Genomic DNA, 135,398 nt, shown 5'->3' on the forward strand with positions numbered 1-135,398 from the left:
ATCTTGACACACAGACATTTTGTGCCATAATTTTCCTGCCAAAACGCATCTTTTGACTGTAAATGACTCAAGCATTCAACCACACCCAAGGTGTTTGTTGCAAAACTAAACCACAACAACAAAAAGGAGTGGCAGTTGTTGATTGCAAAGTGTACATCCTTGTGTGCTACAATATCAACACACAAGCAGTTTCTATAGGTGTTTCTCACAGATCCTATTTCACATTCTGGTGAAATGTTTAACACGTTGCCCCATGTTTGTGGTGTACCTGCGCTGATTGAACACATTATACAAACAAAACAGCAACCCAATCATCAAAAAATTCCCTTATTGTGCCACTTGTAACCAAAACCTCTACAGGGGATTCTTGGGTGCAGTTGTTATATACTGTACAATCATGTGATAGTTTCTGTTTTTTAATTTCAGTTTTGAGAATTGTGTCACCAACTGTAGAGCCTCCAACACTAATTCTGTCCTGCGCTTTTATTCTCCAGTTTCACACAACAGACATGAAGTACCCAGGACTTCCTGGTCTGGAAGATCTTGGTATCACTTCCTCGACTGATTCTGCGTCGCCATCGCCGATTCCGTTACCTGGAAACTATTAAACTACCAACAACACCAACCAGGGCAGCCAGAGGACGTCAGTATCTCTGATTGTTTGGTCTTTAACTATGTTCTGTAAATACATTAAAAAAATGATCCTCTAAAAGTTGTCTTGTTTTGAATGTTTTTATTTAATATGACTTTACCATTACAGTGCCTCTAAAGAGTATTCACCCGTTCTTCTTGTTTACCCCATTGGACTTTTACATTTTATTGTTGTACAACAGAAAACGCAGAAACGCAGGCTACGTTCTAAATCACATACTTTTTGTTTTTACTTTTGGTACCGTATTGCAGCTGCCCTTACAAAGTACGTACTGTTGCATGCCATATAAATACAATTGGGACTTACTACTTTGTCATAACATTGCGCCTTGTACTTTGACCCTCTTGCTCATATATCTGCTGTGCAGAGGATTGTGGGTCAGAATAGCCAGAAAAGCAGGCTGGCTTGTATACTGTAAAATGCTACTGGTGTCATGATATCATCTTGGCAGCCTAGTTTTTCCTTGTGTTTCCTCTGTTTCCCTGCCCTTTTGTCTCCTGTGTGTTTTTCCCTGGTTTGTCTAGTCTGTCAGTGTGTTGAGAGGTGTGGCCTTCCTCCTCTCCCTCCTCCTCTTGGGCAGGCACTGCTGGAGCAGCTGACAGCAATCAACCGATCAACCAATCATCACACACACCTGCAGTATATATACCCCGGTCTTCCTGCCACTCATCGCCAGATCGTTCCGTCACCCACAGTGGTACATGACATATTCAGGCTCCCTTGTATTTTTGGCTTTTTTGACTTGCTCTTGCTCGTGTTTTTGGATTTGTGGATTCACCCTGTTTTGTCCTCTGTTCAGGTCTGTTCACCTGTCAGCTGTTGCTGCTTCCTGGTACCAACCTGCCTCCTACACGCTGCTCCTCCTCGACCTGGATCCTTACCTCCAGGAACTCCAGCCCTGTTCACAGTTCCTTTTATATTTAGTGTAATAAATTATATTTGTTACACCTTCAAAAGACTTGTGTTTGTGCCTGCAATTGAGTCCACGCTTTTTGGTGAACAAGATCATAACAACTGGATGTAATAGGATACCCTGGTATTTTTGGCATGCTACATACAGTAGATATATGGCTGGGTAATAAGGAATAAATCAAATACCACAATATTTTTGACCAAATACCTCTAACAATATTGCAATGATATTGTAAGGTTGACTATTGGTGCTTTCACAAAATATTTTGACAAAGAGGTTTTGATAAATAATCTTCAGTAATGTGGCTATAATGACTTAGTGGGTAAAAGCAAATAATAGAACAGCTAGAACAGTCTGATGTGTTCAAAAGATTACATCACTTTACTGTAATGCAGCATTTAAAACCAGGAATAGACAACACTTAAGCAATATTACGATATCAAAAATCTAAGACGATATTTATATCACAATAAATCTTTTTCTGGCATACTGAATAGTTTGGAAGAAGGAGTATTGGAACGCACAGACAATCCCTTCCATGGAGGCTGGAGGTGGTGTGTTATGCAGGAAAACTGCCACTTGAGAGAAGAATTATTTTCCATCAAGACAGCAGCAAACTTTGTTTGTTTGGGCGCAATTTACAGAATTTTGCCTTTGCCGACAAAAGAAGTACATTTAAGGGGAAAACAAAATGCATGTACGACATGACACAGGAGGCTGTTGTAACTTGACTCTACATATTCCAATCTGCCCCAAACTTCACAAGCTGGATAAGAGTTCAGGCCTGAAATCATATATGTGCCATTATGAGTGATAGTCCTAGCGCCACCTACAAGAAACAGGAAGTTGTTATAAATTGACTATACATTGTCCAGTCTGCACCAAACTTGACATGTTTTATAAGAGTCCCAGCATCAAGACGTATACATTCAATTATGAGTGATAGTCATAGCGCCACCTAAAGGAAACAGGAAGTTGTTCGATTTACGAGCCCAATGTGGCATTATACTTGCATGTGAGCAATCCTTATTGTTGAGCCGTGCCTGAGGAACCTGCTCAATAGAATCAGGTTTTAATCAAATCAAACCATGTCACTAATCTTTCTGACTTAATGAAGTCAACACCCCAGAGTGTGAATAATTCACATCACAACCAATAAATAACACAGACAATAAGTTTGTCTTTACAGCATCTTTTCCCATGCGTGAAAATGGGACACACCCAAACTCTGACGTTCACGTCGATTAGATCGCTCACCCAGTAACGTTGTTGTTTTTCGCTCTTAACTTTGTCACCAGTAGCTGCAGTTTTGACTTCATGAATGTAACGGGGTACCAAATGACACTGATATGCTTTTAGTCATGATTATAGGTGATGACAGTACAATATCTGAAATTACAGGCACCAGAAGCTGATAAAAAAAGTGCAGTGCATTTCTTTCACCTGTAGTCTCTACACCACAAATGCCTACACCTCAGTGTGGGTGTAGGAATGACACTGACAACAGAGAGGTGACAGTGGAGGAGGTTCAGAGGGTTCTGCACCCTGCGTTAAAAGCTATGAACACCTATATAGGTGTTTTCAGTTTATTTGGCTGATTAGATCTCTGCTCACTGTAATCTATTGACAGATTCCTGAGTCTCCTGTCAGCCTTCATTGCACCTGTTTGGGCATTCTTATCATTCTTGTTGGTAGATAGAGATTTGTGATCTCATGAATTCCACCTTCAGCCTGAGCAGAGGTCTAATCAGCCAGAATAACTGAAAAACACCTGTGTGGGTGTTCAGAGGGCAAACAGGTTCAGCTTATACAGAGTTTGAACAATGTGTTCAGATGTACAACAAAAAACAACAAATGAGTAAAGATCTTCCAGTCCCTTCGAGTTGGAACTTAATGTGATTACTACATTATGAAAATGCCCAGTGATTGGCAGTTTGGTTATAGCAAGTTCACTCTACTCGACTTTAGCCCTGATTTTCAGCCTCCAGACTAGCGACTAGAAGGGAGCCTGTAAATTGCTAAATTTGATCTGAGATCTGCAAAAACTCTCGCGAGACTCGCTGCCAGACAACCTAACCCTAACCTCAACCATTCGAGGCATACGACATGACACAGGAGGCTGTTGTAACTTGACTCTACATATTCCAATCTGCCCCAAACTTCACAAGCTGGATAAGAGTCCCGGCCTGAAGACATATACGTTCCATTATTGAGTTATGGTGATAGCGCCACCTACTGGCAACAAGAAATGGTTGTATACTGCCACCCACCCTCATAGAAGTGCCTTTTAAGGATGCCCCACAGGTTCTCAACAGGTCATTTACAGTGCCACGCGCTCCACGCAGAAAATACCCTCTAACTGTTGCGTGCAGTGTCCGACTTTCATGGAAATGCACGGCAGCGGGTACCCCCGACGTGCGCAAAGGGGCGAGGGCCCGTTCAACGCTGCTTGCAGCTTTAATTTTATATTAATTTTTTTACTTGCTCTCAAGTCTGTTTCACACCGCCGGAGACAGGGATGCAGCTGAATGAAGGCTGAAATAGTCACACACGCCATATCATCTCGCATCTCTGTGGTCAAATCAGCCGACGCTACAACTGTAGAGCACCCATATACTGACATTTATGTTAAATGAACTCAAACGGCCCCGATGGAGCTGACCATGGATGTATAAAGAGCACGAATCTGACGGCAGAGCTAGCGACGGACTTGGCGAAGTTAGTACATGAAACAGGTAACCTGAAAAAACTAAACAAAACATGTGCCTCCGGTGTCCTCCGGTGTCCTAACAGCATCTGTAAGATTTCACAGACCGGAGGAAAACAAACAGTCAGAGCTGACATGAAGCTAGAGGCCTGTAGTATGAAGCAGGATTTGCGGTTAGCGAGGTAACTTGAGGGTTAACTCTGGGTGTTCCATCCTACGGAGGTGGATCAGTTCTTAATTGGGTAGATCATCATGATAAATGCTGAGCCAACCTGCTCCGGAGCAGGTTATGTTCCAGATAAGATATCAACTTGTATAAAAGTACCGACTACAGACCAATCAGAGCTCGCTGGGGTGATTGTATGATAATATTACATGCAGGAAGGACAGCTGGCTGTATGCTGTGGGTGCTTACTGCTTTGAATTATATTTTTATATTTATTTTTTTACTTGCTCTCAAGTCTGTTTCACACCGCCGGAGACAGGGACGCAGCTGAAAGAAGGCTGAAATAGTCACACACACCATATCATTTAGTTAGTGGAGGTATACACATGACTACGTCTGGTTTTCAAAATAAGGTGTTAACGAAGGGAACTGTTTATACAAAATACATAAATGGAAATAAGATTGAAGGGATTATATGCACCAGAAGCATAAAACATTCCATGGTGTTTATAATTAAATAGAAAATACCACTAAATTGTGAGGAAATTCTTTATTCTTTGATTTTTGGGTTGCTGGAAAAAAATTTAATAAATAATGACTGATGTATTTGACTTCAGGACATCTCCGACTACATACATGCTGCAAATCAAACATTTTAACTGTAACAATTTGGATATTTTCCAAAGTAAAAGTCTCTAGAAGTGTATGATTAAATTTTTTCCACAGTCCAGTGTTAAAAAAGTTACCAAAAAACGCAATAAATCGTAATATTGAATCGTAATACTTGTAAAATCACAATACTTCAAAATTGCAATACATATCGAATTGGGAGATAGATGAATCGTCCCAGCCCTAGTATCACGTCATTTACCGTGTATTTCTCAAATGTTTTCGTGATAAAAACATGGTTTGGAGACCTCATCGGGGATTCCTCCCAGTGAAAGATCTCGTTGTGTGGGGCCCCGTTGCCAGTCAGTCACGTAGTGTGAAAACCACAACGACTTCAAGACTCCCGATTACAAGACAGCAAGTTGTGTAGTGTGAACAGTACAGCGATATGATGACTATGGCGTGAACTTAGCTTTAGAGACTACCTTGTCTGCACAGAAACGGCCTACTGAAGGATAGGAAACCTTGTGTGTCAACATATGTTGGATTGTGGTTCATGCCCTGTATTTAAATCACTTGAGCACAGATTTACATTCATACATGAAAAATGATGTCGCACTCTCCCTGCCCGTTCCATTGCATTTACTTCACATAGTGCTTAGAAGTGGGAACTGAACATCAAATAACTTCAACAGAGATAAACAAAACATTCAAAAGTCATTTTGGACCCGTTTTTTTTTTTTTTTTGGAAAAGCCATACTTTTATTTGGCACCTTTCTAAAAGCTCTGTGGATGTATTATTTCTAAAACAAAATGTGTCTACATAAAAATTATATCAACCTTTAACCTGTGTAAATGTAGTAGGGATGGGTTGATGATGGGGATTTTTTTAATAGTATTTTTGCTTCTAATGCACATCCCTAAAATGTAGTTGATCAGCCTATGTTCCTTTACCATAGGCTGTAGGAGGAAACTAGTGAGAGATGAATTTCCTGAAGCGATCATCATGAAGCCCTCTGAGATCTTTGGGAGGGAGGACAGATTCTTCAACTACTATTCAAGTAAGACAGTTGTTTGTGGGAGTGAAAGAGACAATGAGAACAGTTCAGTCTCTAAGTGATGCCAAGACATATGATGTGCCACGTCATGTTTGTGAATGTTGTTGAGCTCCTTTTCAGTGATTTGGTTGCTGCGCATTTAGTGCTCTGTCATTGACGCTCCAATTTAACTTGTGCTGTATATTAATTGTATTGTCGTCTCTTCATCAACTTCTACAAGCACAAGTGGAGCTATTTATTTTGTCTTGTTTTCTCCTGTCGTCTAGTCCCAACCGTTACCTCCTTCATGACCTGGTGGAGTACATCTACCCCCTGGCACACAGACCTTTTGTGCCCTACCCACTGCCCTGCCCACTCTTATCAGTAAGTGCTTCATACAGGTTGTTCAATATTTTCCTGGCAAAAGGCATCTCTTGACTGTGAATCACTCAAGCATTCAACCACACCCAAGGTGTTTGTTGCAAAACTAAACCACAACAACAAAAAGGAGTGGTAGTTGTTGATTGCAAAGTGTACATCCATGTGTGCTACAATATCAACACACGAGCAGAGGTGTTTTGAGAAAAGAATTATTTTCCATCAAGACAGCAGCAAACTCTGTTACAACAACGTTAATGTCCTAGAGGGGTCAAGTTTGGGTTCACACTTCACTACAATTGAGAAATTTAACAGTACTTACAAATAGCTAACAGAGCCAAAGAAAATTGCAGTGTAGCAGCAGCCAAGTCCCATAAATCACAAAAACAAATAAGGTAGGTAAGAAACAATACAAGTAAACAGTCAAATTATATCCAACAACTAAAACAGAAACAAAACGGAGACTACAGCCAGGACCATGATCTTAAGTGTAATATGTATTTAATGTATGTTTTGTACAATAATAGTTCTAATAATATACTGTACTCAAGTATTGCAAGTAACAAAGAAGCACATAGAATCAATGTTGTCATTGATGCCAAAGATACTCAATGTACAATAAAACAATAAAAAACATGCTTAAATCAAAGGAGAGTGAATGTGCTTTGTAGGCACAGTAAATACTGAAGTGTACTTTGAAACCTTCATTATATTTATGGCTTGATAGTGTTAGTCCACCTCTCCACCCTCAAGTCAGCAAGGTACTATTAGGCTACTTCTAGGTATTGTATTTTCCCTTCAAAGCAATGTGTTGACTCAGTGTTCTTATGTCCGCCTCCTTAAGCCATGCTCTTTTGTTGATTTTGTTGAAGTGTAAACTGAAAGTCGTTTAAGATAAGATGTGCTTTATTGAACAACTTGAGCTGTAAAGTGGCCGGCGTAGAGGGACAGAATTACATTGATGTGATATTTCGTGAGAAACTACAATGAAGATGTATGTGCGAAGAGCCGGAATGATTGGAGCCTTTTTGCTGTTAATATACTTCATCATTTACATGATCGCTAGTTGGAGGACAGGCAAATCTTTCCCAGAGGGAGTCACAGATCAAGAGGTTGTGAGGAGGAAACTGGACATGATTGAAAAGACCCTGAACAAGCTGGGTGAGTACCAATTCAGAAGCAACCTCAAAAAGACTTAAAAGGTCTAGTGTAAAGTTCTTGCTTAGTAAACCTGTATTATATTACAGTTTTTATCAACTGTTTACACACTAACACTGGAACTTGAGACACAATGTCCACAACCTGTAACTCATGTACCAAACCTCCTGAACCCATTCTGCTAAATACAAGCACATTTACTGCTCTACACTCAGATTGCCGTTCTAAACCACGCTTTTTTCAAAACACTGCACACATTTCTCTACATTTGGCACAATCTTCAAGGATAAAATCTCCTGTGTTCACATGGAACACACTGACAATCAAAATGCTGAACTTTAATTTCCTACTATCCACTCTGACTCCTCACATGGGCAAACACATGTTGCACAATTGTTCCATTAGCGATCAGAGTTTTAGCAATAAAAGGGCCACTGGTGAGCTTTTGTGTTGTGGAGCAATGGATGCCAACACAGCAGAGAGAGGCATAGCAAGAGGAGGAACAGGAGAGCCATAATCTCTGATGAGATTCAGGTCACTTTGGTTGACCATGGTCTAACAATGAGGGAGGCTGGGCAGAGAGTACAACCACATTTACTGTAAGCAGGTTCACAGTAGGTAAGGTAAGAAATCTACTCTCATTACAGTATTACAGTACTGCATCAATACAGCACTCAATGATTAGTATTGCAAATGGACCGTAGTACTGTAAACAGAAAGTAGCCTATGTTTCAGTTACAGTATGTATGAGATTTGGAACTATATTCCAACTGCACCTATAAAGTATTTACAGTGTTGGCCAGGGAGAACATTGCCTGTGATGTTGATGAGGTGCTGTGGCCAAACTCAAACAGAAGACACGATGCAGCCTCATTTAATTGTATTTACTGTACACAGTCAATTTTTTTATTGTTTGTTCTACACTTTAAACATCCAACTAAAACATGTTTGTATTTATGTTACAGTATATTTGTCTGTTTAAAATTTTAGTATGAAAACATTATGCCAAAATATTTCACAACATTACATCATTTATTTTACAGGAGTAACACTTGACATGCAAAAGTCTCCTGAGAACAAATTCATACTAGTGTTTTCCTTTAATAATTTATATGGCGTCAAATCATAACAGAAGTTATCTCGAGACACTTTTCATATAGAGCAGGTCTAGACCGTACCCTATCAGACAGCAATGTGGCGTCATAGCCACCTTCCAAAGGCACTTCCATTGGAAAAGGATGGACAGACAGAACACAGATCCATGAGGCCACAGAAACCAGCTGCTCCACAAAAGCTCAGAAACATCACACACCTATACGGCAGTGATGGGACCTGTAGCGACTGCAGAAAATTCCAGTGCCTTTCAATGGGATTGATGTGAACTGAGTTTTGCTCATGTCCCTTTCCTGAGTGCCCAAACATGACATGTTTTGTCAGCGAGGATAATGTGAATGGACATGCTGCATTCAAAAGATGGAAAAAGCAAGAAAAAAATAGACCAGGGGACATTTTGTGTTTGTATTGGAGTTATATATTCATACTTTAAGTGAAAATTATTACTTTTACATCAGGAACATGTATTTACTCCTTAGATTAAAGTTGATACAAAACTTTCAACAAGTGGTGTGTTATAATTTCTGACCTGTGATTGGCCAAAGTATCCCGTCAAGGGCTAGATTTTTAAAGCCTGAAAACAGAACCATGAGAAGGTGCTGAAGTCTAATTTCCTCTCAGAAAACTTGAGTTACAATATGCTGAAAGGTTATTATTGAATTTTTGCCCAACGATGCCAAAAACATTCTGCCTACTGAAGCTTTAATGTTCATAACATATTGTTTTTATCATACTGTCTGTCTGAATGTATATACCTATAGTCACCCTCTGTCTGAAACTCTGAGTTTTAGCGCCCGTCTCTTTAAGCCCCCACCTGAAAAAGCCCAGTCCACTCTGATTGGTTTGCAAGAAAAATATGGCACACATTTGTCTTTCCGTCGGTGGAGATACTCAGATCGGGGCGGTATATTCTGTGACATAGAAAGGGGAACAAAATCTGAATGGATTATTGAATCACATGTTTTCTGATCTAAGCAGCCACAAAAAAACTGACTGGGTTGTCTTATTTCACTGTTTGTGGATTGGTAGGTACTCCAGATATCCAAATGTATGTGCACAACATGGATGTATAAAGAGAACTGGATACAGAGTTGTAGGGTGGCTCCCGTTCATTCCTATGAAAGTTGCTCAGTGGCGTATGAAGCCAAAATGGTTCGACTGCTGTGTGCTAAAGTACCCGGATCATCCGGCGATCTTCCGCATCCATTGGGCTCATAGAGCAGGCGCAGCAGCCTTTCCTTTAACTCTGCCTCCCAGCCCTCGCTCCAGTGCCAGTTTGGGTCTCATTCACATGAACGGAGGAAGCAAAATAACTCTGGATTCGACTATTAGTGCATTTTACAACTTTTAGGACCTAATGATTTAAATGAGGGCTATTCAAGTGATTGTACTGGGAAGTTGATTCACCTCAAAAAAAAAATGATCCGCCAATTTACAGACATCTTTTCCCCAATGTAAGTCTATGGGAAAAAGTATTTTTGGGCCTAATGGCATCATGTGACTGACATGGAAGTTGCAGTACCGCCGTTTGGCCACTACGAAAATTTGCTTCACAGGACAGTGCTCTTCCTGGGCGTTTGGTGTACAAGCAGTTAAAAAGTGAGTTTCTCCATCATATGTCTGCCTTTAAAGTGGCAGTAGGCAATATATTTTTGGCACCATTGGGTAAAACTTCCATAATAACCTTTCAGCATACGTAACATAATATTGATTAATATTTGATCAGCGCGGCCTAGTTTGACCGTTTGGTCGGACTTCGCGAGTGATTGACAGCCGGCTCTCGTAGACGACAGCTGGACAGCGGAACTCGGATCAGCTCTTACTGCATGTTTTCTTCCGGTATGTGAAATCTTGCAGATGCCGTTAGGAGCACCGGAGGACACAGAGGCACATGATTTTTTTCAGGTTACCTGTTTCATGTACTACTGTCACGATATAGCGACAGCTTTATAAAAATAACTTTTTTTAATCATATTTGCTCCAATCTCGCCTACTTCAGCTTTAAGTAAAAGGAGCAGTAATACAAAATCTTCTTGTCAAGTTAAAGTCCTGCATTCAAAACTCCCAGTTATACAGTCCATTACAGACATTAATGGACACATTCCAGCCATCAGAATGGTGAGAAAAGGGGACACAAATAAGTAAGTCAATAAGTAAAATCACACGTTGCGTCACATGCGTCGGCATGTGTCGACCATGTTTCAACTTGAGTGAAAAATGTGTGTGTATCCCGAGGGTTTACGATTACACTGCAAAAACATACATAAACAAGAAAAGAAAGAGAGGAACTTAGGGAAAACACAAAGAACTGGAGTTCCTGGTAAGTTTTGAGATTGAACTGTCACACAAACAGAAGAGACGGTCGTATGTAGGATACATTAGTAGCTAGCTAGCTACCATTAATGTCTATCTGTATATAGTTGGATGTATTGTGTCTAATGTTTGAAGATTGCCACAGCAATCAAATTGGTGCGGAAAAACACCAGGAGCAAATTTGGTTCACATTCGAACACACCTTGAGAATGTACTGTAGGTCTTTAATGGACAAGGAGAGAAAACAAGTTGGTAAGATGTTTTGTACTACATATGTGTATTAGAAGAGCTTGCAGCAATCCTTCCAGCTAAATTTCTTAACAGATTTATACTTCTATTGAAAGACTCTTGTCATTCCATTTTACTGACACTGTTTATGATTTCTGTCTTTTTTTTTAACACAATCCACCAAAGCAAAGCTGATAGAAGTATCTGGTCAAAAGAGCTCCACCAATGAACATTTTCCAAATGTGGACCAAGAAAAAGAGAAGCTGGTGATGCCAAAGTTATATCCAAACTCCATCCTGTTTTCCCACTGGGGTGATGACCTGTCAGAAAAAGAACAGAAGGAGGCTGAAGGTCTGTTTCAGATATATGGATACAATGCCTTCCTGAGTAACCGGTTGCCACTAGACCGAAAGCTTCCGGATACAAGAGACAGCAGGTAACTTTTGTTCATACTATTTTGAAAGGGGGTTTGATTATTTTGTTTCCTGACCTTTGCCGGAACTTGCTATGTAATATAATCAAATGTCTTCTCCGTCTTATGGGTGTTACTACCAGTGTTTTATATGCAGCGAATCTAATAAACCTTATAAAAATAGTGATAATTGGAATTTAGTTGCATTTTGAATATGTAAATAATTGTGCCAAAGCAATATTTAGCCAGAAATACATGCACTGGGGTGCAGGTAGCTCACCTGGTAGAGCAGGCGGCCCATGTGCCAAGGCTGAGTCCTTAACCGCAGTGGCCCAGGTTTGAATGCGACCCATGGCCCTTTGCTGCATGTCGTCCCCTCTCTCTCCCCCCTTTCCACTCAATCTATCCTGTATATCAAAAAAGGCCAACACCAAAAGAATAAGAAAATAGAAAGAAATACATGCATTCAACATGCCAAGCATCCACCAATCGGAAGGTCGGTGATTCGTTCCCCAGCTGCTCCGGTCACATGTCGATGTGTCCTTGAGCAAGACACTTAACCCCAAATTGCTCCCGAAGGCATAGCCATCGGTGTGTGAATGAGTATTTAGATTAGATCATGATGGGCAAAGTTGGCACCTTGCATGGCAGCCTCTGCCATCAGTGTATGAATGTGTGTGTGAATGGGTGAATGCTAACATGTAGTGTAAAGCGCTTTGAGTGGTCAGAAGACTAGAAAAGCGCTATATCAGTGAAAGTCCATTTACCATTAATCATTCAAGGTCAATACCTAACCTTAACCATCTCGTGAGGGTTTCGCAATTTGTGTGTTACCGTTTAGACCCAACCATTATAACTGGAGCTCTGCTCTCATGCAAACATTAAGCAATGTGAATGTGAAAGAGAGCAGTCAGTTAAATCAGTTTTGTATTAATATAGTATGTCCTTGACGTCATGTCACATGGCCACACCTTGGCATACACACTGTATGCGCTCGATCTGTCCCGCACGTACACACACACACACACACACACACACACACACACACACACACACACACATACACACACACACACACACACACACACACACACACACACACATACCGCCAGCCTCTGATCTCAGTACAGCTGCAGCGTCAGTGGGAAATTATTCCCAAGTCAATGAGGTCAACTTTCTAGTATTAACGTTACCAGTTAGCTAACGTTAGACTGTTTGATGTTAATGCCAAAAAATGAATTTTGTCCATACCAACATGCTGCGTCTCTCCTCGTGACAGGAGCATCTCTAGCAGATCCTCCAACTTTAGGACGCACAGCTAGTGGAGCCGGATCTACGTTTTTGGGGGCCCTATGCAAAATCTTGTTTTTCGACCAAATGCTATTTTTTTTCACAGCAGTATAAAATAGATAATAGAAAGGGAATTATTACCTGATTATAAAATTGAATTGTGTGTTTTTATGCAAATAACCACTATGGATGACAATATGAAAGTACAGTATAGTACAGTACTGTGTAGGCTACAATACCCTCCCATCCCCCAGAAACAGTGGTCGGACACTAATTGTAAGTGTAAGTGTAATTTCAACACTGTAATTTACCATGTGTATAATGTTTTTTCATGTAAAATATATAGAACATTTTATTACATCAGAGCTAAAATTATTCCTTCATGTAGCGCATAGATTTCAAAAGTGGCAGATAAAATTTCAGACAAAAAAACAATACTTACCTGCCATAGTGGCAGGCAATGAAAAAAGTTCATTTCAGACCCTGCCTGCAACTCAGTGCCTATTTCCCTGCCTTGCATGGGAACCTTCATTAACCAAATTGTTACACCTGTCACTACATCTCACACCATTTAGATGTCTGACGAAGAATTATCCCATGGTCCTGCCAACCATCAGCGTGGTACTGATCTACATAAACGAAGCTCTTTCGATCATTAAAAGGGCAGTACGAAGCATCATCACCCACACTCCACAGCACCTGCTGAGGGAAATCATTCTAGTGGATGACTATGGCACTTACAGTAAGTTTAACTGTGCATGATGATGTTTCGCTCAAACGTCTCAGTATCCTGATCTACATCAACCATGCCACTTATTAGTCTCATTACCCCTACTAAGGACATTTAGAGTAAATTACGTTAGCACTCACTGCTACATAATTTTTTTGTATATCATTTATATAGCTTTTTGTAGTCATCTGTACTCGTTTTATAGATTTGACTGTGGACTACTACATTTTCAGATGACCTTGGAAAACCATTACAAGACTACATAGTTCAGATTCACAAAGAGAGGCCTGGACTCATAAAGAAAGTGCGGCATACGCGACAAATGGGGCTGTCCCAGTCTCGGATCTCAGGTTGGGAGCATGCCACAGCTGATGTTGTGGCCATTTTGGATGCCCATATTGAAGCCACAGAGGGATGGTATGTACATGTTTCAGATTAAGGGGTACAGTTCAGGGAAAAACTAGTGATGAACCCTGTTATAATCCTACATCAATACTGTTAGAATGATTTACTTCACCTGCTCCTCTTGATGTTATTGTATTGTATAATCTTGGTGTCCTTACCAGGGCAGAACCTTTGCTGGCCAGGATCAAAGCCGACAGGACAGTGGTGGTGTCCCCAGTGTTCGATAAGGTGCATTTTGATGACCTGCATGTGGAAAGATATTACTCATTTGCTCATGGCTTTGACTGGGCTTTGTGGTGCATCTACGAGTCCTTTATGCCAGAGTGGTTGAAGATGGAGGATGAATCGCAGCCTGGAAAGTATGTGGAACACACACTATTTTACTTAGCCAGATTACTTTGAGTGGGATGATTACATTAGACCCTCGCCTAAATTTTAGAGTTTTGGAGAGTTCTCCTCAGGGATCGGTTGGTTGCTTTGACTTTGATGCGAAAATGTGACTTTAGACACCTATACAAAAGAGCAATCAGCTATTTTTGAGCTCATGATCTTATTTGCAGTAGGGCTAGTGGAAAACCAAATGTTTTACCACAGTGAAATATTGCTTCCGGTTCTGTGTCTGATGTTATGTTCTTTAAAGGTGCTAAATACGGGATTGGTAGCATTTCTATTGCCTCTCAACGGCTCTCAACATGGCTGGCGGTGGCGAGCCGGCGGTGAGCAGCTAATGATGCTAAAGATGCTAAACAGTACAAACAACAGCAAAAGTGCTAACAGAGTGCAAACAGTGTTTACCTGAGGGGGAACCGGAGGGTGGGTGCTACGCCTCTGCGATGACGCCATTGATCGGGACAGCGTGATCAGCTGTAACCGCTGTATGAGAGCAGTGCAGAGCCGCAGCCATGAGCTAGCTACTCTCACATGCACGAACATGCACGAACATGCACTAAAAGCACGCGCGGCCGGCCCGGCTATGTCAACAATGCAAGGAGAAGTTCGGATAACAACACGCACAGAGGGAGAGTGACTTCATTCTCTGCTCAGGTAGACATTACTCTTCTATTGTAATGGGTGTGGTATGGACCCAAATGCAGCACAAACACTGGCAGGTAACGTTGATAATAACTTTTATTCACAGCGTACACAGGAACCAGGACAAGCAGGTAAGTAAACTCACTGCACTGATTTAGATGAAGGCTGGGAGCCTTGATAGTCTTTTGTGGGTTACGGGGGCTCGACCCGGGTTGCCGAACAAGAGTACCGGTGAGTCCGGAACTAGCGTGAGCCATGTGTGTCCACCAAACAATTCAGCACCATTTTGCAGCTGTGAGCTCAGGTGGGGTGAGGTGAGGGCAGAGTTGTGGAAAAACACTGAGTGCAGGTATGAAGAGGAGCAGACTATGACATCTATATCTTTACATACCAAATAGTTGTTTGCTGCTATATTAATGCTCTGGATATCAAATTTAGCACCTTTAATAACTTTTATTAATTGCCAGTGTTTAGATTTATTTCACAGTAAAGTTTGTGCCTTTGTCTTCTTTCTATTTAAGGGGAATGTTTGTGTTTTTCATATCACTGAATCACTTTTTAAACAATAAAAAGTTTTAGCTGTTTCACAATATAACAGACAGTAAAAGTGGCTCTGTTTGTTTGTTTTGCAGGAGTCCCTCTGTTATGGGAATCTTTGCAGCAGACAGAGGCTTCCTGGGAGAAATCGGTGGGCTTGATGGTGGAATGAGAATTTACGGAGGAGAAAATGTTGAACTTGCGATTCGTGTGAGTAGCCAAAACTGACAAGTAATGAGAATTTAACATGGCACAGATTTGAAATCATTTAAAGTTGAACTTTGGGGTTATCATCACCAATGACTACAGTGTCTGATCTGTGTGTTGACTGCTCAGGTGTGGCTGTGTGGAGGGAGTGTGGAGGTTGTGCCTTGCTCCAGGGTTGCTCACATTGAGAGGGCACATAAACCGTATGCGCTTGATCTCAACCCTTCCATGAGGAGAAATGCATTGAGGGTTGCAGATATCTGGTTGGACGAGTACAAGCGGAACGTGTTTATTGCCTGGAACATTCCCCTTGAGGTTAGCGCAATTATTTATGTTGTTAGAGATTAAGTTTAGTACATGTACGGTATAGTATTTTATACAGTAGCTCAATTAGTAATACATTACATTCATAAAATGCTGACGAATGTCTGGAAACATGGATCATAAAATGTAAACAAGTTAACGATAAGGATTAGTCTAGGTGGGTTGTATGCCTCCTTAGCATTGGCATACATCAGGTCCCGTATCTTATTTCCCCTGGTTGGGCAGTCCATAAACTGCTTGAATGTGAGTCGCAGCCAAACTCTCTTGACAAATAATATGGACGTAGGCTTATCTCAATTATCTGTTTGGATATACTGTATAATGACACACTAGCTGCTGCTAGAAATGTGCTTGTTGAGACAGACCTTGAACCAAAGGTGTTTCACAATTTGCTTAAGGTGTCTAACCTTAACCATTCAAGGTCAATGCCTAACCTTAACTATTTGAGGTCAATGCCTAAACTTTACCATCTAGCGAGAGTTTCCCAACTCGTGGGTTACCTTCTAGACACGACAAAGATTACGTCTTGTCAGCTACTGCATTAACAAACATTGCAACAAGAAAAGCAAAGGGACCCATTTACAATGTTTATGTTGTAAAGTTTGAAAGGTCTATTGTGCATGCTGACTCACTGTCACTGCTAACTAGGATACTTAAATAGAACAGAGCCATCATTCATGTTTTTTCAGAATAAGACTCAATGTTTTGTAACTTAGCAACACCTGTGTTTTTTAAGAGCCAGCATTTCCACATGTATTTGCTTGCTCTCTTATAAATAAGAGACTTATTTGTTTAGAAGAGTATAGATTTTACCAAGATTTTGCTTTGTTCATACACAGAATCATGGAATCGATACTGGTGACGTGTCAGAGAGGAAGAAGCTCAAAGAAAAGCTGAAATGTAAACCTTTCAAGTGGTACCTGGACAACGTTTATCCAAGTCTGGAAACATGGGATAACCTCTTGGGGTATGGTGTGGTAAGGGACATTTTAAGTCATTCATTTGTAACAGGTCATTTTTTAGTGTGAGTACTATATTAGTCAGCCTGAAATAACTACACTTTGAATTCAAGATCAAAAATCTGTATTTAATGAGTACTATCTTCAATGAATATACTAAATAAAATCACATTTTAAAAGATATAAAACACAAATAATGAATGTTCACATAGTGGTCAAACACAAAGCAAATAAATGACTCTCTTGACCTGTACAGCTGCAGAACACGCTTCTCATTAGCCATTGTGTGGACCAGGGCGCTGTTCCAGGAAACATCCCCATCCTGTATCAATGCCACTTCCAGCAGCCACAGGTAGTCTAAGAAAACAGGCAGAAAAAACGGACACTGAAATGATAATAATAAATCATAAATATTAAATCAGAACTCATCCTTTTCACCAGCATTGCTTCTACAACGCAGATGGTGAAATCTTCATTGGGGGGATTAAATCTCACAAATATAACAGTAACCGCTGCCTGGTTGATCCTGGCTCTGGCAGCACTCCCACTCTGCAGGACTGTCAGCTGGCAAAACTAAACCAACTACACATGCACTGGGACTTCAAACAAGTAAGACCTCAATCACGGTAGTATGTTCTGACCCCTGTGCAGTGACGTTTTGAACAATCCAGCACAGTCTTTTACCAGTAGGAGGTGCCAAAGTCATAAATGTCCGATCCTACACATACAGTATATCGCTTGAAAATATCATTGCGTTAGTTAGATGCATTTATGCTACCATCTCATAAATTCTCTCTCTTGATCAAACTTTTACAGGGCCAAGCGATCATAAACAAAGCAACAAAGAGATGTCTAGAGATCGTCCAGGGACAAAGCACGGACTATGAGGTCATCATTCAACAGTGCAGTGGACAGAGCTGGAAGATTGAGCATCTTATCACAAGTTTTTAGTTTGGGCTTAAACTGAATTCATAATAAAGAATAATGACAAACTGGATCTTATTTCATTTTTTTTACTGATTAATACAAAATGAAAAACGAAAGTTTGACTGACTGACTGTTTTTGTGTCATTCTCGTAACATGACCTGTGTGTGTGCAATTATCCAGACTTTCTTGAAGAACCCAAATGCAACATCTACCAATCAGGGTCGATGAATTCTACACGTGTGATCAATTTTTTTTTTTTTTACAATTTCCTATGTACAAACATCATGACTTAAATATCTTTACATTAGACCAATAGGATCAGATGCATACAAAATAAATAAATAAATAAATAAACAAACAAACAAACAAACAAACAAATGGCAACACTGAAAAATAAATGAATTAAATTTAATTGCTAGGGTTTTTGGTAAATTATATTCTTCCATTATGCATTGCATTCTTATTTTTCATTACTCTGATGGCATTCAATTAAGAAAGAAACCCATTATGAAACACAGTAAACCTAGGTTTCACTTTCATATACTTGGATTTCTGTAAATAAAATTTCCCAAGAATAAGAATGTTATTAACCAGAAAGTCACCGTTGCTATTGTCAACGACGAGTCCAAGGTGTCCTTTTGAGAAAAGTTTCAATTCGTAACAATTCACTGGACGGATACACTCCATTTAGAATTTTAAAAAATCGATTTCTTTTGCTTTGGGACTTGTGGGAAATTTTAAATATTTAGTTCATGTGAATGTTTTTTTCCGAATAGATTAGTGAAACTGAGTTTCTATACAACACTATAGGGTATGAGATTTTATTAAACATATTTCTCAATGTTTTGTTTGGGATATTGATTGGAGTCACAGAGCCTCCAACAAAAACTTGTGGGAGACAAGTAGCAACAAGTTGTTAAGATTCCTTTAATTAAGCATATCATAGAATTTGGGATGGATTTAGTTATGGATTTAAATGTGATACGACTGCCATTAAATCATATAAGGCAGAAATTCTCATATGACATGATTGCAACACGTTCTCATCTCACATCACACACTGAAGCTTTGTCCCACCCGAAGGGTGCCACAGTAAACAACCACTCTCAATAAGCCTATTGTGAATCACAGATCAAATAACTTTCTCCAACCAGTCATACTTCAACGATTAGTTTTTTGAATTGCACCTATTAAGGAATTATTCCTTAGGTTATCTTGCCAGTTTGCGACCAGCAAAAGAGGTTCTCTGTGTAGAGGCCCCTCAGAATTGGGTTAGCGGCACACTTGTTGACTTGTATTTGCTGACTGAATTCTCCTTGAATTCAAGACATAAATAAACCTCCAGTGTAAGTCATTCCTGGTCTCTGGTCCACTTTTTCAGTCTCCAATTAATTGCTCTCAAAATTTCTCCACAATTAGGCGTTGTCGTGCAGTCTTCCAACATAACTACAGAATAAGTGCAATTTTAAGTTTTTATTCGCCATTGCCTTACCAGAACTGGGTTTGACGGAATCATAAAAGAATCTAGTTTTATACATAATATTTTTAGATTTATACGTGTACAAACAGTCCCTTTAACTTAAAAAATTACAACTTTTTTTCTTGTGGACATAAACTTTAAGGACTGCAAATTCAGCACAATGCTATTGCATGGTGACATGCATTTTGTTTCCCCTTCAATGTACTTCTTTTGTCGGCAAAGGCAAAATTCTGTAAATTGCGCATAACTGCATAACACACCACCTCCAGCCTCCATGGAGGGGATTGTCTGTGCGTTCCAATACTCCTTCTTCCAAACTATTCAGTATGCCAGAAAAACATTTATTGTGATATAAATATCGTCTTAGATTTTTGATATTGTAATATTGCTTAAGTGTTGTCTATTCCTGGTTTTAAATGCTGCATTACAGTAAAGTGATGTAATCTTTTTAACACATCAGACTGTTCTAGCTGTTCTATTATTTGCTTTTACCCACTAAGTCATTATAGCCACATTACTGAAGATTATTTATCAAAACCTTTGTCAAAATATTTTGTGAAAGCACCAATAGTCAACCTTACAATATCATTGCAATATTGTTAGAGGTATTTGGTAAAAAATATTGTGATATTTGATTTATTCCTTATTACCTAGCCATATATCTACTGTATGTAGCATGCCAAAAATACCAGGGTATCCTATTACATCCAGTAGCATTTTACAGTATGCAAGCCAGCCTGCTTTTCTGGCTATTCTGACCCACAATCCTCTGCACAGCAGATATATGAGCAAGAGGGTCAAAGTACAAGGCGCAATGTTATGACAAAGTAGTAAGTCCCAATTGTATTCATATTGCAAGCAACAGTACGTACTTTGTAAGGGCAGCTGCAATACGGTACCAAAAGTAAAAACAAAAAGTATGTGATTTAGAACGTAGCCTGTGTTTCTGCGTTTTCTGTTGTACAACAATAAAATGTAAAAGTCCAATGGGGTAAACATGAAGAATGGGTGAATACTCTTTAGAGGCACTGTAATGGTGAAGTCATATTAAATAAAAACATTCAAAACAAGACAACCTTTAGAGGATCATTTTTTTTAATGTATTTACAGAACATAGTTAAAGACCAAACAATCAGAGAAACTGACGTCCTCTGGCTGCCCTGGTTGGTGTTGTTGGTAGTTTAATAGTTGACAGTCTTGGCTGGTTTTGTCTCATCCAGGTCAGCTTCCAGGTAACGGAATCGGCGATGGCGACGCAGAATCTCAATTGCCCTTTGCTCTACAGTGGAGGGAGTGATACCAAGATCTTCCAGACCAGGAAGTCCTGGGTACTTCATGTCTGTTGTGTGAAACTGGAGAATAAAAGCGCAGGACAGAATTAGTGTTGGAGGCTCTACAGTTGGTGACACAATTCTCAAAACTTCAAGTTATTCCAAGATCCTGGTTGTCTTACCCTGTCGACTTTGTCTGCGGTTGTCCAGGGCTCAAATGGGTTCATTGCGAAAAACTGCGCAGCAAGGCTGAAATTAAAAAAACAGAAACTATCACATGATTGTACAGTATATAACAACTGCACCCAAAAGACCCCTGTAGAGGTTTTGGTTACAAGTGGCACAATCAGGGAATTTTTTGATGAAGGGGTTGCTGTTTTGTTTGTATAATGTGTTCAATCAGCGCAGGTACACCACAAACATGGGGCAACGTGTTAAACATTTCACCAGAATGTGAAATAGGATCTGTGAGAAACACCTCTAGAAACTGCTCGTGTGTTGATATTGTAGCACACAGGGGTGTACACTTTGCAACCAACAATTAACCACTCCTTTATGTTGTGTGTTTTTTTTAAACAACAAACACTTCGGGTGTGGTTGAATGCTTGAGTCATTTACAGTCAAGAGATGCGTTTTGGCAGGAAAATATTGAACAACCTGTACGAAGCACTTACTGATAGAGTGGGCGGGGTAGGGGGTAGGGCACAAAAGGTCTGTGTGCCAGGGCGTAGATGTACTCAACCAGGTCATGAAGGAGGTAACGGTTGGGACTAGATGACAGGAGAAAACAAGACAAAAATAATGCATGAATGTAAATCTGTGCTCAGGTGATACAAATACAGGGCATGAACCACAATCCAACATATGTTGACACACAAGGTTTCCTATCCTTCAGTAGGCCGTTTCTGTGCAGACAAGGTAGTCTGTAAAGCTAAGTTCACGCCATAGTCATCATATCGCTATACTGTTCACACTACACAACTTGCTGTCTTGTAATCGGGAGTCTTGAAGTCGTTGTGGTTTTCACACTACGTGACTGACTGGCAACGGGGCCCCACACAACGAGATCTTTCACTGGGAGGAATCCCCGATGAGGTCTCCAAACTATGTTTTTATCACGAAAACATGCGAGAAATACACGGTATATGACGTGATACTAGGGCTGGGACGATTCATCTATCTCTCAATTCGATATGTATTGCAATTTTGAAGTATTGTGATTTTACAAGTATTACGATTTATTGCGTTTTTTGGTAACTTTTTTAACACTGGACTGTGGAAAAAATTTAATCATACACTTCTAGAGACTTTTACTTTGGAAAATATCTAAATTGTTACAGTTAAAATGTTTGATTTGCAGCATGTATGTAGTCGGAGATGTCCTGAAGTCAAATACATCAGTCATTATTTATTACATTTTTTTCCAGCAACCCAAAAATCAAAGAATAAAGAATTTCCTCACAATTTAATGGTATTTTCTATTTAATTATAAACACCATGGAATGTTTTATGTTTCTAGTGAATATAATCCCATCAATCTTATTTCCATTTATGTATACAGTTCCCTTTGTTAACACCTTATTTTGAAAACCGGAGGTAGTCACACGTGTATACTTCCATTAACTTCGCCAAGTCCGTCGTTAGCTCTGCCGTCAGATTCGTTCTCTTTATACATCCATGGTCAGCTCCATCGGGGCTGTTTGAATTCATTTAACATAAATGTCAGTATATGGGTGCTCTACAGTTGTAGCGTCGGCTGATTTGACCACGGAGATGCAAGTGACGGCTGGCTTGACCGCACGTTACCGCAAGATGATAACGTTTCCTGTCCATCACAGAGTTACCCGTCAACCCGTGTCTCGCGCTCTCGTTGGCTGTAGCTCGTGGCCGGAGTCGCCGACAGGTCCAGATATTTAGCATGCTAGATATCTGGCATGTGTCTGCGAGCTCTCTGCTCACGTCTTTGAGCAGTTCACACATGACGCGTGAGTGCCGATGTGCAGGTGAGCCAACGCCAATTTGCTTCTGATATGGGGCTTTCCACGGGGAGCTCCAAAAACTGTCAGGGAGCGGAAAATCAGGGCTAACGTTGTGTAGCGTGAACTAGCTATAACTTTCACTAAAATGCATCCTTGTCTGTCACCTCTCTATATGCAGGACATTCTCTTTCCTCTCAATAACTTGTACTAATGAAAATTACTCCAAAATGTGCATGTCTTTTTAGTGCACTGCTGCCATTCAGGCCATGGTCATGCTTTTTTGAACTCTAAACCAAAGACAAAACAGTTGACCTTCTGTGTAAGTTAACTTAAAAAATTACAACTTTTTTTCTTGTGGACATAAACTTTAAGGACTGCAAATTCAGCACAATGCTATTGCATGGTGACATGCATTTTGTTTTCCCCTTAAATGTACTTCTTTTGTGGGCAAAGGCAAAATTCTGTAAATTAATAGAGACTTTTACTTTGGAAAATATCTAAATTGTTACAGTTAAAATGTTTGATTTGCAGCATGTATGTAGTCGGAGATGTCCTGAAGTGAAATACATCAGTCATTATTTATTAAATTTTTTTCCAGCAACCCAAAAATCAAAGAATAAAGAATTTCCTTACAATTTAGTGGTATTTTCTATTTAATTAATAAACACCATGTAATGTTTTATGCTTCTGGTGCATATAATCCCGTCAATCTTATTTCCATATATGTTTTTTTTTGTATAAACAGTTCCCTTTGTTAACACCTTATTTTGAAAACCAGACGTAGTCATGTGTATACATGAAAAAAAAAAAAAAAAAAATTCTGTAAATTGCGCCCATGACTTCACCAGAGTACTCTTTCTTGCTCAGTACAGATTATGGTCATTACTGTTGATTGTTCTTGCCACAAATTTAAGTCTATAAATTATTTGTGCTTTATGTCGTCTCTGTTATCAAATATCAGTAGTTGCTCTATTCCTAGGCACAGGTTTTTGAAACAACAAAGTTATTTGAGTGCTGACCACCTACCCAACTAATGCAAATGTCTTCCCATTAGCATCAGGGTCTCTGACAGCATTGATAATAGCCTTGGCCACATCCACCACCTGAGGGAGAAAAGAGACGGTTTAGTTGGGTTCATTTGATAAGCACATTCAGTGAGTAGAGTTATTCAGTGTGTATTGTCTCCGTTAGACAAAATGGGACAAGCATGAATATTGGAAACCCAAGTTAATGAGACAAATTGTTTCAAAGTACATTGTCATCTGACACATTTAGCAGTAGGAATGCTTATAACAACAAAACTTGGGTGTTGTCACAAAACTGAACTATGACTATGATAAACTGGTTTTAGGATGGGCAACAGGACTTTTTTGCACAGTCCAAAAATAGAATTATTTTAGAAGTTATTTCTGGAAGTTTACATTTATTATAAGGGGAAATATTTGAATAGCTGCTTCCTTTCTATAAACTTACATGAACAGGCTGCTTCACAGTCTTTTTCCCCAGAGATATGAGTGGAACAGCATTGCCAAACCAGCGCATGTCTGAAAAAGGATTAAAGCCGCACATACACACACATACATTTTCATTGGTTAGCTGTTAACTGCAACATTTTCAATAGCTCCTCTGGTGCTTGTAGAAGTTGATGAAGAGACGACAATACAATTAATATACAGCACAAGTTAAATTGGAGCGTCAATGACAGAGCACTAAATGCGCAGCAACCAAATCACTGAAAAGGAGCTCAACAACATTCACAAACATGACGTGGCACATCATGTCTTGGCATCACTTAGAGACTGAACTGTTCTCATTGTCTCTTTCACTCCCACAAACAACTGTCTTACTTGCATAGTAGTTGAAGAATCTGTCCTCCCTCCCAAAGATCTCAGAGGGCTTCATGATGATCGCTTCAGGAAATTCATCTCTCACTGCTGTCTCTCCTACAGCCTATGGTAAAGGAACATTATACACAATGATCAACTACATTTTAGGGATGTGCATTAGAAGCAAAAATACTATTAAAAAAATCCCCATCATCAACCCATCCCTACTACATTTACACAGGTTAAAGGTTGATATCATTTTTATGTAGACTCATTTTTTTTTTGTTGAAATAATACATCCACAGAGCTTTTAGAAAGGTGCCAGATAAAAGTATGGCTTTTCCAAAAAAAAAAAGAAAGAAAAAAAAAAACGGGTCCAAAATGACTTTTGAATGTTTTGTTTATCTCTGTGGAAGTTATCTGACGTTCAGTTCCCACTTCTAAGCACTATGTGAAGTAAATGCAATGGAACGGGCAGGGAGAGTGCGACATCTGGTGGCTGAATGTTATCAATAGCACCTTTAACCTTCACTGGCTTAAACATGCATATACTGTATGTTACTCTATGTCCCAAAACAGCCCTCTACCTTGTTCCTCAGGTATTTGGACTGGCTGCGTATGTCAGCGTTGAGGTGAGACATGTGGACGAACTTTGTGATGCCGGCCTCTCTGGTTGCCTTGGCAATTTGCTGAGGGATGGTCACGAAGGCATCCTCATAGCGATAGTTCCTTTACACAAAAAGAGGAGAAATACTTGCATGTGAATGCTTACCTACAATAAACACACCCATTCAGCAATGTCCTCCAACATTCACCTATACCTACATCGCCATGCCAGCTTAAAATTCTATTTCATGTGAACAACATAATACATACTGTACATCACATGCTTTAAGACATTACCTTGTCTCCCATTCTCTGCCCACTAGGTTGATGACAACATTAGAGTGCTCCAAAGCCCGTTTGATGGAGTCTTTGTTCCTGGCATCCCACTCCTGCAACAAGGCAGAGCAGAGACAACACATTTGCATTTAATTAAAAGGTATAATATGCAAGAATTAACTAAAAAACATTGTATAGACTGATCCATAAATAATCCCTCTCAATCATCACCTATATGCCCCACTAGAAGTGTGTGGCGATGTCTTTTTTCTGCAGCGACCCTCTGCCTGTATTTTCTCCTTTGTTTTTATTTTGCTTTACTCAGGACGCTTCTGGGCATCAGCAAACAGCCTTTCGGTCCCACGTAGGGGTGTAACCCCCAGCCAAGAACACAGCGCAGGTTGTGCAATCTGTTCAGGTGGTCAAATATCGGCACTTTGTCACGCCCCTCGACTTCTGATACCGACTCTCAAGTCCCCCTTTACTCTGTTAGATGCAAAGCGGGCGTATTTCACAGATGAAAACCGACTGTGTTATGTGCATGTGCCCAGTGATCCCCCTGATCCTCTCTGTGCTGTGAGTGCAGCTATGATCGGTGTGTGTCTGTAGTTTAACAAGAGCAGCGCTGAGCCACAGCCAGCAGACAGGAGGCGTGCATTCATTCAAAATCCGGCAATCGGCACCTTTCCGTAGAGTTGTGCGGAGTTGGTTGTGTGTTTATTTGTGTTTTAGAACGTAACCACCGTGAAACAATCAGAATATAACGTTTTATTTCTCTGATTCGCTGCTTTGTTCTCACTAACGCCGCCCTCTCTTGAGCCGAGGAGGTGTGGACAACTTTGAATGCGGTGTGTTAACAAACAGCAACTGACAACGGTTACATATTATACCTTTAAGGCTCTAAATGTATTATTTATAATAAGTGCATGCAGATCAAAGATTACATCATCCATGAGTGTTGCAAGATTTCTGCAGGATGCCTGTGTGTGTCTGTATACAGCTTACCATGAAAATGATCTGTCCAAGATCACCCATGGGCCTCAAGTACATGAGGTCATACTGATCACAGCGGTGAGGGATGACAATCTGAGAGCCAATCCGACCTGCAAATCATCAGTTAAGAAACACAGACAATCACATCTTTGGGTCATGATCTCTTAGAATTTGATAGCAATAATACGATAAAAATATAAAATAGTTCAAATGCCATAACTCCAACATATAAATGAACTGCAGTGATGGGCCCCAGAACACGTTTATGTGTCTTGTTAGAGGTTATCTTTTTGTTTAGATTTTTGGCTGGTTAGCAGTAATTAAAATAAAATCTTGGGAGGAAATAAATAACCGAACAGCTCATGTCAGCCATCGAGTTTCAAAACCACGTACTGTTAACATACTGTACCATGCACCACGTTCTGAATACTGCCTCTTACATCAGTTACTGTCTTGGTTGAACGGGCTATTCAGATTCCCCTTTAATATCCTGCTGTCAAATATTGTATCTGTGTAACCATAAATAACCATAATGTACTGAATGCATGTCAATGTAAGCTATTGACAACACAGTATGACAACCTTACTGCCACTTGACTTGTCCAACAACCTGTAGAAATTTAGTTTCTCACAATTTTGGGTTCCATAAATCCCTGCTGTGATGCTGACTAGTGACTACAATTCAAATCAATTTAGGAGTAGCATCTCCTTAATGGGAAAACATGTTGGCATCTCAGACAACATTATAGTATTATTGTTCTCATGAGATGAGGGATATTGGACACAGGATGTGATGTTCACAAGCACAAGCTCATAAAGACAATACACAAGTTTGCTGAATATAGAGTAAATATTAGTGTGTGAATATTACATCAGTATTTACGCTATATTTTTAACTCACCCAGCCTGTTGACCACGTATCGACCCAGAAAACCTGTGGCACCAAACACCGTTGCCGCTATTCCACTGGAGGAGGAGCGTCCTCCTTTCCCTTTGGGGATGACAGCATGGTGGAGCTTCCTCTGCTGGACTGTGGTGACCGAGGCAGCCGACAATACAGCAGGGGAGCAGCTACCTATTGAGAAGAGAGGAACACAGGCAGCGTTTGATCCATATGAAGTGGTAAGATTACAACTTGCCAATTTATTGATACACTTTGCTAAAACTAATTAAGCGATAAAACCTTTTGTTGAAACTGTTTTATAGAGGTTTGTGGTGCTCTGCTTGCTAATGCTTACTGTTATGTATATATATATATATATATATATATATATACACTGTATATAAATTTGGGATGCATCGATCCGACTTTTTCAGTCCTGATATAGATAACGATAACTGGGCTTTGGGTATCGGTCGAAACAGAGTACTGATCCGATACCAGTGTATAATTAATAAGCTGTATGTCTCACTGTGTGGAAGTGACTGGGATCATTCTTTTATGTGTAAGGCAACATCAGGCTTGACTTAACTATTGCTTTCTTCACTTTGCAAACAATGTGACCAATACATACATAGATATAAATTGATTTAATTGTTCTTTATTAGTAAAATAATAAATCGTACACCAGCAACTTGGTAAAAAAATCATCGAACTGGAATTACAATTCAAGTGTAAACTTTTTTAATGCAGCAACAAATTGGTCAAAACTTGAACACAAATTAAAATTCCAGTATATAATATATATGAACATAGAATTGAACTGAATAGATTGTCACCGATATCGATCCAGATATTTGAGTCAGTATAGGCCCGATATATGCTGCATTAAAAAAAGTTTACACTTGAATTGTAATTCCAGTTTGATGGTTGTTTACCATGTTGCTGGTGTACGATTTATTATTTTAATAATAAAGAACAATTAAATCAATTTATATCTATGTAAGCATTGGTCACATTGTTTGCAAAGTGAAGAAAGTAATGTTTAAGTCAAGCCTGATGTTGCCTTACACATAAAAGAATGATCCCAGTCACTTCCACACAGTGAGACATACAGCTTATTAATTATATATATAATATATATATACACACACACACACACACATTGTGTTATACTCTCTGTCACTACAAACTAGCTGTAGACTAACGACCAGATTTATATCATGTTTATAGCATGTTTGTTTTTATAGCTTATTTTGTAAATTGTACATTTTTATTCTTATTTTATTCTAACGTTTTATCTATTCTTTGTTATTATACTGTTTGTCTCGCACCAAAAAGCCAAAGAAAATTCCTCGTGTATACCCCTTACACCTGGCAATAAACACCTTTCTGATTCTGATTCTGATGAAAATCAACACATGAGCAAGAAGAGCTCTTAAAAGGCTGCATGCTTCCTTACAAATAACTAAACAGGAATCTTGGACTGTGCCAGTGGATGAATACTGCATTATATAATGCATTATACTGCATTATAATGCAGTATAATGCATTATATAATGCATTATAATGCTTGATGTGAACCGTATAGAAACAGGAACCAAGGCTAACTCAGTGTCGCTGTGCAGACGCATATTATTGTCAACATCATCACTGTAAAACAACAGACAGTCAGTCAGACAGACATCTGAAGCTGTTGTTGTGTTTCCAGAGTAAACAGCCTGTAATAGTGATAACTAATGTTTATAAAACAGTAAAGTGAGCCACTAGAACAGCCGGCACGTCAAATGCAGCTAGGTGAAGCTAGCAGACTAGCCGAGGCTGGTAACAAGGTCACTGAGCAGTGTGAGGTCTACCTGTGAGTCTGGGTCAGCACGACGAGTGTAAAGATCTGAAACCACAACATTACACTCTGAGATGTTAATGTAGTTATCAAATGCGTCCTGTTTAGACTTTACTCACTTGTAATCTTTGGAAGGACACTCACAGGACGGCTAACCAGCGCTAACGAAGCCATGTTTCCGACTACGGCAGGCCGTGAGGGACAAACGTCACGGAATGCGCCCCTACGTCACAACAGTGGTACACTTGTTGGTACACTTGTTTGGTCCTTACCGCAAAAGTTCCTTCTAACAAATAAGGTAAAAGAGGTGTCATTTAAGTTGATCCACAGATTCTATCCAGTGAAACATTTCTTACAAAAGTTAAAGAGTGACATATAGATGTAAATTGTTCCTTCTGTGAATCACATCATTGAGCTGCATTGAGGAACAGAAGCCCGAGGAGCAGGAGGAAGAAGTTCTGCATGCCATCATTCTCAACCAAGACCTCAAGTGTCACCTCAACAAGTGCCAAGTAGTAACGACAGGTAACGTTATGTGGCCCCTCGTCTCCCTACCCCAACAAGCTGTAGGCCTAACTGGTGAAATACTCTTTTCAGCTGTCAGTCGGATAAAAACTGGCATCAGAGCAGCATATCAGACTAAACACTTTGTCCTTGCTCTCTCTTTGAAATAGACTCATTTCAGTGTTCAACACCAAGCCCCATTGTCTCCTCCTGGAATCATCAAAAGTAAGCTCATTTACAATTTTGGATTATTTCAATATTATTGTTTATTGGGTGTAGTTTTTGTTCGGTGCACAATTGGATTCTATGCTGATGATGCTGCCAGCTGTGTGTGTGAATATGTTGAAGTGTATTTTCTATCCATACGCTTGATGCTGTTGTCGGTTTCTTAGCTGTGTGTGAATATGTGGCCGCTGTGCCAGGCTATGCCATGCTGTTAATGTTTGTCTTGTTGAATCAGAATCGGCTTGATCGGCCAGGTATGAATAGGCCGACACACATAGCGCCAGGAATTTGACGCTGGGTATTTGCTCCCATTGTAGGCTACATATGGAAACAGAAATTCAGCTAAAAACAAGGTCAATAAAGCTGAACAAGAGTAAAAAAAATTAATAATATAAATATATGTAATAAATATAGAATAATATGTATTCTATATTTATATAAAATAAAGAATACAAGGAACAAGATGAGTTAGGAGCTGTTTCTGTAAATTGTAAACAATAATACAGTGGTGCAATGGTGCAGATATGCTGGAATAAATATTGAATGATTAATGTAACAGGTTGCTCTATATACACAACGTAGGTGGATATGTACAGTATACATGTCAGGTGCCTGTAACATTACCTCTGATGGTGGTGGTGATGATGATGATGTATAAGGCTTGTCTGATTAAACTGTGGTGCACTCAGGCAAGTGTAGTTGTTATGGCCTATTTTGGTTGGTCTTGGCCCACCTGATTTTCTCTGTGCCCACCCACACAGTGATTTCTGCCTAAGCCACTGAGGACATGGAAACATTAAACACATAAAATGAAGATACAAATGATGAAATATGAAAGCATATGCTCTTTGAAACAACTTTTTATTTCATCATAAAAGACAAAGAGACATAAAAATTGGTATAACTATAACATAACTTTTCTTATTTCAGCTGCAATCCAACTTCTTGGGATCTCTTGTTGCTTATCTAATAGATAGTGAGGGGATGGGTCTATTTTAAATTCAAATTGGATCTCTTTTGGTGACTAAAGACATAAATCAGTTGTAAAAAATATGGTTAATAATGAAACATTTTCAACATTATCAACATTTTCATTATGTTACAGTTTCATTATGTTACAGTTTCATTATGTTACAGTTTCATTATGTTCAGTAACATTAGCCGAGACATTATTTTGTCAAATAAAGGGGATCCTGGCAGGGTAGTCTGAACCCTTGTCTGTTTGACAGGTAAGAATCCAACTGTTTAATCCAGGTTTACACACACAATAGTAAAGTGCAAGATTTCTAATACTGCAAGGCACAAACTATCAATTACAGGATTGTCTTTTTGTTTCTAATATAAAAATGTTATGAATAACACAGACATACAAAATATCTTCATACAGTAACAACACAACAAGTAAAACCTTGTCTAAACCCTCAACAGATGTCTGAAATATTCTCTTAAAATATGTTCTGTATTACACATACATAGGAAATTACAGCAGAATTATATACAAAAAAATCTATTATAAATACATATTTTATGATTGTTCAATTAACTTGTTAAACAAATATGAAACATAGGATCAAACATACTCCATAATAAATATGTGAAATCATTAATAATCAATGTCATCAACTGCATCTATAATTAAAAAGTATATGACAATTATTTCTTTGATAAAAAAAACAAAACATTTTTTGGCTCAGCCTTCAATGCACACATCTTAAAATATTATTAAAACGTGTAAAAGAAAAAGAATAAAAAGCAAAAACAAATATTTGATCAATGTTATACCCATGCACTGTCTACTACTTTGTTTTTTTTTAACATGGAAACTGAGAAAATATGGTCTAACTTGTTTATCAAAGATTTTAATGCCCAGCAAATATTGGGTTCAATAAATAATACAGGAGACAGGCACAGCAAAAAGCTGATACTGTACTATGAATTAGATTATTAAACATTTTATCTAAATTCAACAAGTGGCAGAAAACTTAGTGTCTCAGTTGTGACACATTTAAACAAAAATGCCTGCAACTGCACCGTAAGTCTTTATAAAAAAAGTACAACTGGTTGATTGACCTCACTGTCATACAAACTCAAAGTTTCACAGAATAAAAGAATACGCTATGACTGTATACCTAAAACAATAAATAGAAGATGTCCCTCTTTGCTGATGATCAGTGTGTCCCCTCCATACATCGATAATTTGTTCACGGCATGTGGGAACTGGTTTGTTTCCTAACTGTCAGCAGGAAATATCCACTTGCGCTGCTTCTCTAACATGTTGTTTTGTGACGTCATAGACACATGTGCAACATGGCAGTGTTTGCAGTAAATGGAAACATGAAGGGTCTTTACATTTTCTGTGTGTGCAGGCCAAACAATTGCAACTTTCTCTCAGCATTTCCTTCCACATCACCAACTCAATCCCTCTCCGGTGGGGAGTGGGACACTGAGCCTGAACAGTAGTTCCCACTTTGGCTGTTAGATGATAGGGGGCAAACACTGAGACGGCTCCTGGCCATCTTTTCTCTCTGTGCCCACTTCCTCTTGAGGCTTAATGATGATATGAACGGGCCTCTCTCCACCTCCTTCTTGCTGCTTGGTATCTGTGGAGAGCTTGCCCTCGTTCTCATACACCTCCTCCTCCGCCGAGGCGCCGATGGGCCGCAGACGCTCGGCGGGGGCCATCTTTGTCGCTGTCGCTGTAATGTCTCTCTTCAGCTTGTCCGTAGTGCTGCTCTCTGAGCTGACCTTCTCCGCTGTACCATAGAAACAAAGGACATTAAATGTGTGAGTGCGAGCAGCATGTGCCCATTCAACCTAAACCGTACAGATATCATAGATATAAGGCAAATCTTTGCTCTATTTTTGCTGTTTGTTGTGTCATTTTATATTTTTACTTAAAGCCCTCCTCCAATGTATTTTGGTATTTCTATGATATTTCCTATTTGAGTCCGTTCCTGATTAAGTTGAATCAACTTAGTCAGGAAATGACTCAAATAACACTGTTTGCCAGATTTTTTTTTGACAAATACCTTAATTTGTTCAGGCACACTCATGCTTGTTTGCGTCTGAGCAGCGGCAAACCGATAGATCTGTTTATCTGTCTGTGAGTTTGTCTCTCTAGTTAGTTAGCTAGTCAGGTGTAGTTAACTAGCCCAACTTGTTGCATTAGCTAATTGAGGATTTTCATTTTATAAAGCTCAAACAGAGCGTTTTAGACAGAGGGTGAAAAGAGGTGCTGCAGCACAGCTGGTATGAGAAAAATAAAGAGTTTTTTTGAACATTAAAGCATGTAAACATGTTCGTAGAAACCCAAAATACAAGTATGCACCTGAAAATAAGCATAATAGGTCCTCATTAAACTGCCCTGTAAATGTGGGTATTATTGTGTACCCAAGTATAATATGGATGATGAAATGAACTGTTCTCTTACCAGGCTTGCTGGTCGAACTGTCTGAGGCCTTCTTCACAGTTGGCCTGGTTCTTGGCCGGATTTTGTTGAAATTTCCCTCCAGGATCCACTCGTGCTGTAACCCCTCATCCGGAGTCATACGTTTTGTTGGATCCCAACTGGAAACACACACAAAAAAATAATTTAAGTCTGTGAGTACAGATCGTTTTTTGATCTTTTAATAAAAGTACCACTGAAGCACACTTAATTAAAACATCACATCCAGTTGTTTGCAGGCCGTTACAGATAAAAGAAAAGCCTGTTCTAGTAGACAGATGGGCAGGTATTTAGAGTGAACATACGTGAGGCAGCGTTTGATGAAGTCTAAGAACAAAACGTCATTCGTTTTCAACGCAGCTGACAGCTCCTTGGAGTTGGGTCTCCTCTTCTTCCCCTTGCTATTAGTGATGTTCCTGGGGTTTCCTTTTGAGTCTGCACACAATCATCAAACACAGCACTGAGTTATCATCACGGCACATTGTTCCTATAGAGTTATCTCACACCTTTTGCAAAGTACTGGCCTAGTTATTCATCTATCGTCTGATCACATACAGTCTACAACTGTACAACATATAAAATATCCACAGAAATAAGATATTAAAAAAAAAATCTGAAACTGAATAAATTCTCACCAAAGAACAGCCTCCTCCTCGACGCTGACTGAACAAAATCATTTGGAGGCATCCCGAGAACCTGTGAGTCAAAATATCACCTTAATGCACTGAAGCAACTCAGCAAATTTTTTTTTCCTATTGGAAAGTTGTTATGCATTTACATTTGTGAGACTTGCAAAATAAATGTGGAAACACAGTTATTTCCGTGTCGTACCTCCATGATGCAGGCTATCTGCTCCACCTCGCTCTCTCCTGGGAAGATAGGATAGCCTGTGTAGAGTTCGGCAAGGATGCAACCCAGACTCCACATGTCAATGGCCATGCTGTAGGGGTGACCCAGGATGACCTCTGGAGAGCGGTAGAAGCGACTCTGGATGTAGGTGTACACTAATGGAAAAGATGAAAGAGATATAAGATATAAGATAGGAGTTCTGTGAACCATTTATTTTAATATCTCGACATGGTAAAAAGTATTGTTACCTGGGCTGTCAAAGTTAATGCGTTACACCACTAATTTCTTAACCGCATTAACGTATTTTAGGTTGTAGCGGGCTAGAGTAAAGATACTGGCATCATATGAAACTAGAAAACCTAAGTAATCCATTGGTACCAACCATGTCATAGTAGCTTGTCAGGAAGGAGGTTGAATAACGCTCCAAACTTGTGCTACATTTTTGTGAGGAAAAACTGGCATGGCTATTATCAAAGTGGTCCCTTGACCTCTGACCTCAAGATATGTGAATGAAAATGGGTTCTATGGGTACCCACGAGTCTCTTCTTTACAGACATGCCCACTTTATGATAATCACATGCAGTTTGGGGCAAGTCATGGTCAAGTCAGCACACTGACACACTGACACACTGACAGCTGTTGTTGCCTGTTGGGCTGCAGTTTGCCATGTTATGATTTGAGCATATTTTATATGCTAAATGCAGTACCTGTGAGGGTTTCTGGACAATATTTGTAATTTTTTTGTGTTTTTAATTAATTTCCAATAAAAAATATAAACATACATTTGCAAAAAACAAGCCTATTTGCCCACTCCCATGTTGATAAAAGTATTAAATCCTTGACAAATCTCCCTTTAAGGTACCTTTTGTACAGATAAAAAAATGCGTGATTAATCGCGATTCAATATTTTAATCGATTGACAGCCCAAATTGTTACATATCCTCTCAGTTGAGTTTTATGCTCTTACCCCTTTGTTGTTCATAACAGCTTGATCCAAAGTCAACCACCTTGATGTTCCCTGGCCCTCTCTGAGACAGAAGGATGTTCTCCTGTTTAAAAGTAGAAGCAAAAACCTTCAAACACTTGGCTTTATATAATGCTGCTGCAATATTATACTGCTGCCACAAGATGGAGCAAAATTCACACTGTTGTACCGGGGAATCTTTTGCAGTACAATCATTAACCACAGTGATTCAGTGGAAAGGTGTGGTCCACCTCAGGTTTTGTTAACTATATTTGAAATCGTATCTCATATTCTATATCACAAAAATAAGTTCAGGTATTACAGCAACTATGAAGTCAGTACCGGTTTGAGGTCGCAGTGGATTATCTTCTCCCTGTGCAGCATCTGCAGGCACCTGAGGAGAGCGTGGGTGAACCGACGGATGAGAGCGATACTGAAGCCCTGGAAGTTGTTTTTTTTGATGAGCTCGTACAAGTTCACCCTGATGAAAGAAACAAAATGATGTATGGTTAGATCATACAACATAAAGAATAATCAGATATATTTTTTCTAGGGCTATGAATCGATTAAAATATTAAATCGCGAGTAATAACACATTTTTTTATCTGTGCAAAATGTACTGTAATAGGAGATTTGTCAAATATTTAATACTCTTCTCAACATGGGAGTCGACAAAACTATTGCTTTATGCAAATGTCTGTATATATTCATTATTGGAAATCAATTAACAACACAAAACAATGACAAATATGCTGACTTGACTCTGACTTGCCCAAACTGCATGTAATTATCATAAAGTGGGCACGTCTGTAAAGGGGAGACTCATGGGTACCCATAGAACCCATTTTCATTCACATATCTTGAGGTCAGAGGTCAAGGGACCCCTCTGAAAATGGCCACAACAGTTTTTCCTCACCAACATTTTGCGCAAGTTTGGAGTGTTATTTAGCCTCCTTCGCGACAAGCTAGAATGACATGCGTTAAAGAAATTAGTGGCATTAAAACAAATTTCTTTAACGTGTTATTATCGTATTAACTTTGACAGCATTAATCAGATTTGTTTTTCTTTACAATACTTTTAGAATTTTCTTTTTCTATCTATGTACTTTGTTCATTACATAGCAGAGGGAGCTCAATACGGATTGCACCGCATGAAGAACTTCTTCATGTTCCTCAAATAAACGCTCTGAGGCTGCTAGGGTTGATGTCACTCTACACTTTATATTACCCTGACTGTGAAGCGCATACTTAAATAATCTATGATTGTGCTCACTTTCAGAGGGAGACAGAGACACAGAATGTGTCCTCCTACTATTTCTTGCTTCTTGTAATAAGCATAAACTTCTTTAGACTGTGTAACTGGAGCCTTCACACCATGAAGCAAGAAGGGGTAAGAGATAGGGCCCTAATCAAGGCCTTAACTAAAGGATTCGGTGACGGTAATGTTAGACAAGGTGGCAGTCCCAGTCGTCCTCTAAAGGTCATTCGGTCTGAGTGATGCACACAACTATCTCCCTTCAAATAGTTGCGATCCACGCCAAAACACAGATGGCTAAAGGTAACACAGGTGATCACTTGACTCCTGATTGGCTGCGGTCAAGTAGTGTTAGAATGAATGAACTGAGAAGTGCCTTTGATAAGACATTGCAGTGATCTAAATGTCTTTTGTACCTGGGGAAAGGTGGCATATCTTGAATACGTTCGATTAACTGGTCAGTAAAAACATAAAAGAAAGTTTCTGTTCGATGTTTGTCAGCTCGTTGTTTTATCATTGTTGATATTTGTCTGTTTACATATCGTATACATATGTCGAAAAAAGAAAAATGAAAAATAACTATTCTGTAATGTCTTTATAGTCTCCTGTAAGACTAACTTATGAACATGCGGGCCTGCTCGCTCGCATGCAGAATACGAGAGGCCGTACTAACCCGAGAAGCTCAAAGGAGATGCAGAGGTGATTTCGGAAGTAAAAGTACTCCTTCATGTGGATGACGTTGTGGAGGTTGTCTTTGTCTTTCCTCTTGATCACATCCAGGATCTTCAGCTCGACCAGAGCTTGGTGATGAAACCTACGGACAAATTTACAGGAGGTGTTACATGATTGAAATTCAAAAATATTACCTGTAGTGCTGTCAAAGTTAACGCGATAACACGTTAATGCAAATTAGTTTTAAGGCCACTAATTTCTTTAATGCATTAATGCAATTTTTTTACCTACTTATTATTTACAATAATAAATATATACATACATTTGCATAAAGCAAGCATATCTGCCCACTCCCATGTTGATAAGAGTATTAAAGCCTTGACAAATCTCCCTTTGTGGTTTTGAACAGATACAAAAATGTGTGATTAATTGCGATTAACTATGGACAATCATGCGATTAATTGTGATTCAATATTTTAATTGATTGACAGCCCTAACTACCTGTGATTTCAACACCATTTATTTCTGAATTTCCTGGTATTGCAGGGCCAGAATAAATAAATGTATGTAGTCAAGTTCTGAATTCTGACAGACAATATTGGTGATAAATACTGGGACTCTTTGGACATTTTTGATAGTCTATATGAACATTTCTGCTGTCGATTTTCTCTGATAGAAAGGTTTCTACCGCCAGATATTTCTTGATGTCAACTAAACACAATCCTCTCCCGGGAGAGATCAGATCAGCAGTGCAGAATTCTCCTGAGGCAGTTGCACCCATTTTGTTTTCTGCATTATTGAAGTTGTGGTAAGACCCGACCAAACCTACAGCACTCGGGCAGTTGCTGTCACGGTGATCCTCTGTGAATAAGGTAAGATAACACCACAGGGGGTGCCCACTTCTATCATGCTAAATCAGGATCTCAACAATTTGGCTCCTAAAATGGAATGGGATCGCGGCACAGGCATTTGGGAGAACTTCACAACGGGGTATCATATCTCAAATGAATGCCAAAAATTGACTCCTTGAATGTGACAAATAACTTATTTTATAGAGTAACTAGGCAGCCCGTAATCCCTTGCGTTTTTGTTCGTTTAGTCCGCACCCGAGTACGATTACTGTGTTCACCACTGCCCAAACGAACCGCACCAGGGGTTGAACTGCGCCAGAGTTCGATTTAAATTTTGGCTTGTGAAAGGGCCCTTAAAGGTCACATATTATACTCCATTTAAACTAGTTATTATAGGTCTCAGACACCTCCAAACCATGTCTCTGAAGTTTTTTTTTCAAAAAAACAATCAGATCATGCATTCCAGCATGTCTCTATAACCTCTGTTTCAGCCCATTTCCAAAAGTGCTGATTTCTGTGTCTGTAGCCTCTGTCTCCTCCCACTCTGCTCTGATTGGTCAGCGTTTTCTGTCAATCAAACGTCCTCAACAACAGCGTCACCCTCCCCCTCCCTCCCGGAGAAGCTCTCTCTCTCTCTCTCTCTCTCTCTCTCTCTCTCTCTCTCTCTCTCCCGAAAGAGAGAGAGAGAGAGAGAGAGAGAGAGACGAGTGGAGAGATAGCAGCTAGAATAAAGTTTATAAACCACTTTAAAGTTTATAAACCAGAAACTTCACCCAGCGCACGTTACCGGAGGAATCTGATCAGAAATCGGCGACACATGATGAACATCTGCGGTCCAGATTCCAGGTTTTCCTGACGGTTTCTCTCAGGTAAATAATGCTGTTTATATCTCTGTTAGTTAGCTCAGTGTTTACCTCATGCATCAACTCTGTAAACCGTAAACATACACTCTGTTTTACGTCTGTCTTTACAGATCCATCTGTGAGAAATGACCGACAGAATCATCCCAGAGGAGAGCAGACAGCTGAGAGCAGATGGCTCTGTTTACATGGAGATACAGAGCTAACCCGGTAGCATGTAGCTAACCCGTTAGCATGTAGCTACATGCTAACGGGTTAGCTACATGCTACCGCTATGACACGGTGTGTAAACACAGCGACCATCAGGGTGGAAAATAGAAGATGTGAAACAGTAGTCAGTTCATTATTTCTGCTAAAAGATAAATGTATGGAAGATCAGAGTAATGGTATATTATTTACAGTAGGAGCTGTCTCTGTGTTACCATGACTACAGACCACCGGAGCTTAGCTTACCATAGTTTACCAGAGCTGAAGACTTTCTCCTGTACCATGTTAACATAACTAACTAACAGGTGAGATGATTACAAATGCTGTGAATAATTAATATTGTCATCTGTCTACTCAAATAAAGTTTGACTGTGAAACAGAAATGTGTTGTGTTGCTTACAAGTCACTATTTATTACCTGTAATCTGCTACATGCATGACATCAAATATATATAATATATAAATATCATCTGTTTAAACAGTGTAATTACATAAAGCCTTTGTGAAAGAACATGTTATATTTAGATGATGGGAGTACATGAAGCCTGTTCTGCTGGTTCTTGCAGACTAACTGTAGGAGCTACTTTGCTCAAGTTCGGTTGAGGAGGAGAGACAGTGACGCGCTGTGGGGCGGGGTCAGCTACTGAAGGTTCTCTCTGGTTCGACCAGGAAACCCTCACGTGGCTTGCATTCTCTAATGACGTCAGAATACAAGGAAAAAAGCGAATTTTTTTTCTGCACCCATTTCCGGACAAACGGAGGAGGAGAAAAAGAGAGAGGATGGTCTTTTATGATACTATGGTGGCCTGTAGACACACTGGGGACAGATATTGATGTTTAAAAGACATGGAAAAGTGCATTTTGCATAATAGGTGACCTTTAATGTAAAAGTAATACAGGATGTATTTAGTAAAAACATTCTGGATGAATAATTTGAAGATGTTTTCCAGCACAGGTTCAGTTAAAAGTGACTTTGTTCAGAATGAAATGAAACAAATCAAAAGGAAGTATTTGTGTGTACCCGTACCTTTTCTTATTGCGTATCATCTTAATGGCTACGAGTTCGTTGTTCTTGTGGTCCAGACATTTCAGGACCTGCCCAAAGGAGCCTTTCCCAATCACTTCTAGCACTTCAAACCTGTAGCCAATGTGGTCATGCAACACCTGGAAAAGCAAGAGGAAGACTATTATGCACTGTATGCTTTCACTGAAATAAAAATATCCAACAGCAAAATGAACTATATAAATAAATCAAAACATTGTAATTTATGGATTTTAATCTATAATAGCTACTGTTAATGATGTTGTTTACTCAATGACAATACAGTTGTTACAGTTGCTACAGTATCTTTCCTGTAACTGTCAGTTCAAGCCTGTGACAGTGACATGAGCCACAATAGAGACGTAGGAGTCTAAACAATGGTCAGTCACTCAGCCTTAAACAGCCCATTCACTACGTATCGTCTATCACATAACTGCCTGCCAGTCACCTGATTTATACAAGACCGTTCAGCCTGTTGTCGCTGGGTTTGGTGACCTCAGTTCAGTTTATTGTGTACAGCATTTAACAATCAGTCACACAACCAGACTGGCGGGTTGATGTCTGAAGCTGCTGGATTAAGGTCATACGAAGGCATCTGGTCACGTGCGGTTCATCTTAGGCAGCTTGAAAGCCTGCGTATGTTAATGTTATTAACGTGTCTTCACATTCTCAGTTCATATTATTTCTTTTTAATGATATCAGTTTCATGTCTCTGCACAATTGAACGCATGTGGACGTGCTTTTAAATGAGGATGACATGAACTCTGAATAACCTTTTATAGAACTATACTGGTGGTTTTAAAATCAACAATTTTGTTTTATTATTGACATCACTGCTGACCACGTTATGAACTAAACCAGTGGTTCCAAACCTTTTTTTCTTAGGGGACCCCTTTTCTATTATTGAGTAAAGTGATGACCCCTGACTAAGTGACATATTTTATGGATATTTCATTTTATATTTAATGCATATCAATAATAGTACAGAACAACTGATAAACTGTACAATAAACCCAAATAGTGAACGCAATAACTGCAGGACAGATGTCTAAAACAAGCGATTTGTATACATTTTGATCAGATTATTTCCTGTGAATATTGCATCAGAGATGAGTTTTTCTGTCATTTTTAGAAACTTTTAATACAAATCTTTCTGTATTATGTTTTTGAATTTTTTTTAAACAATCATACAGACTTAATATGCTTCTTTTTTTCATTTTCTTCTCCCTGACGCTTGGCCATTGTTCTATTAGCTCTTTGATTGTTTGCATACTTTTCTAATTTTTAAATTCATATTTCAAATAATCTTAACTTTAAAAATGACTAAACTAACTAACTAAATCATATGTTGTTGGATTGAATTCTTCTGGTAGCTACAGTATGAGTTACTACTGTAGAAACATGGTGGCCGGCTCCATGAAGAGGAGTATTAAGCTATAAACGGCTGATTCTAAGGTAACAAATATACAACAATTCTTATTTTCAGATGATTATACACTAAAGAAAACATACTTATTTCTGCAAATAGATCCCCCTAAATGCTACATACGGTTCCTTTAATGTTCATTGTGACAGAGCACCCATCTTACCCTGACGTAGCTTCCGTGCTCGTCATCATATCCAGAGTTCTGCGGCGTGCCTTGGGAACCCTCGATCTTCTGAGAGCCTAGACCCAGGAACCAGATCTCTGCGTAGTCCATGATCTCCTCCTGCTCAAACTCTGTCATCCGGTCCTGGAAGTTCTTCAGTGCCTCTGCAAACAGGGAGTAAGAGGAGGAGGGTGTGATGAGTCACTATCTTACTGATCACACCTCTGCCAAGAGCAGAGGATTGTGAACAATCGACTTCAATGCCAGCATGCTATTTTTACTGCATCAAAATTGTTACTTAGTTATGTGCCTGTCTTGGAACACTCCCGAAAGATTCAATATGTGAAATAACATCTCTGTAATTCTGTTGTTTTGCACTCTTATCCACAATAACATACCTATGGGGGACATGGGTAACCTTTGTCCCTCGTATGCCTTCTCTTTCTCCAGCTTGTTGCTGAAAATCTTGCTGTTGCGGGAGACAGACACTTTATCCATCGCTGCGCCAAACCTCATGCTGAACTGCTGGGTGGGCTTTGGTCTCTCATCCTGTACAATAAACACACAGAGAAAGGAGAGTTCCTTTGTAATTATGAGCAAAGTAAAGATAAAGTAACTACAGTGTGACCTTCACATTGTTTCCACATCGCGTCAAAGTTAACGCGATAATAATGCCATAATTGTCATGTTATGATTTGAGCATAGTTTTTATGCTAAATGCAGTACCTGTGAGGGTTTATGGTCAATATTTGTCATTGTTTTGTGTTGTTAATTCAATATTTGAATCGATTGACAGCCCTATTTCCACAGTGAAACTACTATGCTGTTTTTCAGTTTTGAGTTATATAAGCCAATGTGGAAAAAATATTGATGCTCCAATCTTTTCTTCCCATCAGAAACATCATGTGGCACTGTAATGTAAATAGCTGCCAGTGCCACTGTAGGATATTACAGGCTGCTGCTGGTGTGTGAGAGCCTCACCGGGTGTGTCTGGTAGTTGTTTTGGCCCCCTTTGTTGGCAATTTGGGGCAGGATGTTGTCCGAATGCTGGTGTTGGTTTTTGGCATTGCTGACCACCACCTGGACCACTGGTGGCTCAAGCTGAGGCAGGGTCCCAACTCCAGGAGCAAACTTCTGTAAAGCAGAGTGATTGTTTTAATTCAAAGCGTCAGTAGGCAGAATATTTTGGCATCATTGGGCAAAAATTCCATAATAACCTTTCAGCATATTGTAATTCAAGTGTTCTGAGAGATAACTAGACTTCTGCACCTACTCATGGCTCTGTTTTCAGGCTTTAGAAAATCTAGCCTTTGATGGGAGAATGACAAGGTCATATCAGAGAGAGAGCGCTCCTATTGGCTGTTCATTCAACAGAGGCAGCTGTCAATCACTCGCAAACTCCGATTAAGCGGTCAAACTAGGCAGCGCTGATCAAATATAAATTAATACTCTGTTACTGTAATGCCTATATCTCCCCCCTCAAATGTTTTCAGAAACATCTTGTAGTGTGGTGTTTAGCTGTAAAATGAGAAAGCTTGCTCCGGTTGGTGGGCGGTGCTTGATATTTCCTCAACTGATCTCAACATGGTTGCCAGGTCACAAACTTTCTCATTTTACAGCTAAAAAGTACACTACAAGATGTTTCCGAAAACATTTGAGGTGAGAAATAAGAATTACAGTAACAGAATATTGATTCATATTTGATCAGTGCTGCCTAGTTTGACCGTTTGGTCTGAATTTGTGAGTGATTGACAGCTGCTCAGAGACAGCAGACACCAGCTCAGCTCTGATTGGTTGTTTTCCTCCGGTCTGTGAAATCTTGCAGATGCCATTAAGAGCACCGGAGGACACAGAGGCACAGGATTTTTTTTTTCAGATTACCTATCTCATGCTCTACATAGTGACTGTTTTATAAAAATATTTTTTCTTTAATGATATTTGCTCCAATATGACCCACTGCTGCTTTAACTGTCTTGAATATGGAAATGCACATTAGCAACACCAATTCATAAAGTAACATGAAAAAACTCAAATAAACAAAAATAAAATAGGGTCAGATGATGGAGGAAACAACATATTTCAATCAGGTTTATCAAACTCCGAAAGCCTAAAATGTATCGCAGTGTGACTAGATGAAGGCAGACTGCAGTCTAATTGGCAAAAAGAGAATATTCAGGAAAATCAACAAAGAAATTGGCTAATTTCCACAGCTAGAAGGCTTTTAAGATCTTTTTTTTCTGTGGGGAATAACCCACTGTGTGTTTCAATGCAACAGAATAACAAATGATGAACTACACACAACAAAAGCATCTAGAGAGAGTGGGGCAAGTGTGAAGTCTAAATGCATTATTCTTTTTACACTGTAGCTACAAGCTTGTTATTCTTTCATGAGTATGTATCTGTGTCGGGGCGCAGCTTGTCAGTTTCGGTTTGTGTCCTCAGCTCGCGATCTACATCCCTTTCACATGTCTGCGGAGGCTCAGGTGAACCAGGACCCCCGGCAGGTAGCGGCTGGAATTACTGATCAGGTTGAGAGTGAAATGGGGACAAAAGCCTGTGCGGCTGGGTTCTGACAGTCTGTCTGTGGTGGCTCTGTGGGGGGGGAGGTGTAGAGCAGCAACCTGCTTTTCACTGGCTGCCATCCTGCTTGCTCCGAGAGCATGATTACATGTGTCACAGCCTTACAAGACTCATCCCTGGCAATGACGGGCAAAATTAGACCTCTGTCCTGCGCCAAGCTCTCTGGGAAAAATTAGACATCCTACGGACGTGTATCTGTGTCAAGAGGGGCATGACATTTAAGACACGTTTTCTCTTATTGAGCTGCAATTCCACTCAAATTTCAGATGGGGGAATTCAAAGCAAGAGCTGCCCTTACATTCTGCATGCTATCATGTAGCCTTCAGCAATGTACTGTAAATAGCAACACAATGAATTATTTCATATTAATTATTAACAGCATTCCAGGAAAAAAAAGTTTTCCCATCCTTACAGTACATAGTTCTGATATTTCATCTCACGTGTTAAGAGCTGCTGCAGGATCTGCCAACTTGGTTGTGACGCATAGAGATAGGGCTAAATATAGTTTCAAGCACCTGCCACAACAGGCAAAGGAAGTAAACATAGTTACGTGCCTGTACATAACCGGCGGCGGGCATGCTGCTTAAATAAGCTGCACTTGTATCAATGGAAATCTGTGAATGCGTTACGCCACATGTGTACAGACAGATGTGTACAGTGAGTGTGTCAATATAGATGACCTGGATTGTGAAGATCACCATAGACATGTTTAAGTGAGGCTCTTTTTTTCTAAGGAGCTATCCTGTCCAGCTAATTAGACTGTTGTCAGGCTATTAAATGGGCGTTATCAGTTGCTATTAGCCTGAGAGATGTGGGTCAATAGGGGCCTACTACACCCATTAGTAGGTTTTATCATCTATTCACATGGTAGATCACCGAAAGAAGGTATAAAAGAACACGACAGCAACCTCTCGCGACCATAGTAATTATTTTTGTTGTGTTATTTTAACCCGAAACACAATGTTTTTCCCTAAAGTTAACTAAGTGTTTTTTGTTGCCTAAACCTAAAGAAGTTGTAGTTGTGTTGCCTTAACGTAAAGAAGTTGTAGTTTTATTGCCGAAATCTAACTTTTTTTTTGCCTAAACCTAAAGAAGCCTTTTTGTTTGTGTTCAAAACGTGACGTTTCATTCAGTTTTACATGTTAGAACATGTTGCTTTTAAGTTTCACTTTTACAACGTAGTAGGCGTAGTAGGCCCCTAATGACCCACATCTATGGTGCTTATAGGGACTGATAACACCTATTTAATTGCCTGATAACAGTTGAATCGGGTGCAGCATTAATAATCAAAGCAACATAATAAGCCTCTATGATGTATGCCAAAGCCTTTTATTTCTAAAAGTAGAAGGCATTCTGGTGTGTGAAAAGAAAAAAACATAGAAGAAAAGACACATTTTTAGTGTTGATAAAATAATTTGAGTACACATAAGTCAAACACTAAGGGAAAAGATGCCATTGCTGATACGTGTTCTGGGTAAGCGGTGGTCAGCTGCTACAGCGTCTTGCAGAGGGGGAGTGCTGACCTGTGAGCAGGGCCGGTTTGTTCCAAGACGATTGCCTTCTGCTGGGAGTCTGTGAGGGTGGGGGAAGGCCTCCGGTCGTGACGTCTGTGGGAGGAATGAGAGCAATTCATGAAACAAGATGAGAGAGAGAAAAAAGCTGCGGTCACGTGCACATTTTTGTGCATAACAACGTCATCTCTGATGTGAGATTTGGGAATCCTTCTACACCAAAAGAGATGAGTTTAAGCAGTCATCAGAATCAGAAATACTTTATTGATCCTGGGGGGAAATTGGGGTATTAGAGTTGCTCTTGTATAAACATAAAGAAATGTAGGAAAACATGTACAAATATTTGCATTAAAACTTGCTATATATAGCAAATAACCCCAGTGCAAATAAATAAATGTAAAATGCTGATATAAATGCCAGAATGGTATAAATAAGAAATGAATAAGAATATTTCTTGTCATAAAGAATAAATAATAAGAATACATAATACAGTATAATAATTCAGTTGCTTCTTGTGCTCATGCTGCCTGGATTCTCCAGTCTCTTCAGTAACACAAAGCCAGTGGGTTGCTGAGCGAGATTGCAGCGAGACGAGCAAAAAATAATGCACTGTGATCCTAAAATAGATTACTCCTGCAAAAAAAACCAGCAACAACAACAACCCCTCTTGCTATCCAGCATTCTCTGTGTACCTGCTGGTTTGTGCAAGTGTGTGAAAATGTGCATATCCATGTGCCTGGCAGTGGGTGTACACGTGCCTCCGAGCCTGTGCACGCTGCAGATCCACTCACCTCAATGTGTTAAAGGGAAGCGATAATAAAACAACGGAGTTCCGGATATTAAAAAGAAAGTAGCACGCGCATTTGGAATGATTTGACACGATTCTCTCCGACACCAAGCCAGCTTACACGTGCCTTATTAATCAGCGGGTGAGCGTGCAGCTGTGTTGGGCGACACCATATGGGTGAAATAAAGCTTAACCCCCATATGGTGATACGTGCTAAACTCACTCTGCCAGTCTGGCAGTCTGGGAGGGAGGGGGTCAGACAGGCTGGGTTGGGTGTTGTCTACAGGTGCTGGATAGGAAACAGCTTCCCAGACATAATCTTACACTTAACCTCTGATTGAGCTGTCACGGCAGTATTGTCTAGAGGAGGACGAGACGCTGACCTGACTTCTGAGTCTCACTGGATGAAAGTAAACACATCCTGCAAACACTCACTGGCTTTGCTCTTCACATTAAAGTTGATGTGATCTTTCAGTAAGACAAGCAAACAACATATAGGGTTTGATACATCAATGTTACAATCTCAGGGGCACTGTGAGTGACAGCTGGAGCCATGTAGGTCACTGTGGCAGCTTGACTTCTAAAACATCACCTGTAAAGGTCTGCTGTAAGCCTATAATGAGCACTTAGCCGTCATAACATGTGCCCAAGTGCCAAGTGCACACGTTTCTGTATTTCTCACCTCTGTCAATGAGATCCAGAACAGCAGTGGTTCAATATTTATCATTGTCGGTATGTGTTCCTAAAATTCAGGTTTTGCAAAAGAAAACAATAGAAATAATATTTCAAACAGAGTGTGTAGTCCACTCGGCACCAGTGCCTGAACTGGACCAAAAAGGTGAGAAAGTTTGTGACCCAGCAGTCATGTTGAGATCAGTTGAGGAAATATCAAGCACCGCCCACCAGCTGGAGCAAACTTTCTCATTTTACAGCTAAACAGTACACTACAAGATATTTCTGAAAACATTTGAAGCGAGAAATAGGCATTACAGTAACAGAATATTGATTCATATCTGATCAGCACTGCCTAGTTTGATCGGAGTTCGCGAGTGATTGACAGCTGCCTCTGTTGAATGAACAGCCGATAGGAATGCTTTCTCTCTGAAATGATCTGTCATTGTCCAAAGTCTCCCGTCACAGGCTAGATTTTTAAAAGCCTGAAAACAGAGCCAAGAGGAGGTGCAGAAGTCTAGTTATCTCTCAGAACACTTGAGTTACAATATGCTAAAAGGTTATTGTAGATTTTTGCCCAATGATGCTAAAACATTCTGCCTACTGCTGCTTTAAGCTTGCAATGTGTTTACACAGAGATGCAGTTACGCAGGTGTTTAGGGGTGCACACCTAGACTCACCAGGAGGTGGTGGTACGCAATAAGAAGTCAGGGTACTCATGTGGAAAAAAAATCAGAAGTGCCGGTTCTCAGTACTGGTGAGTACCGGTCTGTTTCAGGCACTGCTCGGCACAAAAAGGTAATTAGCTCACAACGTGCCAGGGCATTTATATAAAGATGAATGGAAGTGTAGACGAGGAAAGAGCCAGAGCAATGCCGACTCTGTTTCCGTGTGACTTTGCCGGAGGTAGGATCATCTCAGCAGAGGGGCGTGAGAGCAGCTTTGGGTCCTCAGGGGTCAGTTGGTCAGAGGGTCAGCAATGCAATAAAACCAGGGGTAACATCAACAAACTGTGAAACTGTGCCCACTCACACTATCAGCTGTCAGACACGCACACATTTTCAATGCATCACACTGCCCTGTCTTTCTCACTGCACACACAAGAGGCTGTTTCCTGCATGGCATCAAATGGGACCACGGGATGATCACTGATCAATCCGTGTGATCAAAATGAGTGTTAGTCGTTAGGATGATTAGTTTGTCAAAGCAAACACTCCATTATATCCAACTTTTGTTAGCTAAAAATGGTACAAAATTCCCAAAACGGCAAGGTTTAAATTTACAGCAATTTCCATGTAAGGTGTGTAAAATACACCAGAACGCATATAGACTTACAGAATCTGTCAGCACAACAAACACTTAAATAAGTAGGCGAAACAACGACTGAAATAGAAATGGATCAGATTTTTCATCATAGCTTGGCATGCGGTCAGGAGGAAGGGGGCGTAATACAAAATAAGCATTCAAGTGGGATAACTTAGAGGAGTAATGGAAATAATTCCAAAAGTGAGGATGACTTCACATTCTTGGCATTGATCAATAAAGATGGATAGAGAATGCACAGTAAAATGGTAGAGTGGTATTTTAGTTTATCAATGTAAAAGGATACCTGTGGAGGGTTTCTCCCAAAATGGAATTAACCTGGAAGGAAGCCCTGTATCTGGGCAAAACTCATTCTGATTTCATGGAAAAGCAAATATAGGAAGTTTACTATAGAGGAAGGGGAGATAAAGTATGGTGATAACAATATAAGAACTCTCTCATTGATCAGATAAGCAGACCAGGCTGCAATTATTAGGAAATCATAGTGACACTTTGATTGATCATCTCTCAAATCATATAAACCTGAGTGCCACAGTCACACTACAATTAATCACAGGAAATAACAAATTGCAAACAAATCAAAGTGCCTTACCTTGTTATTTATTTCTGGCAACATTGCTGTGTTAGTCTTTTACAGCTGCTTGACAATCCAAACACAGAGGAGAGATTTATAAAATCCAAGAAAGGCTCATTGTATCCAACTCTGTCAGTTCAGCCTCAAAACCAAAGACGCACTTTGCACAACTTCGTGAGGAGCACTGATGATGAGTAGGACAATCCCGATGACTGATCACATCCACCGACCCAAACCTGCAGCACTCCTGTTTTTACGCGCTAAATGCTCTGTCGTCAGAGAGGAGATTAGCGAGCAAGGACAAGCTGTTGAGGTTTCTGTGCGCCTTGACGCGAACTGAAGGAGCCACCTGTTCAGGTTTCTGCCGCTGACAGATGGGGATTTCCCGATATAGATGTGTTTTTCTCTCCAGTTTGCTGTCATCCACCTACACCACGCAGTGTGACTGATGCGCTCTGCAACACCGACGCACGCACGCCGTGGCCACACACACTCAATTTATAGTCACGGTTATGTAGACTGCTCCTCTCTCTCATACTGAGCTCCACAGAGCCTCGGCACTGGCACAATGTTGCCATGCAGACTCACTGTCATTATGGAGCTTAATCTTTCTTCCATCGTGTGAAAAAAAATCTGAAAATGTCACTTATTCACAATTATTTTAATTATCAAACCAGATGCATATATGAAAGGAAAACAGGTTATAAAATGGATCACTCACAAGAAAAGATGTCTTTTAAGTTGGGACTGAATTTTGGCAAGAAATGATAGCCTATTATATCAGCAGATGGGCTCCCTTTCTCCTATAGAATTCAGCACTGGCTCAGATATGTTTAGTAAGCTATACTGACCAGGGCATCAATGTCAAAGAAAATAGATTGCTTTTAGACCCCTTTTCCTAAGATTTTGTGCTAAATGGCTGCAGACAATAAAGAAATTGAATATTTCCTAATTTTGCTGAAACCCTCCAGAACTTCTAAGTATTAAATGTAGGGCTGTCAATCGATTAAAATATTTAATTGCGAATAATTGCATGATTGTCCATAATTAATCACGATTAATCACACATTTTGTATCTGTTCAAAATGTACCTTAAAGGGAGATTTGTCAAGTATTTAATACTCTTATCAACATGGGAGTGGGCAAATATGCTAATTTATGCAAATGTGTGTATATATTTATTATTGGAAATCAATTAACAACACAAAACAATTACAAATATTGTCAAAAACCCTCACAGGTACTGCATTTAGCATAAAAAATATGCTCAAATCATAACATGGCAAACTGCAGCCCAACAGGCAACAGCTGTCAGTGTGCTGACTTGACCATGACTTGCCCAAAACTGCATGTCTGTAAAGGGGAGACTCGTGGGTACCCATAGAACCCATTTTCATTCACATATCTTGAGGTCAGAGGTCAAGGGACCCCTTTGAAAATCACCATGCAAGTTTTTCCTCGCCAAAATTTTGCACAAGTTCGCAGCGTTATTTAGCCTGCTTCACGACAAGCTAGTATGTCATGGCTTTATTATCATGGTTTTGTTATTTTTTTTAATTATTTAACCATGAGGATGGTCTCTTGAGATTGAAATCTCTTTTCATAATTGCTAAATGAGCTAACATAGTCAATATCTGCAAAAGGATTAGTGGTGAAAAAAAGGCATGTGATAGACTATCATCTCTGCCAAGACATCTCTGAAATGTTAAATTGTCAGAAACAAAAAAAGAAAACTGTCCTCTTCTTCTTTTAAACTGACCAATATATATTATTTGAGTCATGCAACAGAGTTGACAGACAGACTTCATCCAAGACATGCTTCATTTTCTCAGAAAGCAGGAAATATCCTATAACTTGGAACAAGAGAAGAAACATTACAGCATTAACACTGTTTGGCCATCACGATGCAAATGTCAAGACAATTGTTTTCTGATGACTAATCCCCACTGCAGGGAAACAACTCAGTTGCTCCATTCAATGAGGAGCCCAGAGCAAGCAGATGAATATGATTAGATGTTATGCAACAGCAGTGGCCACTTCAGTAATCAGCCTCAAGACAGGATGAGCAGCAATTGAGGAAACTGCACCTGCCCTCCTTATTCCACTCTCCTAATCTATTCTTTTATTCCCTAATCTGCTGTTGCCTTTAACCATACAATAAAAAACACTAAGTAATCACAAAGTTCAATCACTGGAGCTAGATCAGCCATACAGTATGTAAGGTGCTGCTAACAAGCATGCAAGAACTGACACACGGTTTCAGGATTTATGCTGTGATCGGCCCCTGCTGGTGGAGTGGCCCTTCAGGAGAATGGGTGCACTCTCAGAAGTGGGAAGCTCCTTTAAATCTGGCCTGATTAATAACGACAAGGGCTGCAGCAGCAGCAGGCATTCATCTTATACAACCTAGATTGCAACCGGAGCACAACAGACCAGACTGTAGGCTATAGGCCTATATGCTGCTGTAATTCAATTTTAAGACACATAATCACACATTACTTTGCATCTCATTTTAGCTCCACACTGCAGCATAAGTCAAACAGAATTAGAAGAATTATACTGAATATGATAAATCGAATTATTGTAGAACCACGTATAATAAGCTCAAATATTTTCATTTATATCAGACACCATTGTCTGGATATAGTGACAAAAAATAACTTTTTCTCATATTTGCTCAAAGTTAGCGACTTCAGCTTTAAATAGATGTCGAATGAAATAACACAATGGTGGTTGAGCCTGTGGCCCACCACCCGATTAAACTGTTGTCAGGCTATTCAATTGGCGTTATCAGTCGCTATAAGCCCCATAGATGTGGGTCAATAGGGGCCTACTACACCCACTAGTAGTTTTTATCATCTATTTACATGGTAGATCACCGAAAGAAGGTATAAAAGAAGACGACAGCGATCTCTTGCGACTGTAGTAATTATGACAGGAGCAGAAGCGGAAGTCTGGCGCTGTAGTATAGAAAGTGTGAAACTCCACAAAGGGTGGAGGTCAAGTGTTTGTTTTTTTGTTGCCTAAACCTAAAGAAGCCTTTTTGTTTGTGTTCAAAGGTGACATTTCGTTCAGTTTTACAACATGTTAGAACGTGTTGCTTTTAAGTTTCACTTTAACTTTTACAACGTAGTAGGCGTTGTAGGCCCCTAACGACCCACATCTATGGTGCTTATAGCGACTGATAACGCCTAGTGAGATTTTCTTTGGCAAATTACTTACTTTATCCTGATTTGTTAGCCGATTATTTGGTATGTTGTTGCTTTTTAAATGACAAAAATTAAACTAATTACTTGTTTATTGTTGAATAACACATACAATCTATGTGTATTAATTTCTCCTCCATTGTTGTTGTTCTGCACTTGTAGCCTACATGTAGGATGTGACAGTTGGTCTTTGTGGTATTTGTCCCGCCCCTCCTCTATTGTGATTGGACGACTAGGTAAACAGTGACAAGCGCAGCATTTTACCCAAAGTTGAACATTTTTCAACTCTCTGCGACCAGAAAAAACACCAAATGTGCAGCGCTCAGTGCAGAATAGATGCTTAGCGCTTTGTCATGCTGCTGCTGTTTGTAGCATAGCATAAATACGTGGCGCTCCTTTTGCAAAGTATTAAAAAAAGAAAAAAACGTGAACATAGTGGTTGTGGCAGTTGCTTGCCATCCCCTGCAGTATTGTGGTTATTGTGACAGCCTTAGTGCTATGCTCCTGCGGCAACGCTGACGGTCGGGACGGAGTTATCAGCTGTAAGCGCTGAATGAGAGCAGTGCAGAGCAGCGGGCGTGAGCTAGCCAGTGAGCTAGCCAGAGGGGCGCGCTGACAAACACGGACATGCACTAAAAGCACGCATGGCCGGCCCGGCTATGTCAACAAAGCATGGAGAAACTTGGATTACAACACACACAGAGGGAGAGTGACTTCATTCTCTGCTCAAGTAGACATTACTCCTCTATATCTTTACATAGCAAATAGTTGTTTGATGCTATATTAATGCTCTGGATATCCCATATAGCACCTTTTAATATGGAAGCATGCAGAGAAAATGAAAAGCGCAAGTCATGCTCGAGCTCTGAACTGTTATTCAGAATCTTCAGTATGTAGCAGAGATCAAATAGTACATCATCAAACTGCTGTCAAGTCAGTCACTGTAAACCTTGCCACAGTTCACCTGGGAGAGTCATTATGCTCTGTGCATTTTTTGTCACCCAGGTGACAACGCATTGGTGAGCAAAACAATGCAGATACAGTATATCTCACCATGGCAACCAAAAATAAATGAAACAAAGCGTCACAGTTTATGTTTGCCTGACATAACCGAAGACTGTGCTTCGATTCTGAAAATAGAATCTAAAGTGCTCTGAACAGGAAAGAAAAAACAAAAAAGGGAGAAAGAATGAGTGTGGGCATATAGATAAGGTTTGGGCGGATGTAAAAATGGAAATAAATAGTTGTCTTGCCTCTGTTGTCTCCAAACATACCTCAGGTTGGACCCTCCTGTTCCTGCCCCAGCAGCAACCCTGGAGGAGGCTAAAACCACAGCAGGCAGGCGAGGTCCCGTCTCCCCACATAGCACATCACCCCCATGCTGCCACAACCACACTCTGGAGCCCACCTCAGCCTCTAGACACCATTTCCAGCTACAGGGAGGAAGTCACTCAGCAGGTCCGAGATCAGATAGATGCCCTCAGAAGCAAAATTAAGCATGGTGTTGATGATGATGATGATGCCAGGCCTGCATTTCCTCCTGCTTTTAGTCTACAAGCTGTACGTCATGGCGTTGCTCCACTTGACAAAATCAAATTCCTCTCGAGCTTTGATTCTTCGAAGTTCAGTTACGCTGAGTTTCCATTGTTTTCTTTAGATGTGTACAAATCCTGAATATAGGAATGACGTAGAACTTCCTGTTGTTCTTCATAACTCTTCCCCTATGGACTGCGTTATATATTCATCTGAGGTTACATTCTGGTTGTTTGAGACCTTGGCTCCCCTTTGTTTTCTTCCTCGTCCTCCACACTATGTTTCTTTGCTCCAGGACACAGACAGAGTAGAGAGGCAGGCTGCAGACAGACAGTGAGAGGATGCTGTTGCTTTGTGCTGTTGCTATTATCGGTGAGGGAGTGCTCTCTGTCTTCGCCGCTGCCAGTGACGTATGGATGGGACTCAACAAGGGACCCATCATGAGCCGGAGACACAGCAGCAGGGGCCTGGCACTTAGCTTCCTGTAAAGGAGGCCCCTGGGAGTGCAGGTCCGGAGGAAGGAGGAGGAAGGGGGGGCAGTGAGACGTGAGAGAAAGGTACAGTAGATATAGAAACCCATCATCCTCCCAGGTGGGCTCTTCATGGGGCTGAGGAAGTCAGGCAGGGAGGGAGGTGCAGCTGTAATGGGCCTCCCATGTGGTTCAACAGACGTCCGCAACTTTCCTCCTGCCACTGTATCTTGGAGACACCACCGGAGGGGCTGTCAACCTCACCCCCCTCCGTCTTTTCTACCGTTCTCCACCTGCTTTGCTGCTACCACAAACCCCCCTGCGGGATGCTACAGCCTTGCTGACAAATAGCACGTAGGTGAAAGCTTATCCCACCACACCCTGGCTGCCCCTGGCCTCCTGCCTGCATGCTGCACACAGCAGCAGGGAAGTGCAGAGTCCACAGCAGGACAGGACACCGTGGCTGAGTGTGAGCCTTATACTGCAGTATAGTCATGGGGGAACAAGGTGTTGTAATTACCTCTCTGCATCTCTTTATTTGATGATTAAATGATTTCCCGGAGGAGACTAAAAATTGATCACCTCAAGTTACAGTGCAGCATTTCATTTGAAATGTTTTGACATGTCCTCTTAGTGACTACAAGTATCTTACATAATTCTGCCCCTCAACCAAAAATAAAAGCTGTTCATCACCTCGTTTCGGTGACAGGAAAAACGTTGCTATTTCTGTAGCATGGAGCACCAGGCTACTGTATTCCATTACTGCCCTGTCAGCCATCCTTGGTGCTTATATGACACAGAGTGGTAGCTGGCTGCTGTATCTCTTTTCTTCCTACACATCTTTGGGTTCATTTAATCCATGGCTCTAATCCCAATGAAAACAGAGTCATTTGACCGGCTGTTGGCCTTCAAGAGCCACACCTTTCCCACGTGTTTGAGCCATCCAGCCAGATCTGGATAGAGTGAACAGCAGGTGGTTGGACAGGCTACACCAGGCCAGATGAGACTCAGTCGAAGCAGAGCCAAATGGACCATAACCCGGTGCCTTACATTCTGTTGGGCCCTGGCTAATCGCTGCCAGCTGCCAGACGTTCGAGGCAGACTGAAGCGCGGTGAGCCGCCAGCCAAAACAGACAGTATCAGAGTCTCCTTCCATTTGGCAGAGGGCAGTGTGGGTAGTTTGACCTGGCTGGCAGGTGGACTGCAGCACCTGCAGTTTTAGACGTTTCTCAGTGACAGCATGTCACCATGTGAGATATGGGTCGAGTTCACAAGTTGACACAAGCGCATACACTTTGACACACTCGCAGAGTGGCTCAACTGTGGCTTATGACATGTTAATGGTGCTTGGCAATAGCGATGGGTCAGGAGGTGCAGATTACCAAAGTGTTTTCAGGTGATGTTCCATCTGTCACGATCCAGGTATCTATAAATGGAGATTCAGTGGACTTAAAGGAACACTTCCTTTTAATCATATATGACATAAAGTCATGGTTGAGGTCAATTCCCTGTCTGTTGAACCAATTGTGGAAATGCATATAAATCCAAAACGGAAACCTTTGCTATAAATAGGTTATTATGTGATGTCTAGGGAGCCTACCTGTCAACAGTGGGATTTGAAAATAAGGGAAATTTCATTCTTCATGTGCCATTTGATCATAGACTGTATATAAGAAGTGGACGTAGTCACCGTGACGTCCCCCATTGTTTAGTGGACTGCCGTTTTGAAACCTTGAGCATTTTAGCCGTCGCCATCTTGGTATTTGGCCGTCGCAATGTCGTTTTTTTGCAACCAGAAGTGACACAAGAGGGTGGAGCTAAGTATAACCGAATGTTAAATAAGACATTTTTAGGCCATTGAAAATGTTATAATTAACTTTCATGAACTGAAAACACACTGTGAAAGGGTTAAAGTTGTAAGACAAAAACACGGACAACTCCCACACCGCAAAAACGCTGTGGTAGTGACTTGTCTATCACAAGGTAGCCACGCCCTAAAGCATCCCCTGCTTTATGGTCTATTTGACTCTAAATGGTAACATAATTTACTAAATGAACATCATGCTGTATTGAAGAAGACTTGAAACTAGCGATTGAGACCATAAACTCATGTTTACAATGTTTACTGAGGTAATAAATCAAGTGAGAAGTAGGATCATTTTCTCATAGACTTCTATACAATCAGACTTCTATTTGCCACCAGAGGAGTCGTCCCCTGCTGGCTATTAGAAAGAATGCAAGTTTAAGGCACTTCAGTGTTGGTTTCACTTCTCAAACTCGGAGGTAGCCCACTGCATTTGATTGAATGACTTCTCGTCACTAGATGTTAAGGCTACCTACTGCCACCTGCTTTGCTGGAGGGGAATAGCAAACACATCAAATAGGCCTAGTGGTTATGCCTATCATCAACCTTTTTTTTTTTAGAAAGGTAAAAAATACAGGAGATTTACAGGAAAATATTTAAATGGGAGGACAGCGGGAGAGAAGGGTTAAATACGGGAGAATCCCGGGACAGGTATGAGGGAGTTTCAATCCCACAGGGGTTCATATTTGCAAAGGGACGACTGTCTCAACTAGAACTACTCTAACAGTGGTAGCTGATGAACAACCAGCGCACAGTCAGTGTATTTAAAGAACATCCAATAAGCTGCCATTATTGCAAAGTAATTACAATCAAGTCAAATTCTGAATGTTTGCCTGATTGTCCTCATTCTCTGTCAAAAGGACTAAGTGATTTGTTTGCGTGTTTCTTTGTTCAAGTAAATCCGTGCATGTGTGTGTGATTGTAGTGGACACAGCTGAAAATTAAGCAGGACTTAGGCCAAGCCAAATCCCATTAGCCATGTGGAGAGGCTCACTCCACCGTGGTGAAGAGGGTGAGACAAAAAAACAAACTCCTTAATTCATCTTGTGTCCAACAACAGTAGCACAAGACAGTGTTTGACTTTAGCTAAGATCTGTCAAGGTCTAAATGGGCAAATGCATCAAGCACAGTCCTTCATTATATGTTTGCTGCATAGCTTCAGTCAGGGACATTCTGTACTGATGCAACATGTTTATATATAAATATATAGAGCTATATATATACGTACATGTAGCTGTTAGAGCAGAGGGCAACAGCAAGTTGTTGTGTTTTTATGACACATGCTGTAACTGCATGGTCAGTTTGGTGGCTCACTACGCCTCTTGATGAGTAACTGTGACAAAAAATAGAACAAATCATTGAAAATGTAGATGGAAAACAATCAAAATGCCATCATAAAATCATATAATTAACACTTCTATAGTTATTTTCAACCATTGCTACTAGCAACCAAGTAGAGCTGGACTATACAGGATGATATACATTTATATCAAATACAGGACTTTCAACCAGGAAACCGGTGTTTTGTTTTGTAAGTAATGTTAGTGACGTTTGTCCCATGTTTTTTAGTGATGTTTGTGACGTGTTTTCCGTACTTATATTACATTGTTTCCGTACGTATTTTACTTAGTTTACGTACTTATTTTAAGCCCAACCATGATGTTTTTCTTAAACCTAACTAAGTGGTTAACTTAACCTAAACCAAGTGAGCAGTTTTGTTGCCTAAATTTAACTGCGGACCTTACCGTAGTTTTGTTGTGTGCCTAAAAAATGATACGCAAAAAGCCTAAACTGTATCCTCATGACACGCAGAATGTCTGTGTAATGTCGTGCTATTTATACGCCTTTCCATGAGACTGGGTTATGTGTATATATTAGGGGTGTGACGATTCAGTCAGCTCACGATACGATACACGATACAAAATATTGGGTTCACGATCTCGATACGATACAATATTTTAACAATAATTGTAACATCACTTGAATGATGAAAATATATGACTGAAAAAATAGCCTTTTATTCAAAAGACACAAAATGCAAAACAATGCTGTTGTTTGCCCTATAAATAATTTTTTATGGTATCAGTCCTTCCTGTCCTTTGTCCTCCATCAGTCAATATCAGTCCTTCCTCCTGTCCTCTGCTGATGTCACTCAGTGCTGCAGGTAACGTTAGGGCTGGTAGTGGGGGGACTTTGTCTCAGCCAGCTGATCAGTTTACCAGTAAGATACATGACAAACTAACCTAAACAGTTAGACTACACAGCCTACTGCCAGCTTTAGTTTCAGTCTTGTGTAGCCGAGGGTTACGTTGCTCCTATACTTTATGAAGACACATTCACTCAAACACGGCTTACTAGAGGGAACTAAAGTCATTCACAACTCAACTAAATAACTTACACGTGGTTACAGTTAGCTGTTAGTCGCCGAGCTAACGCGCTCTGCTTGTGTAAACATAGCGGCGGAGGATGAGAGACGGCGGACTTGCAAAGTTTTATTGCACTTACTAACAGCAACGAGCGCAGCGTCAACTCGGCGTGCGTTGTGATTGGTTCAATTTCGGCGAGGGCAGACCAGATTTTACTGCGCATGTGTTGTACCCCAAAGATATGATGCGTACTCAGCCTCCTTCCATAGGCCTTGCAGAGCAGCAGGAAGAGGTTGCAGCTGCCCGGAGCCCGTATGTAGGTAGTATCTATTATGCCCTGATATCGCAAATTCAGTTTTTCGTCTCGACGATGCATATCGTCACGTTTTTATATCGCAATATTTCTTTGCACGATATTTCGTCACACCCCTAGTATATATATCTATATATCTATTAGGTATAATAGCCACGACCTAGTTTGTCGACAAGGAGGCTAAATAACGCTCCAAATTCACACAAAATTTTGTTGAGGAAAAACTGGCATGGACATTTTCAAAGGGGTCCCTTGACCTCTGACCTCAAGATATGTGAATGAAAATAGGTTCTATACCCACAAGTCTCCCCTTTACAGACATGCCCACTTTATGATAATCACTAGCAGGGACATTTTAATCGATTGACAGCCCTAATATATACATAAAATCGTTAATTTGGACAACAGAAATTTGCGGAGCAATAACATTTTTATTAATTATCACAATATGATTGTACTGAAAGTCAATAATTAACACTGAATTATTTCTCAGCCTTAATTTCATTTGAATATTTTTTTTCTTTGTGCTTCTTACTGAGATCCTTTGCCTATAGTGACATTGTTTCTGTCACATACTGTACACTGAGAGAGACACATTTTCCCCATCATTTACAATTTATGTGGGTGTGTTTGTGTGGGGTGGTTGATGGAGGTGGAGGTTGACCCACTACTTCATATTTGTGTCAACGGCCCGACGAGACACCTTACATACAGAGTACACGTAATCCTCTCGTGCTTCATAATACATGACACATCACTTCATGTACTGTAATAATGACAAACAGACGTATAAGAGCTTCCTGTCTGTCTTCTTTGTCAGACACAGACCCCAGACTGTCAGAAAAATTGCCCGAATTGGGCCACGGCTCACGTTCCCCAACCTTGTTTAGCAGACGATTGGACCGTGGTGGTATTATAAACAATAGCCTTTTTCCCATGTCCCCAACTGTGAGTCTGAAATATGAATCCCTCACTTTTGAGGCTACTCTAAAATACAGACAAACCTAATCCCTGTGCTCCAATGGCTAAACAACTTGATAGAATCCTCTTAATACCACTTAATGACTGAGGGTCACACTTTCTTGTCATCTAGTGCGGTATCACCAAAAACAAACCTGTTTCACACATCCATACTGTATCTATGGTTCTGTCCTCAAATCAGTCAGTACTAAAACTCTATTCCTACTGTTTGCTATCTCACCAGCTCTCCAACCAAATAGCAAACCCTCAAAGATATATGACCTGGAACAACGTCACTGACACAGCATTTTTTCCTTTGTTTCTGTCCCCGGCATTAAAGTTTGAAATGAGAAAATGCAGGTGAGGTGATGGCAAGACGGTTTTGTCCGGTAGAATCATAAGAATTATTTTACTTCCTAAAACTCTTTTGTATAAGGATTCAGTACAGAAACACAGGAATGTAAACATTTTGGTACAAGAGGACATGAAATTCTTACTTTCATTAGTTTCTTCAATGTCTGATGATGAATGTCAAAAAAACACAAGCATGGAAATATTAAAAATGTTGCAATAGTAATACCGTGAGAAGTTCACTGATGTCCTGACCAGTTTCAGTGATGTAGCCATCGTTGGCATCACAGCTTTGCATACTTTTAGTTGTTCTGTTCTCGAAAGAAAATATAAAGATAATACTCAATGCTCAAACATGACGATTTTTCAACTGCTCCCAATACAACCTCTACTTAAAACGCCACCGTCTATACTTTTCAGACCAACAAAATCTACTGTCTTTCTCTCCAAATTGCTCAGCTATGTGAACCTTACCTCATTAATCATTCTGTCATCTAAGATCTGCTGCTTCCCATCCCTGGAATGAGACCCGACCCAGGGCCCCATGTCTGGCTCTGCTTGCGCTGCAGGACTGTTATGCTGTTATTTCAATAAAGGCGATCAGATGAAATAATTGCCCCACAGCTGAGCGGGTGTGTGGCGTAAAACTCACACAGGTGTGTGTGTGTTATGTATGAGATTTCTCAAGTGAGTTTACCTCCATAATCAAAATGTGTGTGTGCTAAATATGCTTACAACACTGAAGGCTTTGGCCCCTATCATGTGCAGCGCGGGTGTTGACCTGAATGCCCCAGACTCTGCCCTGCCAGGTCTGAGAACCTGAGGACGGAGGAGGTGCGCTCGTGCAGCCAGGCCCATGTGAGTGATGACGGCCTGACGGATGAGTTCTTACCAAGAATTCTCACCCTTCTCTTTTTACTTTCTTCTTAAATCTTCCTGCCGTTGCTAAAACCAGCTAAGTAATGCAGAGTCACTGCCTGTATCCCTCCACCCTGCCCCCTGAGCCCGTCTCCTTGCTCCTACAGGGGTTGTGGGCAGAGGTAAGCTTTGGTAAGATGAGCGTTGTCCGCCCTTCTTTTGACCCCCATAAGTACCGACTCTCCTGTCACCTTCTACAACAACCCCGCAAGGCGATCCGCTTTTGTCGCCACCTGGACACAAAAGACCCCATGTCCGAGCTAGACTGACACGGACAATACGTTGCCTTCAAACTGTAACAATTAGCGCAAATTGCAGGGAATTAATCTGATGACATGTGTGACACATGTGGACAATGAGGACTGAAACGCTTGTTGTCTTTGGGTGCCAAATGCAAGAGAGGCTATACTGTTCCACACAGTGTCATGAAAACACAGCGGACAGATACGAGCGTGTAAAGGAGATCCCGTCTTAGATTCTAACGGCTTTATTATCCGAGGCTCAGGTGTTATCCTCCCAACTGGCATTCAGGCCTTCTCATTCAACAGATGCTGCAGGTATATACTGACACACTCTGGCTTGTGAGACCAACACAGGCATGAAGGTTAATCCTGATTATTTTTCAATCACTTTATATAACACACTTTAAACACCACAAGCTCTGGCGGATGTAAAATTAAATGTCTCAACGTTTATAATATAATAGATTATTAACTGTGGGAGCTAAAATAGATATCAAATATGATTACATAAAGTCAATTGTGCAATCACAGTAAATATTTAATCAAACTACTTTTGGATTTGATTAATCTACAGCTGGCAAATTGATCTTTTCTTCTCCTATTCTTTTTTCTAAACCATATGAATCTCATACAACAACTGGGCTCTTGTCGCAACACAGTCTCACGGCAGTTCATAAAATAGTCAAGAAATGTAATCTATTTGATTCGCGTATATATAGACATGAATTTCCCTTTTTTTCCTGACGCCATGCGTTTTCCTACTAATGTCCAGCAACACGTGACGTACGTGTCAATTTCTGCCCCAGTCAACAAAATTACTTAGTTGAGTTTAGGAAAAGATTGTGGTTTGGGTTAAAATGACACCAGAAGTGGCGTAACTTAAGTACGGAAGTTACGTGACAAAAATTACTTAGTTAGGTTTAGGAAAATATCGTGGATTGGGTTAAAATTACTCTGGGAGTGACGTAACTTAAGTACGGAAGGTACTTCACAAATAAATCAACATATACTTCTGTTTTCACACAGGACACTAACACCGGCCTCCTGGGCAAAAGTCTGGTGTTTTTTGATCCACCCATCCACCCCAACATCCTCCCTACATGGCGTTTGCCGCTCTTTATACTTCCCGGTTCACTATGTGGATTACATAATAATTGATTTCGTGCTCCCCATAACAAAGAAATGGGAAATTTGTGTCTGTGTACACAAATCAATATCAATTAAATAATTACATTTCTTGACTATTTCACAAACTGCTGTGCGACTGGGCTGCATTTTATTTATGCTATTATTATTGTTGCTAGTATTACTGGTAATTTTAGTTGCAGCATTTGCTGGTTTAGACACAGTGGTGGTAATGTTTTAATGCCAATTAACTCCAAAATAAAATATTATTATAATTTAATCATGTATGAAGGAATCAGTGAGCCTAACAAGGTAGGTAACAACAACCAATCCTCTTATATAACAACATTTTAGATAAGACCTCACACATGATTACACAATGATGCTCGTGAGCCTATGGAGATGGAAGGAGAGGGTGCAACGGGGGATGACGTTGGCATACCCTGTTTAGCAGCTCTGCATTGCATGACTCACTGTTAAAGGAAAACAGACGCTTCATGCAACCGAACCAGGCACTCATTAACAAAACTCCCTGGGTGGCTGTTTACCCGGCATTCTTTGGAAATCAAATTAATCTTTATCAGACTCGGGGAGTGTCTCAGTCCAGCTGTCCATGCCGGAGCACCTCCTTACCACGGAAACCTGCAGTTGTGACACGGCAGCACAAGTATAGTCTCAGCCTTGGCAGTATTAAGGCTAAATGCAGCCCAGGCTTTCACAGTACTGTGTGGACCAGTGGGAGGGATAACAGTCACCCACAACAGAGAGGATGCTGCTATGCCTGGGTATGTTAACGTGCTACATGGAGACTCACATGTTGAGAAGCGTGGGCCATGTGACGGCCCTGACAGCAAGCCAGAGGGGATTCTGTTGGCACACATGAATACTTGCAAACATGGGCTCAACTTAAACTGCACACGTGACCACACAATCTCATGCACACATATGCACAAGTAGAAATAAGTAGAGAGGTGATTAGAAAGGATTGCATTATATTGGCTAGAACAGAATTCATACACAGCGTGTGGCAGTTTGAACCCTGTGCTCAGTGACACTGATATCAGCAGAGGTGAGCTCCCTCTCTCCTAAATGACTGCGTTTAATTCAAGGGGTCCGGTGTCAACAAAGGACCAAAGCTGGGATGAGAAACCCTATCAGGGGCAGGGTTCATCAGAATAATGGGGAGGCACACTCGCTATTCCACAGTCTGTGGGGGTAAAGGCTGGGCCAGGTGCATCATGGGTCTGCCCTGACTAACAATACTCTAAAGCAGGTCATGAAGTGCACATAAAATAATCAAGGTCATGATCTCACAGTAACATTGATTGTTTTTATAAAGATGAGTCGATCAACAGAAATTGAATCTGCAATTATTTTGATTATCAATTAATCGTTTGTGTAATTTTTCAAGCAAAAACACCAACCAATCTCTGGTTCCAGCCTCTCCTTAGAGACTATTTGCTATTTTTCTCTGTTTTATATCATTGTAAACTGAATATCTTTGGGGTTGAAAACATCACCTTGACTTCTGGAAAACTGTGACAGACTTTTTCTACCATTTGCTGACGTTCTACAGACCAAACTATTAATAGACTAATTGAGAAAATAATCAGTGGATCAAAAACGTTCAAGAATCCTGAAGATAGAATATACTGAACAGAAAATGTAATCTGACAACGTGTCCTCATGCAACGGTTCAAATGATTTATTACGAAAACTTATTCCTCATCTTTTGTGCCTTTTCCTACGAATGTCCAGCAACACGTGACGGATGTGTTAATTTCCACTCCAGCACTTTCAAAGTAAAACTACTTGGTTAGGTTTAGGAAAAGATCGTGGTTTGGGTTAAAATAACACCGGAAGTGGAGCAACTTAAGTATGGAAGTTACGTGACAAAAACGACTTAGTTAGGTTTGGGATAAGATTGCGATTTTGGTTAAAATAACTCTGGAAGAGGTGTAACTTAAGTACGGAAGGTACGTGACAAATCAACGCTGATTTCTGGTTTCACACGGGGTACGAACAGCGGTCTCCTGGGTGAGTCTGTTGTTTTTTTATCCATATCCACCCTGACCTCCTCTCTATGTGGGGTTTGTCAATCTTTATAGTTCCTGGTCCATGATTACATGGAATACATACGAATTGATTTCATGGGATATATACAAATTACAGTGCATTACTTTTTTCGTAGGTATAGATATGAACGGTTAATAGCCTGAATCTGGCATAAAGGCTCCAATACGTCTGTGCTACAGTATTCATATTTTGGCATAAATCCTCAAGATTAGTCTTCAGCGAGCGGACGAATACCCAAAAATAAGTCCTGTACGTCCACACAGTATAATGTACCGCTTTATTGGAAGGATCTGACAGCCCATTCTTATGTAAACAGAAGGCTTAAATGCCGAAGGTGGACGTCAGTAGTGAGTCATATCGTGTAAAAGCTACAACCATGGAAACACGTTGCCTGCTACAGTCTCAGGGCAATTCACATCTTGAAGTGCATCTGCTGAGAGCAGTTGCTTTTAGTTGTAATGACGCAAATGCTGTCTATTGATAAGCACAACTTCGAAAAAGAGAAAATCTTTTGAACTGACACTCTGAGCATGGAGTCCACTCACAGTATAAACCCGTAACAGCTTCAAATGATGCCTCAGATGCAGCTCTTTCCAATTTCTCACTGATGTTAAAAGATTTTCATCATTCTTATCTCGAGTGTCTTTTGGTTTAACAATCTGTCGGCAGTGCCATTAATGAGAATATCTATGTGAGGGAAGTGCTGAGATCAAAGCAAATACAAGGACTATGATGGGATTAAGCATTAAAGAGTTTGGCCAACACATTCATTCCTATTATCTGAATCTGATGTCCTTCATGCCCCATATTCATATGTTATCTACACTGTTTCCTCCCTATTCATCTATTTCCTCATCAAACTGTTTCTGTTATAATAAACCCTGAGCCCAGGTAGCTTCAGAGTGAGACGACCAGCAGGGTCCTGTACAATGTTCCACATCAAAGGGATTTAGTTATTTGCTGCTCCACTGGCTTGTCCGTCCTCATGGCAAAGAGGTCCAAACTGTATTCAAAGTTTAATCAACAGTAAGTAGAAACGTGTCCTATAGGAGCTCAGTGAAGGAGGTCCGAGGGGCTTTGAAACAATCTAATCCCTCCATGCAGGAAGGGAGGGTGTGAATCAGTCTGTTGCTGCGTGGACGTGTCCTTGTAAAGTTGTGGAACTTTCCTGGTAGAGGAGAGTACGTATGTGGTGTCAGCGCAGTAGACCTCCGGTACAGTATGTGGCCTTATAATGGCTCAGGGTTGGCTAGTTTTACTCTCCAAATATTTGCAAATAAAAACAGCGGGCGCCTCTCTCAGATTCAGGTTCAGTGGTGCCGGCCAAGAACATCACAAGGCAGAGAACGTTCCCTAATAAATCACTTCTGCTGAGGGCACACAATCACTTAAATAACATTTATTTAATGGCCTGCAGATTAACACTGGGTGTAGGGTTGCTTGGGGGCACGCAAAAACATGGCCACCGGCCACCGCCATAACTTATTGTACTGAAGCCAGTGGTGGCTGGTGACTCCAAAAAAAACCCCGAACCCACGGTGTCATGTCATTTTATTTAGTTACTTCTCTTATTTTTGCACTTGTACCTCCGTTTTATGTATTAGCTCAGGGCTGCTTGATATATGTGCTCTCATGTTCCTACTTTTTATATGTTATATGGGGGGCTTACATGGTATTCAGATTTTTTTTATTTATTTTGTAAATCTTTTAATCTGGAAAGCACTTTGCGCTTAAATTTGACAAGTGTTAGGTAAATGATTATTATTATTATTATTATTATTTCCCCCGCCAAGGCCAAGCGGCGAGCGGGAGGATTTGACGTGTTTTGGCCAATCACAGATAAGCATGAAAAAAAAGAAATGTATTGAATTGATAGATGTCCCGCTCTAAGGGAGGACGAGGACCTGCCGTCCTCCTCTAACCTCCACGATGCCCACAACCACTTCAAACACACGGGCTGCCCTTTGCCCTCTGCCCTGCAGGTGTCACTGTTGAAGTATTTTAATCAGGATTTAAGTAATAGATTTTTTACAACGAAGAAAGAAAAAAATATTTTAAAAATGATACTGAGATTTGGTAATGGTTTATTTCAACCAATTACTCTTTTTTTTCTTTCATATTTTGATCTCTCTCTCTTGCCTCTCAAAAGTAGAGGAGGAGCAACCTCCCCTTGCCTCTATGGACCAGCCTCTATACCAACTGCAGCGGCAAGACTGGCAAAAAACAAAACACAAGTCTATCAAAGACTTAGTAACCACATGATACATTTATCAGGAATGAATCCTCCTACCTTGATCAGCAGCGGAAAAGTGCCTTTTCTCTCCTTTAATAGCTTTTCCAGCTTATTTTTGGAGCCAATTCTGTTCCAAAGGAAAAATCTGAGTTTAATATCACTACACATAAGGCAATGATGCCAATACTTATTGCTTCATGGTTCAAAAATAATATATAGGCCTATATATTAAAAAAGCACAATATCTTAGAGACATTCTTATAAATCATATATAGACAGTCGCAGCTGTAAGATCAAGAGCCTTTTTCACATGGTGCAGCCTTTTGCATAAACTACACTGACACCTTCTGGGCACATGTTTGGCTTGTCTTATATTAAACACGTTGAGCTCTGCTTGTTTTATGGAGGTGTCAAGTCAGTCAGATAGTTTCCGGTGATAAACAACCAATGGGGGTCAAGTGTCTCAACAATAAGTAACCTAATCACCCAAAGAGAAATAACTTTTGTAAATGGTACCTGACGAAAGTTAAATAAATACATTAATATTTTAGGCTGTACACAAATTTTCTTTAAATCTATAGGCTACAAGGTGAAATTAATATTATATTGAAGACTATAAAGACTGCAAAGATATTGTGTGGCTTTTAAATAACATAAACTACAAAAATCTAACTTATTGTCCACAAACTTTCAGGAGAATATCGCACTAACCTTTTCTCTGATGATTTGTGGGGTGCGCTCATGGTGAAATAAAGTAATAAGGTGGTGGTGGTGAAGCGGTCGTGCGCGTCATGCCCAGTGGTTAGTCCGAACTGGTGCTACCCAACACACAACTCACTGACTGCTTATCCAAAACACAATGGCTGTTCTTCTCGCCACACTAAGTACTCACTGAAAATTTGATTCTCCCTTTTTTTTTTTCTGTCCTGGCAGCTTTTAGGCAGGTGATTACGTGCGTGCTTGCGCGCGCGTGTATGAGAGAGGGGAGAGGGAGAGAGAGCGCGAGACAAAGGGAGAGCCAGGCAGACACCCACTGGGGATATACATTTTCCACATACTGTAGGTGTATAGCATTGCATTAACAAACATTTACTGACTGTATAAAGCTTCATTTGACATCAGGATTGCAAACTTCTAGACATAGATGTTTGAAAGGCTCTTTTAAAAAGACAAAGTTAAAGCAGCAGTGGGTAGAAGTGGAGCAAATATGATTTAAAAACGGTCGCTACAGTAGTGCATGAGACTGCAGGTAAAATGAAAAGAATCACGTGCCTCTGTGTCCTCCAGTGTCCTCTGGTGTCCTCCGGATTTAAAAAAACAAACACTTGACCTCCACCCTTTATGGATGTTCACACTTTCCATACTACAGCGCCAGACTTCCGCTTCTGATCCTGTCATTACTACAGTCGCAAAAGATGGCTGTCGTCTTCTTTTATACCTTCTTTCGGTGATCTACCATGTAAATAGATGATAAAAACCTACTAGTGGGTGTAGTAGGCCCCTATTAACCCACATCTATGGAGCTTATAGTGACTGATAACGGCAATTTAATAGCCTGACAACAGGTTAATCGGGTGGTGGGCCATAGGCTCAATCCCCATAGTGTTATTTCATTCGACATCGATTTATAGCTGTCTGTAAATTTGAACAAATATGAAAAAGTTATTTTTATAAAACGGTCACTATATCCAGATGTTCCTCTGCCTCCTCCAGTGCTCTTCGTGGCATCTGCAAGATTTCAATGTGTCTGAAGGAAAACAACCAATCAGAGACACAGAATAGAAATAACAGCTATAGAACCATAATGACTAATAAATAATGACTAATAAAATAAGAATACAATAGTAAAATAGAATAAAATGTCCATATACAAGTCGAGTGTTCTGGAAGTTAAACAATACAAATAGTGCAAAGAAGTAAATGCTGGATGGAAATACATGGACTGGGTGATTATGTGCAGTATGCACATGTAAATGGGATCGTGTTTACCGTGTTCACCGAGCCCATATGAACGCCCCCCCTCTTGTGGTATTCACAACTTCATAAGTGGAAAGTTTCTGAAAGCTCTGAGTTCACGAGTTGTGACGTGTTTGTTGACGTTGTCAGAAATGGTGGAGGCCATGGAAGTACATTTTTAGGTGCATAATAAATTAATATATTGTCATTTTAGTTGCATATTGTTTTTCTTTGTAATTTTATAATAGGTCTGAGGAGGTTCGAGGCCTCATCATTTTCCTCTGTCATTATGCATTTATTGCATTATGTTACCCGCCTGCTAGCTTGCTTAATTGTTTGCCTCTGTGGCTTCTAGATGCCGGCAGTAACGTTAATATTGCCGTTGCTTAGCAGCGGTGTTGTCACGTCTTAACCACTTGAACGCCAAGCATATCGTGTACACGACTTCCCATGTTGTAAACAGGTGCTCATGAGTTTCATTTGAATGCACCAAAAGTAAAAAGCTTGATTCGTGTAGGCAAACACCTTTTCCTCTCTCTTTCTCACTGTTTGGCTGATTAGCACCAGGTGGGCAGTGCCACTTAATTCTGCCTCTAATGTGAGCCATCTGTCTCCCATTGCCTTGATGCTGCTGCATTTATGATTCATGATTATGTACACATATTCATTTATTACATTTATTTCTTAACTAAGCACCTCTGTCCTAGAAGAACATATTTATTGTACAGTCACTTCATGTTAAATACATTTCAATTATACTATGTAGAGCAGTGGTTCCCAACCTGGGGTCCGGGCCCCTCTCAGGGGGCCGCCAAAGATCACAAGGGGTGCACCAGGATTTGTCTGCTCTGAGGCTGTCACAATTAGATTTGCACATGTATAACTAAAATCATAATAACACTTACTGGATAATTTATGCAAAAGTCTGTACATCAAACTATTTAAAAAGGTCTATTTTTTTTGCTTCTTGGTAGGCCACATTCTGTTTGAACCTGATATTTGTGATAAAGATCAGCTTACGCTAATATTATTAGTATTATACTACTTGTAGAATTAAATTCCAGTACTGAATACATAGGATTTTTTCAGACTAAAGCTGTCCGGAATACAATTTTTGGGGTTTCGAAGCTTTGGTGAGAAATATTTGAAGGTATTCGAAGCTTTGGGACAGTGCCGCTGCCAAACATAACAAACAGCAATATCTGTCTAAGAATAACTAATAATAATTAATGTTGAATATGAATAATGAATAATGTTTTGGGATTATTACTTATTTCATGAACTATTTTGGGATTTATACTTTATTATTACATACTTATATAAAAAAACCCTGAAGCATTCAAATACTGCTTTGGAGGTCGATTACCATGGCAACGGTCGTAGCTTCGAAGCATTAGGTAAGCCCTATTTCACCTATTTTGTGTGATCCAAACATTTCCAATAACTCCAGAATGTTGTAAAGTTCAAATGTCAAAATGTATTGAAAAAAGATCGATGTAATCATTTCCAAAATTCACAGCATATTTTTATCAAACGAAATATTCTGCAATCTAACCGCACCATAACTTACATTTATTTACAATTACAAAAAAATAACTATTTAGGCTCTAACACTATTATTAAATTGAAGATTTTGTTCAAGGATTTGTAATTATTTTTAGGGTGATGACATCAGAAAATATTGGGGGTTGGCTTTTCTTAGATTCAAGGAGGGGGTGTCTATTTCTAGACATTTTGCTGATAATATCCTGAGACTAAAGACTCCCTGATGTCTTATTTAGAAGCTATAACAAATGGAGACTAAACACTGTACTCAACTCACATTTGTTTCACCTAAATCTACTGCTACAGAATAATGACAATTAACAGGATAGAGAACAGTCTGTGGTGTAGTCATTGCAATGGCACTATGTTCTTTTTTTCCTGATTTGTCAATGTAATTATAGTCCTTAGTCCATTTGAGTCCTAAGATCACCTGCAAAAAACAGAAAAAACATCACAAAACTCAGACCGACTTCAACAATGTGGTTTATTTAGATTAAACATTACAGCACCAGTCAGATAGCAACATTCAGACATCACTTTAGCTCTGCACATAGAGAATGGTTACAGCGTTTTGTTTGACACCTTCAGCTTATTATGTGACCAGCTTATTCTCCTGTTATTATTATTATAGGCAGCGATGAAACTGAGCACCATTTGGATTGATAACAGCGACGACCTACATTTGACCGAAGCAGTTTGAGTTTTAAATATCTTCTATGTGCTAAAGCCCTTTTTATTAACATATCTGCCCTGCAACAGGGGAATGTAATGTGATGGTGTGGAGTCTAATAGAAAGACCATTATTTTTTTTAAATTATGCAGTATGATAATTGAAAATTATTGAAATGTTTGAACAACTTTATGACTTGTTTCACTACATTTATTTAAGGAAATTTATCACAGATATATACAACGTTAAAATTTGAAGGGATCATCCACCCCATATCAGTCTTTTCAGTATAACATTTTGTATATTGTCACAGGTGGAGCATCTCTTTAAATCTTCATCTCTCTCAAATGAACCTTTATTTTGCTTTTGATTTTCATAGCAATGAAGTCACTGCCAGCATCTGTTGGCAGGAACTAATCTACAGCTGTTCCAGATTCTTTAAAACAGACACAATCCACACACTCATATGGCATTTATTCTTTTAGTTGGAGTTATTAGTTTGAATATTAAACCCCATTTGGATTGGATTTAAAGATGAGAACCACTGCAGCTGGACTTTTTTTCCTATTTGTCCATAAAACGTTCCAGATTTCAGATCAGGAAATTTGAGCACCGTACTTCTGAGAACAAGAGAGACAGAATGAGCAACACGACCACATGGTTTTGATTTCCACTGCTGACCAGCTGTAAGGTTAGAGGGAGTGTTTGTGAGAATAAAAATCTGTTTCAGGGAGGGCGAGGGTTGTAAAGAAATGAAAGAAAACAAATATGAGACGTTTGATGAAAAGCTTTGGTGCACACCCTCTGCTCCATTCTTTCACAGACACCAGACGGAGAGACAAAAAACCCCACTTATTTCTTTGGCTGCGTGCTGTGGGTACGTCAGACTACGTGTCTGAGGACAGGCTGCAATATGGGGCTTTGCAAAGAGGAGGTAGCAACTGTAGGTCTGGTAAAAATGGTCTGATCCTGGTTCAGGTGTGATGAGAGCAGATCGAATGGGCTGATGTTTGAGGTTATGTTATGGTCGTAGCTGAGGCTGAGGTCAGGTTGATCTGGGAGCAAAAGAAAACATAAGGATTTGTCTAAAAGGGAGTTAAAGGTGCAGAGAGTTTTAATACGACATGATGGTTCAAAGTGGCTGAAAACATACCTCATCCCAGGTGCTTTTGATGATGTTTTTCGTAGCCCACTGCATTGCTGGAACTGGTACCTGTCAGTGAAATCATTATGTCAGGCAGATTGGCACCGATGTCTGATTCAGTAATAGCGCAGGTTTTCAGGTTATCCACATTACCTCACTTACCTAAGTAGTCCTTGTAGTCCTTGAAGTATTTGTGCCTCAGACCACGTCCATCTGTAAATAAAAAGGCCAAAATAATAAGAGCAAAATAACAGATTGACATCTGATCTCTATATCATTGCACTTTGGATTTTTGCTTAAACAGCAATTAAGAGATATATAAAGTAAAAACGGGATGTTCTTTTGATTAGATCATTAGTTTAATATTTCTGCCAACTGCGTCAGACACAGGTCATAAGTTGAAGCAATCTAGTGTGTTGCCAGGCACCTGATTCGACTGTTATCAGGCCATTAAATAGGCGTTATCAGTCGCTATAAGCACCATAGATGTGGATCATTAGGGGCCTACTACATTGTGAAAGTGAAACTTAAAAGCAACACAGTTCTAACATGTAAAACTGAATGAAACATTACGCTTTGAACACAAACAAAAAGGCTTCTTTAGGTTTAGACAACAAAACTACAACTTCTTTAGGTTTAGGCAATAAAACCACAAGTTCTCTAGGTTTAAGATACTAAACTACAGCTTCTTTAGGTTTAAGCAACAAAACTACAACTACTTTAGGTTGAGGCAAAAAAAAAAAAAACACTTAGTGAAGTTTAGGGGAAAATGCTGTGTTTTGGGTTAAAATAACTACGGACACAAAGACAACTACACGTTGTTGGTTTCACACGGGATGCGAGTTCTGGTCTCCTGGGTGAAAACCCTGTGTTTTGTGTCCCATTCATCGTCCCCGACCTCCACCCCTTATGGAGTTTTCACACTGTCTACACTATAGCGCCTGACTTCGGCTTCTGCTCTTGTCATAATTACTACGGTCGCTAGAGGTCGCTGTAGTCTTCTTTTATACCTTCCTTTGGTGATTGTCCATGTGAATAGATGATAAAACCTACTGGTGGGTGTAGTAGGCCCCTATTGACCCACATCTATGGGGCTTATAGCGACTGATAACACCTATTTAATAGCCTGACAACAGTCTAATTGGATGTGCCAGGCCACTCTAATTAGTTTTTATTCAGATGTATTTAATAGGAGAAACTTGGCACCTAACAGCATGTGATGTGCCAAGAGATATACACAGCTGCTAGTACAGCGGAGCATCCTGCCCATGTCCTTTGGCTCTTTAAAAGAGCACACACTTTGGAGAGAAGTTCCATTAGATCAGAGAAGCAGGAGATGATGTGTGTCAAAGGCCTGGATTCAAAGCCATATCATGGCCGACTGTTCAGCTATTTTAGCTACCATACCGGAGTTGCCACGTTGCTTGATGCACTGTCCCCGGTTGGGGATGCCAGCAGCAGGGTTTCCTTGGTTGATGATGTGGCACTCGTAGCCTGTAGGACAGTGAAGAGGCTCGTCTCCATCCTCAGTTGTGCTGCAGGCCTCAGCTAGTGGGCAGAAAACATACTGTGCATTAGAAGAAATGACAAACATGAAATGCACCAGGGTGATTTTGTGGTTGTGTGGTTAGTACGTATGTTTGTTTGTTTTATCTTGTTTACTTGTCCTCCCTCAACCTGTCATATCTACATTTCCCCACTCAGAATGCCAGCATGGCATGCCAATTGTGCAAACTTCAGAATTTTTTTTAATTTCACTGAGGAATAGTCAAGGGGAACACAAGAATTATGCCCAGCTGTAATGCATCTTGTGGATGCATTTTATTTGAGTCTACTGAGACTATTGACAGTGGAAAAATTGGTCTCTTTGCCTCTTGTTATGAAGATGGACTCCAAAAATGTGACTTTTACTGCTGATGTACTGACAAAATGTCAAAGTTTAACTACTGCATAAGTTAAAACAGCACCAAAATGTCACCCAAAAATGCACATCAGCGGTACACACATGACAGGAGGGTATAGAGCTAAGGTGAAACAAAACCAAAATGTGCTTAATGAAACCCGTTTTGTTCATACTCACTGAGCCATGGCAGGATTGCATTAGCATTTAGCATCTCTGACCATCAGTGACTGGTCAGGTGTGTGTGTGTGTGTGTGTGTGTACTCACCCTGCAGAACCTCCTCAGGGCCGTCTAACAGCCAGCCGTTGCCCCCCAACCACCGAGGTTTAGGCTGCACCAGCCAGTCCAACACTGTACAATACACACAGCCACAGCAACAATATTTTAAAGGCAGAAACAAAAAAAAAGGCAGATTTCCAGGTAGTTTGAGGCCTAATTTGTGTGTGTAACCATCTGCCTGTTGGTGCTGCTGACCTGGTGGTGGCTGGACAGACTCCAGGCAGGCGTAGATGCATCCATTGTAGCAGCAGCGTTTGTGGCGCTCACACTCTGAGTCTGAGCGACAGCCTGGCACCTCACAGGCTCTCTCTGGCAGCATCTGGGGTGGCGGTGGACACCGGTCGTTCTTCTGGTGCTGTGTGGACTGGGCATGGTTGGGGTACTCGTAGTCCTGAGGGACAGATAAAAGAGACACATGTCCAATAAATGAATGAATGAGAATGTAGATGTGGTTTGGTCTGGTAGATGTTAAGATATTTCACTTGATAAGTGAAGATTTTAGCATTAAGTTTAGCACCAGCATGGATCAAAATCTATTTATATAGTTAGGTCTGTAGGCCTGACTAGTTGATGTCATGTAGGTGCACATATATAAAAGTATATGGTAACACTTTATAATAACCATCATTTATAAAATTGGAAATTGATAGTTAATTAAACATATTTAATATGTATTTTACTGTTAACAAACAATTAAAAGATAATTAATAATGTTTAATAATTATTAGTAATGCTATAATTTCTGTTATGTTGTCATTAGTTTGTGTAATATGAAATAATTAGTTTATAAATTATATATTGTATCATAGCTGATAAGAGACGACAACAACTACATTCTGATTACATTAGTAAGCTATTTATTATCAATATATTGTTTCACACATTATAACCGTTTATATACTGTATTAAGTATTTGTTAGTGATTACCAAATAATTTGTAAACTTTTAAGAAATTGTTTGAAAAACATCTGTAAACATTACATTGATAGATGGACCAGAAACCAATTATCAATCATTGACAAAGTATTAACTATCTACATAATGTTTATAGATGCTTTACAAAGTATTTATTAACCATTTAACAAGGTATAATAATAGCCATCCAACTAATGTTTATGGATGATTAACAAACCAATTAATAACCATTAACAAAGTGTTACAAATATCTATCTATGTAATGTTTATAGATGCTTTTACAAATTATTTCTCAAAGGTTTACAAATCATTTGGTAATCATTAACAAATACCTAATCTAGAAAATAAAATATTGTGTGTGACAATAAACTGTTGAAATAAAATAAATCATAGCATTACTAATTATTAGTAAACATCATTAATCATTTTGTTGTTTGTTTACAGTAAAATAACTAGTAACTAAGTTTAATTAACTATCAATTTAACATTTATAAATGATGGTTATGATAAAGCGTTACCAGTAAAGGTACATTTTTGTGTGTTTTTAAACATCATGAATGACACTTGACAATAAATGAAACCTCTCATTTGGTTCCAAACTGAAAAAAGACTTCCCCGGATGTTCACACAGTGTGGTTGTAAAATTGTACATAGATTGCACTTTTTAACCACCAGAGGGCAGCAACTTTTCAGCACAGCAGAGAAAAGCAGCAGAGGCAGAGAGGTTTTGGCTTCAGTATGCATGCAAGCCTGCTAATGTCTTGACCCGGATTGGGAAGGTGATTCACTGTGGGAACAAACACTTCCCTGGTGATCCTGAGAAGGAGAAAGTAGGCCACAGGACCCTGAGCCAAGCAAAGACACACTTTGCACACTTCGACGGCTTTGGCAACATTAAGTGTAGGCCTGCATGCACACGTGCATGTGCACAGATCTGTATCACAGCCATGGTCTCTGTGGTTTAATATTTTTTTTTACCAAGCTGTTGCTCTTTATTAATTCCTGCTCGTTGAATTGAATCATAGAATTTGTGGGTTTATACGCTTTCACACTGCTGGTATCAATTATCACAAGTTTTCAGCCACAGTGTAAGCAGCTATTCTTTGTTATCGGTTATATACACATGGGGAACATTACAACAAAATCCCAAGAAGCACAGCTGCCCTTGACTAAACATTAACTCTCAATCCTTTCTCATACACTGTATTTGCTTTTGTATAACAAGCTGCAGTGTGATCAAGTTTCTAGTTCACTCCACTCCTTTCTTGTTTCTGTTACATATAGCAATGAGCAACACTGTGCTGTTTACTGGCTGGTCTGACATCACTTTTATAGCAACCACTGGGGTGCAAGGTGGTTACCTTTGAACCTTTCTACAGCACAGGAATGTATGTATCTAATCCTTTGTCAAAGCGTCATTATGGCTGTGCCTCAAATTTAATTTCTTGTCATAAGAACACATGCTGTGTCGACGGGCCAGCCATTAGGAATTATGGGCATGGAGACAGACTTTCCAAAGCGGGCTCCTCATCCACATCGACTCCAGGTCGTCTAGTTTCATATGATACCAGTATCTTCACTCTAGCTTTAAAACTGGGCCAGCTACAGAGGGTATCATTTGTACGTTGATCTTCGCCGGACATTCCTGGTGCTTCTTCACACTTTTCTTTGGCCAGAAATGTGGCCATAGCCTCTCTGATCCTTTCATTTTCTTGTTCTCTTTGTACACTGGCTTTTATTTTTTGAGCCCCTTATCAGGGCTTTCCACAAGGATTTGGAGTATAGCAAGCCAGTGGGAAACAGCAGCCAGCTATAAAAGGGTCCATGGACATGCCCCCGTAGGAGAAAAAAAATATAAAAGCCCAAATTTGGTTCCTCTGGCACATTCTGCCACTATTCCATCATAGTCATTATGGCTTTTTCGTAACTGATAGTGCATTGTTGTAACTATCCATATGATTTATTTTGTATTTATATGATTTTATTTTGTTTAGATCTTAAGTTTTGGGTGTTAAAACAAGAACAACAAGAGAGTTTCAGTTTTCCTGAATTTATGTCTTTTCAGTTGTGTGGGTGAGTTTCTTTGACTTTCCAGTCACAGCCATTCATTTGGGAGTTTGTCCCAGAGAGAGAGAGAGAGAGAGAGAGGTGTTTTTTCTCTACACTAGATTAGTAATTAGATAATCAGCTTGTGGGTTGCACACGGTCATTAAAACTGTGCTGTTTATTTGGCAGGCTCACTGAACGCTCTTACAAACCAACCGGAAAAACGAAAGCAAATGTTTGGCGCGGACGGTGGTATCACACACACTGTATGTGTGTTCACTTTATACACACATTAATTCGTTCTGGCAGCTGAGGGCTTAGCGGGTGGAAGGATGGTTATTTTGGGGGGGTCGGATGGGGGATTCACACCATGGAGGGATGGAGGGAACAATATGCGGCGGCTCTTACAGTCAGAGCTTGTAAAAGTTACTCTGAGACCCTGCATATTAGTGAAACTAGTTCAAGTTTTGATTGTACATCACGTGTAGGGCTAGGTTTCAAATTTCAATATTTTTTGGGGGACTGGCTGAAGTGTGTCTGTAAAAAGTGTATTGTTTAGAAAGTTGTCATTGAAGCCTTAGTCAGACTCTTAGCCTTGTGTACTTATTTCCTATTTAAAGCTGCTCTAATCAATATATTCATATTAGCAATGGGTCACTATGTGTAATGTTAAAGGTGCCATTCATAGTGACAAATCCACAAAGAATTATCACCTGACAATACAGTTCCCCTCAGCTCTATGGAGCTTTTTAGCATCTTTCAGCTCATTGTTTTGGTTTTGAGACCCGCAGCTGCTTTGAGTCACTACTGCTCTCTTCAGCATCCTTTCCAGATGCAGCAGGCAGCTGTTTTCAGTGAAAAAGCTCTGATAAAGAGACTGTGACAACAAGCTAGTCAATATAAGGGAGCATTTGGCAGCTAAAGCGTCAGATATTTTTCTCAGGAGACCAAAACAGAGCTAAAATGAGAGTCAATAGTGGACTTACAATCATCAGGAGGCTTGACTCTAAATGACTCCGTGTCTGGTTGATTAAACAATTTAGCATCTTCAAATGAATTCTTCAACTTTACAGTGACTATATCTGTACTGTGTTTGCAGAGTGAAGGAAACAAATAAGCCTGTGGCTTCACATACTCAGACTGGATTTGCTATGAATTTCCTCTCTGTTGTTTGAGATGATATAATGTGGAAAATCTCTCTGCTGCCAACTGTGTGTGTGTGCGGGTGTGCGTGTGTGTGTGTGTGTGTGTGTGTGTGTGTGTGTGCAGTATCTATGGTACAGAGTGGTGATCTGCTTCAGTGTAAGTCCAGTAAATAAGCCACAGTTCAGCGATATCAACTTTAAACGATGATAGTATGTCGATGTTGTGTTATAGCTTTTTGCGCTGACCCCAAGAAGCCAAAAGAATCTAGTTCTGTAGCGCATTGGTAGCCGAGAGGTTACAGCGCATGCCATATAACCGCAAAGTCTCGGGTTCGATTCTGGCCTTGTGACTTTTGGTGCATCTCATATCCTCCTCTCCCCCAACACTGTCCTCTGTCAAATAAAGTCAAAAGGCCAAAAAAATCTTTAGAAAGAATCAAGTTCTTGTACAGCCCAGTCTCACTTCCAGCTTGTAAAGTACTGCCCCTCGGCATTGGATACCGTCACACGGACGCAGCATTTAGCAACTGCATGCGACGCACTGGCCTTTCGACTATATATACTATGTATATTGACACGCCATTCCTGACACATCCAAAAGTAACATAAGAGGGGTACCCCGTGCGTTGGTCTCTGATGCTGAGGGGCACTGACCAAGAGGCAGTACTTAACGAGTTCGAGTGAGAAGGTGTTGTCTTGTAAAGTCTTAAAAGACAACCAATTTAGCATTGCACTAACATGGACAGTAAAAACAAATTGATGCAACACAACCAGAGATGTCATCTTTTTGTTATCCCATGCAATCTTCTTCCTCGTCAAAATCTGGTCCCTACAGTACCCACAATGCAACTTATGTAGCCTCAAGCAGAGACTAGGAGCGGGTTTAACTCCGCACGCCCCGATTTTTTTCATTTTCAAACTTGTAGTCTTCAGGATCAAGTGACATCACTTGAGGCAATTTATCAGATTTCACACAGCTCCCTCTGGAGCGTCAAAAGGCTTTTTACAACTTTTTTCATACAGCAATTCCAAAGACCTGCAAACAGACATGATATGTGTAAAATTGGTTACGTTCCCCTTTAAGACAAAATTAAACACTTATACGTTTGAGATGCATTTTGTTAAATAGAAAATGTTCATATTCTTTAGTGTTATGGAAAACTGTATGATAAAAAAAATGCAGATATCATATCGACACCAGTCTCAAAAAACCTTCAAATAATACCCAGCCCTAATCACTGGAGCATTTTTACAGTTAGTTCTGCATGTGCATGCTCCCACACACTGTACACTACAGGTCTTTCAGACGCTTCATTCATGGTTCTCAGGAAGTAAGTGGAGCCAGAGTGGTTCACGACGTCTTCTGGTACAATTAGATCTATGAATGAGCGCTACAAAGTCTGCTGTGATTGGATAATGACATAATGACTTCTTGCCCTTACTCTCCTTGTCTCATATCCGATCTGCTTCTAACGTCTCCTACAAAAGGTCAAGTGAGCCCTTCCTGTTTATGTGACTGTGTGTGTAAAGTGTGTTTGCTTGTACACATGAATACGCTGCAAAAGCCATTCATTCTTTAGTATTTACTTTACTGTATTGATCCCTGAGTCTTAGCCTTGCCAAATTCTAACATACTTTTTCTTTTTTACTATACTTTTGCCTCCATGTCATTCAGCTCTTACTGTAACTACATCACTCTCAGGGCTCCTCTTGTGTCTTCTCCCCTGCCCATCATGTCTTTGTAGCTTTGCCAGAAGGGCCGCCATGCTGTACAGTACATCCTGAGCTCTTTTGCACAATCCTGCTCACATCTCTCTGATGTTCCACAATGTTTATTTACACTCCTGTCTGCTGTAGAGACGCTGCCAGCAGGCCCGTGTGGGACGTTCATGTCTATCTGTGGGCATGTTTCCCCCCCTATTTGTTTGTCTGTCTCTGTCATTCTGAAACACTCTCACTATCTCTCTTCCTCTTGTTTTTTTTCTTCCTCCAGTCATCGATCTCTTTGGTGTTGAAAAGCAGTGGCATGATGGTGGCGTTAACGATTAATCTCTCTCTTTTTAGTGCTCTTGCTCTGTGGTTTATGGGGAGTTTGTGAGGCCACTGGAGACCATGTCTGGATCCGTAACTGTACCGAGATCAGGCCGTTCATGGTTCCACGCAGAGATCTCAGACAGAGATTTTCTGCTTGCTATGCACTACAAGGATGCATGCACACCCAGAAACACCCAGACATTATGCACATACAGTACTGCAGGGTCAAGGTTGTGCACACTTATATGCATAAACAAGGAAACGCTGTGTTCTCTCATTTAAAATGTCAAATCAAATGTGCCAGATCTCCCATGTCTGGTACATGAAATAGCCCACAGCACACATCTGGTTAGCTTTTGGGTTGTCAGGACTCATTTCCTGTCTCTATACCAGCAGTCCGTTTGCAGAAAGATAGACAGACATGCAGATAGATAGAGACACTGCAGGCTTTAAACTGTGCGGCCTGTAAATCAGTGGGAGATGAGAGTTTCAATGAGTGATGGGAGGACATGCTGACTGACAAACAGGTAGATGCACAGCTTAGAAAAGCTGTCTTTGAACATACCGGCAGAGCGGTGATGTCTAACCTTGAAATGCAGACAAACGGACTGAACCCATATGAGGCGTGGTTTACACGACAGGAGGGAGGTTAACCATCTGTGAATGCAACTAATTACTGTTGGGAAAACATTCTGAAATAGCGTCTGCTACCTGTCAGTCATAGCCTGAGGTAGCAGGGACTGCACCCGAAACTCATCTACTGTATATTTGGTATGCAGAGTTATGTCTGTGGTCTCACATACTCAGACTCTGTTGTTAGTGATAATATAAAATCTCTCTGTTGCCAAATAAAAGGAATGTCTGGAACATCAGAAGCCCTAGGTGAAAAATGTGAAGCAGCAGTTGATGTGGAAATGCGTTCGTGTTTTAGGTTTGTGTGTATGGTACTGAGCGGCAATCTGCTTCAGTGTAATGCGCTTCTGACCAGTAGATTCACATCATCTGACTGGGATAAGTCCCCCACACACACCAGTTCACGAAACTACTGGTTAACTGGATGACTGACTGACTATAATAACTCCTATGTTTACAGAAAAATGTACATATCAAAATATTCACAAAAAATATCCCCAAATGTAGACGCCATTCCCGTACATTTATGAATTTTTTTGCTTACCGTGTAATAGTATTTATTGTGAGATATGTTATTTTAATGTATGTCTATGTGATGCGGCTGAACTGTGAACTGGGCCTTGTTACCATTCTGTACCAGAAACAAATTACACATACTGTACTTATGTTGTTTGGTTATTAAAGTGAAGTGAAGTGACGCAAAATGTTTTTAAAGCCACTAATTTCTTTAACGCATTAAGGCAATCGAGCTTTGGTCGATCTTTGGTCGAGGTTGTAGCGAGCTTAGTTTTAAAGCTAGAGTGAAGATAATAAACTAGAAAAACCTAAGGAATCCATGTCATACTAGCTTGTCACGAAGGAGGCTAAATAACGCTCCAAACATACGCTAAATTTTGGTGAGGAAAAACTGGCATTGCCATTTTCAAAGGGGTTCCCTGACCTCTGACCTCAAGATATGTGAATGAAAATAGGTTCTATGGGTACCCACGAGTCTCCCCTTTTTGACCACTTTATGATAATCACATGCAGTTTTGGGCAAGTCATAGTCAAGTCAACACACTGACAGCTGTTGTTGCCTGTTGGGCTTGAGTTTGCCATGTTATGATTTCAGCATATTTTTTATGCTAAATGCAGTTCCTTTGAGGGTTTCTGGACAATATGTGTCATTGTTTTGTGTTGTTAATTGATTTCCAAGGGAGGGTAGAGAGCCTTAAAGACTAACTGCTAAATAACTCGCTAGCCAACTGGGCTAGCACTCAGTCAAAATAGCCTTGGCACGCATCAGCTGTTTAAAGGTCACATCTGCTTTTAAAATGGCAAAATGCCATTGGAATGAGATAAAAAAATCTCTGATATTAGTGGATTTGTTTGCAGGGGCATAGAAATTCTTGAGAAGTTTTCGCATCAAGTTCAACTTTGGTGAACTTTGACCTGCGAATTTGCGCTGACCAATCTAGACAGTGCTGATCTTTGAGTGGACGGAGAGCCGGAAAGTCCAAAACAGAGGAAGTCAGCTTAACTTATTAGCTGCTTTGTACCATTCACTTTTATTTGACCTCCATGTGTCGGACTATAAACTGCTCCACAAAACAGGCATGATTGCAGACAGTAATTTTTTTAAAACTGTATGAACTTATTGTCCCATTACCGACTGAGATAAGCTAGCAAGTTTGTTAGCTGGAGAGCTTTATTTTACCTCTTCAGTAAATTTTGTATAGAGATCAGTTTAGGGAGATGCTGCCATCGGTCAACAGCACAAATTCGCAGGTCAAAGTTCACCAAAGTTGAACTTGATGCGAAAACGTCTCAAGGATTTATTTGCCCTGCAAACAAATCCACTAATATCAGAGATTGTTCATCTCATTCCAATGGCATTTTGCCATTTTAAATGCTGGTGTGACCTTTAAACAGCTAATGCATGCCAAGGCTGTACCGCATTTGTCATGCATTCCCAGGACTTGTCAACTCTCAGCATTAAAGGCCACAAACTATTTGAAAGTTTGTACAACAGCACAGGTAAAAAGTTTCCTGTTCTGTTTTCAAGACAGATAATCACAAACAAACTTTAACATTGATAAGAGTAACTTGACCACAATTTCCCTCAATAGCGATGAAGCAGGACAGTCAGGCAGAGCTGCATGTCAGTATGTAATTGTGTAATTCAGTTACATTTAATACATGCTGATTCTCAACCATTTGTAATCAAAATGTTACTTTTAATCCCCTTCAATTCAACTCATGACCTGAAATGAATTAATTGCAAATTAATCACACAGATTTTTATCTGTTTAAAATGTACCTTAAAGGGAATACACTTATCAACATGGCGGTGGGCAAATATGCTTGCTTTATACAAATGTAAGTATACATTTATTATTGGAAATCAATTAACAACACAAAACAATGACACATATTGTCCATAAACCCTCACAGGTACTGCATTTAACATAAAAAATATGCTCAAATCATAACATGGCAAACTGCAGCCCAACAGGCAACAACAGCTGTCAGTGTGTCAGTGTGTTGACTTGACTATGACTTGCCCCAAACTGTATGTGATTATCATAAAGTGGGCATGTCTGTAAAGGGGAAACTCGTGGGTACCCAGAGAACCCATTTTCATTCACATATCTTAAGGTCAGAGGTCAAGGGACCCCTTTGAAAATGCGCATGACAGTTTTTCCTCGCCAAAATTTAGCATAAGTTTGGAGCGTTATTTAGCCTCATTCGCGACAAGCTAGTATGACATGGTTGGTACCAATGGATTCCTTGGGTTTTCTAGTTCCATATGATGCCATTTTCTTAACTCTTAAAACTGCTTTAAAACTGAGCCCGCTATGAGGTAAAAATTGCAAGTTGTGTTAACGTGTCTTTGAGATTTGTTTCATATGTTAAGTGCGTTACAAATAAAATGTATTATTGTTATTATTAAAGAAATTAGTGGCATTAAAACTAATTTATGTTAATGCGTTATTATCGTGTTAACTCTGACAGCCCTATTACATTTTGTAAACTAATCTTATCTTTACAAAATATCACTTCCTTAAAAGCTACAAATTTCCATCAGTGAACAAGCAGCGTGTGGATTTGTTTTGTTTTACGTAGTGGCCCCAGGCCAAGTTAAACAGCCGGCCAGGCCACGAACAGGAAGTACACATGTTTCTGAGCATCTGCAGGGCCCCTGTTTAAATACCAGGTGCTGTCAGAATGGTCCACATCAAATAAATGAAAACTGTAAAGATTTATGGTGGTGGCCTCAGACACTGTTCGTGCTCACTGACATGCCCAGGCAGGTGTCTGAGCCAGACTCTGTTATAGCTGTATGAGACAAAATAATGTGTGTGTGTGTGTGCGACTTTGCCATTCCACCTGTTTTCCCATCCACCCATCAAACGTGTTTCTCTTGATTGTAAGTTACCCTCTCACGCCTGTTTCTTACCTCTACACCCTTATTACATACCATGTGTTATTAGGCAGGCATTCCCCTTGTCAAACACAAAGAGGAAATTAGGAAAGTGCCACTGGTGACCTTTGAACCTCATGGCAGGGGGGAGGTCTGGATAAGAAAGGATGGAGGAGATGACTCTGATCCCCAAGACAATCTGACCCAGAGGTCAAACACACACCCTTCTGGTAAGAGCTTTACATATAAGTCAGATAAAGGAAGTTAAGGCCAAGTCTGCAAAGACAGCAAGATATAGAGGCAAAGAAAACATAACTGAAAATATATTTTATATGAATTGTGAAAGTGTAGATTTCATAATGCAAGTAAAAAATATTCTGCTTACATTTTGATAATACATTTCCAATCTACATTTAGGAATGTATTCTTATTTAATAAATAATACATAAAATATGATTCAGGTGATCATAGTGTGTATTTAGAAAAATAAACCCGTGTGTGTGTACAGTATATGTGCATGTATGTATGTAAATATATATGTGTTTTTATTTATTTTGATTATGAGTTTGTAATATTCAATATCGTCTCTATTTTATTTATCTACTAACTATCTCCTGTGGGTCTCTCTTAATAGCAAGACAAAATGGACATACTATATTTAATATTACTTTCATATTTACTCACCTACCATCAACCTGTCAATTTTCCACTACACTGTCTATTCACTTATTTTATAAATTATTTTTTATGTATTTTTTTTCTGTTTTATCTGGTTAAAAGTTTGCAATACCGATGTGATATTATTTTATCTTTTTTTTTCTTTTCTCTGTAACTATTAGTACTGTGTTTACCGGCATCTCTGTAATCACCCAAACATCTTTACCAACCCCCCTGACAAACGTGCAAATACAACATATGCTTTATATTACATCACAACACTACATCATTATCACCACCACCACTTTTCTCTCTCTAACTTTTTTTTTTTACTTTATTTTTATTATTATTTTTTTAATGTACTTTTTTCCACTCTCTCCCTGCTCTACTATTCATACAGTAATATTTTAAATAAATGGAAAAGAAGGGAGAGGGGGAGGGAAAGGAGATAAATGATGAAAGGGAAAAAAAAATATATCAATAAGTAAATAGATATATTAAAAAATAATAATAAATCTTGTGAAATCTAGTGTAATTATCAGAGAAATGCAAGACAGGTACTGAGCATGCTGGTGGCCTTTAGTGCGTTATGCATTTTTTTACCATTTTTCCTTTCAAGACACACTATTGCATAGCGCAGTGCCTACGTGAAATACTCAGTGACTATAATTTGTCTTTCTGCACGGCCCCAGTGGTGTTATGAATGAGGATGAGGTGTGTGTGTGTGTGTGTGTGTGTGTGTGTGAGGTGATTAAAAAAAATGATAGATTGAAAGATGCAGAGATGAAAAGGTTCAGAGGGAAAGAGACAAACTCCATCTGCACAGCCGTCTCAGCATGTTCCAATTACAGCAGCTTTGAAGCAGAGTCCAGCAAGACGGTGCTTTTGGCCCATCCTGAGAGCAGGAGGAGACGAGAGAAAGAGATTTTGAAATAGGGAAAACGGGGGGTGGTGTGCACATGGGCGAGGGGAAGGAGAAAGCAGAGTAGAATGAGGGCGAAAGGGTAACTGATTCATATGAGAGACGGGAAGAGGGATAAAGGCCAATGAGGGCATAAACCAGTTAGAAAGTGAGAACATAGAAGCACGAGAGAGAAAAAGAAAGAGAAGGCAGCACGCTACAGTGAGCCCTTGTTAGGGATGATCAATCAGCTACACTGAGCTGAGCTAACAAGCAGGGGCCCGGTCTGCAAGTTCAGTTCCTGCCATAATAATCCACTACAAACACACACACACCCACACACAACACACAGAGACAACAGTTGTGCATCCTGTGTGCCCTTCAATTACTCATATGGAAAAATCAGCGACTTATTCCAACCTGTTGCACACTTCACTTTCTGTTCCTGAAAAACTGAGAAACTCTCCTGTCTATGTTGATTTGTCATGCTTCAAAAATCAAAGCACGTCTGCTCCCAAACTGTTTCTTTTCCAGCAGTGGAAGACAGATTCAGATTTTCTACTCGAAGCAATATCACAATGCAGTAATGCTCCATTGCAAGTAAAAGTCCTGTATTCAAAATGTTACATAAAAGCACAGAAGCACCAGTAAAAATGTATGAAACATAGCAAAAGCACTCAGCAGGATATCCTTTTTTCAAGGTGCTACATTATTATTAGGGAGTGTGATGTTGAAATGGAGCTAATATTGACCACTTTATACGGTCTGGTCTATAAGAATTCATCATAATCTTAATCTGTAAACCAAGTAATAATTAAAGCTATCAAATACATGTAATGACATAAAAAATATACTTCCCTATCCCTTAAGTGAAAGTTAAAAAAGTCTAGGATAAAGTGGATATACTTAAGTAAAGTGCAATTTCTTCAAAAACACACTCAATTGCACATATCTGCACGGTAAACAAAGAGTGTTTTTTTGACAACAGCCACTGCCACCATTTTGGACTGAAAACGTTTATTATATTTATAATATTTTATTGTTCAACACAGGCCATTTCAGTAGAATATGACAATCGAATAGAAATCATTTTGTTTTCCTTTTTTGTGGCACTTTTTAGGCGGACGTTTTACTGGTGGCCGGTAGTCTCTTTCAGTCCAAAATGGCGGAAGCGTAGCTTTGCTGGGAGCTGATGTTGCAATGAAATGAAAATTGAAAAAATTGACTTTCACTTCTTGGCACTATACTTACATGTTTTTTGTGGTAAATATAAGGCTACAGATGGTTAGCTTAGCTTAGCTTAGCATAGAAACTGGAAACGGGGCGGTAACAGCAAGGCTGTTTTTTCAATCCATACAGAAGCCAAAGTGGAAAAACCACATGTACGATTTATCTTGTTTGTTTAATCCACACACACACAAAAAAAATCCAAAATGAAATACGACAAGTTGCAGTTATGTTCTGGATGTCACTGCTCCTGGCCAAGAAATAGTGCGGCACTTAGTATTATTATCCAGCAACTTACCAAAACGTGATAATAGTGTGTTAAGTAGAAGTGCACTCGGAGAGCGCAGACCTTCGCCAAGGCAGGTTTCATGTACGTCCCTGCCCCCCTGGGGTGGCCTGTGGTGTTAATGCACAGAATCCAAAAATCTAATGGATTGTTCATTGTGCCGCACCCCACCCCTCCAAAAAATGTCATTAAAATCCATCGCGGACTATTGTAGTTATTGTCCAAACGGACAAACAAACCAACAAACCAACAAACCAATGCCGGTGAAAACATAACCTCCTTCCTAGGCCTTTGGCCTTGGCGGAGGTAATTAGTGCGCTTTAGAGGTGCTGGTAGGTGGTGGAGCCAAGCTCGCTGTTTTGCGAGCTGTTTAACTTCCAGTCTTTATGCTAAGCTTAGTTAGTCAGCTGTAGGCTTACCCAGACAACTATGAGAATGGTACTGATCTTCTCATCTAACTCTCGGTAAGAAATAAACATATTTATATTGTACTTGGTTAATTTACACCACTGCTCTTTTCACTACTGGATCAAAGCACTCATACCAGGCAGTCAACTTGACCACCTCTCACCTCGGCCACAAAACTGCTCTCAGTGTGTGAAACCGGCTCTCTGCAACAGAGCCGGTATTGTGCTGTAATGCTGTGAGCTTTCACCTACTCCCACTCTCGAGGATATTCAGAAAACAGCCACAAGATAGAGATAGCGATAAAGAAGAAAGCTGCACACTCATACGTACGCATATGCAAAAAGTCAAAGGTGAGGTTATAGCAGCCCCACCTTTTGGTTGAGTCCTCTTTTCCTGATTCTTCTGGCATCACTTCCTGTGGACAGGACCAACAGGGACAGCAGCAGCAGCACCACAGAGCCCGGCATGGTCTGTGTCCTGCACCCCAGCTCCAAACTCTTTCTGCGTCTCCTCCCTTCCTGTCTCAGAGGTATTCCTCCTTCCTCTGCTTATTCCAAAGTTTGTCCTTTCACGCGTCCGTGGTGCCTTTCCGGCTGAAGCAATAACTCCCCGATGCTCATGTGCAGCCAGAGATTACACAAGCCCTCTCCCTCCAACGGGACCTGCCTTTATATCCGCCTGAGGAAAAGTGCAGGGCAGAATGACAGAGTGGAGAGAAGGAAGGGGAAAGTACAGAGGGGATGAATGGAGGCAGTGTAGGGAAGAAACGAAAGAAGGAGAATAGTTAGGGGAGCAGGGGAAGGGAGAAACAGCAGCTGTCTGTGCATCAGTTGTTGAGAGCTGGAACTGTCTGCTGGCACAGCATGCGCACATGTCTCTGGGAGAGAGGAGAGGAGGGGAGTGGAGGGGAGGGAAGGGGGTGAAAGAAGGGAGGGGAGAGTATTAGATAGGGTAGTTTGTGTGTGTGTGAGACCTCCCCCTTGCCCCTTGCCCCTAGTTGCATCTCGCTGCACATCTGGTGATCTTTACGTGAGTTTGACAGAGTTGTGTCAAAGTGCGGTCGGGGCATATTTTATATTCTGTGGCTTTGCCTCACATGTTTTGCTTGCGTGCGGTAATGTAGGAGGGAAAATAAATGACTTTGCTAAGTGTGAGGTTTGGAAATACTTGTTGACTGCTATAGCTCAGAGTTCCAGCATGAACTGTAACCATTAACTGTCCAACATCCATGTTTACATTTTTCTTTAGGGACAGGATATGAATGATTTATATGACAGTGTGGGAGGGAACACCTGGATGTGTATGAATGTGTCCATGTGTGTGCATTCCTGTGTCTGTATGACATGTTCAGTGAGGATAAAGTGTGATTTCAGTGGCATTGACCCATAAAAAAATGAAAGCATGTGGTGTTTCAGGGAAAGGGGCCTCTCTGTCTTCCTTTTTCACAACTTCCCAAGTTGCAGCCACTCAAACTAGGACATCCCCCCGTCTCACCCCCCCACCTTACCACTGGACCTTTCTCCCCTTCCCGTCCCCTCCCCTCACTCCATTCTCAGTGTCTTGCACTGAAAGGGAGAAAGAATGCTAAGCCCGCACAAATCTCAGTCATTATTAGTTTTACAGGAGCAGGGCTCATGTCACTGGGAGGCCCCGGCTTCACTTACACAAAAGACAGAGTAAAGAGTTAGAGTGGGAAAAACGAGAGAACAGAAAAGGGGGAGGTAGTGGAAGAGACCACATGGATATGTGAGACATACAGAGAGATGAGCCTTTTCATTATAGTGCAGAGGTGCAATTAAAGGGATAGTTTGGGTGTTTTGAAGTGGGGTCGTATGAGGTACATTGGAGAAGCAGACAGGAGTACCGGCACAGGAGCAAAGCAACTGTAGCCTACTGCTCTGGACGGGGCCAGCAGCAAAACTTATTTTAACCCCCGAAAAGAAAGATCAATCAATATCCCTTTAAAGGGACTGTTTGTAAGAATCCAAAATGCTTGTTAACAGCGACACCTGTGGCCGTTAAGTCAACGAAAGTCAGCGTTGGTCTCGCGCTTGTGCTCGCTCTAAATAGACATGAACGAGCATCGCTCAAAACAGTGAGGCGACACACGTCAGCTAAAACCACAATTTCACTCTATATTTCACCTGCTTGGCAGTAATGTTAGCTGACCAGACGAAGGTCTCTCCATGAATCAATGCTGATCCTAGTGTTGGGTTTTCCTGCTTCAGCCTCCCGACCGCGGCTGGAAGGAGACACCGGCACCGTCATCTACTGTAGGTAATACACTAAATATGAAGAAGTACCGTATACTGTACAACCCCACTTCAAAATACCCAAACTATCCCTTTAAGATATTTTGTAAAAGTTTGCTAAGCTCTGTCCCACTTAGTTACTCGTGTTACGTCTGTCGAGCTTCTGTTTTTGGAAATAATGTAGTTTACTCCGACCAATAGCAGGCTTCTCCTTTCTAGCTGCCGACTGCTGATTTTGTTACCTGAAACTACAACACGTTCTCATCCCAACTCGTCACATATTGACGCTTTGTCAGACTCCTTGGTGTCACTTTGCGGTTGCAGTAAGCACGTGGTTAACACTGTGAATTCAAACAAAAACACTTGCTTAGGTTTAGGCAACAAAACCACTTAGTTAGGTTGAGGAAAGAACATCATGGTTTGGCTTAAAATGAATACGTTTGTAAAGTGAAAGTGAGACTTAACGGACGGGACACAAACAGCGGTCTCCTGGATGAAAGCCCTGTGTTTGCTGGACCCATCCACCATCCCTCCCACTCACCCTTTTTTTCGCTCTTTAAACTACGCCAACACATTCCCGACCACTTTCTCTGAGCGTTTCATATTGACGCGGACGGGTTTACATTGTAGTTAATTGAAAACCCGATGCTTCTCATACAGACGCCCTGGGAATGAGAACGGGCTGGAAACTACAACTGTAGCCAGTAGATTTTATACGCTGTAGCTAGCTAGCTAATGAATCGTTAGCTCCGTGAGTTAGCTTAAAACTTTTTAACTTTTCTAGCTGATTCACTTTAAAACGAGAGAACAATACATCGAAAATTAATTGAAACGAAGAATACTTACTACAGATGCAAAAATAGGTGTTAGATTTTAGATGGGCCTGCTATACGGTGGAATGGAATGAAATTCACTAGAATAAAAACAATATGTGTTGTATTATCTTGTTATGCTTTTGTAAAACTGTACCACACCCTGATCTATCTGCAGTTCTTCCACAATTAATGGAGAAAGACTGCAGCTGCACAGTTTCCAGTAGTAGACAGTGTGCTGCTATTCCCAGACAAGTTCTCACATACATCATCCACATCATCCTCCTTCCTAAATCTGGAATGTATACATGAATATTAAATAAACTAAACAATTGCATTCATGAAGAGGACAAGGGGTGAAACTTTCACACATTCCAGACTATACGGATACAACAACTTTAAGTGCATGGCATACACATACTGTATCCTACTGTATTGTAACTCCATACACACAAAAGAGCTACCCAGATGTGGCATTCAGTCTGGATTCAGCATTCATTCGTACAGTTATATATGACAGAAATGAGAGAGAGGAAGGAACACCTCAGAGATAAAGTCGGCTGATGATCAGTGTGTTCAGAGACAAACTCTCAGACAGAAATTCCTTTCATCTGAGAGGCCTTCTCTGGAGGCATGGATGCGTTGTAGCTGTTTCTGCAGGGTGGAGTGTCTGCAAGTCTCAGGGGGCTTCACATCACATGCTTCTACTCTCCAATGGTCAAGATTAATTCCAGTCTGATTCATGGCGTAATAGTTCTGAGATGGATCTGGCTCAGTGGTCAGAGCAGCTTCTCAGCCACATGTGACGATTAAACGAGCACAGTAAGTATGGGTTTATACAAGCCAAATGGGAATATGCGTAGCATATGTTTCATAATGAAGTCCAGCTTGTGCATCTGGATGAGATATGTGCGCTTTAAGGACAGAGGTTTAGGCAAAAGTGTTGATAGTGTGTGGTTTCTATGTCTGTGTACTCAAAAATTTAAAAGGTGTAATATACAGTATGCATTTATTACAATGGTTGCTTCTGTTATTCACCATATTTCTAGCTGAAATGAGAATTTTGTGAAAGACATTAACAGGGATGTTCAGTGTAAATAATCAAAAATGCTTCAATCTTCAGCTATCATAAATGTGGACTATTGCCTATGAATACATATTTTGACATAGGAGAAGGTTTTTATCTACAGTCATGCAAGCAGCACTGTCAGGTTGTATAGGCACAGCGGTGTTTTGAGCTAAATGCTAACATCAACATGCTAACATGCTCAGACTGACAATGCTAACATGCTGATGTTTGCCAGACAACGTGCTAGTATGCTAACATTTGCTAATTAGCACCATAGACTTTAAATAAGAAGTGGACGTAGTAAGCGTGACGTCACCCATTGGTTTGTAGACTGACGTTTTGAAGCCTCGATCTCGGCATTTTGTCTATCACCATCTTGGTTTTTTGCAACCAGAGGTGACACGAGAGGGAGGAGCTAAGTACAACTGAACACTGAATAAGTCATTTCTAGGCTTCCAAAATGTTACAATCAACTTTCGTGAACTTAAAACACACTGTGAAAGGGTTAAAGTTGTAAGACGAAAGCGCAGACAACCCCCAGACCAGACAACGCCGTAGTAGCGGCCTGTCAATCACAAGGTAGCCACGCCCTAAAGCATACCCTGCTATATCGTCTATTTGATTCTAAATGGGACCATAATTTACTAAATGAACATCATACTGTATTGAAGAAGACTTGAAACTAGCGATTGAGACCATAAACTCATGTTTACAATGTTTACTGAGGTAATTAGTGAGAAATAGGGTCATTTTCTCATAGACTTCTATATAATCAGACATTGTTGACAATTTTACAATATTATTGTAAATAATTTGGCATTTTCAAAGTAAGTCTATGCAACAAAGCAAGCTAACAAGGTGAAGAACAGGGCAATTATTATTTTATTTTTACTAAATGTTTATTAGGACACTGCTCTAGTGGACCGCTCTTGTACCAGTGTGCTGACGCTTGAAGCAGAAACCTGTCAAAGCCATTCATTCCAAATCAGGGCAGTCAGCCTGAGGGGTCAGAGGTCAGCTGTGATTGGTTGGTTTGAACTAGGCTGCTTGATTCGGAGTGGGGTGAAAGTTGCAGTTACAGGCTGTATCCTCTCAACACATATGCAGTATGACACATTTAAAATACTTCAGAATACAATCCTAACTCATGCCTGCAGAATTTACTTGATCATACATCCCTATTTATTCTAAAGTGATTTCATCCTGCACTGCTGTGCCAAGTCCTTACAGCACTTTGACTCAAAACCAATTTTCTCCCTTTTATGTGCTGTATATCAACTCCAATAAAAATCTACTTTGTTCTGTTTTTACTGTCTCACATATAAAAAGTTCAGCGAGCATCGACTGCATTCCAGCATTTGGTTTTAATGTGCGTCTGATTGAATATAAACCTCGAGCAGCTGAAGATGGCAGATAAATATCTGATCTGATAATGTACCATTGGATCTGTGCTTTTTAAAAGACGTCATTTGTGATGTCTGAAATATGATATACTGTTGCTTTTTCATGCTTTTATAGTTTTTCAACACAATGACATTGATGAGTTAAAGTGGGACAGCTGTTTAAAGATGCGGGCTGGCACTGGCTGATGGAAAAATAAGAGAAGAGGAGGAAGATCAAGGGGGGAAAAGGAAGAAAACAAGAAGCTGGAGGACAGGAGAAATGCAGATGGGTCGATAAAGGGAGAAAGAGGGTTGTGAGGAACGATTGACAACAGACAAAGAGAGGTTCACGTAGACCAAACATCTGACTGAGTTCTGTACCGTCTCTCTGCCTCTCATGTCTGTCTGAAGTCTTTTTAAGCTTGTATCATAAAACAATCAGTGTGTTATTATGAAGAACCAACGAGGGCCTATTGTGCTTATTTTCAGGTGCATACTTGTATTTGGGGTTTTTACTTGAACATGATGACTTGATGATGATAATGTTCAAAAAAAGCTTTATTTTTCTCATTTCATTCTCTTTTCTAATAAGAATAATATAAAGAATGTAATGAAAATAAGGTGAAATGCATAGAGAAAATCATGCATAAATACATGCATAAATACACACTGTACATTTAAAAATAAATATAAAGTAAATAAAAATAAATGCAAAAATAAATTACAGGGAAAATTAAACAGAAGAGTAAATAAATAAGGGGAATTAATACAAAGATAAATTAATAAAAATTTCACATTTTATCAATTAATTAATGACTACATTCATTTTAAATATTTATTTTATTATTATTATTATTTTTTTAAATATTTCTTTTTTCTTTTTTTCTTTTGGCAGGTTCCATCCTTCATACTTTTCACCCTCTAAGCACCTGTACCCCCTCCCGAAAAGCCCAGTCTGCTCTGATTGGTCAGCTGCCCTCTCTGTTGTGATAAGTCAACTGAACCAAACTCTTCGGATTCTGCTCGAGCTCCGCTCTAACTATCTTTGTTTGAGGGTGTGCCAAACTACCCGCTAGGCAGTTATTATGCTAATGTATTACTTGGTGACCAAGTGACCATGCTACGAAAGAAAAGGCGGGACTTCAAGCAAGGTGTTTCAGGCAGTTCAGGAGCTGTGTGTTTCTGTGGGGGAGAGTAACTCGCTTATGGCATTGAGTTTGGGCCTTGTAACTTTGCAGACCTTTTACATGCACAAAAAACTAAAGAAAAGGGAATGAGCACAAACGCACACTGGGTCCTCTTTAAATTGCCAAAATCTTGCAAACTTGAATATGGAGCCACTCAAAATAAAAATTTGACTCTTCCCATTATTCATTGGCAATGTTTTGGATAGGGATGCACTGATACCAATAGAGGATCAGATATCAGGCCAACACTGGCTCAAATAGTTGGATCGAGTATCGGTGACAATGGGGCCGATCTATTCATTTCAATTCCATGTTTGTATACAATATAGATTATATACTGGAATTTTTTACCAATTTGTTGCAGCATTAAAAAGGTTTACTATTGAATTGTAATTCCTGTTAATTTTGAAGATTTTTTTTACCATGTTGCAGATGTACGATTTATTATTTTAATACAGTTGAGTAAAATTTTATCTATGTATTTATTTGTTACTTTTTATTTTCAGTTTCAGTCAAGCCTGATCAGTCAATTCCACACAGTGGGGCATACAGTTTAGCCCAGGTATTGCTATCGGTATCGGGACTGAAAAAGTTGGATCGGGGCATCTCTAGTTTTCGAGCCTGAAGCTGTGGACTTGGGGGATATTTTCGCCTTCTACAATTACTGTAAATGAAGCTGAATTGCAATCTGGAAAGACACCTAGAAACATTTTATTTTTCAAAACGAGGATCACCTCAGGACATCTCAGATTAGCAACTGGCCATATACACATGAGACTGTCCATGTGCAGTAACCTGTTTCATGTATTTCTGCCCTCGGTGGAGGTGGCGTGTGGGTCTCTTTGCTAGTAATGCTCATTAAGCTTAACCCCCTGTAGCTACACTAATCATTTCTCATTACCACCACGTCTGTCTCTTTTCTTCTAATCAGAGGAGGTTAGAGCCATGCCTGATCTCAGCTGCTCCCCCTATTTCATTTCTGTATCATTATCCTTCATCCTTTAATGGTCCTAACCGGCACAAAGTCTGACTGTACTCAGCTGGCTCTGAGGGTTTCCCACTATATGGTAATTGCTTCTTTTCTGTCATTCTCCTTCTCTTTCTTCACAATCGGCTCTTTTAATTTTTTCTGCCTTCTGTGTCTGTCCGCTCGTTTGCTCCTACTTCAGTTTTAAGTTTCCCTCTTCATGTTTTCCTCTCCCAACTTTCTCCCAGCTGGTTTCTCCTCTTTCACATGCAACTATCTTCCCCTCTCTCCCACCGTCTCTTGTCCCCCATTTCTGTTTGTCCCTTTTCCCTCTCACTCCGTCTCTTCTCACCTCCCCTCTTTCTCGTCCCACTACCGAGTGCTTTGAACTCAGGTAGCTGTGTAGCATTCCTCAACATGACCCCCGGGAGCAAGGTTGGCTAAAAAAAAGAAAAAAAGAAAAACTATTTCAGCTGTTTCTATAGCGACTCTGAGCCCAGGGGTTCCACTGTGGGGTCAAAGTGACCGGGAGGCGCTTCAATAAGTCCTGTTAGACTTCAAAGCTTGTCCTGTGTCTTCTGCTTTAGACAGTCCCATATACCTGCTGCTCTCTCTCTCTCTCTCTCTCTCTCTCTCTCTCTCTCTCTCTCTCTCTCTCTCTCTCTCTCTCTCTCTCTCACACACACACACCCACACACACAGGCAGTGAGCAGGTGAAAACTGAAATTGTCCTACTTAGTTCCTAGAAGTAAAAGCACATGGTCAAAATCAGCTGCAGCAGAGGCCAACAGGCCCTTTTAGTCCCTAGTAAAAAAAAATGCTGAATACTACATTTCTCATGATGCAACTCAATAGCATCTTTCATTAAACTCTCCCAGCCTGCTGAATGACCACTTTTTTTCAAACTCTGCACATTCAGGTTGTAATTCAGGCTTTCTGTTAAAAATTGCAAGTCTCCGGCCCAAGTCGAGGTTACCCTGATGACATCACAGTGACATCATCAGGGTCTTCAAACTTTGGAAAGCACCTTCCAGAGCCACAAGACATTACACGGCTATTTTGATTTGCAGCATCCGTGGTTGCAGTTTGCAACCAAGTACCCCTCTTCTCGCTCCTCCCTTTCTAAGACTGTGGTAACTTGAGCCGCTGTGTGCAAAATCGTGGTAACGCCATTCGCCACGCTCAGACGCCATCCTTACCATAATAACACTACTTTAGGAGCAACAGAAGTCAGATGGTGGCTGACGGTACGACGGTTTTACACTCTGCGGCTCACGTTACTGCAGTTTCACAACTACGGTGGCCTTCAGGTAATGTCAAAATGCTAAAGGCTGTCGCTAGAGCCAATGTTTGGTTTGTCCGTTCTGGGCTACTGTAGAAACATAGCGGAGCAACAAGGACCCGCATTCCATTTTTGCTAATAGATACTCTGAAATGTTTCACAGAGTTCCTTTAATATCACTTTTGACATACTGCAAGAAGGAACATCTATTGTGACATCAGTTTTTAAGGACATTTATTCATTTATCAGCTCATTTAATAAAAAATATCTTAATATATCAAAGAAAATGGTGTTCATCTTCACACTGCTGATTTCGTTTGTTGCTCAGTCAGACGTGTTATCCCTTTAATGTGCTATAGACAGCGTGTAAATAAGGACTTCTTCATGTATCAAGTAACAGTAGATTTTAGGCTCACTGGATTGGAAATCCTCTGATCATTTTGAACCGGCAGTCTTCCTTTCCCTGATAATAGGTGGCCGCTACTCTCTCTTGGCAGTCAACCATGGCCTACAGTGTGTTTGTCTTTGTGTTTGAGTGTCTGTTTGGTTTTTATGTAGAGTTTCTATGAAACATGGATTATGTCTTTGTTCCTGTCTGGCAGATCAAAGGCTTGTGGTATTTTGTGACCAGCTCTCTTGCTGTGGCAAGTTTTCTTTTCTGCAATCTCTTTCCTCTAGTGTGTGTTTGTGTGTCTATGAGTGTACGTGTGTGTCTTGTGTCTGTTGGTAGAGGGGAGGGGGGGGATTCCAGCGTGGGCCACTGTTTTGTAAATTGTGGTTTGGAGTTTGTTATTGCAGATTTATGCAAAGTGACATGTTTATTTATGCTTGTTTTATTTGCATTATACCAGGTTGAAGATGTTTATCTGGTGCCTCTTGTTGGTTCGGGGTTATGAAAGCTAGTTTTCTTGATGATTGCACATACCAAACATTCTGCAGCAGAGGAAAAAACTGAAGAAAAGGCTTTTCTCTCTCGGTTTCAGGCTGCATTGGGATTGGAAAGAAATTCACTGAACCGTTTAGAACTCATTGTGTTGTTTAAGCGATGTAATCTAACACTTCTAATTGTTTTTCAGATCTGCTGTTAAGTTAAAGGGATCATGCTTCATATATTTTACTTGCAGCAGCAAAAGATACTACATTCAGTTTGAGCACTGAACCGAAAAAACTGATGCAATTTACTGTGTTTTTTTTTTTTTTGGTCTGCATCTGTAAATTCCCCAATCTTCCCTGTGGTATAATATCTGGATATATCTGCACTCTTCAGCTCAGTCCTGCTGTTAAGAAGGCTGCAAATGCAATATCAGTAGCTTCTCACTGGAGGGAGCCAAAGTCACATATTCACGTTGCAACCCAGCATTCATGTAGTTACATGACACTACTGCAATAAAGGACAAACACATTCAATAACAAAGTGTGAATTTAAAACAGTACATGTAAAACATCATGAATCAACTTCTGAAGTTGTGATTTTGATAGAAATCAATTAAAATGCATAATACTCTGTTGTCACATTCCTGACGTAAATAAACAGTTTCTGCAGTTTGTTATGTTACTACAGTTTAGTGCATTCCAGAAAGTGAGTTCAGCATTCAATATGAACACTTTAGGGACTGTTTGAAAATTACTGGTGCAGGGAGGAGGAGGGCTGAACCTTATATCAACATCATCCTTATTCAGCATTATTAATATTCCCCCTTGACTTGGGTACTCGACTCCAAAACCCTCCCACCAATATCTTAAAACAATAGAACAGTAAAACCCCGTAAACGATACATATCTAAAAGAGAAACGGAGAATCTAAAGTGGCAATCTTGATGATTTTCATTGAAATAAACATCTGTTAAGTCATTATTGACAAAGGAGGTAACACAACGGTGAATGAGCCTATGGCCCACTGATGAAAATAACATTTATATATTTGAATGTCCGACATTCCCAGAAAAACAATGCTGTATTACATTTTTTCTCCATTGTACACACACAAAACAATTAACTATCCACACAATTCTGTATCAACAAAATGACACCAGACTTCTGAACTTCTGAATTCCACCGCACACAACGCAAGGTGCACCACACTGCCTTTTTGTTGCCCGATCAGACAGAGCGTTTTTGCAGTTTGCCGCGTCTTTTTATTTTATACATTGCTAGGTAACCACCAAATGAGTGCTAACATTACCTTATTACAAACCATGAACTGTACGCGACCCAAATAGTTAATAATTCTGTTTAAATGAATGAAAACAGCATACCCGAAATCTTAAGTACCGCACTAATTTGCCTCCTTCTGTTTTCTGTTCAGATCATGGTAACTACAGTTGGTTAACTCATATACTGTAGTAGTTCTGGGTATCCAGCAACATCCTCCAGGTCTGCTATTTTCTGTTCATTCATGGTAACTACGGTTGGTAAAGTCATAAAGCTCCGGGTATCCAGCAAAAGTCCACAATGGGGAAAAAACGCTAATAACGTTGGGCGCTTCTCCGCTCTGAGTTGAATTTTTGTCAACTCCAGGCGTTCAGGGCGCTCCTGTAAAAACACGAGGTGCACAGAGTGGAACAACACGAGAGGCTCAGCGATGCAAAAGCAGCGTGCGAAACGGTTCAATCTCCATGAAAACAATTACAAAAAGACGCCGCAGGCTGCTAAAATGTGCTCTGTCTGATCAAGGCTTTAATCGACCAGGATTGAAATCTTAAGGTTTGCCACTTTAAGATGAATTACCCTGACTTAAACATTGAATATCTTAATAGAACATTACTTTTCAGTGTGTGCAACCAATACAAAATGAAAAATGAAAAGAGTCTTTGTAAAATTGATGGCAAACAACTGATGCATCACATTTAGCAAATTTTCAAGCCAACCTCTACTGCAGAACGGATCAGTAACATTTAAAAGAAGAACTGCTTGGCAGCTTTGATCCCCCCTTTAATCATTTTTGTACAGTGTCTTAGGTTTGTAAAATCACTTGAGGTGTGACTTGATTCTGCCTCTGACTGTGATCTTTAGATCTCTTTTCAAACTCATCATCTATCAGCAACAGAAAAAATGTTTCCCTCATTCATGTCATGTCCAGCTCTTTGGCTTTAGCTCTGGCACTTTGTTCCATCTTGTCCGCATGCATACGTTTCTTGGCGGTCGACCTCTGACCCCTGCGGTTCATCTGATGGAGGAGGAGCAGGAACAGAGCAGAGACGATGAGAGCCACTCCTGACATGATGAAACCCATTCCGTAGTCACTCATCTTGTCTATAAAGACTCCTGAAGGGAAAAGTGCGTGTGAGTGATTTGCAGCTTTGACGCAGTCATACTTTTTAATCACAATATTTTAGTCTAAAGTCAACATTCATTCCCGACTGGAATGCACCCACCCTGGCCAAAACACAGCGACGTCTCCCAATTATGGTATCATTTTGGCTTCATTTAATGACATATTCCTGAACGAGGCAAAAGACTGAGGCAGAGATAAGGAAGAGAGGATTGCACGAAGATTCATTTTATCCTGAGGCGGTAATGCCAGCGCCTTCATCCCGTGAAGGGAACATAATTAGAACGCTTTGATGAATCCTCAACATCCATCAAAGTGCTCAAAGTGCTGAACGGTAAATAAGCAAGAAATAGCCTCTGTGTCAGAGGGACCATGTTAAGCTATAAATAGGACACCACCTTCACTTTAATTAGCTCTTTTACTTTATTTGAGGTCAGTTTCAGCCTTCAGCATTATCATAAATTTAACATTTACATGTGGTGATGTTGCTTTAATCCAAATTATGGTACAAGGTTTTCAACTTGTTAAACCGAGAGATATTACTGTAAAAGGGAAATGGGGAAAGGACTAAGCAGAGTAATGAGAGGCATTTGTGCATTTTCCTCATATATCAGGCCAATTAAAATGGGCACATATACTGTACTGTGCAAAAGGGAAAGTTCAAGTTCTTCTACATCCTGCAGAGCGAAAGAATACATATAGCAGCCCGTTGCCATTTAACAACTCAAATCACTCTCATTCCCTGCTTTTGCTGCCCTGAAAACCTTCTTGAAAATCCATAAATATCATCAAATGAATCCAAACTACAATTATGTTTTTTTTCCCCCACTCTGTTGGAGAGGTTTCCCCAGCTGATTTACTGCTGGCTCTGCTCAGAGGCAGGACACTTTCTGGCAGGGGTTGCTGTGCCTGGGTGCCAAAGTCAAGCTGGGTGTTTTTCATGCTATATTTATTGCTGTTGTTTAGATTTTTGTGTGAAAATGGGTCATAATCTCACTAATCGGGTTGAAATGCTCACTGGTTGGTAGGACAGCGCTGTGGGCGGGGCTGCAGTTTGTGTTGGTTTGCACAGAGAGAGGACTGGAGAAATATATATTTTTTTCTACTAGATGTGAGCACCAGGGTTATTTCAGGTTAATAGCTGCCTAAGTATTTTTTAATTTCTCACAATAGAATAGATTAATTAAGATGATTGCAAACAGATCGCCAAAGTAGCTGACACATTTGAGAAGCTTTCCAGACACTGTATCTGTTTACTGTCTGTTTACTTTAAAATGTATTTAAATATATTTTGAAACGTTGGTGGGATGCAACATATTATGGACACCTACACGTATTGTTAAAGGGGACCTGTTAAGCTTTTGTGCTTCCTCCCATTCCTATTATTCCTGTTATATAGTTTTTTTGTGCATGTAAAAGGTCTGCAAAATTACAAATTCCAAAGTTCACACCAAAGGGAGTTACTCTCGCCCACAGAAACACTGCTGCTGTACCGCCTTGCTTGAAGTGCTGCTTTTTCTTCCGTAACGTGGTGATGTCACCAAGTAACACATTAGCATAATACCTGCCTAGTGTGTAGTTTGGCATGCCCTCAAACAAAGCTAGTGAGAGTGGAGCTGGAGCGGAGTCTGAAGAGGTTTGTTCGGTTGACCAATCACAACAGATTAGGCCAGCTAACCAATCAGAGCAGACTGTGCAGAGTAATGATAAAAACAAAGCATTTTTTGAACATTAAAGCATGTAAACATTCTATTAAAATCCCCAAATACAAGTATGAACCTTAAGAGGATAATAGGTCCTCTTTAAGTGCACAGATAATGGAATGAGTCGCTCCTCAAAATAGGAAATGTACACAGCAGACAAAAAATATTTTTATACTGAGAGGAGAAGGCTGTGATTTATCCAAAACACCCTATCATGAAGATGCCCATAATATCAAATATGTTTTTTTGGATGTTTTATGTGTCTTCCCATAACTTAAAGCTGCTATAGTTGATTTTTTTTTTATATTAACTATGGATCACATGACTATGTGAAAGTGACAGTGGTCACTCGTAGTGATGAATCCACAGAGAATAATCACTGTGTTTTAACGTCTTTCAGCTCATTGTTTTGGTTCTACGGCCCGCAACTTAGCTGTTTTAGTTCACTCTCATCAGTGTCGTTTTCGGCCACATCAGCCAATTGTTTTCATTGAGAAACCTTTGCTTAACCTACTGTACGTTATACCTGCCCAGCACCCAAAGGCAGACAGTAAAAGTTAGCAACTAGCTGGTGAACATAGTGGAGCAATTAGCAGCTGAGTACCCAGATATTCTCTCAGGGGTTGGTGGAGACCAAAACAGAGCTAAAAGGAGAGTGAATATTGGGCTTGCATTTGTCAGGTGGCCAGAAACACAACTCCAAATGAATGCCAATGTTGCTCTGTGTCTGCTGGAGGTGCTAACTTGAAATATGTGTTTACAGCTGGTTTCTGCTGACCCCAAGTGGCCAAAGCATCGGTTATTGCTTTTGTCACATGGTTTGAACAAGTCTGAGAAAAAGAAAAATTCTATTTAGCATTTACAAATCGTTTTGGTTTTCTCTTCTCCTTTGTTATACCATATCTCTATTACAGCTCATGTCGTTGGACACAGTGTATGAATCTGGACAACTGTCACATGTAAGGGAATGGAAAAGCAGTGAGGAAGAACCTCCATTTAAAGGAGAAAAAAAGGATCTTTGAGAAGCAATCAGCCATGAAATTAACACAACCATAAAGTATCATGATATTGTAATTTTTGCACAGTTGCTCTCTGAATAAAAACCTCAGGTTCAGTGGGATGGAGCGGACGACAAAATTCCTTATTAATTGAAGGGTGTCGCCGCATGTCATGAAGGTCTAAAAATCTAATTTTGGTTGAATAGGCTCACTGGGCTGTGGTTACAATGCAGAACAATGTATAAGCACGTCCATTGTGTGAGATTTAATGTGATGGAAGAATAGGCTCAGGAAAATGACGGACACTGTAACCTTGAGTTAAGCCAACAGAAATGTTAATATACAGTGAATGAAGTACAATTCTATTCCATTCTGTGCAGCTTCTTGTTTTTTCAAAGCTGGCAGACAGTTAGCATGTTGGATCAGATCATAGGGTATTTTACAGCAACAACACAAAGCTAAAATCCATTTCTCTTTGATAGGCGCACTATGCACTTGCAGTTAACTATCAAAGCATCTTTCTCACTCACCGGCAATGGGCGGTCCAAGCAGGCTTCCGACACTGCGTGTGAGCATGTAGAACCCCAGCGCGCTCCCGAGCCTCTTGACCCCCACGACCTCAGCCAACACGGTGATGTGGATGGCGACCGTGGCGCCGTACGTCAGGCCGTAAACTGCACTTGAAGCAGCCAGCTCCCAGAATGAGGAGGCCAGAGGGAAGAGGAGTAAAACAGCAGCCTGCAGAATCACTGTGGCTGTCAGCTGCTGCACCTGGTAGGAACAGAGACATGGTAGACAGACATGTGGATCAGCTGTTGCTTACATCCATAGCCTATACACTTTTCATGTATAGGCAGCTTCTTTACAGGAATTGTTTGACATTTTGGGAAATATGCTGATTATCTTTCTTGCCGAGATTTAGATGAGAAGATTGACACAACTCTTAGACATGATTGAGGTATCAATCTTCTTGTTTTACTATCGGCAAGAACGCAAATAAGCTTTTGTCCTAAAATGTCAAACTAGTCCTTTAATATAATCACATGTACTATGCTACATTGTGCAAATATCAAAGCTTGGCCGTACGTTTGCTTTCAAATATGTGATTTTGAAAATGTCGTTGCTTTGGTTAAAATGAACGTACCGTTTCCACCAGTCTCAAGTTTGCCACCCAGCCAAAGAACACCCTTCCAAACACATCGAACACTGCACAGATGGACATGAGTGCAGCCGCCTGGTACTCCTCAATCCCCTTACTACGGGCATATGGAACCATGAACAGGGATGGGGTAAAGAAACCCAGTGCAGCAAACACCCCAAACGTTGAATAGACCATGAATCGAGCATTGGTGATGAGGGTATAATCTACGTGGCAAAGGATTTTGGTCCTTAGTTCTGGCCTAGTCCTACTGTTTGAGTCTTGTACTTTCACGGTTGAATTCGGTATCTCTTCAGGGTCGTGATCTGATCCCTCAGATATTCTCAGCTCCTCCACCTCCAGGCAGCTTGGTTTGCTCTGCTCCAAGTCGTCTTTTGGTAGCAATTCCAAGGACAAGCCTTCCTCCTCTTCTTTGACCGCACAAGTCACATCTCTGGTGGCTTTTAGAGGCCTCAGCAGCATCCCGCACACACAGAGGTTAAGCTGCAGACCCCCCAGGATTAGAAAAGCACCCCTCCACGAGTAGCTGTCAATCAACAGCTGGAAGAGGGGTGTGAGGACAAAGGTTAGGGCGCACTCTCCAGCACTGGCCAAGGCGTTTGCCATCGGACGCCTCTTCTCAAAGTAAAAGCCCAGCATGGTCACTGTCGGGGTCCATGTCATTGCATAGCCAAAACCTGCAGCACAGCACTCCAGTGAATATCATGTTTTGTGTGTATGTTTTTGAGACTGTGTTGTATGTGTGTGTTTGCTTCAAAGCACTCACCATTTAGGAGCCCAACTGTTAAGTAGAGTTCAATCATGTTACGAGCAAAAGCCCCAAACATGACTCCTACGCCGCTTATCAGTCCCCCCATTATCACTACAGAGCGATGGCTGTAGCGAGCACTCAAAGCAGATGCTGCAGGAGCTGCAGAGGGTCACATTCATATATAATACTATTCAGGAAATATACAGTTATTTTATATGGGGTATACTGAATGTTTATTGCACTTCACAGCAGGTATGTATTTTTAAGATGTATAAATGAAAATGAAATATAATCCTGTTTAATTAATATTCTCAGTGAAAATAGACATTAAAGTGGCAGTAGGCAGAATATTTTTGGCATCATTGGGCAAAGATTCCATAGTAACCTTTTAGCATATTGTAATTCAAGTGTTCTGAGAGAAAACTAGACTTCTGCACCTCGTCATGGCTCTGTTTTCAGACTTTAAGAAATCTAGCCTGTGACGGGAGACTTTGGCCAATTACAGGTCATTTCATAGAGAGAGATCCTATTGGCTGTTCATTCAATGGAGGCAGCTGTCAATTACTTGGGAACTCCGATAAAATGGTCAAACTATGGAGCACTGATCAAATATGAATCAATATTCTGTTACTGTAATGCCTATTTCTCGCCTCAAATGTTTTCAGAAACATCTTGGAGTGTACTGTTTAACTGTAAAATGAGAAAGTTTGGTCGGCGTTCTTGAGTGATTGACAACTGGCTCCGATACAGGAAGGCTGCAGGTTGGCTCTGATTGACTGTTTTCCTCCGGGCTGTGAAATCTTGAAGATGCTATTAGGAGCATCAGAGGACACAGAGACACATGATTTTTTTACGATTACCTGTCTCATGCACTATTGCCAGGATATAGTGACCATTTTATAAAAACAACTTTTTTAAATCAAACTTGCTTCATTCTACCCACTGCAGCTTTAAGTTAAACCACAGAAGAGCTTAAGGAGTTTTTAAATTAATCCCATTGACTCTTGCTGCCTGAGTAGACCTACATTTTGCAGCAGGTCATAATTTAATTTACCGACACACTCATTTTGAAAATCAAAAAGCAATGTTATTGAATTTTCCTATCAGTTACTGCTGGTCAGAAACTCAAGAAGTCTGTTAGTGCAGAGTCATCTAAAAGATTTGGCATCAAGGTCAAAAAGAGTGGAGGGATTTTAAAAGATATGAATATGAAGTTAAGGGAATACTGTTGAAATTGAGGGGACTAAAACATGTAATGATGTCCTACGGTGTATATATATTTAATAAGCACAGAGATTTTAAATACAGATGTATTCGTAGTCAAAAAAGATTCTCATAATTACCCCCAAAGTGAAGGGCAGCCACGGCAATAGAGGAAATCCACGATGTTTCTGTTGCTGTGGTTTCAAAGTATCGGTGTATCTCAACGTAGAATACACCAAAAGCCTTAGTGACCCCAAAGGTCAGGCCAAAGACCAGGAAGCAGGAGAGCAGGATGAACCAGGAGTAGCCACCATCAGGGGCTGCTGCTGGTACCACGGCTACCCTCGCTTTCTGAGCCTTCACTGGAGAGTCCATGTTGATCTGTTCTGGTTTCTGCCACATTCAAATATCTGGGAAAAAAACACATGTTTTTTTTTTGTCATGTTTTGTACACAGAGGTGGAAGTGACAAATTACATTTACTGTCATTACTGTAACAAAGTAATTTTTGTGTACTTTAAAAAAAAAAAAAAAATCATAAATTGTACCTTTACTTAAAGGGACTGTCTGTAACTTCTTACACGTATAAATCAATCCAGGTCGGTGTCACATCCGCGCTCGCGTTGGGCTACGCTGTTCAGACAAGACTCCAACACAAACTACACGGAAGCACCAAAACCGCAAATCTAGTGAAGCCCGTCTTACAAAACAGTGTTGGCCGCGGTCGGAGGACGCGGGGGAGACCGTAGCTTTGGTCTCCAGGACTGGAGTCTCTGCTGTACTCTGCTCCTCTGCTCCTCTGCCTGCCTGCCTGCCTGCCTTCACTCACAGATCGCTCCACCTCACGTGCAAGCGTGCACACTACACGCTGCAGAAGAATTAGTTTAGCTCTGAGAATATCTAGAGAATGTACAGTGGACGTTTGTGCAGAAATGAATGCTGCAGCAACAGAGGTTTCCCAAATCTTGTGAAGTGACGGGGCCCCGCAACGAGTTACGTTATCGTCTCTGACCGATGCCGGTGTCTCCCTGTTTCCTTCGGCCGCGGTCGGGAGGCTGAAGCAGGAAAAGCCAACACTAGGATCAGCATTGATTCATGGAGAGACCTTCGTCTGGTCAGCTAACATTACTGCCAAGCAGGTGAAACATAGTGATATGGTGGTTTTAGCTGATGTGTGTTGCCTCACTGTTTTAACGGATGCTCGCTCACATTCAGGTAGCGCGTGCACACGGGCGAGCGCAAGCAACATGACACTGACTTTCGTTGACTTAACGGCCACAGGTGTTGCTGTTACAACCAATTTCTGATTCTTACAAACACTCCCTTTAAGTATTTTTTTATTTCAAGTATTGTACGTCGCTGCATATTAAGTCACATCCGTTACAGAGTAAAAAAAAATATCACATTAAAAAGTAATGATAAACAGAAAAGGAATAAAAAAAGGAGCCAAAGGCTGCAGACACACCAGCAGCTTCTTCTCTGCTGCAGCTGCTGGTTCGTCTGCGGCCGCAGAAGGGCAGAGCTCCATGTGGGGTAACAGTCTGCACTAGGCTGACAGTCTGGAAAACGTACATGTTGAATGTGTGCGTTCACTGGCCAAGTGTCAGGGTGTGGGGGATGGGGTCGTATCTGGGTCGGGGTTTGGCAGTTTGTGAACATTACAAAAATGCACAACAATGCAATTAAATTGAGGATGATGTCATGGGTTATGGTTAAAGCTGCAGTTGGTAACTTTTTAGCAAATATGATAAAAAAGTTATTTTTATAAAATGGTCACTATCCTGATAGTGCATGAGAGAGATCATTTGTGAAAATAGCATGTTCGTCTGTGTTCTCCTAGTGCTCCCAATGGCATCTGCAAGATTTCACAGCGCCGAAGGAAAACAACCAATCACCCTCCGGCCGGTGGGTGGTGCTTGGTTTTGGCACTAAAATATGTTTCTGAAAACATTTGAGGAGAGAAAAAGCCATTACAGTAACAGAATCTTGATTCATATTTGATCACCGCTGCCTGGTTTGACAGTTCGATTGGAATTTTCGAGTTTTGCGAGCAGTGATTGACAGCTGCTGTAGAGACTCCTCGGCTCTGATTGGTTGTTTTTGTTTGAGTGCGGTGGAATCAAATGCCATTAGGAGCACTAGGGGGAAGCAGAGGAACATGTTTTTTTTCACAGATTATCTGACTCATGCAGTTGTATAAAAAATAACTTTTTATCATATTTGCTCAAAGTTACCGACTGCAGATTTAAGGTTAGTATTATTGTACCTAGGTTGCATCTATGTTAATCACTGATTTAATCAACCAGCGAACACACTAAGTAATCCAAATCAATAACACAATGTTCCGTCACAAACAGGTAAACGCCGGGTCGGACCAAATGCTAAAAACATCCATCAGTGCATTCACTGAGGAACATTTACCATCAGTGAGGTGTGTGTGAGACCTTTCGTTTTTGATAACTGTGACAGCCAAGCATTCAGCTCCAAAATTTTTCAATTTGAGGAGCGGAGTGGGACCAGAGAGGTTGAGTGGAATGGTCATATTAGGCTTCGAGCATGAACGAGCAGGGAAGTTGAATCTCGATCAGATTGTGGAGGACATTGCGGTGCTCAAAACTGGCAGAATGCCATTCAGACAGTTGATTACAACTAGAAAAGATGTTAACTCTCTCTCCAGAGGAGGATGTCAACCATGTTTGTGTGTGTGTGTTTGTGTGTTACATGGTTTGCAAAAACAGCGTATACATACTGTATATGTTACTTTTACTGGAGTCAAATTTTTTTGAAAGTTACTACTTTTACTTGAGTAAAATATCCTAGTACACTTTGCATCCTTTTTGTACACCATTCACAATATTTGTAAATATAGAAATTGATTTATAATTTCAGATGTCATCTGGGAGTCTGGCATATGCGCAATCATTTATTAGAGAGGAATTTTTATCTTACATTGTGGGGGTTTCTCCAATGACAAAAAACTAAGTATTTTGATACGGATACATTTCATTCTCAGGTTTTCTATTACAGCTGTTGTCTTGCTTTTTTTCCCCACTCACGTGACAAAAGTTCATGTTAATCCACAGTAACATCCGGGTTCACAGTTCAGTCACAATTAGAACTCATCCAAGTAGATCAATAAACAACTACAATATATACTGACTAATCATTATACTGCACATAGTAGAGCAGCTGCTTATTTCTGTTTTATGATGCTGGTGATGTAACTTCTTTCATAAGAATTACATTCATTGTGAAGCATTGCCTTTAACAATCATCACACATTTTATATCCTTCTTTGAGGATTTATGCCAATTCTCCCTCGAGCAGACTGCACCGGTGCGACCACAGTACCAAAATCCAGAGGGCTGGATTCATCTTGTTTTTCAGTGTCTTTTTACCATGTATGATCATCTGGACTGTAAGCTTATAGATATAAGCTTTCAGATATTAGAATTTCCAAGTATGACAGGTATTTATATGAAATTTTCAGGAATTGGATATGATATTTCACTGTTCACAAAATTATCTTTATTTAAGCAGAATATATAATGTATAACAGAAGGCTATTGTTTGACATCAACAGCCATTAAGAAATTTACACAACAGGATCAAGAGAATCAAGAGAAGGAAATAAAAAGTAAAAGTTTGCCAGCTGTTTGTCATCTCTTTGGACCACAGTTAAGCAGATTAGATTTACCGTCCATGATAGGATTTAGCTCAATTCTTTTTTCCGTTGATGAAAAATACATATCGCAAATACTAATAACAATAATGGAGCTTCACAGACTGCATAAGAACCTGTTTATAAAGGATTTTCAAGCATTTTAATAATGGAGATTACCCACCTCATGTGTGATTGGACTGAAAGAGGTCTGGACCCAAATCTGGATCATGACCCCAAAAGCTCACAATACAAGCCAAGGTGAAGCATTACAAAATTCACAATACAATTTACACTTTACACATTATATTTATGTAAAATCACATTTCTACCATACCTGTTGAAGTCAAATTGAAACCATCAGGCCAGCTCTCCAGACTTGGTGCTCTCCAGACTTGGTGTGGTTTCATAACCTGATAGCATGGTTGGCTTGGCACTCTTTTCTTGTCACATGCAGCAGTGTGTGCCACTCACACAGCACAACCTGCCTAACTGGCAGAGAGAGCACGTTCCAGTTTTAATGGTGCAAGGGTCAAACGTGGGCAGTAGGTAACAGTGAGAGTAGTGAGCAAGACAAAGAACGTAAAGGGTTAAAAAGCATGTTGAGTAAGACATTGATGGTGATGTGCCTTGTGAGGTGAAATCCTGAAGTCGTCTGAGGTAATGTGTAACACATGTGCACTTGAGCAGCTAACCTGCCCAGACGTTTGTAATCTGTTTTCTCCATTCCTGTGTGTTGAGACGCTTAAAAAAGCAGCACATGCAGGGCAAAGTTTCATCAACTGTTTTGTAAGTTTTTGTGTGTTCATGTGATTCAGAGCCAATAGCAAGAGAAAAAGAGCAGATTTGAACTGAAATGGCATCTTATCTTGTGTTTGACATCAGCAGTTTCCTTTCTATATTTAGAACCTGATAATGTGAAAAGGGAAATGAAGTTGAAATATATCCCTGACTACATTAAGTACCTCTGTATTAAAGAGGACCTATTATGCTCATTTTCAGGTCATTTACTTATATTTTGGGTTTCTACGAGAACATGTTTACATGGTTTGATGTTCAAAAAACACTTTACTTTTATCATACCGGCTGTGCTGCAGCACCTCTTTTCAACCTCTGTCTGAAACGCTCTGTTTGGTCAGCTGGCCCACTCTGTTGAACCAAATCAAACTCTTCAGACTCCGCTCCAGCTTCGCTCCGCTCCAGCTCCGCTCTGCTCCAGCTCCGCTCTAACTAGCTTTGTTTGAGGGCGTGCTAAACTAGCCGCTAGGCAGGTATTATGCAAATGTGTCACCAGGTGACATCACCACGTTACGGAACAAAAGGTGGTACTTCAATCAAGGCGTTCAAGGCAGTTCAGTGTTTCTGTGGGGGAGAGTAACTCCCTTTGGCCTTGACTTTGGGCTTTGTAAATTTGCAGATATTTTAACAATAGCCTGTAACACATTAAAGGAAGGGGGGAAAGCACAAAAAACATAATAGGTCCTCTTTAAGACAAATCTTGTTTTATTTCTTCAATAACTTAATGCCCCTGAAAACTTGATTCCAAATCAAGTGTTTCTCTATAATATTAAATATTTATGATTGACAATCAAGGTTAAAAATTCTAGATCTGCAGACTAAATGATTGCTGCTCTCTAATTTGATCAACTATAGCTAGCTAGCTAATTAAGCTAACTTAGCTCCATGAGGCTGTTATCTGCGGACTTGTTTGACACAAGAACCCTGTAAAAAGGGTGTTACGTATGCACTTGATTTATGCTATATGATACACGTCCCAGGCAATATGTCAGCATGGGAGAGCAGTTAGCCCTAGTATTCCATACAGACATGACTAGGGAAATTTAAAATTGGACAGTTATTTCCTTCGAACTGACTGTGATGAGATTTATACTTAATTGTTCATATCTACAAACGGCATGTTTAATTTTTAACTTTACATTTAATGTAACATTTAATTAAATTTTTCCCCAAATCAGGAAATAGCCACTAACGTTACACTGGGCTCTGGTAGCATCCAGAACTGGCTTCCACATATTGACTGAATACTGCACAGTAAATGTGTCCCAGTCCTGAATTGGGCCTTTTAGAATGTAATGTAACCCCACAAAATAAGGTAGTTTAGAGCAGATGAACACACTGTTTAAATGCCTGCATTCCTTACACTTTTGCTGTTGTGTTTTTGGTTTTAGGAATGCAAAACAAAAGACATGACCTTCCAAACTTCTTTTTACAGACCTGTGCACACCTCTTTGATGTGTGGACATTCAAAGCTTGACAGGCCTGCCGTTATGTATTGCTGTTGGAGGGAGGGGTTCAGTGAAGGGTCAGTTGAGAAAATGATGTTTTCAAGGCCACAAATGTCATAGTAGTGTTTGGTGAAATGTATCCCTAAACAGATTGACACACTGGTATTCTCTGTTTACACTGTGCCTTTGTTGTCTGCATTCAGAAATGTAGAATTTCCAAATAATTCCTATCATCGTTCAGCAGTGCAACATTCGGGCCACATGGATTCAAAAGTGGGAACTGTTGCAATCGTTACATTTATGATGTCCCACCACAAAGTGCCATTTTTATAAAAATAAAGAATAAACTGAGTCTGAGATATTAATTGGCACATGATAAACACCCTCATGCGGAGATCAACCTACAGGCCCAGACAACCGAGACGATGTTTTGCATGGGGCAAGTCAACACAGTGGGGCGCCCAGCAAGTCCTTTCATATGTGATAAGCTTCCCCATGTTCACATCTCTCCTGCTGCCTCACAGACGGCTAACATGAATCCTCTGATGATTAATGTGTCACAAACCAAAGCAAAATCAACAAGGTGCTCAGAGTGTACGCCACCAACAGATGAAGCTCAGACACAATGCTGTCTAAAGGTCATGAAATGACTAAGAAATGCTATTAAAATCATTCAAAACCAACACAAATACAGACATGAGATGCATTTTCAAATGGTCGTGAATTGATGGCTTCATTATCCCACAAACAGCTCAGACACATGCCTCGTAAATTACCCTTAACTGCCTCTCAGTGGTACAGCCTGCCAATAAACTTTTGCAAAATATTAATTCAGCCTATGAGCTGCCTCTTTTATGGGCTTTACAGTTCACTAAAGAGGCACAGTACCAAGGCTTGGGGTGTGTCAGATCGTTACTGGGGATAAGCATCATTACAAAGCCAAGTGCACAGTTGTTCGGGCCCAGTTTCTGTGGGCTCCTGAGTCAGCAGACAGTGGCAAAGACGTTTTTATTTAATAGGTCTAATGACATTAGATCTTCTGGAACTGCCACACAACACTTCACCATTTAACTGACAGTATTGGGGGTGACTCATTGGCCTGCTTTAGCTTATTTAATGTTATAGTTTCGTTATTTAGTTATATTTCTAACAGTATTCTGGTTTTGGTATTTTGGTATTAAGTGCATACAATTCCTGTTGTCTGACTGGAGTCTGGTGGCTTTGAGGAGCACATATATGTGTATGTTTTCTACATTCATAAGTTATGATAACGGAGTGTTTATTTGCCCCTGGGAATAGTCACACTGCAGCTATTCGCACCAAAACTACTTGGTTAGGTTTAGGAAAACTATACATACAGTGCATATATGTGCCTGGGTTGGATGCAAATAGCATTGTCGGCTACGGACACCTGAGTGCTTGTCTCTGCCATGCTATTTACACCAAATAGCCACATTGGCTCTTCCGCCCCGGGGCAAATAGTATTGTTGGCTACTGACACCTGGGTGCTAATAGCATCTGCCTTATAATAACTGTCCAAATCACTGTTGATTATATTTATTATATATTCACTTTGACGCATGTCACAAAGCATTGCACTGGAAAAGGGTAGAAAATTAGCTTGTCCACCCCGATTGTCATGTTTCATCACTGCCGATTGGAGCTGGAGCCGATAAATATTTGTGACTGCTACAGGGTCATTTGTCCTGGGAATGAATGCCGATTGTAACCTTTCCCACTAAAGACAAAAGCCGGATGTTAGTGGGTGTTAGTGTTCTTTTGCCCAGTGGGAAAGGGGCTTAATATATACTGTATGTCATACAATACAATTATCCAATATCATGACATTATTTTCTACTATAGTGCATTTTTATATTTCTACTAGGGCTGTCAAAGTTAACGCGATAATAACACGTTCACACAAATCCGTTTTAATGCCACTAATTTCTTTAACGCAATAACGCAACTTGCAATTTTTAGGTTGTAGTGGGCTAAATTTTTACACTAGAGTGAATATACTGGTATCATATGAAACTAGAAAACCTAAGGAATCGGTACCAACCATGTCATACTAGCTTGTCAGGAAGGAGGTTAAATAACGCTCCATGTTACGCAAAATTTTGGCAAGAAAGGGGTCCCTTGACCTCTGACCTCAAGATATGTGAATGAAAATTGGTTCTGTATGTATCCATGAGTCTCCCCTTTACAGACATGCCCACTTTATGATAATCACATGCAGTTTGGGGCAAGTCATAGTCAAGTCAGCACACTGACACACTGACAGCTGTTGTTGCCTGTTGGGCTGCAGTTTGCATGTTATGATTTGAGCATATTTATGCTAAATGCAGTACCTGTGAAGGTTTCTGGACAATATTTGTCATTGTTGTTAATTGATTTCCAATAATACTTATATACATACATTTGCATAAAGCAAGCATATTTTCCTAATCCCATGTTGATGAAATGATTAAATACTTGACAAATCTCCCTTTTAGGTACATTTTGAACAGATGTTAAAAAAAAAAAATGTGCGATTAATCGCGATTCAATATTTTAATTGATTGACAGCCCTAAATTTCTACTTATGAATGTTATTGTTGGACCACTCACACTTTTAGTTTGAAAGTTTAGTTTTGCTCTGTATTCTACTGAAGGTCACTGTGCTCTGCTCGGGTATTAGAGCTTAGAGAGACAGACCGACAGACAGACTGACATAGGGGGGTGGAACAAAAGAATCAATCTTCATCCTCTGCATCTGTCCGACACCCAGACAATAATTTAGAAGGGGCTAGATCTCCAGGATAGTTTGAGTTACATAATATCAAGGGGAGAATTGGGTTTTCAGAGGATCTTCTGTAATGTTAATTCATGATAAAAAGCTTGCTTTTGGTGCACAGATCATTGAATTATACATCCCCAACGGGTGTTCTAAAAACAATTAAAGATTTATAGGCATTGGCGATAAATTATAAATCTATGGTGGGGATGACTGAAGGGGAGATCAGTGGTATAGATGAAGAGGAACACCCTCTGAATAATGAATATGTGCTGTAGAGGCCTGTAGTGGGCACAGAGGGAAGTGTTATTAGCTGTGTTTCCAGAGGAGGACAGACTCCTCTGATGCCTTTTTTTGTTTGTCTTCTTCGCTGGTTTCACTGTAGCAGGAACGTGTTTGTCTGGGCAAGCTGCCCCTAAATGTCACCAAATAAGTCCTAAAGAAATAATGTTACGCTGTCTGTCTTTCATACACAGTCTCAGCTCTTTATGCATGCAAGCGCTGTCCATAGTGACCCTGCAGCATGTGAAGAGAAGACAACACAGTTCTGGTCTTACTCAAGATCATTACATTTTAATCTGGGTTCGTGTTGCACAACCACATGGGCAGTATTTCTCAAAGATTCACTCAATTGAATTTGAATATTAGACACGGAAAAACAGCTATCTCTGAGAACTTCTGCATACCAATTTCTGAGCCAACATTGCTGACTAAACCTTTGTTGTTGTTGTTTATTCCATGTTTTTGAAATTTTTGAAAACTTCAGCAATTCAGCAAGTTAGTGATGCAATAACTCTGAAATACAGTTGACTCCATGTCTTTGAAGGAAAGCTATTTGAGTGGGTTGACAGCCAGCTTCCTCGCTCTACTCATGTGTGGAAGGAACAGCTCTTTTAGTTGCATGCTTTATCCGTGTGCAGTAAACTGCTTGTTTTCAGCCACGCTAACAGCTCTGGTGTGGCTCTATGGTAATGTCGGTTGGTTTGTCCAACACTGAAAGATCTCAACAACTATTGGATGGATAGACATTACATTTTGGATCGACGTGGGATGATTTTGGTGATCCTCTGTCTTTTTTATCTAGCACCAGTTTTCACTTGACATTCGTGTTTCTCAGAGAATTAATCTAAATGACTTTGGTAATAACTGTATGTAAAAAATTAATCACTAATGCATTTGGTGCCTTCAAATGGGGTCGTGTTTACCATGCTCACGAGAAGAGTCTATATGAACGTCCCCTTCTTGTGGTATTCAGGACCTCATAAATGGAAAGTTTCTGAAAGCTCAGAGTTCACAACTTGTGACATGTTTGTTGACGTTGTCAGAAATGGCAGAGGCCATGGAAGTTAATTTTTTTGGTACATAATATGTGAATATATTGTTATTTTAGTCGTATATTGTTTGTCTTCGTAATTTTATATGTCTGAGGAAAACGTTGATATGTTGTCCAACAGTCCGCTGCCACGAAAACAAAAGCCCAATGCTCTGAAAATACCCACTCTACGTGCAACAAACAGAAGCACATGGCTAATTATTATGCAGAATGACGGAGATCAGTTAGAAGAAAGGATTTCATTGGTCAAACATATTTCCACAGGTGGAAATCTGCTGAAATGCGAATGTTCCACAGGGGTGTGCAAGCATTCATAAGAACCCACAAAATCAATTTTTATGAATTTCCATGCAAATTTTTCGGACGAAAATCCCTGATTGGTGTTAAACGGCTTGAACAAGGTAAACATTGCACATTATAAACATGAGCCTTTAAGCATTGTAATAATGTAGTATGCTGATGTTCACATTTAGCTCAAAGCGTCACTGTGCATACAGTATGTACACCGTACAGAGCTGGCTGTATATTCTTATTTATCCAGTACAAGTACTTCACCTCCTTATAAATAAGGCCAATATGGGGCTCAAAAATGGGGCTTAGAGCCCTGGTTGACAAATGAAAGAAAATCAAAATAAATGGTTTAATTCACAACAAATAGCCACCCAATTGCAGAAACACTGACCTCCAGTCGTGTGAACATGACACTGAGCAGGGTGCCAGTTGTGGACAGATTTATGGATGTAACCATCACAGAGCAACACTGATTACTGATGAACCCTGAGTGTGTCCAACAGCCACTCACACATGCACCACAGTAATTCCTGTAAAAGCTAACAAGACAGTTGGGTGTGTGTGTGTGATGCAATCAGACACTTGATTGTGTGATGAGCCAAGGTCATTGTAAAAGAACAATGCGGTGGTAATCATAAAGGGAGAGAGTTCGCTGGCATCGAGTGGCCGGCTCTCTGATTAGTGGTGGAGCCAAAAGTCTGGCAAATGATTGTTTATTACCATTCATCTCCGCGTATTTATCTGCGATAAAAGACAAGTCTTATCTCAGATCGTGCAGGAGTCGTGCCACACCCACACCCACACACACACACACACACACACACACACACACACACACACACACACACACACACACACGCACACACACACAGGCCTCTTGACTCTATAATGATTTAGGTCAGTTTGGTGCTTTTGTTTTTCTCATCAGGTTGCAAATGTGTAGACAATGATTCTGTCCTCATAGCTATTCAGAAACCGTAAGAAATGTGTTTCCAAAGCTATAATCCATATTCATATATGCAATATGACAGATTGATTGGCCTCTGGTGATTTAATTAGAAGAACTGTGAGGTTGTAAACTCTGCACAGCTGGCTCCTGGGCTGAGGAAAGTTTAAAGATGTCTTTGTGAGCTAATTTTTAGGCTAGTCAGGTTCTTTAAAAGTGGCCCCCGGCACCTTTCCTACTCTGTCTTCTCCGAAAAACGGCTTAGTCAATAATCATTTAGGATTCAACCCTGCTTAAAAACCAAAGCATGTACGCACCCTCACTCACCAACCCACACACACACTCTGCCACTCCTATGCTGCCACATCTGCACACCCCTGGAGCTTGCAGATATCCTTTCATCCATCTTCACACTTTCCTCAGCCGCAAAGAATGTTCGGCGGCCGGCTTTGTTTTTAGCCGAGTGTGAATTATTCTGGTGAATGAATAGGAGAGCGGAGCGGGCTTCCTCCTGACAGCCTTGTCAGAAATTCTGCAGACACACGCAAACTTACTGCAAGCCCGAGGGGAAATAGATTTGACCTTTTTTGACGTGGGTACAACCATTAATCCGCGGATCGGGCCGTATTATGCCCAAGTGGCGAGGGAGGTGTGTCTCTACCCCCTCCTCCTCTTTTCCCCAAGCTACACTTGTAAGAATGATGCAGACAAAATGCATGAATGTGTGACATCAATTTGCCCTGTAATAAGCATGTGCCCCCTCCTTAACCTACTTATCCAAGGGAATTAAATGTACTGTACGAGTGAGGAGGAATTCTACTTGGGGCTCCTTATATTTCTCTATCATATCATATTTTCATCTATTTTTCTGCTGCTCAATCCATATTTTACCCATTTCATACATCTCAGCCTCTGAATACTTCTATTAACTGCTGATTGAAGCATTTGCAGTCGTGACTTCTCCTTCCTAACAGCAATTTTATGATCTATTTTAAACTAAGGATAAGTTGCTGCACAGTCTCTCAATTGCATGACCCGTCTTTTGCAGCCCTGCATTTTGCCCTCCACTTCTGCTTCAGTGCTTCAGCCATTTGCTCGCCTCTCTGTGGCACCCTCCCAGAAAGCACAGGTGTGTGTGGGCTCACCCAGATGGCGGTGTTGCTGATGCAGAGGGGAGGCAGCCAACCAGTCGATTGCATGCGGGTCACCCGCCCGGCCAAGGCGAAACCTTTTCTAACGCTAGTTAATAGCGAGGGCTTTCATCAAGTAGTATTTCCACGAATGTGTGAGCTGGCAAACAAATCTTTACTGCTGAGGATGAAAAAAGCAACACACCTAAAAATCAGAGGTCCGTATATCTTTCAGAGAATAATCATATCAGGAAATTGCCATGGAATTGATTATATACATGTGCATTCAAGCATTTAAAAGAATATGAAACGTATAAGTACTATGAGAAGGTGTCAACCTTCTCTCTCATATTCGTACATTAAGTTTGGAGCTGGAGCCAGGGGGTAATTAGCTTAGCTTAGCTTAGCATAAAGACTGTAAGCAGCAGGGGCAAACAGCTGCACCCAGCCACTGTTCTCTAAAACCACAAATTGTCATTTTCACATTTCTGTCTGTATACAGATTAAAAGTACAGTGTGTACGATTTAGCGACATGTAGAGTTGTGGTTGCAGATTGCAACCGACTGAGTACCCCTTCGCTCACTCCTCCCTCTCCAAGACTGCGGTAACGTGTGCTGCAGAGTGCAAAATCAGAGTGCAAAATCGTGGTAACGCTGTTCGCCTCGCTCAGAGGCCATCCTTACCATGATAACACTACTTCAGGAGCAACGGAAGTCAGACGGCGGCTGGCGTTACCACGGTTTTTCACTCTGCGGCTCACGTTACGGCCGTTTCCCAACTACGGTGGTTTTCAGGTAACGTAAAAATGTGAACGGCTCACTCTAGAGCCAGTGTTTGGTTTGTCTGTTCTGTGCTACTGTAGAAACATGGCAGAGCAACATGGCGGACTCTGTGAAGAGGATCCGCTCCCTATGTAGATATGAAGAGCTCATTCTAAGCTGACGAAAACATGATTCTTAGTTTCAGGTGATTATACGCTAATGACAACATAGTAATGAATATTATTTTAAATTTCTGATCCCCCAAAATGTTACACACTGTTCCTTTAAAGAAATAGAATGTATCCATTAGTGCACACTAAAGATGAAGCTAGAACCAGCAGGTGTTCATCTTAGCTTAGCATAAAGACAGGAAATAGGGAGAAACAGCTAGCGTTGGTCCATCCAAGGGTATAAAAATCTACTTACCAGGAAGCTCACTAATTGACATGTTACATCTCGTTGGTTTAATCCCAAGGCAAAAAATGTCAAATTATTCCTTTAAATTTTTGGTCTAACCACTAGAGATATCCTTTTGTCATCTAAATCAGCAATGATTAAAGGAATCTGCAACGTGCTGACATTGCTGGATGTCTGATGCCCTTGTTACACAGTGACAGACACAATATTAGTTCCAGATCAATGGCTGCCAAATTGAGATATATCCCTGTTTGGTCTTCCAGTCACATCAACACCACAGCAAACAAGAGTAGCACTGTAGCACACATTTCAGCCTCTACTTGCCCAAAACCATCCACTTGCGATGAAAACAAACAGTTATGGATATTTGTGTTCCCTGGAAAAAATTGTGTAAAACATACAGCATGCTCAAACAGCTAATCCTGAATGCGAATTCGTAAATGGTTTATCTCACCTCTTGATGTCGGGCTCTGGTCTCCAGGTGAAAGGTGTGTTGAGTCAGGAGGGTGTTACCAGGAAATGCGAAGGTGTTTACAGATAAATACAAGAGGGAGGAAGAGCTGAGGCTTAATGAGTGGGATCAGCTGCTGTTGGAGCATTTCTTTGAAAATAAAGATTTCACAAAGGAATAGCTCCCTTGAGTTTGTTAACATCGCCCCTCCCTGAATTGTTAAACAAAGGTGTAAACCGATGATGAAGCTTTTTGTTTTATGAACAGCAGGATAGGCTGCATGTGTCACCTCAGTCTTGATAGAACAATTTCAAGGTGCCGGTATTCCTTCATGAATCAGCAAGCAATCTCAGAGCACTGCGTTTGTTCTGTATCAGAATATTCTTAGTGTTAATGCAAAGGTATAGCTTTTGTCAATTGGCTGTGAGTATAATATTAAGGAATATGTGATGAATGAAAAGGAACTGAGAGAAAGGGAAAAAGGAGGACAGAAGGGAAAAACAGTAAGAGAGGGAAGGGGTTCATCAACAGAAACATTAATAACAGATTCATTTGTAAGAAAGAGAAACCAAATCTGTTTCTATTGAATAGTTTTTCATTTAGAAAAAGGGTATTATAAGGAAAATTCAGATTTTTAGATATTTGGGCATGGTCAGATTTTTCATGGATTACCTAAAGTGCATTTAATCACAGAACATTTGATAAAATGATACAATGTTCAGATTCGGATTACTTTATTGTCCATTGTCCAGATTTGCATAAAATACTAATTTGTCTTGGGCACTGTCATATAAGACAACACAGACCATACACGACAAAACAAAATCACTTGTTGAGTTGAGTTTATAATCACTGTGGTGTATCTGAAGGTTACACTTGGGGTGTAGTTTCTAGAATAACAGGGAATAATAGAAATACCACACTATTCAATAAGTTACTATGAGAGTCTTTTACATTTTGTCCACAGGGTGTCAATACAACATCGGATATACAGATATAATTAATGTCAAAAGAGAATAAAGTGGACAAGTGGCTTCTTTTTTTTTGTAGTAAAGTATGAACCAAATTCTCACACGAATAAATAAACAGATAACACTTTATAATATCCATCATACATACATGGTAAATTGATAAATAATGAAATTAAGTTAATAATGTTTAGTAATTATTAGCAATGCTATAATTTATGTTATTTTAACCTTAGTTTGTGTAATATGACATTAGTTTATAAATTATATATTGCATCATAGCTGATAAGAGATGATAACAATTACATTCTGATTACATTAGTAAACTATTTATTCATAATTTATTGTAGCACACATTTTAACATTTTATATACTATATTAACTATTTGTTAATGATTACCAAATAATTTGTAAACATTTAAGAAATCTTTTGTAAAACATACATAAACATCACATGGATAGATGGACCAGAAACCAATTATTAACCACTGGCAAAGTATTAACTATCTATTTAAATAATGTATATAGATGCTTTACAAACTATTTATTAACCATTTAACAAGGTATTATAATCATCCGTTAAAACTTTATAGTATCCAAAATGCCATCCAAATTATGATTATAGACAGTTTACAAACCAGTTATTAACCATTAACAAAGTGTTACAAATATTTATCTATGTAATGTTTATAGATGTTTTACAAACGCTTTCATAAAGGTTTACAAATCATTTGGTAATTATTAACAAATACTTAATCTTGCTTAGCCACACAGGCCTCCTGCTGCCCCATATGAGCCTGAAGAATGGCAACCACGTCCGACAAGGTTGGCTCCTTACCTTCAGCCTCAGTGTCTTCTATCCCTCCAGAAGCTCCATTTTCTTCCTCCTCACCATTTTGTGTCTCCTGGACATTTCTTTGGCTCGTAGGTTTCCTCCCCCTCTTTCCTCCATGAGGCATTCTCCTTTTCCTTTTTCCCCAAAAAAAAATCAAAAAGAACCACAAAAAACAAAAAACAAAAAATCCTGTGACCTCCACTGGATGATCCCACCACTGCCACCAATTGTAAGGGACCAAGCAGTGAAGCAACGAGGAAACAGGAGTTGTGAAATAATTTGGCCTTTTTATTCGGCCAAAAAAATAACAAAACATTATTAACCAATAATTAAATACCTATGTCTAACAAAAAAGAGGTTAAAGTAATATAACAATACTTATTCCCACTATTAAACCAGATGTTAACTGAACAAAACTCACCTAAACAATGAAACATGAGGACAGATATATATATAGGGCTTAGCCAAACCAAAATAGAACACAAAGGGGTAAACAAGATGGACACCAAATATAATTAAATACCAAGCAGAACTAACTACAACCAAATCCCCCCCATAACATTGCAGCACTTGGTTTGGCCCAGTTTGAGTCCTCATGGCAGCACTTGGTTTGAGTCCTCAGCCACGCCCCTATCTCCACCAGGAAGTCAGCTCCCCCAACAGCCAACTCAAACAAAGAAACAAATGATTAATATAACAAATAATAATATGTGTAACCTCACAGTGTTAATGTGTGAATCTAAACTATACAAGGTTAAACACAAATAAGTGATGTTAATTGTAAAGGTATAGTTGGCTGCAAATTAAATGAACCTGTGTAGGTAGTAAACTAATGAGATGAGAGAGTGTGAATCGGAATGATATTACCCTGTGTGGCTGTGACCATCACACACTCCCCCCCTTCAGGACCCTCGCTGGAACAGTGAGAGAGGTAGTCAGCTGTGAGGTTGTCCTTGCCTGGGATGTGCTGCACGCTGAAGCGGAATGGTTGTAGAGCCAGGTACCACCGGGTAATCCTTCCATTCGTATCCCTCATCCTCTCCATCCACTGAAGCGCCTTGTGATCTGTCTCCAGGGTGAATTCTCTCCACAGGAGGTAGTACCGGAATGAGTTGAGGGCCCACTTGATGGCCAGTGCCTCCTTTTCCACCGTCGAATATCGAACCTCCCTGGGGAACAGTTTCCGGCTGATGAAGGCAACTGGATGACGGTCGCCTGGTGGTCCCTGGAGCAGCACAGCCCCGAGACCCCTGTCGGAAGCATCCGTTTGCAGAATAAAATGTTCATCAAAGTTTGGGCTGTACAGAACGGGTTTCTTACTTAATGATTGCTGGATGTCGTGGAAAGCTGCCACTGCCTCCTCGGGTCACTGGATCTGATTGGGACACTGGGATCTAGTCAGGTCTGTGAGTAGAGCTGCCCTGGCAGAGAATTGCGGTATGAAGCGGTGATAGAAGCCTGCCATTCCCAGAAAGGATCGTAGCTGCTTCCTTGTTTGTGGCAAAGGACATGACTCGATGGCGTGGATCTTATTGACCTGCGGCCGTATCATCCCATTTCCAATGACATAGCCCAGGTACTCCGTCTCTGCGGTAGCGAAGGTGCATTTTGATGGATTTATGGTCAGACCCGCAGAGTGGAGACCATCTAAGACAGCACGCAGATGTTCCATGTGCTCCTCCCAGGTGGTACTGTAAATGACAATGTCATCCAGATATGCTGCAGCAAAACCAGAGAAATCACAAAGTACCTGGTCCATGAGCCTCTGGAAGGTTGCTTGTGCCCCATGCAACCCAAATGGCAGGACTGTGAACTGGAAGAGACCCCATCGTGTCCTGAAGGCTGTCAGCTCCCTGGATCGCCCTGTGAGTGGAACCTGCCAGTAACCTTTGCACAGATCTAAGGTGGTCAAGTATTTCGCTTTTCCAAGCCGTTCAAGTAAATCATCAATTCTTGGTGTTGGATAGCAATCAAACTGAGAAATAGAATTCAGGTACCTGAAGTCAATGCAGAACCGTAGGCTTCCATCCTTCTTCGGCACCAGGACCACTGGGTTACACCACTCACTTTTTGAAGTCTCAATGATCCCCAGGGACAGCATCAGGTCCACCTCCTTTTTCAGTGAGGTCAGCAGGCGTTCTGGAATCCTGTAACTTAGTCGTCTCACAGAAGTACCCTCTCTAACAACAATATCATGTTCAACAATATTTGTCCTCCCAGGATTCTCCTGAAAAACTTCAGAATTACAGATTGCCCTCACCTGAAGCTGTTTGTCTTCCGAGAGGTGGCTGAGGTCATGGTCCAATGCAGCTTCCGCCGCAGGCAGGTATTGCTCCTCCACTTCCTCTTCCTCTAGCACATCTCTGATGAGCATCACTTCTGCTTTCCTTTCAGGTCGCTGCACCCACTCCTTCAAGAGATTTATATGCAGTACCCTACTTGAGCGTGGCCGCCCTGGGGTTGATACCTGATATGTGGTGGGCCCCAGTTTCTTCAGGATCTCAAATGGTCCCTGCCACTTTGCTAACAGCTTGTGGTTATCACTGGGGAGGAGCACTAGCACTTTTTGTCCCGGATTGAAGGATCTCTGTCGGGCTGACTGATCGTACCAGGACTTCTGCTGTTTTTGGGCCTCTGCCATGTGTGATTGGGCAAGCTCACCCATTTTCTCCAATCGGTCTCTCATCTGGACAACATAGGATATAATGTTAACAGATTTCATCCTCCCCTGGTCTCCCTCCCAAATCTCTCTCAGCAGTGAGAGAGGCCCTCGTACTTCATGTCCATACAAAAGTTCAAATGGAGAGAAGCCAGTGGAGGCTTGGGGTACTTCCCTGTATGCGAAGAGGAGGTATGGCAGCCACTGATCCCAGTCCGTACCAGTACTGTTCACAAACTTCCGAAGCATCTGCTTCAGGGTCTGATTGAAGCGCTCCGTCAGTCCATCAGTTTGGGGATGATACGGCGTGGTCCTCAGGCTCCTAATGCCAAGTAACTGATACACCTGTTTCAGCAGAGTGGACATGAAGTTAGTTCCCTGATCAGTCAATATCTCACAAGGGAAGCCTACTCTGGAAAAGAACTGCCCCAAACAGAAAGCTACTGATTTTGCTTTTATGGATTTCAATGGAAAAACTTCAGGGTACTTTGTAGCGTAATCTGTTATGACCAGCATATAACGGTTCCCCCCCTTGCTTCTCTCAACAGGACCGACAATATCCATCCCAAGGCGCTCGAAGGGGGTGCCAATGATGGGTAGCGGTTGAAGTGGAGCTCTGGAGGGAGTTTTAACAGATGTTATTTGGCACTGAGGGCAACTTTTAAAGAATTGTGCAACCTCTTTGCGTAGTCCAGGCCAGTGGAAATGCTGTTTGATGCGAGCTGTGGTTTTATGCTTACCTAGGTGGCCAGCCCAGCGAACTGAGTGCCCCAAGGCGAGTACGGTGGCTCTAGCTGCTTGGGGAACCACTAGCTGCAACACTGACCCCTGTTGATGGTAGAGTATGCCATTTTGCAGAATATACTCATCTCTGTTGAAGTCCAGCTCAGTTCCGGGTTCTCTCTCCTTCACTCTCTGAAAAAGAGACACTAAACATGGATCAGCTTTCTGCATGTCAGTGATATTGGCTGGTATCTGAAACCCTAAAGATAATTCCGGCTCAGTGTTTGTTAGTGGTTTCACCACTGTGTGTTGGAATTTCTCCTGCTTCTTTTGTCTCCGGGTTTTCCCAGACTTCACTTGTATTGTCTCCAACTCATCGTTGAAAAAAGGCAGGGCATTGAGAGTCTCGGAGTGCTCAGTGCATTTGGTTGCCTGTGCTCTTGTAACCGCAGCATTACATTTTCGGCTTTCATCTTGCTCCAACAAATCAAATAGCACTGGAAGGTCTCGTCCTAGCACAGCAGAATAAGGCAAGTTATCAGCAACCCCAATGTTCAAGAGGTAAGTTTGCCCCTCTATTTTTAAGTACATGTCAGCTGTTGAATAGCCCTTCTCATCTCCATGCACACAACAGATTGGAATGGTGTCTCTGGTGTTGATAATGTTGGGTGGTACAAACTTCCTGTGCACAAGTGTCTGATCACTCCCAGAATCAAGTAGGGCCTTGATAGTTGTTCCATTAACTTCAATGTTGATCATTTTACCAGACTGGTCATTTTTAAGCTTCGGTTCAACATGAGGGCGTGGTACACAGCACATTTGCGTCATTTTAGCTGAATTGTTAGGGCACATGGGTTTTGTATGGCCTTCTAGTCCACAGAGATAACAGATTGGCTTTTTCCCAGTAGGTTTAAATGGTCTGCTAGCTGGCTGGTTCTCCCACATGGGAGTCTTACCCCCTTGATTGTACTGTTGGGCTGGTCTGTGGCTGTCCTTTGTGCTCCATGTGTTGTAGCAGTTGTAGCTCCATGATTGTCCTTTCTTCCGGGCAGCCACAAAGACATCAGCCAGCTTAGCAGCCTCCATTGTCGAACCTGGGTCATGCTCTCGGATCCAAACCTGGAGCTCAGGGGACAGCATTCTTAAATATTGTTCCAATATGATCATTTCACCAATTTCTTGGATAGTTTTACCTTTTGGCTGGATCCACTTTCCATAAAGCTCCTTGAGCCTTGCATACAACTCCTTGGGGCTCTCATCAGGGTTGACCTCTAGGGAGCGGAACCTTTGCCTGTAGGTCTCAGGGTTAATGTCATATTTAGACAGAATGGCAGATTTTACATGGTCATAGTCAAGGGAGTCATCAATGTCCATATGCACATATGCACCTCTAGCTTTGCCTGTCAGCAATGGTATTAAGTGAAAAACCCAGTCTGATTTCTGCCATCGGCATGCTACAGCAATGCGCTCAAATGCAACAAGAAAATGTTCAATGTCATCATTATCATTTAATCTTTCCAACCTGGGCACATGGTGTGCACAAAGCTCACCTGCTGATGCCCTGTCTTGATTGGCAGTCATGGTGATTGGTTGTTGGGGACTGGGCTCAGCTTTGGCCTGAGAATGGTGTACGGGGGATGGGCCATCAGCTTCCTCAGAGTCTGCTATCAAAGCATCTGGTAGTGGAGGTGTTTGGGCCTGAACTTCTAGCTGCAAAAGCTGAAACTGCTGTTGGAGTGCTTGAAAACGCTGTTCCTGTCTTGCAGCTACCTCATCTTGCTTAGCCACACAGGCCTCCTGCTGCCCCATATGAGCCTGAAGAATGGCAACCACGTCCGACAAGGTTGGCTCCTTACCTTCAGCCTCAGTGTCTTCTATCCCTCCAGAAGCTCCATTTTCTTCCTCCTCACCATTTTGCGTCTCCTGGACATTTCTTTGGCTCGTAGGTTTCCTCCCCCTCTTTCCTCCATGAGGCATTCTCCTTTTCCTTTTTCCCAAAAAAAAAATCAAAAAGAACCACAAAAAACAACAACAACAAAAATCCTGTGACCTCCACTGGATGATCCCACCACTGCCACCAATTGTAAGGGACCAAGCAGTGAAGCAACGAGGAAACAGGAGTTGTGAAATAATTTGGGTTTTTTATTCAGCCAAAAAAATAACAAAACATTATTAACCAATAATTGAATACCTAAGTCTAACAAAAAAGAGGTTAAAGTAATATAACAATACTTATTCCCACTATTAAACCAGATGTTAACTGAACAAAACTAACCTCAACAATGAACCATGAGGGCAGATATATATATATAGGGCTTAGCCAAACCAAAATAGAACACAAAGGGGTAAACAAGATGGACACCAAATATAATTAAATACCAAGCAGAACTAACTACAACCAAATCCCCCCCATAACATTGCAGCACTTGGTTTGGCCCAGTTTGAGTCCTCATGGCAGCACTTGGTTTGAGTCCTCAGCCACGCCCCTATCTCCACCAGGAAGTCAGCTCCCCCATCAGCCAACTCAAACAAAGAAACAAATGATTAGTATAACAAATAATAATATGTGTAACCTCGCAGTGTTAATGTGTGAATCTAAACTATATAAGGTTAAACACAAATAAGTGATGTTAATTGTAAAGGTATAGTTGGCTGCAAATTAAATGAACCTGTGTAGGTAGTAAACTAATGAGATGAGAGAGTGTGAATCAGAATGATATTACCCTGTGTGGCTGTGACCATCACAACAGTTTACAAACCAGTTATTAACCATTAACAAAGTGTTACAAATATTTATCTATGTAATGTTTATAGATGTTTTACAAACGCTTTCATAAAGGTTTACAAATCATTTGGTAATTATTAACAAATACTTAATATAGTATATAAAATGTTATAATGTGTGCAACTATAAACTGTTAAAATAGCATAAATTATAGGATTCCTAATAATTAATGAACATAATTAATTATGATTTTATTGTTTGATCACAGTAAAGTAACTATTATTACAGTTCAATTAACTATCAATTTTCCATTTATTAATGATGGTTATTATAAAGTGTTACCAATAAACAATAAGACTGCAAATATATGTTAATGCCAAGTTCAATGAGAACTAATATGTTTGAAATTGCAGGTCAGTTTACCTCCTACGGGCACTGTCTGCTAAGCCATAATGTCGCCATCTAGTCTGAACACTCACTCGTCCTTGACAGTATTCACAAAGAAGGGACAAAATACATAAAGCACACTTACATAATAACTGATACACATAACCTCCCATACAACCAGAAAGGCAACTTGTATCCCACACATATCCATCGCACTCTCTGGAGTGAACTAGCAAACCAAACAAGCCATTAAACCAATAGGCTCTTTTCACAGCAGTCATTTTGACATGCAATTGCAGGGTAAACACAGGTGTATTGATAAAACGAATTATGGTCCCGTTCTATCGCGTCACAGCCGTTCCGGTGAGCCAGCATGCACAATGCCACCTAAATGGAACAGGGCCATAATTAATGTTATTAATTACACTTGTGTTTACCCTTCAATGACATGTCAAATGGCTGCTGTGAAAAGGGCCTATTAACCACTCGAAGGAGCTGATTGGCTCCTAATATGCTTGTGTACTGTACATGCTTTCTGATGAAATAGAGGGTGGCTGCTGTGACTGAAAGCTATGTGGACTGCAAGCCTTCTAAACAGCTGCCATCTGTGAACAAATACACACCTTGTGAAACAGGTTGAATTTCTGATTTAATGTTAAATGACCTGCCGTGCACCGTTTGACTGTTATTTGAGGAAAACAGTGGCTTTTTTTCTGTCACCTGACAGTATTACAGTTATTACTGTATTTCAATTGCTTATGGCAAAATTATTGCAACGACTAAATCATGTAACCTTTCTATTGACCAGGTATGCTAAAACTTAAGGACATTATCTGCTTTCCACTAAGATTGAAACTCTAAAACACACTTTTTTTTGCAAATAACTACACACAGTTAGCTACATTACACACATCATTTAAAACTATATGTGTTGTTTGATAAACACTGTCTTTGAAATACCTACACTCAATTATCAATCACCTGCACCCAGAATGCACCTGTGAAAACACCTTTAACCAATTAGATCACCTTGAAATCACAGCTTGAACACAATAAATAGGATTCAGGTTTGCTCTTTGGTTTGCACAGCGATGGAGGCTGATATTGGAGAGAGAGTTAGAGGACTGTAATCAAAATATACTGTATTTTATTTACCATATTGTACAGTAACAATGTTCATCTTCAGTTAAAGTCATTGTGTCTGATACTGTTATGAGTACGTTTTATGAGTATGTGTATTGACAATACATAGCATTTGTGTTTATAGACTATATTTACAGCATGCTATAAATAAAAAATGCCAAAGACTGTAGATAATAATGTTTTATACTTTATACGTTAGTGTGCAGTTGGCATGTGGACATTTTTATTTAGTTTTGAATGAAGCATTTTTTTTCCAAGATATGTAAGATATTTTATTTTTTGTGTAGGCCTATATGTGGTTCGGTTTTTGTGTGTAGAGTTTTGACAAAGAGGGCCCTAGTTTCAGAAATTGTGTTTTAGCAATTGCAAAAGAAGCTGTAACGGAAATTGTCAAATGCAAAAATGGTGATTACCGCTACATGAACCGATCTTATGGGAAGGCGTATAACTAGCACAATATTAAAAAGACATTATGCATGTCATGAGAATGCATTTTAGCCTTTTGCGTGTCATTTCTATGCCTCTTTTCGCATGTCATTTTTACGCCTTGTAATAAAACTATGGTAACGACCGCAGTTAGGTTGAGGAAACAAAACCACCATAAAACACAAACATCGGTCTCCTGGTTGAAAGCCCTGTGTTTGTTGGACCCACCACCTCCCCTCCTTCCTCCCATAAATAGTCTTTCTCAATTTTTATTCTACGTCACTAGCTCGGAGTGTAGCATATTTACGTGGCTATATATACAGCACAGTCAGTACAGACTACATGGTGTACAAATGACACATCAAAAGCAAGAACAGCGTTGTTATTGCATGCTAAATGACTTGCAAATTACCATCTCATTCATACGCCATTTAGTGTGACCAGCTGAGCGGCCAGTACTCTACCAAAGACAGAGATTATTTGGACCAATCCATCTCCATCAAATGATGGGAAACTGGGACAATCTCTAATGAAGCTACTGCATTTCATTCATGGAGTGATATTAACAGTATCCATGGTGACTGTGCACGATCAAGCAACATGGTCAAACACAAAAGTGTACGTGACAAAACACTGATCAAAATGTTCATGTTTCATACAAGTGAGCCTCATAAACTGCAGCAACTCCAGTCCAGGCAGAGTTTTAAAACCATTAAACTTCATCAATATAATTAGCATCTCCCTCGTTTCTATCTGTGTTATTTCTCCCACTGAGAAACTCTTTTGGTATAACTGAAGCAAACCTTAGTACGCCTCTGGAATAGTGATTCAGTACGAACAGCCTCCTGTAGGAAAGACTTTTCTTTTCATTACAGGCTTCATGGGTGCTGCTTGGGCTGTCCTCCTGCTGGGCTTTAGTGTGTGTATATCTCTTAGGGTGTTTACTATCGTTGTGCAAGTGTGTTGTGCTATTATACGTTGTTTTTTTAAGGAGGCGTGGATCATCGGAGTGGAGTTGACACCACATAAAGGGCTAATTCCAAGTCCGAGCACATAGTCCAGCTCATTATGAAGCTGAAAAATGTGCTCGGCTTAAGAAGGCAGATAAAGGGAGTCTCTCTCTCTCCGTCCGCCCCCTTTCTCTCTTTGATATCTTACCCCTCGCTGCCTTCCTGTCTCTCCTCATTTCAGTCACCCGAAAAGGTGTTCTGTTTCCCAGTAGCTTTACATTCATATCAAACCCCCACACTCTTCTGATTTCTCCCCTGCGCTGTGCTAAAACCAACTTTCACATTTCCGTTGCCGAAAGAAATCAACAACTTTTCTTTCCCTTTTCCTTGACATACATGTTTTTATGTTATTCAATAAATTGGTTCTAGTGTCCCTACAGTGAGGCAGTGTTGGCAGCACAAATTTTCTTCACGTTTCCATTTCATTCCTTTAAATCAGGGGGTGAAGACGCTCCGGGTCTCCTTGACGACCCGTTCAGCTGATTAAATTCTACATTTGCAGTCTGAGCCATGGTCTCTCGATCTAGATGGTGGGACACGGCCTCTATAGGGATTTCTATCCTGAAGGTTTGTGTCTGTGTGGTTTAATTGGGTCCACGTCTTATCAGAAATCTTGGGGTGTGCTTCCACCTTGCAGGGGAGGAAACACAGACTGATGAAATCTAATGACAGAGAAGGAATTCAAGATAACATTTGTTATAACAAAGGAGAAAAATTGCTTTACGGTGTCATTTCTGACATACATAGATGGTCTAGTTCATCTTCGGATAACCTTTATTGCACTTTTAAAGTTTTTTTTTATCAGTTTCAGTCATCTTTGATCCATTTCCTTTTGCTAACCTGAAGAGAAGGACACAGCGTAATATATTTGAATAAATGAATGTGTTTCTACCTTGACTACATAATTGCAGTCAAAGTCAAATATTTTGTTGTAGAAAAACACAACATCTATACACTACCTAATCTTTTGAGCTAGAATCACATTCATTTTGATGTAATGGGATTGGTTATGTAAACCTTCGGTACAGGCCAACATATGGGTTTGCTCTTATGTAATCTAGCATATGTTTTACAAGCTAACATGTATATTACTGATCTGAGCACAGTATTACAACATAGCAGTTACTGATGGCTGATGAAAACTTAATCTATTCATCCATGAGGTCCAATTGACTTATCCAGTACAAGACCAATCGCTTTATAATAATCATATCACCATGTTGAGAGAGAACACATTGCATTAAAAAGCAAGTAAATATAGAAAACCTTCACCAGACAGTATGCAGCATTTTGAATCACTCTGCAAATACAGAAAACACAAGCAAAGCTGAACACACCCTGCTGCATTTCTTTTCAAAAGCCACTGATATATACTGGTAAAAGGTGACCTACCCTAAGGGCTGCACATGGTCAAAATCGAGCGCCCCTCTTCACCTGTCCTTCCACACACATCAGGGTCTTCTCATACACCGTTTGTAGCTATATGAAAAGTAATGCACTGTAATTTGTATATCGAAAAATCAATTTGTATGTAATCCATGTAATTGTGAACCAGGAATTATAAAGAGTGTCAAACGCCGTGTAGGGAGGATTGGTGGGTCAAAAAACAACAGACTTTCACCCAGGAGACCGGTGTTTGTTTCCAGTGTGAAACCAGAAGTCAACGTTGATTTATTTGTCACGTCACTTCCGACTTAAGTTATAAACCTAACCTAAACCTAACCAAGTTGTTTCCCTTGAAGATGGAAGTTTATATTGAAAAGACTGTAGGCAATGCTTGTAAAGAGCGGAAATTAACACATGTTGCTTGACATTTGTAAGAAAAAACACGAAAAATTATGAATATCCATCCATCCATCCATCCATTTACTTCTGCTTATCCGTGGCCGAGTCGCAGGGGCAGCAGGTTTAGGAGGGAATTCCAGATGTCCCTCTCCCCAACAACGTTTTACAGCTCTTCCTGGGGGACCCTGAGGCAGTCCCAGATCAGACGAGATATACTGTACAACTCCTCCAGCGTGTTCTAGGTCTACCTTGGGGACTCTTTACCAGTTGTATGTGCCCGGAAAGCCTCTAAAGTAAGGCGTCCAGGAGCCATCCTGATCAGATGCCCGAATCACCTCAGCTGGCCCCTTTTGACGCAAAGGAGCAGTCCTGTCTGAGCTCCTCAACCTATCTCTAAGGCTGAGCCCAGCCACCCTACGAAGGAAGCTCATTTCGGCCACTTGTATCTGCAATCTCATTCTTTGATCACTACCCAAAGCTCATGACCATAGGTGGCTCAGCTCCCTCTTCACCACAATGGTCTGGTTCAGCGCCTGATAGGTCCCATTCCATTTTACCATCACTTGTGAACAAGACCCCAAGATACTTAAACTCCCTCGCTTGGGGCAACTTTTCTTAATATCATACAAACCATTGTATGAGGATATGTTGCACACACACACACACACACACACACACACACACACACACACACACACACACACACACACACACACACACACACACACACACACACACACACACACACACACACACACACACACACACACGCACTCTTTCCTTTATTAAACCATGGATCAATTAATGGTTCACGAACACTGAAAGTCAAGTGGTGGCTTCACTATGAAAATTACAGCACTTCTTGCAATACACTCTTCGGCTGAGACGACCTCACAGCACTTAACTGTAGCCGCTGCGCCGTCATCAGTAGCCTATAAATATAGGATGAAAGTAAAGCTGGCTATGAATTTTGAATAGCCTTCCTCCATTCCTTCCTTCTAGCTGCTTATCATAGGCTTTGGATTGTTGGAGATTGGTGGGTGTCTACAGTGTAAAACCAGACAAAAATCAGACCTAGCTCTACGAAATCATTCAGTTCACTAACAGAGTTTGAATTTTAAAGGAATAGTTTGACATTTGAGATTTGCTTGTTTGCCTTCTTGCAGAGTTATGAGAAGATTGATACCACTATAAGGTAAAAGAGAGTGGTATCGATCTTCTCGACAAAGGAAGCGAGTAGGTTGACATTTCCCAATAGCAAAATAGTTTTGCGTCCCCAGCTACATCTGTAAATTCTGCAGGGCCATCTCCATATGTTGAAGTTTGTCTCTCTCCTTTCACATATTGAGACCGTCTCTCTTTGTCTAAGCTTAAATTGACTTGACTTAACTTTTTCAACCTTCTCTGCATTTGTGTTGGACCACTGAACAACTACAAAACCTTATTTACTTATACCTGATGAAAAATGGCTCACCAGAAGTGGGTAAATGTCTTTCTAAAAGGCTAAATATCACAGAACATTTACAATATTTTTTCTCATACCTTACGTTTTAAATATTACTGATTATTTTAATTAATATAGTGTACAGTCTCTGACTCACATCCTACTCTAGTCTTTCTGCGGCCCCAGGAATCCTCAAAGACAGAAATTTCATGAATATTTAAGTCATTAAAAAAAAAGTGAGACCACAGAACTGAGTCACTCTTAAAAACTTTCCCCCAAGCTGGAATCGTTTACTCAGAATCAGAGAGGCGTGAAGCGAGAGAGAGAATGATAATTTGAGAATACCATCAAACTGTCTTTTCCTTGTCTCTTTTTTTCCCGACTATAATAAGCGCTTGCCAAGATATTTTTTTTTAACGTCACGGTGCTAAGAGGGAGGCAGATGACACACATGACAGCCGATCCATCTGGCGAGTCTGCTGAGTCTCCATCATCACCTTACTCCATCAAAACACCTCGCACTCTTCCACGCCAGCCCTTGGCACCTCCATCCGTACTTACAGTAGCTACCAGCAGCAAGAGACACACATTTGCAAGTTTATTTTTTTCAACCTTCTTAATCACAGTTACAGTCTCAAAGGGCTTCCCAACGCCCACATTATGGGAACAATGAATGCACGCGGTGACCCCTTCAACCTTTAGACTCTCAATGAGCAAGAAAAACTCCCACTAAAACCTCAGTCTCTGGTGTGAGTAGGTGTGTGCGAGAGAGCATTTGTCTCTGTGAACATGGGAGAGAGAGAGTGAGATGCCAGCATGCCTTTTCAAACTTTTGATGGTTAGTTCACATGTTTTAACATTTTGAATAAATTAGATCATTGCCTTATTGATTTTCTGAATAATGCTTTGGTCGTACTGTTCCAGCAGAGCAGTCACGCTAATTAAGGTGCTAAATTTGATATTCAGAGCATTAATATAGCAGCAAACAGCTATTTGCTATGTGAAGATATAGAGGTGTAATGTCTACCTGAGCAGAGAATGGATTCGCTCTCCCTCTCTGTGTGTTGTAAACCGAGCTTCTCCTTGCTTTCTAGACATAGCCTGGCCGGCTGAGCGACAATCAGGACTTATCACATTCACTACTTTCACCCCCTTTAATCGAAGGGTTATTCCCCTCATGACGCTCTGACAGTTTGGGAGTCCTGTAGAGAGTTTTCCTCAGGGGACACTTATTGTTGTCTGGGCCTACAGATATTATTTTTCAACTTTAGTTTTGA

General features: G+C 40.5%; 5 protein-coding genes across 10 annotated transcripts; 1 reads left to right on the top strand and 4 right to left on the bottom strand.

Moving 5' to 3' along the window:
- The first annotated feature begins 7,355 nt into the window (after positions 1 to 7,355).
- Positions 7,356 to 18,413, top strand: LOC141765699 (putative polypeptide N-acetylgalactosaminyltransferase 8). Its single transcript, XM_074631889.1, has 11 exons — positions 7,356 to 7,623; positions 11,461 to 11,710; positions 13,552 to 13,718; positions 13,940 to 14,123; positions 14,273 to 14,470; positions 15,776 to 15,890; positions 16,017 to 16,202; positions 17,051 to 17,188; positions 17,427 to 17,522; positions 17,612 to 17,779; positions 17,987 to 18,413. Exons 1-11 carry the CDS (start codon positions 7,449 to 7,451, stop codon positions 18,119 to 18,121), a joined length of 1,812 nt encoding a protein of 603 aa, XP_074487990.1. The 5' UTR covers positions 7,356 to 7,448; the 3' UTR covers positions 18,122 to 18,413.
- Positions 18,414 to 20,655: 2,242 nt separating this feature from the next.
- On the bottom strand, positions 20,656 to 29,521 carry ndufa9a (NADH:ubiquinone oxidoreductase subunit A9a). Its single transcript, XM_074631890.1, has 11 exons — positions 29,372 to 29,521; positions 27,431 to 27,604; positions 26,542 to 26,639; positions 25,558 to 25,649; positions 25,242 to 25,383; positions 24,676 to 24,778; positions 24,302 to 24,372; positions 23,855 to 23,931; positions 21,524 to 21,619; positions 21,032 to 21,098; positions 20,656 to 20,930 (listed from the first exon to the last, which is right to left on the bottom strand). The coding sequence occupies exons 1-11, from the start codon at positions 29,424 to 29,426 to the stop codon at positions 20,760 to 20,762; spliced, it is 1,146 nt and encodes a 381-aa protein (XP_074487991.1). The 5' UTR covers positions 29,427 to 29,521; the 3' UTR covers positions 20,656 to 20,759.
- Positions 29,522 to 30,825: 1,304 nt separating this feature from the next.
- dyrk4 (dual-specificity tyrosine-(Y)-phosphorylation regulated kinase 4) lies at positions 30,826 to 67,760 on the bottom strand. 5 transcript variants are annotated; one of them, XM_074631885.1, is made up of 15 exons: positions 67,530 to 67,760; positions 66,876 to 66,945; positions 45,818 to 45,901; positions 42,696 to 42,848; positions 42,113 to 42,263; positions 41,715 to 41,878; positions 40,111 to 40,247; positions 37,168 to 37,308; positions 35,582 to 35,720; positions 35,243 to 35,324; positions 34,258 to 34,430; positions 34,062 to 34,122; positions 33,732 to 33,861; positions 33,412 to 33,548; positions 30,826 to 32,734 (listed from the first exon to the last, which is right to left on the bottom strand). In XM_074631885.1, the coding sequence occupies exons 1-15, from the start codon at positions 67,559 to 67,561 to the stop codon at positions 32,457 to 32,459; spliced, it is 1,932 nt and encodes a 643-aa protein (XP_074487986.1). In that variant the 5' UTR covers positions 67,562 to 67,760; the 3' UTR covers positions 30,826 to 32,456. The 5 variants fall into 5 exon arrangements, with proteins under 5 accessions (XP_074487986.1, XP_074487989.1, XP_074487985.1 ...); XM_074631888.1 differs by lacking the exon at positions 66,876 to 66,945 and having other exon boundaries at positions 67,530 to 67,546; XM_074631884.1 differs by lacking the exon at positions 67,530 to 67,760 and having other exon boundaries at positions 66,876 to 67,001.
- Positions 67,761 to 70,785: 3,025 nt separating this feature from the next.
- Positions 70,786 to 88,820, bottom strand: wfdc1 (WAP four-disulfide core domain 1). Of its 2 annotated transcripts, none has more exons than XM_074631891.1 (7): positions 88,340 to 88,820; positions 74,509 to 74,704; positions 74,302 to 74,385; positions 73,541 to 73,681; positions 72,296 to 72,346; positions 72,143 to 72,202; positions 70,786 to 72,044 (listed from the first exon to the last, which is right to left on the bottom strand). In XM_074631891.1, exons 1-6 carry the CDS (start codon positions 88,433 to 88,435, stop codon positions 72,144 to 72,146), a joined length of 627 nt encoding a protein of 208 aa, XP_074487992.1. In that variant the 5' UTR covers positions 88,436 to 88,820; the 3' UTR covers positions 70,786 to 72,044; position 72,143. The 2 variants fall into 2 exon arrangements, 1 of the variants encoding a protein (XP_074487992.1); XR_012593546.1 differs by having other exon boundaries at positions 71,965 to 72,044; positions 72,287 to 72,346; positions 88,340 to 88,588.
- Positions 88,821 to 98,321: 9,501 nt separating this feature from the next.
- LOC141765702 (monocarboxylate transporter 13) lies at positions 98,322 to 110,154 on the bottom strand. The gene is made up of 6 exons (XM_074631893.1): positions 110,002 to 110,154; positions 106,145 to 106,414; positions 104,817 to 104,960; positions 104,036 to 104,727; positions 103,422 to 103,662; positions 98,322 to 100,183 (listed from the first exon to the last, which is right to left on the bottom strand). The coding sequence occupies exons 2-6, from the start codon at positions 106,404 to 106,406 to the stop codon at positions 99,984 to 99,986; spliced, it is 1,539 nt and encodes a 512-aa protein (XP_074487994.1). The 5' UTR covers positions 106,407 to 106,414; positions 110,002 to 110,154; the 3' UTR covers positions 98,322 to 99,983.
- Positions 110,155 to 135,398: the final 25,244 nt, after the last annotated feature.

This window comes from Sebastes fasciatus, chromosome 4 (genome assembly GCF_043250625.1).
Source record: "Sebastes fasciatus isolate fSebFas1 chromosome 4, fSebFas1.pri, whole genome shotgun sequence".
Lineage (NCBI taxonomy): Eukaryota > Metazoa > Chordata > Actinopteri > Perciformes > Sebastidae > Sebastes > Sebastes fasciatus.

Excerpts from the sequence above, each read along its gene's own strand:
- LOC141765702 (XM_074631893.1), bottom strand. The coding sequence starts at position 106,406 with ATGTGGCAGAAACCAGAACAGATCAACATGGACTCTCCAGTGAAGGCT. Across the intron at positions 103,663-104,035 it reads ACTTGAGACTGGTGGAAACG|GTGCAGCAGCTGACAGCCAC; the intron begins GTACGTTCATTT and ends TGTTCCTACCAG. Across the intron at positions 100,184-103,421 it reads GCTTGGACCGCCCATTGCCG|GAGTCTTTATAGACAAGATG; the intron begins GTGAGTGAGAAA and ends TTTTCCCTTCAG.
- wfdc1 (XM_074631891.1), bottom strand. The coding sequence starts at position 88,435 with ATGCCGGGCTCTGTGGTGCTGCTGCTGCTGTCCCTGTTGGTCCTGTCC. Across the intron at positions 72,347-73,540 it reads CAAGCAACGTGGCAACTCCG|ATGGACGTGGTCTGAGGCAC; the intron begins GTATGGTAGCTA and ends TTTTATTTACAG. Across the intron at positions 72,203-72,295 it reads GGACTACAAGGACTACTTAG|GTACCAGTTCCAGCAATGCA; the intron begins GTAAGTGAGGTA and ends TTTCACTGACAG.
- LOC141765699 (XM_074631889.1), top strand. The coding sequence starts at position 7,449 with ATGAAGATGTATGTGCGAAGAGCCGGAATGATTGGAGCCTTTTTGCTG. Across the intron at positions 11,711-13,551 it reads CCGGATACAAGAGACAGCAG|ATGTCTGACGAAGAATTATC; the intron begins GTAACTTTTGTT and ends CACACCATTTAG. Across the intron at positions 14,471-15,775 it reads GATGAATCGCAGCCTGGAAA|GAGTCCCTCTGTTATGGGAA; the intron begins GTATGTGGAACA and ends TTTGTTTTGCAG.
- ndufa9a (XM_074631890.1), bottom strand. The coding sequence starts at position 29,426 with ATGGCTTCGTTAGCGCTGGTTAGCCGTCCTGTGAGTGTCCTTCCAAAG. Across the intron at positions 24,779-25,241 it reads CCAAATACCTGAGGAACAAG|GCTGTAGGAGAGACAGCAGT; the intron begins GTAGAGGGCTGT and ends CCTTTACCATAG. Across the intron at positions 24,373-24,675 it reads ATTCTTCAACTACTATGCAA|ACATGCGCTGGTTTGGCAAT; the intron begins GTAAGACAGTTG and ends ATCCTTTTTCAG.
- dyrk4 (XM_074631884.1), bottom strand. The coding sequence starts at position 66,986 with ATGTGTAGTGATATTAAACTCAGATTTTTCCTTTGGAACAGAATTGGC. Across the intron at positions 45,902-66,875 it reads CTTTTCCGCTGCTGATCAAG|ACGTCACGACCGGAGGCCTT; the intron begins GTAGGAGGATTC and ends TTCCTCCCACAG. Across the intron at positions 34,431-35,242 it reads CTGTTATGAACAACAAAGGG|TGTACACCTACATCCAGAGT; the intron begins GTAAGAGCATAA and ends CTTTTCCATTAG.